The sequence below is a fragment of the Rosa chinensis genome, chromosome 6, assembly GCF_002994745.2.
Source record: "Rosa chinensis cultivar Old Blush chromosome 6, RchiOBHm-V2, whole genome shotgun sequence".
In the NCBI taxonomy this organism is placed as follows: Eukaryota; Viridiplantae; Streptophyta; class Magnoliopsida; order Rosales; family Rosaceae; genus Rosa; species Rosa chinensis.
Genome location: NC_037093.1, coordinates 59,225,461 through 59,330,256, shown reverse-complemented (window position 1 = coordinate 59,330,256; position 104,796 = coordinate 59,225,461). Strand labels below are relative to the sequence as shown.

The following is a 104,796-nucleotide window of genomic DNA, read 5'->3' as shown; positions in this document are numbered from 1 at the left end:
AACCCAAACATCAGCCCAAACTCGCTTCAAACCCCTGCTGCATTCCAGATCTGCCATCACCTTCTTCTAACCTTTGCCGCTAGCCTTCCGATCCCCAAACAAGAGTCGACATCTCCGTCGATAGACCACAACAGATCCGCGGCCTCTCCGCATGATGCAAACACCAATGGGACAAGTCGTCGACATAGATCGAGATCCAAAATAAAAAGGATATCTGATCTAATCAATGGCCGCCCAGACTACCTGATCCGAACAACAGAATACCGGATCAGGATTAACAACCCCCAAAACAGCCCCCTTTCTCCCTGCAGTCACCGGATTTGAAACTGAACCCCATCGCTCGGTTAGCAGACCCATTCAGTCTAGCACCACCATCTTCCTGTACTACCACATCCTAATGAAAGCAGCATTGGTTGAAACCAAAAACAGCGGTCGCACCAAGGATTCTCCTCTCCTAGATCGGAGCGCTGTGGTGAGAGCACCGACAACGTCCAACCGGGAGAGAGCACAATCTCACCCTCGCTCTTCTTTTTTCTCAAAGAGCATTCTAAAGCGCGTGTTCTCAAAAGCTCACCCTCGTTCGGAAGATTCACTCTTATAGTAATCATATACACACCAAGATGCATGTTTAATTTATAGTCAAATGATTAATCAACATGATTAGAAATAGTATGACCTATATTTGGGGAAGATCTCAAATCAGATGGCTTGATTATTAGATTGTCAAAGTGTCAGACCGTCCAATGTGAACACGACACTTGGCAAATATTATGGTATTTTCGACTGTTTTGGACAAATACATGAAATATTAGTGATATGAGAATTTTTGCGTGTGCATGTTTGTGCTCTTTTTATTGCCTAGATTGACCAATCTAATGTATCGAAAATGAAAAATAATCTTAAAATTGATGTGCACTAAAGGAAAAAAAAAAGAAAAAAAGAAATCTCAGTCACACAAGTTGACCTCACAACTCATACAAAATTCACAATTTAACTTAACTGGTGAAGTTTGAGTTTACAACTCATTCTATAATCATCTTGGTTTCACCAACACTAAGAGAGCCACCCCTTTCAAAGTTAGGCTTAGTTTGGGATTGCTGTGCTGTGAGGGAAGCACTTTTGATTTTGCTGTTGGAGGAAGCACTTCTGATTTTGCTGTGAGGGAAAGTAGTTGAGTGTTTGGTAAACCATTTTCAAAAGTGCTGTGAGAATAAAAAGTAAATTTAAATGTTTGGTAAGTTGTAAACAAATAATATTGTGACTTAGTGTAATTACGAAAAGGGTCATAAATGTTAAAACATGTAAAATCAATAATTTTTTTTTTCAACCATTTCAGTGAATCACTTTAGACCATTGGATCTTGCACCACTCGATCTTACTCGTCAACTTTATCTTTGAACTTGGGGTATAAATAACTTGGTAGTTGGTACATATGTCGTCCAACCCAGAAGCTTCCATCACCTTCGCCCGATCTCCAACCCGTTTACTGTCATGAACGACCCGACTGTAACTCCGCCTTCCGATAACCTCTCGACATTGGATTAGAGGCGTAATGCTCGTCTTGACAGCGCGAAGCGGGACTCGGACTTCCTTGAGTTAAACATTGAACTATGCCAACGGTTCGAAGCCGGAAAGCTTCGAGATTCCGGTGGTTTTCTTTATTTTTTCTGTAACCCCAGTCACCGATGATGATGAATAGGTATGAAAAATGATCTCTTGTTGAAGAATATATACTTTGAATTTTGGTTTCTGTTACAATTTTGAGGAGTTGGGTATTGATTTCCTCTGGTCCATTTCCTATCTTAATGCATGTCTATTAATATACGTTGTGGTTAAATTCCAGATTTTATGAACCTGGAAGAGAATAACTATTGGGTCATCTTGGTTGATTAGAGCAAAGAGCTGTCTTGTTACAGCAGCAACACCAAGCTCTGTTCAGAGAAGAATCCAATAGTTTTAGAGGATGGGACATTTGATGTAAATTTTAGAGTACATGAAGGATAGTTTCGGACTTGAGTAAAGTTTCATTTAATCTTCCGCGTCTTCAATTTGGTTTCCGCAAAAGCGGAAATGAGAAGCTGCTCATAGTGGCTTTTGATTTCCTGCTGTTGGCAGCAGCACTTCTGCCCAAAAGCAGAAATTTTGGAGTTTACCAAACACCCTCCAGTCTGACCAGAAGCGCTTTTGGACTAAAAGTAGGTTCCAAAAGCAATGCCAAACTAAGCCTTAATAAGAAACGAACTTAACTGGCCAGTAACTAAACAAAAGTTGTCACCCACTACGGTAAACATTATTTTTTTTCCTTAGAGAATTGGATGACCAAGTATTTAATTGCTGGTAAATTTGAATCTTTGCATGCATTCCCGTCATTTGGAGTGTACGCGTTGTGTCTTGATTGGTCATTGGTGGGTCCCCAATCCCAACGTTTATTGAGCGGGCAAAATAGGGTCATGACTCATGACTCATGACCTGAACCCGGTACGGTCAGGTACACAGGTCAGTTAGTACTAAATTTTTATTGATAAGAAAAACTATGTGGCTGCTGGGATTCGAGCCCAGGTCAGTTAGTTAGCTGCAGGGGCGTAGCCACTCACAGGGCTACTTGGGCTATAGCCCAAGGGAGAATTTCGCCCAAAATGCGTCAAGTATGGGTATAGCCTAAATAAAAAAAATACTAATGCTTCGAAGAGTTGTTGGGTTGCTGTTGTCGGTCCCAAGACTAGTTTGTCTCGACTCTCAAACACCAACCCCGTCTCCCCGTTCAGAACTTCAGATCGGTTCCGCCTTCCACTCTTCCACTCCTCCAGAGTTCCAGCTTCCAGCTTCCAAGCTCCAGCCACGGAGCCACCTCCAAGGCTCCAATCGCTGCAAGCCACAGAGCCACCTCCAATCGCTGAGAGCCACGGAGCCGGGAGCCACCTCCAATCTCAGAGTTTCAATCCACCGAGCCACCTCCTACTCTCACTCTCCTTGTCTCCCCATTCAGAACTTCAGATCAATTTTGATTCCACCTTCCAGAGTTTCAGGCTCCAGCCACCGAGCCACCCCCCTTTTCAGAGTTTCAATTTGCCTGAGATTCATTGATATTATGCAAGTCATAAAAAAAAAAAATTTGGGCTTCGCCCAAAAAATTTAGCCCAGCCCATTGTCGAATCCTAGCTACGCCCCTGGTTAGCTATGACAAATTATATTATATATATGGTTGGCTCTTCAACAGTGAACTCACTCGACCCTCTGAAGAAAAAGAAACCAAAAGTTGAAGGAAGCATGCATGGCGATAAGAAATTGTTCAAGAATCGGTTCACTCGTCACCACTCCCTGTTTCATTGCTTTTTGCTTCGTGCTGGCAGTGGTGGCAGCAGCGACGGAGGTCAAGTATGACAATGCCAGCAGTGCTGTTCAGCAGGCGACCCTAAACCCGATGACCCGAAACATCGACTCCGCGGATATCGATTTCTTGAATTCCACGACGGACAGTGGCAGAAGCAAACAGAAGGCTATATGGGCTCCAGCCTAGACAATATTTTGGTCTAAAAACCCCAAGTATATATATATTTACCTTCAGCCCATACTAGCCTAAAGAAGAAAAAAAATTTATCTATAGGAAGTCGCGTACTCCCACATCAGCTCGCTACTCAGTAGGTCAGTGGCTGCTTGATTAGTTGAAGTGAGTTGAACGATTGAATACTCCCACAAACTACCATCGGAAATCGCCGCGTACCCAATCCGATTTGGGGATCCCTACTTCACAAGTACAGATACTCTATCTTTCATCTTCAATTCTTGCCGATACAGGGAAATCCCATGAATTTACTCTAAATTTCGATTTGTGCCTTTCGATGGAGGTCAGTAGCTGACTTGCTGGCGGTTGTTGGCTTGCTGCTGCGTGGGATTGTTTGATTTGGAGAATTGGAGTTGCTACTGCTGTGATTCTGGGTATTGAGTTTCTCGACTTTTTTTATTCTTGCTGACTTGACCACTTATGTTTTGAATTCCTTTGTATATCTCTATGGCTTTGTGCTCTTCTTATTTCTCTATTATTGTCTGTACATTAATCAAGCTAAGCAGTAAGCACTTCCCCTAGGTCTCAAAATTAAAATTTTGAAAGCCCTGTACTTTGGACCCTGGACATGTAATTTACAGAGAGCCGTGTAAAGCCAAGCTACCACCAGCTGTTCTTTTTCAATTTTTTATATGACTTGCTGCTCGAGTAATCGACTTCACTCTTCCTCTCTAAGCAAGATATAGGAGAAGACAGCTCCGACCAATAATGCCTCCTTCAATGCTCCCAATAATAATATAATATACGGTAGACTCAAAGTAGTGTCCTAGACGACAGTATCCTAAGTAGTTGTTGACTGCATAAACACAAGAATAAAATGAAAATTGTTGTATTTAAGAGTAGGTTCGAAGAGAACAACTTTTTAACAAACTTACCTCTAATGACTCTTCTTATGGTACTATTTTTTGCGTAACTAACATATTAGGTCATCAATAAAAATATAAGCTCAGTTTATAAACAAAAAAATTTATAAAAAAAATTAGTGTACTTCTAATTAGCCTAGATAAGTTTCGGATCCTGGATCCGCCACTGACGACGGAGGTACTCGACGATGATGTTAGTGCTGTTTCTTTGCCGATGGCTGCTATAAACCCAATATCGACCCGAAACGGTGATTCTGCCAACATCCTGAATGGCACGACGCAGGTGGACGATGATGATAGCAGAGCGATTTCTCAGCCGGTGGCTCCAAACCTGATGACCCGAACCCAAAACGTCAACTCTGCCAATAAGGATTCTGTGGTGGCGGTCTTGAATGCCAGGTCGACCATGGTGGCGATCTTGAATGATGATGGTGGCGCTCTAATGATATATTCTTTTGCGGAATGCCACCACTGAGGTCATCGACGACAGCCGTGGTGCTCCATCGGCCCCGACGGTTTTCAACGCCTGGACTCGAAACGTCCCTTGCGGATGCTTTGTATGGCGGTCATCTTGACAATGTCACTGCTATATATGTATATGCGTCAAAGACACCATGGCAACCGCAATGGGATTGACAATGTTGATTGACGGCGGAAGAGCAAAGGGTACTAGCTGCAGCTCGGCACTTGCACAAGCAGTTTCGAAACTTAGTCCGGCCGCCAGCTGGATGAGCCTGAAAAGTACGTATAAGCTGGTGGTGAGTGACTCTTGTACTTGTATGATCTTTTGTAATTACTCCTATAATTTTGACAAATGAGCCCTAGTATTCAACACCAACAACATGATTAGCAGCAATATATATAGTTTGATTAGTTTCTGCAGCACTTGAGCATTAATCCATCTTCTTTATCAATCTTAATTAGAAATTGTTGTGAATCATGAAATTCTAATTGATTTGGTACGGTCCGTTTTGTCCCTTCCATCTATGTCTTAGCACTTAGTACATAATTAAATAAAAGTATATTTAGGAGACTCTCTATCTTAGCTCCTTAACTATTTTAGAGAGCATATTTAGTTTTTTTTATCAATTTTAACAGCTCCATCAGACTCCTAAGTAGCTCTCCATTTTAAATTTTAGCTATCTGGCTCCTAAATATAGAGAGCAAGATGAGCCTCTCTATTATTTTTGTTAATTCAAAACATTCCTTTTAAGTCATTCTTTATAATTTATAAATACATTTAAACTATTTATTCTTCATTCAATAAATAATATAAATTCAAATAAAGCTAAAATAGAGAGAACTGATGCATACGTATTTCTAAAGTTGTTAGCTAAAATGACTTTTTAGCTACTTTGGCTAAAATTTGACTTAAAAATGGCTAAACATTACTTAAAATGCTGCCAGCTGTGACTTAAAAAAAAAAAAAAACTGCTGATGCTGTGTTGTGAGAGTAATCAACTATGAACTAAAACAGGTACGTGTTTGGTAAATAATACTTCTAAAAGTACTGTCAGTACATAAAACAACTTCAGAGAGTGTTTTGATCGACAACAGCTTACTTTTTGGGTTGCTTATAAATTCTGCTTTCAGTGACCTATAATTTTCAATTAAAGCTGTTTTTTATTTATTTATCAAACACAATAAAATATAAAATTTTAGATAAAAGCTTATTTTTTTAAAAGCGGAGCAATAAAAAACGGGGCCTTAAAAACAGTTTACCAAATACTCAACTGCTTCTTCTCACAGCACAACAATGTCAAACTGGGCCCTACACTGTTTAAGTACAATTACATGCATGCTATAATGGTTAATGTTTTCTAGGCCTCATCAAAAAGCCCGCGGATCAAGTGGGCTGATGGAGACCCGCTAGCCAGGAGGGCCAAAAGCCTGGCCCTGCCGGTCAAAAAGCCCGCCATAGGCCCGGCCCGGTGGGTAGAGGGCCGGGTTTGGTTTATGGGTTTGAAACCCTGTCTGGCCAGCCAAAAGCCCGTTAGGCCAGACCCATAAAAGCCCGCAAACAAAAAATATGATATAAATAACACAGAAACTGTTGTGCAAAACACCTAACTTCGCTGCATTATTGGGAACTGCTCGGATGGAATTAGGAGTTGTCCCCTATATGCACGGAAAGCTCCATTTGTCTAGTTTCTGAAAAATTTTACGGTTTGCAATTCTGACTTTTTAAGAAGGAGTCATGACAATTTAAGTGAAGGCAGTTCAGCTTGAACGAGAATCTGCAACATCTTTTTACAAGTTCATGTCTAGAACCGAACTTTGCTGAATTACTGGGAACTGCTCTGATGGAATTAGGAGCTGTACCTTATATGCTCGGAAAGCCCCATCTGTCTAGTTTCTGAAGAATTTTACGGTTTGCGATTCCCACTTTTCTAGAAGGAGTTATGTCAATTTAAGTGAAGGCAGTTCTTCTTGTACGGGAATCTGCAACATCTTTTACAAGTTCGTGTCTAGAACCGAACTTCGCTGAATTACTGGGAACTGCTAAGATGGAATTAGGAGATGTACCATATATGCACAGAAAGCCCCATGTGTTTAGTTTCTGAAGAATTTTACGGTTTGCAATTCTGACTTTTCTAGAAGGAGTTATGGCAATTTAAGTGAAGACAGTTCAGCTTTGACAGGAATCTGCAACATCTTTTACAAGTTTATGTCTAAAAGGCCCAACACATATACTTGAAAGTCCTCAGTGTGCCACATCATCATTATTGAAGATGCAGGACTTTTAGACATGTTTATATGTGTGTGTGTGTGTGTTTATATATATATATATATATATATATATATATATATACACAGTCCGGCTACAGTGCGGACGTCCTTACCTTACGGATGGTACGGATTTCACGTTTTTCCCTACTTTCCTATCACATTTTCACATCTTAACCGTTCAATTTTTAGGTCCTAATGTATAGATCACCTCTACAAAATTTCAGCCAATTTGGTGATCGTTAAGGCATCAAAAACTGCAAATTACAACAATGTACACGAACGGTTCCGATTCCACAGATTCGGTTCGTTCGTGTAAATTGCAGTTTTGGAGCCTTAACTACCACCAAATTGGCTGAAATTTTGTAGAGATGATCTATACATTAGGACCTAAAAACTGAACGGTTAAGATCAAAATATGTGATCGGAAAGGGGGTGAAAACCGGAAATCTGTACTGAAATTTCATTACGGACATCCGCACCTCAGAGAAATTATATATATATATATATATATATAATCTTATCTAGAGCGGAGCTCCGCTTTGAAATTAAAGTGTGAAGTTCGAGTTTTTGGTCACTTTTCGGTCGCATATCCACATCTCGACCGTTGAATTTTTTAATACTGGTGTATAAATCATCTCTGCAAATTTTCAGCCAAATTGATGATCGTTAAGGATTGATAACTGTCTTAAAGCTCGTATGGTCCAGGTTGACAGATTCAGTTCGTCTATTGGTTTAAGCAAGTTAGATACCTTAACGATCATCAATTTGGCTGAAAATTTATAGAGATGATCCATTAGTACCTAAAAACTGAACGGTCGAAATGTGGATATGCAACATAAAAGTGACCCAAAACTCAAACTTTACACTCTAATTTCAAAGCGGAGCTCCGCTCTGGATAATATATATATATGTGTGTGTGTGTGTGTGTGTGTGTGTGTGTGTGTCTTTGTGTGAGTGTGAATTTGTTGTAATTTGGCTTATGGTGAAATTGGACGTTCTCATACTGCTATATAAAATATGTGCATATATATTCTACATGTCATGACTACGGTTGACCGATTCGATCGGATTCGAAAATATGGTGAAATTAGCTAAATTTTTTACCACACTGATAATTTATTATAGGGCTAAATACTGTTTAGTACCCTGTGGTTTGGGTCCAAAATCAATTCAGTCCCTGGACTTTCAATTTCATCAAAAACACCCTCACACTTGATCCCTCCGTCATGATTCCGTTAAATGTGGCTATTAAGTAGTTGATATGGCATGCCAACTTGGCACTAGTGGGCCCACATGTCAGGCAAAATTCTAAAACAAAATTCTCTCTCTCTCTCTCTCTCTCTCTCTCTCTCTCCCTCTCTCTCCCCCTTCGATTTCTCAACAAACTCAGCAATCACATCCTTAAATACTTAATAATTTTTCCAGCTAGAGGTAGGGATAAAAAAATAAAACAAACTCAAAATAATGAAAAAGGAATGTTTCCAAATTCCTAAGTTCCCAATCTGGTAAATCATCAGGGGACTTGTTTTACTTTTAACCAGAAGTGAAAACTCGGGGTGAGAAGATCAAAGGGTCACGTCGTTGGTCGGCACTCCGATGATGATCGAAGCATGGTTTACACTTGTGTCAAACTCTCAAGTCTCAATCAAAGGCATGAAACTCATTTAACTATAGTGCTGAAAATTGAACAGTCATATAGCAAAAATCCGTCCATCCAATCCATCATAATTCATAAAAAGCCACAATGCATTTTCGACTTGGATCAGCAGCAAATAAAAAAACAAACTACCCCACTTTGATTCCCAGAATTGAAGCCTCCACACGTGATCAATGGCACATCAGTCTCCGGCTGCGTCCGTCGATCCCAGAAGTGGCTTGTGCAAATCCAACTCGAAGTTCTATAGCAAGCGCAAACCAATATCCCTCTCTCACCCAATGACTCTCTCGGCGTCACCACATTCATTTCCTCTCAGGCCCATTGCGGCGGAGCACGTCGCCTTTATCGACGCCGCCACCTCACCTGCTCCCAACTCTGGCGTGCAGTTGACTCCATCGCTTCCTCTCTCTCCGACATGGTGGCTGTGCATAAGAATTCGAGTTCTGGACTGACAAAGTGGGCGAGGTTCGATTCGTTTTGGGTTTTCACAGAGACGGTGACTCGAAAATGCTGCGGAAATCCGAATATGAAGTATGGTTGGTTCGGCAGATCTAAGAATGAGATTGCTGAGAAATTGGGGGGGGGGGGGGATAGAGAGGGAGAGGGGGAAGAGAGAGAGAATCAATTTAGGTATTTTTATGAAATTGCTGAGAGAGGATGAGGTTGCAGAGTTTGTTGAGAAACCGGAGAGAGAGAGAGAGAGAGAGAGAGAGAATAAATTTTGTTATTTTTTCTGAAATTTTATTTTAGAATTTTACCTGACATGTGGGCCCTACTAGTGCCAAGTTGGCATGCCACATCAGCTACTTAACAGCCCCATTTAACGGAATCATGACGGAGGGATCAATTGGATGAGAAATGATAGTGTGAGGGTGTTTTTGATGAAATTGAAAGTCCAGGGACTGAATTGATTTTGGACCCAAACCACAGGGTACTAAACAGTATTTAGCCCTTTATTATAATAATCTCATCCAACGGTCGGTTTTTCCATTTTATTTGAATTGATAGAGGTTGCCTTTTGGAGTGTATGATATATAAATATAGGTTTATAAGAGTAACTAAGTTTGACCTAACTGATCAAATTTGAAACGAGAACCAAATTGGCTGGATTTTCTACAACCACCATAAAACATTATAATCTCTCCATCGAGCGGTTGGTTTCTCCAAATTCATTTTCCATTTCATGGTTGTTTTAGAATGAACTTTAACAATTTAAATGCAATGTACAAGGCAATACAACTTTAGACGGCAAATTGGTATAAACCAACGTCTTTGTAATTAAAATTGAAGTTTTTATCTTATGTTCACGCACATCCATCGATGGAATATTTATAGATGTGATGTGAAAAAATAAGCATGTTTCGCGGTCGTCATGTCATCGGTCAACTAAGAAGACATACAAGTGACGACGGTTGACCAATTTGATCGGATTTGAAAATATGGTGAAATTAGCTAAATTTTTTACCACACTCAAAATTTATTGTAATAATCAAATCCAACAGTTGTGTCACAACCCAACCTTGAGTCATAACTAAACTAGACTAAGGTTTTTTTTTTTTTTTTTTTGAAGTAAGAACAAATCTGTGATCACAGCAGAAACAAAAGGAAACTGGAAGTTTTCAACTCTAGCTTAAAAGCATGTTTCTAATCCTTCACTGAACAAGACTTTTTAACAAAATTCCAAAGGAACACTTCTCAAAAAGTTTCTCTAAAATATGGGAGAAAAGTAATACATCTTATAAGCTCAAAAGAGCAACTTGCTTACAAAGTTTTCCACTACAGAAGAATGCTCCAGGTTAACACTTCGGTTACATCATATGTACATTGCAAACACAAAAAGAACAAAATTCTAGAATGAGGAACATCCAGCACCAGGAAGCAATCATTTAAATAAGAAAAGTAAGGTCCAGCACACACTTCACAAGCAAAACAAAGCTCCAAACATTGTTTGCTCAAGACAATTCTGGTATCTCACTACCACGTCCACTCATGGACTCCTTTCCTAAAAACCACAACAAGAATATAGGGAATGAGCTTCACAAGCTCAGTAGGTACAACAAAAAGATCAGTATAGCGAAGATTCTAATTTAGAATGCACTTGGAAAGTGAAGGGAGAGAAAATATACTGTTAGGGAGAGAAAATATACTGTTAGTATTTCTGGAGTATACAAGGGAATAATTAGAGGCAAAAGAACTTAAGCTTAGAAGTTGCTGCTGCAATAATTAAAAAGAAATCACTGCCACAGATTAAGACTCAAAGCTTTGCTTCAATTCCAAGACAGCATTCAACATAAATCAATTCCACAAATAACTGAGCAAGAAAAGGAGAACAAGCTGGAAATCCAAAGCTTCCTTGATAACATTCAAATACGTTGGAAAAATAAAACTCGTCGTAAATCTAGCAAAAAGGGCAACAAGAACATTAAGCCTTTTAGCTTCGTTTACTATAACCAACGTCCAGAAATCCTTTTCTTTCCTTGACTGCAACTTCCAGCAACAATAATTCAAAACTCTGGACTCGAATTCCAACAAAAATCCTCGAAAATCCTTCTTTTTCCGGTTAGAGCCCATTGCTCGTATTAAGGCCACCAAGCACACCCCATACAAGCGGATCATGATCAGGTTTTGGGTCTTTCACCCTAGGGAGGCACAATCCCTACTTAACTTTTCCCGGGCCTAACCAAAACAAACAGTTTAAAACCAAATCTGGTCTTTCCAGGAAACATTTTGTTTTTCCAAATGAAACTAAACATTCAAGGATTTTCAATAAAATCTTGAAGTCCAATTTCAAACCGTAATAGGAAACCGCCAAGAAATGGCACTTTAGCTTAAATTTGTTTTCTTTCCAGACAACCGAACTGTAATAGGTCAAGTTCATTTTGTGAAGAACAAATCAGTAAGGACATAAGCTTGGAGTTTCAAAGTAACACTTGATCAACATTGTTATCGACATACCTTTAACCAAAGGAGATATAGGATTCATAAGACTGGAAGTAAGGTATTTCAAAGAATAAGACTTTGTTTTCAATAAATCAACAACGGAAAAGATGGTCAAACTCATTTTGTTTGACCCAAACCTCTATAAGGAATTTCAACATTTCAAGGAAAAACTGAATAATGCAAAATCAATACATATATAACATCATTGCAGCAACCAAAACTTTGGGAAGGAGAGAACGAGACTACCAATATGGTTTCTTTCATACCAATGTCAAAAGACCAGGAAAAGAACATTATCAACTAGCAGGAGTCTTTACTAGTTGGAGAATTACTGATCATTTAAAATGGCAAATTGAAGATCAAGAAGTAATAATCAAGGACAGCAAACACCGATTTCTTTAAGAACAGCTACCAACTATGATTAAATAAAAGATTGAAAAAGGAAATAGGCTCCAATAAGAAGTATATGTAAAAGGAATCAGCTTTTATGGTTTAATAGCAAAACGCTCAAGTTATCTGCATAATTTCTTGTCTTCCAAAAACCATGGTTCAAAGCTTTTACTCAACTCAAAATTTCAAACAAAACTAGAAGACCAAAATATAATGATAATAAGAAGCAAGGACGTTTGGTACTTCAAGTTTGTTTACCCAAATATAATTGCAGATCAAAACGAGGTAAAACTCCACATGGAGACATATGTAGCAGTAAGAAGACAAACAAGATTCCACCAATTCATAATCATAACAGAATCTCATATGAATTCGTAGAGAAAACCTCTCATATCAATCACACCCAATACATACTAGATTAGAATCTAAGTTATAAAGAAGGTTTTGTTTTCCCTACCTCAAGCCTTAGATTTCCGCAGCTAATGAAGCCAATCAACTGCTACATACTGCAACCCTATTCAAAATGCTAACACCCACTCTATAATCAGCAATTCCAACCACCTAAACCAAATTTTCGACAAAATTAAACCCAAAATCAAAGAAAGGCAAAAACAGAAGGAGTGGGTTTTAGAAGATGGAAAATTTGACTTACTGGAGATAGCTGTAGGTAACTAAAGGGATTTCAATTCGAGGTCAGTGGGTTCACAGCAATCTCTCTGAAGCTATTACAAAAGTGCAGATTTTGACCTTTGGGTGAGTGAATAGAGGTCACTCTTTGAGGTACAAGGCAAAAGAAGCGGTGGCAGACATTGATGGTTGAGAAGGAGAAAGGCACAAAAGTAACAAGTGAATAGCACGTGTTCTCTATCTAGATTATGACTAGATACACCTATACCCAAACAGATAAATCTAAAACAAAATAAATCAAATGACCAACTATAGAGATAAAAATCTGAAATAAAACCAAATCCTAGTCAGAAAACAAAACACACAAAAGAGAAGGACAAAGAAACAATTCAATAACATATCCTATTTAAAATCTAGGTCGTCACAGGTTGGTTTTTCCATTTTTTTTGAATTGATAGAGGTTGCTCTTTAGAGTGTATGATATATAAATATAGGTTTATAAAAGTAACTAAGTTTGACCTAGTTGATCGAATTTGAAACGAGAACCAAATTGGCTGAAATTTTTACAACCACCATAAAACATTACAATCTCTCCATCGAGCGGTTGGTTTCTCCAAATTCATTTTCCACTTCATGTTCTCCAAATTCATTTTCCATTTCATGTTTGCTTTAGAATGAACCTCAACAATTTAAATGCAATGTATAAGTTATACAACTTTAGGAGGCAAATTGGTATAGACCAACGTATTTGTAATTAAAATTGAAATTTTTATCTTATGTCCACGTACATCCATCAATGAAATATTTATAAAAGTGATGTAAAAGAATAAGCACGTTTCGCGGTCGTCACGCCATCAGTCAACTGAGAAAACATACAAGTGACTACGGTTGACCAATCCGATCGGGTTAAACTATGGTGAAATTGACTAAATTTTTAACCACACGTATAATTTATTGTAATAATCACATCTAACGGTCGGTTTTTCCATTTTCTTTGAATTGATAGAGGTTGCTCTTTGGAATGTATAATATATAAATATAGATTTATAAAAAAATTAGTGTCTTTAAATATTCATTATAAATAAAGCCCACAAGGCCCGTCCCGAAAAAGCCCGCAAGTCCCTCTTTATATGGACGGGCTTGGATCATTCGACTTACAATAAAACCTGGCCCGCCATTATTTAAAAATATAGTATGGTCAAGGCCGGCCCGTTGACGAGGCCTAAATTGTTTTCTAAATAACATCGTCTCTTAAAAAGTTGATTAAATTTTAGATGGAGATGTTTTAGGTATTCATATGTATCAACTATGTTGCCTGAATTGCAATGGGTATGCAATATTATGTTTGTACTAAATCAATGTCAGTAGAGAAAATGAATCAAATGATGGTTAATCAAAACATATACGGTCGAGGCAAGTAGTCGAACATGAACCGATCGTGAACCTACAAGGCTTGTAAGCAAGCTACCATCAAAGCTGGGTGGTTAAGGGTATGCTTACACACAAACTCACAAGTCCTCCTTACACGCAGAGGTCATTTTGTTTATGCAAGTTTCTTACTAACCAACGTATAAAATGAGAATTCGCTAATCACAAATGAGGTCGAACAAAAATATTCGAGTCATTACGGATAAATACGTTATTTTGTTATTCAACTATCTGATTGCGTGTATTATTGTGTGACGTCCATTGGAACTACCGTTGAATCCTAATCAACGATCCACAATGGTCCACTCAATAGATCTTTCCAACAAGAAAAACATCACAGCCACCCCTGTATGGAATTTCAATTTCATTCCAATTCGAAAGCAAACACCACAAATTTACCAATTTTGGCCGACATCAAACATTGACAGAGTGAAAGTTCCGTTTTTGAAAGATCAAGAGGTCCACCACACTCGGAGAGAGAGAGAGAGAGAGTCTCAGTCGCCATCACGTTACAGCTCTACAAAGGAAGCTTCTTTATAGCGGATTCAAAATTCGAGCTGTGATCCAAACACGACGTCGTTGCGGCAGCGATGGCGATACTCTACACTCTCGTGGCGCGGGGATCGGTGGTGCTCGCCGAGTTCAGCGCCACGGCGACCAACGCCTCCGCCATCTCGCGCCAAATTCTCGAGAAGATCACCGGCGACAGCGACTCCCACGTCTCTTACTCCCAAGATCGCTACATCTTCCACGTCAAGCGCACCGACGGCCTCACCGTCCTCTGTATGGCCGACGAGACCGCCGGCAGTACGTCGTCGTTTTGCTCGGTTCCGAATCTCTTTTTTTTTTTTTTTTTCTTTTTTCCCCCAAATTTTCAATCTCTTAGGTTTTGAATTCGCTGATTTGGTTGATGATTGTGTGCAGGGAGAATGCCTTTTTCGTTTCTTGAAGACATCCACCAGCGATTCGTGAGGAGCTACGGCCGCGCCGTGCTCTCGGCTCAGGCCTACGGCATGAACGACGAGTTTTCTAGGGTTTTGAGCCAGCAAATGGAGTACTACTCCAACGATCCTAATGCGGATAGGATTAATCGACTCAAAGGCGAAATGAGCCAGGTGAAAACATTTTGTCTTTTGGTTTTGATTTTCGGTTTTTCGAATTCGATTTTTGATATCGGTGAGATTTTGAATGTGGTAGGTGCGGAATGTGATGATTGAGAACATTGACAAAGTTTTGGACAGAGGTGATCGGTTGGAATTGCTGGTCGATAAAACTGCTAATATGCAAGGCAATACCTTTCGATTCCGAAAACAAGCTCGCCGTTTCAGAAGTACTGTTTGGTGGAGAAATGTTAAGCTCACGTATGCTTTCTAATCCAATCTGAAACCTCAGTTTTTACTCTGGATTGTGTGTTTTTAAATGATGGGACACTTTTAGATTGTGCATGAATTGGAAGTAGTAATGTTTATGCAATGCATGTCTTAACTTACCAACTGCTTTGGATTTTGCAGGATTGCATTGATATTCCTTGTGCTATTGGTAATTTATATCGTGATGGCCTTTGTTTGCCATGGCCTTTTACTACCCACCTGCTTGGGTTGAGTGTGAGAGTCGAGTCGGACTGGAATGTGTGCTTTTCCCCGTCAGATTTTTCGTCTGGGGTTCTTCGAGTAGTGTCAGATTTGAAGTTTTATGTGTGTGTATCCCATGGAAGTTCTTAATTCATTCAGGTTGTAATTTTCTTTTTCTTTTTTCTTCTTTGGCCAAAAGGCTCTATGTTTCTTGAAACCACGGCTTGATGGGTTCATATTTATTGAGGTTTATGAAGTTCTGTTGCAGAATATGTGTCTGGTGTCATCTTTAACTGTTCATTTATTGCTTAGTTAATTAACGAAAGAGCAAAACAGCTTTTATAGCTTCTTTTTTTTTTTTTTTATCGAAAACTTGAACTTGGAGACTCTTCTTGGTTTCTCCCTATTCCCCACATTTTATACTGTGAATGATGACCGTACAAAAGGGGTTGCTGCATTACCGAGCCTCACAGGCACTAGCTCCCGTTCCACAAAGACATTGGTACTAATAACACTGGTTATTGCCTATGTTAGTTGCGTGTAAAAGGTCAAATGAAATGGAGGAAGAGCTTTGTGCTTTTTGCAAGTAACTATATTTTATAATATACCGTTCTATGTTACATTGAGGGTATTGTCTACAAGATGAAACTTGTTCAACAACTCCTCCAATGCTTGCAACGTCGTCTTATAATGTTCCTCAGATTGTGCCCCTTCTTCCGCAACTGGAAGGGCGAGATTATAAAGATGATTACGCCAGTATGCTGGGTCATACACATCAATATTACTGGATCCTTGATGCAGAAGATACCTGCGCTTGAAATCTTTACACCACCGTGGCAAAATGTATCGGGACGGGATTACTTCCACACCATTGTAATTTAGAACGTTTAAGGCATGCCTGCACAGATACCCTTTGTAGTTGAACAAACTGCAGATACATCGAATATCCACTTGTGTTGTCTCATACAAAACCTCATAGCATCTGACTTCCTTCTCATTTCCTTCAACTTCAACTCGTTCTTTAACTATGTAGGTTATTATAGGCCCACTGACATTGACCTGCCTTGTATTGAAGCAGGAGTACATTCCCTCAACCTCCAACTGGAACCTCTTGAAAATATCCTTGGTGTACACTTTACATAGTTGCACTTCAAAGTTGCATCGTGTTTTCAATTCAAAGCTCGACATTCTTGACTCCAGATCCGCCACCACCTCTTTCATGCGCTTCCTATGTAGAGCTAGGTCATACTTATCAACGAACTCCTTGAAAGACGTATGTTTATGTACATAACCATCAAAAAATGCAGGCAAGCTCTCATTTTCGCGGATAGGGATCATTCCCGCAAAAAATGTGTCTTTTAAATAAACTGGAACCCAGTTCTGCCGATCCTCATACAATGTCTGAAGCCATTTATTATTCCCCAGTTCATGCCGCTTGATCATTTCAGCCCAGGAAGTTTCAAACTCAGCTATTTTCAAGTAATCATAGATTGATTTCTGCAAGTGTCTTTTGATTGCTTCATATCCCTTCAGTCCTCCCAACTTCTCTGGAACTCTCTGCATGATATATGACAAACAATAGCAATGGCGAGCCTCTGGGATCACCTCAGACACTGCAATTTGCAATGGTTTGCATTGGTCAGTAATGAAAACCTGCGGAGGGCGCCCTAGCATGCATTTCAGCCATGCACGGAGCATCCAAACATAACAATCCACTGACTCAACCCCGAGGAACCCACAGCCCAACAGCACGGGTTGTCCATGATGGTTTACACCAACAAATGAAATCAGGGGCAGTTCATATTTGTTTGCCAAGCATGTTGTGTCTATGGCTACAGTGTCACAGAAGTAGTCGTACGCAGCCCTGGACCTGGCATCAGCCCAAAACACATTCCTCAGACGTCCATCATCATCTAGATCCATCAAATAATAAAAATTAGGATTTGTCAATTTCATTCGACAAAAGTAGTTGTAAACTGCATGAGCATCTCCTTCTCTAAGTTGCAAGTGCTTAGAGTGATCAATAGGATTTAAACCTTCAGTTTCACTTAAAGTTGAGCATCCATTGCACCCAACATCCATAACAGGTGTTCGATACAGCTTGATAGTATGAACTTCTGTAACAGGATTTGGCTGTGGTTGTGCATTTTTGGCAGCAATGATCATTTTCTTATGCGACTTGTAAAACCTTTTGATCTGTGGACTCACCTGATGGTTGTGTTGAAGCTCTAATTCAACTATTCTCCACCTTTGGGAGTCCACCAGCTTGATAACTATCATTGCAGGACAACCAGTCCTTGTCTCAGGTCTCGGATTGTTGGCTTCACTCTTTTTCTTGAAACCTGCACTGCTGCAACTTAATTTTGCTCTATACCGCTCTTTTCTCTTTGACCTGAACCATGAATTGCTCACCCTGATGCCAAATCCCTGTTCTTTACCATAGACATTGTAGAAATCATAGGCTTCATCAAAAGAGTCAAACTCCAAACCGACAGTAGGTTGTGGGGGGACCTGTTTACTTTTTGTTTCCCCAATTCCAACAGCATGCCCTCCCTCCAAGTCATACTCATCGCCTTCATCAAACACTGGCTCACTATTGAGACAAACTTCTTCCATCTGAAAATAGCAGACATAACATTTTATATGAGGTTTAACCAAAACGTTGTATGACCCATGCAACTTGGAATTTCAAGTTTCATGATTTACAGTGACTCTAAAATTGCAACACCCAGCTGCCAAAAGAGAGTTTCAATTCTAGTAAATTTTGGAAATATTTACAAGATAACAGGGCAGACAGAAAGCAGGCAAAAGAAAATAAATTTCTGAAAAGTTCTGAAACCTGACCATTGACACATATATTGATCTCAAGCACTTACAAGCTATACAGCACATTCAAATCTACTTCTGATCCTATTTTGGCACACAACAACAAATGCATGAGAAGTGGAAGAGTTTGGAGATCATTATCAATAAGGATTTGAAGCGATAGAAGGCAGCTTTCAATGAACTATTGCAATTCCCAACCATGCAAACTTACTTGGCAATATTTCCGGATAAAAAATGATTTTTCTAAATGCGGACTGTTCAAGAACATTGGTACAAATGCTTTCAGGAGTATCTCCATTATCCAAGACATAACTATTAACTACCATTCAGCCTTTGAATTTTCAAGCACACAATAAGCATGTTACAACAACTCAAGCATGTTAAACACCCAAAGCATGTCACAGCCATCGAATTTGAACACTCAAAGGGAGTCAGTTACATAGACTCAAAAAGCACCTGAAAAAAATAAGACTGAGGAATGCTGGAGACGAGCGAGAACAAGAATCAGACCAAAAAAGAAGGCCAAAATATATATACAAAGACATTACTAATAATACCTCCATATCAAACAAAATTGTTGTCAATCATGAGGTTGGTGCCAGATACTTTCCTTGCAGGCTCATTAATCAGATTATAAGGGCGTGAATCATCTCAAAGCTCTGATAAGCATGTAAATGTACCGAAGATTCACTCCAAGTGATACATTCACAAGCAAATCTCAATCTGCACATATAAAACCAGTAAAACCACTATAACACACTGGACTCTTAGCTCTTACTTCTTAAAGATTCAAAATTTCTGATATGCTCATTACAGATTTACTGAAGAGTTTACCAATCCAACCAAAAAAAACAAAAAAACAAAAATGTTTCTTAAATGAAAAATTAAGTCTTTCCCATTGAAGGTGCTTCCTTTTGCTGCTTAAATCGATATGAGGTGGGAGAGAGATCAGGGAAAGTTACCCATTTTCCATTTCTCTAAGACTGATAGTTCAAAATTAAAGACTGGTTTACTTTCCCACCAATTCTGGGGAATGTAGTAATCAAGGTGCTGGAGTTCTAGGTCAAGATGATGAATTCAAATCCATTCTTCTACGTTGAAACAAGGAAAGACAATTAGGAGAGTAGAGACTAGAGAGAGAATTTAAGCGATCTTACAGCGATTAATCGGGTCAGAGTCTGGCGAGGCGGGTAATCAACGGTGTGAGAAATTGGGGATGAGTCTGGCTGTTGCTGGAGGAAATGTGCGAGTCACACTCGGGATTACGGAGCTTCCACAAATCTATCGACCCCTTCAGCTGACACGTGTGGGTTGGAAGCTTTTGTGATTTGCTCTAGGGTTTTTCTATTTGCACAAATTTTTTTTAATGATGAGTTTTAACTCTTTCATTTTATCTTGAATTCTTGATGGGGGAAGATTAAGGGTTAAAATAGGTAAAAAACTAAAAAATGTACTCTTTCATGGAATCAATATTAATTAAGAGAATAAAGTCTTAAAGGTTGAATTTCGAAAACTCTACGCTTGCTCTTAATGTGGTGGTTTAAATTGTCGAGGTGAATGAAGATGCGTACACTGTTATTTATGATATTTTAAAAGGAAGTTTAGATTTGAGTTCAATAAAAAAGATTGGAGGAGATTATATCAATATTGGCGGGATTTGAAGCCACGCGTTAGCAACATATTCGCAATGGGGTGGTACATTTCATGCCATGACATGCAACGTTAACACCAAATTGGATCTCTTGATTGTTTGTTTTTATTCTTGCTATACTACAGTTGTTTATGAGTCACGTGTTGTTCAATGCAGGATTCGCTGTAAAGGAATATCTTGTACATTAATGCAATTACTTAATATAGTCTGGATTCTATAGAGTTAGATCCCTTTAATGGTTCTTGATTAATATTTAACTCCACAAATGTACGAGTATTTTCATATAACAAAAATGTCTTTGATTTGATAAAGAAAACACTAATCGCATATCATTTATAAGTCAGGTTAGCAACATATTCGCAATGGGGTTGTACATTTCATACCATACCATGCAAAGTTGGCACAAAGTTAGATCTCCTGATTGTTCGTTTTTATTCTTGCTATACCTACTACAGTTGCTTATGAGTCACGTGTCATTTGATGTAGGATTCGCTGTAAAGGAAGATATTGTGCATTAATGCAATTACTTATTGTAGTCTGGACTCTATAGAGTTAGATCCTTCTACCGGTTTTTATTTATTTATTTTTATGCGAAGATCCTTCTAATGATTCTTGATTAATATTTAACTTCACAAATGTACGAGTATTTTCATATAAAAAAAACTTCTTTGATTCGATAAAGAAAACACTATTCACATATCGTATCAAACTTTCTAAATTTTTAATATTTTACATTTTCGCGTAACAAATAAACATTTAATATAGGTTAGGGTGGCTCCATTCAGACCTCCACATTTGCTATATATAGACCTCCATGAAATTTTGTAAAAATTTAATTACTATTATGGCCCTCCAAAAAACAACAAAAAAAAATAATCCAACTTAATGAATCTAACCTTGCATTGCAATTTTTTCGGTCATCATCCTCTGCATCCATCTGATCATTTTAAAGAGTTTTCTTCTTTGGGTGGTTCTAGTCGGACCTCCACATTTACCATGTAGACCTCCTTAAATTTTTGAAAATTTATTTTTTCTATTATGCCCCTTTAAAAAATTGAGGCCACACTCTTCCATATTCTCCTCCCTCCCCATCTCTCTGTTTCTCTTTCATTATTTGTTTCTCAGTTTCTCTTCTTTCTTTTCCCACTGCTGGATATCAATCACCCCACCCTAAAGCGAATTAACAACAGTCACAGTGAGGGTTTGGGGTCATTGGCCTGTGCCATGGCTGATCAAGTTTTTGAAAAATATTCTCAGACTCTTATCAATATTCTTATAATGGATCTCCCTATAAAATCTTTGGTACAATTAGGAAATCAACCTTGTATTAGGTCATGGTGCTAGATAGATAATCAAGTTGTAATTCATAATACTAAAACAAATAATAAGAAATGGTTATGGCATATAAAAGTAACCTCACATCAGGAAGTTGAAGCGTCTTTATTCAATTGTCATGATCGACTGCATATCCCAATTTCAATTAAAAGAAGTGAAGTTGTAGATAACAATTATGAAACATACTGGGAAATATAGGGAGGATTAGATAGAAGACAAAAATCTGTGCAAAAATTAGGAAATAAAATTGTTCAAAAAGTAAAGGAGGTCTATATAGCAAGTACGGATGTTTGAATATAACCACTCTTCTTCTTTTCATCTTTCTCTTTTTTTTCATTATTATTCTTTTGTTCTTCCGTTTTCACCACACGGTCCAAACTATATCCCTCAATTCTTTCTTCATCTACGTTCTTTCTTCATCGCTCTTTTCTTACTTTCCTTTGTTTTTTAATAGGTCTTTAGTCAGTGGTGGCCCTACAAATTGATCTCAACTGGGGCACCGGGCACTCAAAAGATTAAAAAATAAAAATAAAAAAATTTGAAACTTAACTTAAAATATATCAAAATTGAAATAAAAATAAAAATTAGTATTTTATTAATCAAACTTATAGTTTTTAGATTGAAGACAATTTTTCATAATGGAAATATAATTTTTTTTGAGCTTTGAAACTATATGAAAGAATACTATTAATGTTTTTTTTTTCTAAGAAGCAATAATACTATTAATGTTATAAAAAGAAAGAAATAAAAAAAAATATTAGCACATTGCTGAGAAGAAATAATGAGTATTAACGTTAAAAAGAAAAAAAGAAATAAAACAATTAGCATATTGCTGGAACCAGTATTCGAACCGGGCACTAGCCTAACAAATATATGTGCATCTACCACTGCATCAAGAGAGCAGTAAAAAATCAAAACGAAACTAGATAATATATATACAAAATCTCACTGGGGTCCCGTGCCCCTATGTGGCTCCGCCCCTATCATTAGTCTTCAGTACCCATAAACTAAATGAATCTTCTATATTCGATCGATATTCAACATTTGCATCCTAGAAAAGAAAAAGAGAAATTCAACATCAACATCAACATCACATTATGCATAGCACCAACAATTATGCTTTATGATTTTCACATATCCTACGTAATTCATTTGACCATTATTATCACATATCCAAAATTATAAATTTTATCACTCTTCAATAATTCATTTGGTCAGCATGTTCAAACTAGATCAAAGGCTATATATTCTGATCGATTTTGCGAAGATGTTGGGTGATGGTGATAGCCACCGATGCTATTTTCTTCGTTGAAAGGCTCTTCTATGATGGAAAATGCAGCTACACGTTTGGGAGCTTTTCTCTTGCATAAACTCGTTGTCCACCATTTTCTTATGGAGATGAGAGAGACAGAGAGAGAAGATGTAAGAGAGAAGGAGAGGCAAGAGATAGAAAAAAAGAAAAGAAAATAACAACTATAATAATGATAAAGGGGCAAAATTGTTAGTTTAAAGAGAAAATAATGAAGTTGAGGTCTACGTAGCAAAAAATGGAGGGAGGTTAAACTAGAATCATCCTAGATTGGAAAGGGAAAAGCAAACAGGCCTTGTAACCCAAAAAAGAAAAAGAAAAAAAAGAGCCAAACAGGCCATTAATTTCCAAAGAAGAAGAGACATTTACACCATAAAAGTGGAATAGATTAGCACACTAATCAAGTTCATCCGACGGCAACGGAAGGCTTCAAGTAGCAATGCCAGCAGTGGAAGATGGCCAAAATCAACGGCAAAAAGGCATTAGAATCACGCGACTCTTGATATGATTGGTCTAAAAGGCTTCAGACGTGGCCCTATAGCTGCAAAAGAGGGCACAAGCCCTGCCCACACAGGATCTTCCCAAACCACGTGCTTCCATTATCCGCCGGGTCCCACCTCACGTGCAACAAATTACGGCTCGGATGAGAGGGACACACCCACGTCCAGCAAAACAAAATAACGCCTGGATGCACCAGATCGTGACCCCCAAGAGACTCGAAATTAGAAAAAAGAAAAAGAAAAAGAAAAAGAAAAAGCGCAGGTTAACTATAATGCGCCGCTGGTTTGTCCAAATAAGCTCCTTCTTCTTGTTGAGGCTCACCACACACCCTCGTCTTCCTCCTCCTCTGTCTCTAAAGAAAACAAAAAAAATGAAAAAAGATAAAATAAACAGGGAAATTAATTAAATCAAGCTAAAACGGAAAAAGCGAAAACCAGAGTGAGAAAGAGAGAGAGGGGAGTGCACGCGAAAACCATATGAAGCACCAGCAGAGCAGCTCATCGTCACCGTCGCAGTCGTCTGAGGCGGTCCCGTCTTCGTCGTCGTCGTCGTCCACTGTGACGACGGACCAATCACATCCCGCCACCTCGAACTCGGCATCCGCCGCGGAGAAGCCGCTGGCAATACCGGCGGCGGCGGCGGAGGACCTTGCGGTGGGGTCGAGGGACGGCGGCGGGGCGCAGGAGACGGTGACGGTCGATCGGAGAGGGGAGTACTCGGCCGTGTGCAGATGGACGGTCCAGAATTTTCCGAGAATCAAAGCTAGGGCACTGTGGAGCAAGTACTTCGAGGTGGGAGGGTACGATTGCCGGTTGTTAATATACCCTAAGGGTGACTCACAGGCTCTGCCCGGGTACATCTCCATCTACCTCCAAATCATGGACCCGCGGGGCACCTCCTCCTCCAAATGGGACTGCTTCGCCAGCTACCGCCTCGCCATCGTCAACGTCGCCGACGATTCCAAGACCATTCACAGGGACAGCTGGCACCGCTTCTCCAGCAAGAAGAAATCACACGGTTGGTGCGATTTCACCCCCTCCTCTACTGTTTTTGATTCCAAGTTAGGTTATCTTTTCAATTCCGACTCCGTTTTGATCACCGCGGATATTTTGATATTGAATGAGTCCATTAATTTCACGCGAGATAATAATAACGAGCTGCAGTCATCTGCCGGCTCCATGATGTCATCTTCCGTCGTGGCCAGCCCGGTCTCCGATGTGTTGAGTGGCAAGTTCACTTGGAAGGTGCATAACTTTAGCTTGTTTAAGGATATGATTAAGACGCAGAAGATAATGAGCCCGGTGTTCCCCGCCGGCGAGTGTAATTTGAGGATTAGTGTTTATCAGAGCACTGTCAATGCTGTAGAGTATTTGTCAATGTGTTTGGAGAGCAAGGATACTGACAAGACGGTTGTGTTGTCCGATAGAAGTTGTTGGTGTTTGTTTCGAATGTCTGTGTTGAACCAGAAGCCGGGGTCTAATCACATGCACAGGGACTCGTATGGGAGGTTTGCTGCCGATAATAAGAGCGGGGATAATACCAGCTTGGGGTGGAATGATTATATGAAGATGTCAGATTTCGTTGGGCCAGAGTCGGGGTTTTTGGCAGATGATACCGCGGTGTTTAGTACCTCATTTCATGTGATAAAGGAGTTTAGTAGCTTTTCAAAGAATGGGGGATTGGCTGCAGGGAGGAGTGGTAGTGGGGCGAGGAAGTTGGATGGACATATGGGGAAATTTACTTGGAAGATTGAAAATTTCACAAAGTTGAAGGATCTATTAAAGAAGAGGAAGATAACGGGTCTGTGCATCAAGAGCAGGAGGTTTCAGATTGGGAATCGGGACTGTCGGCTCATTGTTTATCCCCGAGGTAGGAATCATTATTGCATTGGAGAACTGTTTGTTTTTCTATGCTTAATTACTGGTTGTAACCATTGATAACTCTTTTCTTTTTTTGAATTATTGTGTCGCATATTTATGAAATCATGCGGTACATCGTTTACATACAGATTTATGAGGACTAGTAGTACCTTTATCATCCTTATTGAATATGGTTTTACATGTCCCTCACTATAATTCCACCACTTGAACGTTTTGGAGCTGCATCTGCAGTTACTTGCCATCATGGGCCACTGCAAATATGGTATGTATTAATGCTATCAAAGATAGCATAATTGCATAAGCCACATGGATTGCATCTTTTGTTTATACTCTGATCCTTGTGCTCAATATGACTTGAGACTTAGTTTGGAATGCTCATCTTGTTCATAGGACTGTGTATGTCAAGAAATTTGATATTCCATTGGGAAAATAAAGTCTTTCTAATGTCATAGACAGAACAAATATTGCTTAGCTTGTCGTGAGAGAGTTCTGATGAAAACTTGCCATATGTTTTTGGTGGTACCAGGGCAGTCTCAGCCACCATGTCACCTTTCAGTCTTTCTTGAAGTTACAGATTCACGGAACACTGCCAGTGATTGGAGTTGTTTTGTGAGTCATCGCTTGTCTGTTGTGAACCTGAAGATGGAAGAGAAGTCTGTCACAAAGGAGTCTCAGAACCGCTACTCCAAAGCTGCAAAGGACTGGGGTTGGCGTGAATTTGTGACGCTTACTAGTCTCTTTGATCAAGATTCAGGGTTCCTTCTTCAGGACACTGTTGTATTCTCTGCAGAGGTCCTTATATTGAAAGAGACGTCAATTATGCAGGATTTGATTGATCAGGATACCGAGTCTGCTACCCAGATTGACAAGAATGTAAAACGAAGCTCTTTTACATGGAAGGTGGAGAACTTCCTGTCTTTTAAGGAAATAATGGAGACCCGAAAAATCTTTAGCAAATTCTTTCAAGCTGGTGGATGTGAGCTTCGGATTGGTAAGCTGTTGTTAGGCTTTTTTTCTCCTAAAGACACAGTTTATGATTTTTGCTTAAACTTTTGTGTTTCCTCAATGCAGGGGTATATGAGTCCTTTGACACCATTTGTATTTATTTGGAGAGTGATCAGTCAGTTGGCAGTGATCTGGACAAAAATTTCTGGGTGCGATATAGGATGGCTGTTGTGAATCAAAAGAACCCTGCCAAAACTGTGTGGAAGGAGTCTTCCATATGTACAAAGACTTGGAACAATTCTGTTTTGCAATTCATGAAGGTTTCAGATATGTTGGAGGCAGATGCAGGGTTTCTTGTCCGTGATACCGTTGTTTTTGTATGTGAAATATTGGACTGCTGTCCTTGGTTTGAGTTTTCAGACCTAGAGGTTAGTGTTTATAAGCCTTTTTCAGTTATACACTGTCTGCTATTTATTATTGATGAAGTTGCTTTAAAACTTTAGCATGCTAAATGGCAGTCTGTCTGATGGTAAAGTTTCTTCAGTCATGATATCAAGTCTTGAGCCTGGAGTGTTTTTTCCTTTTCAGATCATGCTGGCAGTTTTACGTAGTTTTGTTTTGTTTATTTATTTATTTTTGTTTGGCTTCTTTAGCTAACACATGGTCTTGGATATATCCGTGGAGTTCTCATTGATGGTGAACGTGATTATTGTGTCTAGTTCACTTCCATTATTTGTCTAAAAATGTTTAGAATAAGGAACAACTACATTTCTTGACCATCAATCATCTGTCTTCAGCTATGGCAATTGGAAATGATCTTAACTTCAATCAGTCGAGTTATATGTCTATCATTTGGCTCATTATTGGAGAAGATAATTTTACGAAAGCAGTATTTTGAATGTTTTCCCTTCTACATTTATGTTGGGTTCCTATACCAATATTGATGTGCATCTTGGCTCAGGTTTTTGCTTCCGAGGATGATCAGGATGCGTTGACAACAGATCCTGATGAACTTGTTGATTCTGAAGATAGTGAAGGAATAGGTGGTGACGAAGAAGATATCTTTAGAAACCTGCTTTCCAGAGCTGGATTTCACCTCACGTATGGAGATAATCCGTCACAGCCACAGGTCACTTTACGAGAAAAGCTTCTGATGGATGCGGGTGCCATTGCTGGTTTCCTGACTGGACTCCGTGTTTATCTTGATGACCCTGCTAAAGTAAAGCGCCTGCTTCTTCCAACCAAGCTTTCTGGTAGTGGTGATGGAGTGAAGGTCTTAAAGAATGATGAATCTTCTCCTAGTTTGATGAATTTACTAATGGGAGTCAAAGTGTTGCAGCAGGCTATTATTGATTTACTTTTGGACATTATGGTTGAGTGTTGCCAACCTACAGAAGGGAGTTGTAATGGTGATTTATCTGATGGAAACTCAAAAACTCCAGATGGAAGTGGAGCTGCTAGTCTGCTGCAATCTGATAGAGAAAATGGAGCAACAGAATCTGTGCATTGTCCCGTGTATGAGCGATTGGATGCCAGTGTTGATGAAAGTACCAGTGGTTCGGCTGTTCAAAGTTCTGACATGCACGGGGTTGGTATCCCAGGAAAAACTCTTCCTGGGCAGCCAATTTACCCCCCAGAAACATCTGCAGGGGCATCAGAAAATGTGTCCCTTCGGTCAAAGGTAATATACTTTGTTGCTGAAGTATCTTATTACTTTGCTTACATTATAGTACTTACTGTTTAAACACTTGAATTGTAGACTAAGTGGCCAGAGCAATCTGAGGAGCTCTTAGGATTGATTGTAAACTCACTGAGAGCTTTGGATGGAGCTGTTCCACAAGGCTGTCCTGAACCAAGACGTAGGCCTCAGTCTGCACAAAAGATCGCTCTTGTACTGGATAAAGCTCCTAAGCATTTGCAGCCTGATCTGGTGTCTTTGGTGCCCAAGTTGGTTGAACATTCAGAGCATCCACTTGCTGCCTTTGCACTTATTGAACGATTGCAAAAGCCAGATGCAGAACTTGCATTGCGGACACCTGTAAGACTCTGATGACTGTTCGTGTACTTACTGTTTTGAGAAGATAAATTTCCTATTCGCAGATGCTCTTTTATACATGCTGTACAGAAAGAAAAGCATTTTTAGAATATATACTGATTCCAAGTGCACATTAGGTTAATGTGTACATAGAATGTTTTAGTTTAAATGGAAACAGTCTAGCTACCATGTGCATATTTGCTCAAATCGGTCTGTTCTGCTTGCATGGTTCTTCTATAAGTTATGTGTATCTTATTTCCCAGGTTTTTGGTGCTCTGAGTCAACTGGACTGTGGCAGTGAAGTGTGGGAACGGGTTTTATCTCAATCTTTAGAGTTTTTGTCAGATTCAAACGATGAACCTCTTGCTGCAACCATAGATTTCATATTTAAAGCTGCATCCCAGTGCCAACACCTACCTGAAGCAGTATGTATATAACATCTTTCAATTTGGATTATTTGAAAGAGAGAAATCCTAATTATGTAATTACTTTAAACATGGTTTTCCTTTAACCTTATGCAAACTTCTTTCTTCATCATTGTAGGTCAGATCTGTTCGTGTTAGGCTAAAGAATTTGGGTGTTGATGTTTCTCCTTGTGTCCTTGAATTATTGAGCAGAACTATAAATAGCTGGGGAGATGTTGCTGAAACCATACTTAGAGATATTGATTGTGATGATGATTTTGGTGATAGTTGCTCGACTATGCGTTCTGGGCTTTTCTTGTTCGGAGAACATGGGCCTTGTTCGGAACGGTTTCATTTGGTGGATGAGCAGGCTTTCCGGCCTTGTCGCCATTTTTCTGATATTTACATCTTGATTGAGATGTTATCCATACCTTGTCTGGCTGTAGAAGCCTCTCAAACGTTTGAGAGAGCTGTAGCTCGTGGTGCTATTGTGGCTCATTCTGTGGCCATGGTTTTGGAAAGGCGCCTTGCTCAAAGATTGAACCTTGATGCTAGATTTGTTGCGGAAAGCTTTCAGCAGACAGATTTGGTAGTAGAGGGAGAAGCCAGTGAACAGCTGAGAGTCCAACAAGACGATTTTACTTCAGTTCTTGGTCTTGCTGAAACATTGGCCCTCACTAGAGATCCTTGTGTTAAGGGATTTGTGAAGATGCTCTACACATTATTGTTCAAATGGTATGCTGATGAGTCTTATCGAGGGAGAATTCTAAAGAGACTTGTTGATCGTGCCACTAGTACTACAGATGGTAGTCGTGAAATTGATCTAGATTTTGATATATTGGTGACACTAGCTTCTGAGGAGCAGGAAATTGTTAGACCAGTTTTGAGTATGATGCGGGAGGTTGCTGAACTTGCAAATGTCGATCGGGCTGCTCTTTGGCACCAGTTATGTGCTAGTGAAGATGAAATCATTCGCATGCGGGAAGAGAGGAAAGCAGAAACTGCTAACATGGCTAGAGAAAAAGCTGTTATATTGCAAAAACTGAGTGAATCCGAGGCCACTAACAACCGTCTTAAGGTACTTGTTGTCTTAACTGGTGATATGGCTAGGATTATCGCATCTTATTTATTCTTTTCGGAGAATATTAGAATTGATGCATGTCATGATGTGGCAGTCTGAAATGAAGGCTGAGAATGACCGCTTTGCTCGAGAAAAGAAGGAGCTCTCGGAACGAATACAAGAAGTTGAGAGTCAGCTTGAGTGGCACCGCTCAGAGCGAGATGATGAAATTAGAAAGCTCACTACAGATAGGAAAGTGTTTCAGGATCGTCTTCATGATGCAGAGACACAACTCTCTCAATTGAAGTCCCGAAAACGTGATGAATTGAAGGTATGGTATTATTATTATTCTAGTCATCTCTTATGATCTCTCTGCCTTTTACCAGGAGCTGATTTTCTTCTATATTTCATATTTATCTCAAAATGGGTCTTCTCCTTCCTATCTCCGTTCACTTGCTGCACCTGCAATTGCTTTTTTAGATTTAAATTGTGCTTTTTGATCGTTAGAAATTCGTCAACTTTTCTCAGCATGCCAACCTGAGTTTTGAACTTTTGAGAACTTGTTCCTATTGTGATTGTGGATCTCCAATAGTGTATTTCTTCTTTGCTACATCTTTATTATGTTTTGGTCAAAATATGATTTTGAATTTAATCTGTAGTCGAAAAATCTGCATGTCTAATGGTTAAGAGCATTTACCGTTACACCCAAGGTTCCTAGTTCAACATCCCCCTCCCTCATCATTACTTGAATAATTTAAAATTTTAATTCATTATAAACGGCCTATGATTTTTTTACTAAGCCATGCCTTTTTCTAACTGCAATTGATGAATTTGACAGAAAGTTGTGAAGGAGAAAAATGCTCTAGCTGAAAGGTTGAAGGGTGCTGAAGCTGCACGTAAAAGATTTGATGAAGAACTTAAACGGTATGCCACAGAGAAGGTGACTCGAGAGGAAATTCGACATTCTCTGGAGGATGAAGTACGGAGACTGACACAAACAGTAGGACAAACAGAAGGAGAGAAACGAGAGAAGGAAGAGCAGGTTGCTCGGTGTGAAGCCTATATTGATGGGATGGAATCAAAACTGCAGGCCTGCCAGGTTTTTGCCTCAGCATAGCCTATGCTTTTTCTTCTTCCTTCTTATGATCATCCTTTTCCTGTTTGTTTTCTAGCTACTTATTTTTTCACCCGAAGCAGCTAGTTCTGAAGGCTTAAGCTTCCTACGATAAATCTTATATACAGAAGCATAGTAGAATGTGGTTTGATTGATACGTCCTCTTTATCTCTTGCAGCAATATATTCATACCCTTGAGGCTTCACTTCAGGAAGAAATGTCCCGGCATGCTCCTCTGTATGGTGCTGGTTTGGAGGCATTATCAATGAAGGAGTTGGAGACACTGTCCCGTATACATGAAGAAGGGCTCAGGCAGATCCATACCCTTCAGCAGCGTAAGGGTAGTCCAGCTGGCAGTCCCCTTGTAAGCCCGCACACGCTCCCACACAATCATGGGCTATATCCTGCCGCACCCCCCCAAATGGCCGTTGGAGTGCCTCCTTCACTCATTCCAAACGGTGTCGGGATTCACAGCAATGGGCATGTGAATGGTGCTGTTGGACCCTGGTTCAACCATTCTTAGATGCCTGGTCACGGCGTTTTTTTTGTGCCAATGTAGGCATTCGTTCTCCCAATAGAGCTGGGTGATATTGCATATTTTTTTTTCTCCAGCTATTTATTGGCATTTTGGCTGTTCGAACTGTTGGAGTACGAGTGGAAATAGGAATAAGATGAAAGATGGAAGAGATGGGTTTCGATCGAATGTGAAGTGATTCCAATAGAATTAACAGTTGCAAATGCCAATACTCAATTGGCCCCCTTTCCCCAGTTAAAAGTTAATCATGCAAGTTTTGTTTAAAAGTTAATCATGCAGGTTTTTTGCGAAGTTTTGTTTAATCATGGGCGTAATTTACTGTTTGACGTTTCTCATGCAAAATAGGTTTCTTCCATGCCAATTCCATTTCGCTTGAAAGCAATCAATTACTAAGGTTATGACTCAGCCGGATAATGAGCATCAGATGGGTTGAATTGTGTTTATCTTTGACTAAATTGCTAACGTTACCTTGATGGAAAGGAAGCTGAATCAAGTCCTGTTTGGACAAAACATAAAGCTTGAATTGTCATAAACAGAGGCCAAGTTTAACACCATGATTGGACAGATTGGACAATTTTTCATGAAAAACTTGGAAACCAGATGGTGACATAAACTATTACACACCACACAATAAAAATCGATGCTTCATCCATTTCCAATTCAAGAATGTAGGATAATGTTTTAGGTTGAAAGTGCCTGGGACATTACCAACTTTAATTTGCATGTAATATTTTTTTGTCTGAGAATCTGACATATTATATTATTGTATATATTGTTGTGTTGCGCAATCAATTCATATCGACTGTTAAATAAAATAACACGTTAAATTATTGTTATCTAAATTAGATAATTTCGGTGATGTTTAATTTCAGCAATATATACTAATAATCAAACAAAATAAACATTTAATTAATCAAGTTAGCTCGAGAAGTATAGATCCTTTGATTATTTCATTCCAATATTCATGTAGGTTTTGGTCAAAGATGACGAGTTTGAAGCTTATCAAAAAGGAGGACTAAAATATTTGTGATGTCATTGGGTCACGTGTGTTAAATATTTGTAGGAGGCTAGGTTTCTAGGCCAGAAACATCGGAAATCAAGGCCAGAAACATTGGAAATCATGTGGAACTAAGATTACAAATGATGATTAGCGTGGACAAGAAATGATCAAAATGCCACGTTTTATTCTGATAAATCTCATTTGACTTCTCTACCGTGTCCCTCTCACTAAGAAACGATACTTTCCATGATTTTTCTTCAAGCCAATCTCTTCCATCCAACCTATTTAAGCTAGGAAATCATGCATTCTCTCATTCCACAAACCCAAACAGCAAAGCACCAACAATTCTCTCTTGCTGTCACCCTCTTGCATACATTTCGCAAGAGAAATTGTAAGCTACATTTCGTTGCTGATCACAAAACCTTGTATCTTTTGAGAGAGAGAGAGAGATCATCTTGATTTCTTTCTCTCTTTGTCTGGGATTTGCTGGTTGGTTATTAGCTGAGCTTCATTGTTCCACAGCTACATTACGTGTAAGCCGCTGTTCGGACCCTTTTAGCTTCTCTGTTTCTTCTTCCATAAGGACAGATCAAGTTGCATTTGGAATATCCTAGAGGAAGGTAATTGTATTTTCAGTTCTTAAACCCTAATTTTCAGAACATGTATTAGCTACTTAATCATTTTTATGAACATGAGAAATGGGTTCTCTTTTCATGTTTATTTTTTTGTTGCATCATTCTTAGCCATGTATTAAAAATTCAAAAGTTCATAAAATCCAAAAGTGTTATGCATTCACCACTCTTTTAGTTATAGAAAACCGTGTAATATATAATATACAACTATAATTAGAAATGAAGAAAAAATAACTATCAAGTAAGCATTTTTGTAATTACCAGTTTAGCCTCAATTGTTTCAGTTGTTGAGTTGTTGGACCAAAATGAATTTGTGGTGAGCTGTTAGAGGCATAAATTACAGCCTCAAATTTGCTGTTTTTTCGGGAAAGCTATTTCACTTGATTTGACCAATTATGCCTCATTTTTACCCTGGCCTCATTTTTTGATGCAGCATGAAGAAAGTTTGTTGGCCTTACTTTGATCCTGACTTTCATAATCTCCCAGAAAGGATCTATGGCCCTGTGTAAGTGGTCTTCTCCAATTCTTGAAAACCATTTATAGATTCATCAATGGTCGCCCCATTAGATCATTGCTGATATATAACACAATATAATTATTTATATCAGCGATTTGATAGAACAAGCTTTATCATATGTTGCTTTTGCAGATGTAGAGTATCCCTCGACAACGAGACGTTGGAAGATTGCACATTAGTAAAGGTTTGTCAGTACTTCTGTGGATCAAGAACGAACATAATTTCAGGCAAGTATATGACTTATGCTTATGATATTAAATTATTAATCGTATGGGGTGGTGGTGCAGGTGGATAGCGTGAACAAGCAAGGGCTTCTCCTCGAAGTGATTCAAGTATTGACAGACATGAATCTTACCATCACTAAATGTTTTATATCTTCTGATGCAGAATGGTTCATGGATGGTATGCTGCACATCTGTTCTTATTAATTTTTATAAAATTCACGACAAATTCCCTCTAAATTAGTGACGAGTTTGATCCAACTGCGCGTTTGCAGTTGCATCCATTTAATTTCTTAAGTAACTTATGACCGGTTCTGTGCATGCATGCTGCAGTTTTTCATGTTAAAGATGAGAATGGCAACAAACTTACAGACCAGAATGCCATTAACTATATCCAGCAGGTAATTTGTTTTATTCATGAATTATGTTTAAAATTAGATGGATGTTATTCGCACTTTTAGTTTGTCAAATAGCCCTTGTCAATTTTAGTTTTATTTGTTCAAAATAAGAGTGCAGAATGATAAACTGAGAGTGAGAATAACATAGTTATTAAAAAAAAATCACACGATTCATAAGCATACGTACAATATCCTTTAATTTGTTTTTGACGTCGAAATGATTTTCGATAACAGGCCATAGGTACAACTACAGGTCCTCCAGACTCCACCAGGGCCAATGCCTATGCCAGCAATATTTTCGAATCCGAAAACCATAGCGAGCACACGACCATCGAAATGACGGGAACGGACCGCCCTGGTCTCTTCTCGGAGATATCGGCTGCCCTTGCCGACCTCCAATGCAACATAGTTGAAGCCCATGCGTGGACCCATAACGCCCGGCTAGCTTGTGTTGCTCAAATATCTGACCAATCCACTGACGCCACAATCGAGGACCCCCACCGCCTTGCCACCATCGAAGACCACCTCATCACCATCCTTCGAGCCACCACTTCCGTAAGCCCTTGTGGGAAAGAAGCAAACAACCAAGAAGTGAAGACCACAGGGTTTTTAGGAGGAGACTATCAAGGCACCATGACTAATGTCGAAAGGAGGTTACACCAACTAATGCTTTCCATTAGGGACTTTGACGGCCCCAATTTGAGGCCCGCCAGCTCTCCGAGGACGCCATTCGCATGGGATGCTGAGGAAGAGTGTAGGAAGACGGCGGTTTGGATCGAGAGCTGCAAGGAGAAAGGGTATTCCATGGTGAGCTTAGAGTGTAAGGATCGGCCGAGGCTTATGTTTGATACTGTGTGCACTCTAACTGACATGCAGTATGTGATTTTCCACGCTTCCACTCATTGCCATGAAGGATATGCCTTTCAGGTACCCATCTAAAATGACGATTCCCTCACTACATTAATGGATGAAGTGATTTTAATTCTTAACAAAGCTTTTGGATATGGGTACTAATAGTTAATGTTGTTTTGGAATAGGAATACTTTATCCGGCATGTTGACGGGGATGTCTTGTGCACAGAGAGCGAGAAGGAACGAGTTATAAAATGCTTAGAGGCAGCTATTGAGCGCCGAGTTTGTGAGGTGACATATCTTGCCCGTCTTTATTAGGGATGCGACGTACAATGCTATCTCAAAAATGTAGCACAAATAATCTTATTGCATGTAGCACTAAATTCTTTATACTTTTGGCAGGGGATTCGACTAGAGTTGCGTGCCGACGATAGGATGGGATTGCTATCGGATATAACTAGGGTTCTACGAGAGAATGGACTTGCTGTTGTTCGAGCAGATGTAGCAACCCAAGGAGAGAAGTCGATTAACGCTTTCTATGTGAGGGACATTTCAGGGAACGAAGTAGTTCCAGACATGGATTTTGTTGAGTCCATGAAGAGAGAATTGATGGGTCCAAGTCATATAAACCTTCAAGTCAAGAATGAGAAACATCTCAGATCACCAAGCTCAACTGAAAAGTCTCGTTATTTCTCAAATATTGGAGATATTCTAAAATCTCAAATTGGGCGTTTCTCTTTTGCTAAGATCAAGTAGTCATGGATCAATGCAAATTGTAAATACGTAGGCAATTACCATCTTAGGCCATTACCTAGGCAATTAGATTGTAATTGAGAAAGAAAAAAAAAAGAAAAAGTAAGACGTTGTATGTACATAGATTTCATTGAACATGCATGTAAATAAAAAGGATAGCTTAATTGTGCCATTTCTCATTCTCGATCAGCTAGCTAGAGCTATTAGATTGAATGGTTTGTACATAAATAATGAAGCACATAATCCTTTCTCATTTCCCTTTTTTTGTTGTGGTACAAATATTTCTCACATAAATAGCTATGTGCTAATCCACACTTAAATTAGACACCCTTTTCTTTTCTTACACCCTTTTCTTTTCGAATATAATTTAGACACTTTCACAGTATATTCACAAAAATTTGTGATTAAGAGAAAAGAAAATAAATAATCTATGCAACTCTAAGGTTAATTCTCCTGAGCCAGACAGAGTGCATTATCATATGAAAGACATCAAACCTCTTAGCCGGGTGGTTCAACTCAAAATGCTTCCTCACCACCTTCAAGTTCTCCTTGAGCCATCTATACTTCTCCTCAGGAACTGCCTCCAATATCTCCTTCAACCTCTCAATCTTTGAAACCTCAACGTTAATCGAAAACGCCTCCCACCTCAAAACATCACTAAATGGCAGCGCATAGTGCTCGGATATGATCACCGGCACGCACTCGGAATATATGGCCTCAACAATTCTAGGGCTGGCCACTTCATGACCACTAGGGCACAAGCAAAACTTGGATTCGAGCATCATGGAGTCGTAGTCTAGGGTTTTGGGTAGGTATTCAAAGACTCGAAGACTCTTGTCACGGCCTTTCCAGTGGTCGAGGAGAATAGGCCTTATTGGGCCGTGGAGGCCGCCGGCGAAGAAGGCAAGGTAGGGACGAGGGCTGTTGGGTGGTGGGGGTGAGATGAGTTTGGAGGAGACGTTGCCGCCGTAGAGGTAGATTTCAGGGAGAGAAACGTCCTTTTGAGGTCTGAAGCCTTCAGAGGTGTTTGCGTTGCAGAGTACTCGGATTGATGTGTTGTAGAGGAAGGGGTTTCCAGCTGATGCATTGGGAGCCTGAAATAATGGAACAAAAATATGACTCGATCAATAACCACCATCTGTATAACGGATTTTAATTAAGTTTAATTAATTTCTGATCTTACGAATCAAAGCTACTTTTTACTAACAACATTCAAATTACTTCATTCATTAGTGGTTCCTATTGATAAGTCCGAAAACATAGATGTGATCGCTGGAATGGGAAGAAAATGTTTTACCATTTTGCATACGAAAGTGAATTTTCAAAGGCTTCTGTAAGGTCCCAAAACCTTTGAGCAACGAGCATTTCAACTTTTTAACATTTCCCCATTCTCCAAGTTACAAACTTAAGAACAAATGGAAAGTGGAAGATGTCACTATTACTACCCAAAACTATATATCCAAGCATGCCAACAAAGTTCTGAAATACCAAAGAAGATGAAAAAGAAATTGATTAAAAGCAGAGAATGAAAGAGAGTGAAAGAAACTGACCCAATCATGACAAGCAAGCATGAAGTGGTCCGCCCCAGAAGTCCTATTCCAAAAGGGGTACTTCTCAGACACGAGTCTCACATAATCAGAGACATATTCCCTGAGAGGTGTGAGGTTATAGGACAAGGGCTTGTATAGGTACTTCACCATCCAAGTCACACTGAAAGGCATAAAGTAAACGTGAGCCTCCTTAGGGTTCTTGGTCCTAAACCTCCCAGCCTCTGCCCCAGTCTCCATTTCATGTATGAACCTCCCTTCGATCGAGTATATGTCCTTGCATGGGCCATCGTGAGTTATTGGTAGGTCACCTTCTGAGTACACATACACCTTGAATTTCCTCTCCATTTCAAGATAGCTCCTGCATGAAGGGCAGAACAGTCAATTTACGTTCTACCATAAATTCGAATTACTCTATGAATTAATCTATAATCATGATGATATGCTTAGAACATAAGGTGATTAGAGAACTAAAATGATGCCCTTGAATATGATCATGACTAAAATCAGGGTTAACTAAGCCCCACTCCTAAGCATTAATCATGTATAGCATAATTATCATAATGATTTACATACATTACATGCATATAGACTCACGAAGAGATGCCAACACATATTGTAAAATCTTAATAGTTGCTTTAGCACTATAAACTTTGATTTTTATGTAATGAAACGGTCTTAGTCATCTTCTTTGTCATTATCAACTAATTAACTTTTATTTCCCACATATTCTTTATTGCGCATACTAAAGTACCATAAATTTGAACATTCGCAAACCATGTAGACTTTTTAATATTGGAACGGTTAAAGCCTAACTTAACAAACACTAACCAATTTCCTCATGTTTGTGGACTTGTGGTAATCTCAAGTCCCCCTACCTTTTAATTTTCTCCAAATGTGGAAAAACAAAAGGGCATGTAATACAACAAAGGGGACCGACCCAAAAAGGACGGCAAAGACTGCGTCATTTCCACCGCAATAAGTAGCAATCGAGTATTTTTCCGAGGACTGAGTGTGCGCTACGCCTACGCCGGGGCATGAATGATCGACTGCGCACTTGCCTTCACCTAGCGGTGACTTTCAAGCAAAGCATGCGACTCACAACCTTTCCAAGTCCCTTAATTAATTTCCCCCAACTTAATCCCTAATTAATTTACCTCTCTAAATTAATCTCTTACATTGTATTGTATTGACCAATCAAATCAACCCGAAAGTGACAGTAATTAAAATTAAGCAGCGGCTTACTGATGGAACGCGCGGGGGTTACGATACACCGCCCCATGAGGAACGACGTCGTGCCCGGTTGGTGCTGACGAACGGTTCGGATCACCCGAAGCTGCTGCCGCCGCCGCCCTCCGTATCGAACTTCGCGCCCTCGCCAGTCCTTCCTCTAGCTCACTCTGATCTCTCCTCCATTTCCGTTTCGGTTTCGGCACTTCACTCTGTTTTCATCGACGGTAAAAAAAAAATTTAAGGAAATTCTAATCGTTGATTTTTACGTCCGGCGAAAAAATACGTGCGGAAATTTAAAGGAGGAAAAAAAAAAAAACAGAGCAATAACAATGTATAGAAATGAAAATTGAAGTCCAAAACTAAAGGAGAGAGAGGTGAAGGAAGTTACTGGTGGAGTTTGGTTGGGGAGTAAGCGAGGAGTAGGGTGATTACTGGAGCTGATTACTATTTTATGATCGTCGGAAACCGAGGGCGTGGCGGAGGTGGTGATGACCTTGCTACGCAGCTGAATTATCGGAATCAAAAACGAGACCGGAGAGTCCGATTCAGAGTCCGAGGGGCCGATCGGAGCGTCGGAGTTTCCGTAAATCACCAAAACGACGACGATCGAAGCAATGCACAGCCACCAGACGATGGAGGAGGTCTGTAAACGGAGACTCTCCATATCCGATATCAAGCTCGGAAGCTCTGGTTTCGTCTCTGTGTAGAGAAAGAAGCTTGATTTCTATTTGGACTGTTTGGTTGCTGCAGACTATTTCTTTTTTAGTGCAAGCGAAAATAAGAAGAGGAATTTGAACCGCCTTCTCTCTCTCTCTCTATTCTGTTATAAGTAGGGGTGGGGGGAGGTAATAGAGTAACCGTGTAATAAGTGTGGAAGCATTTTGCTCTCACCTCCCCTGGTTAACGGTGAAATGCACCTCCCTCTTCTAAGATTGCCACCTATCAAACATGGGTTGAGTATCAGTTAATTATGAATTAGTTTTTATCGCTTAAAGAGATTCAGGAGACAGAGAGAGCAAAAAATGGGATTTCAGCAAGGTTTGATAAAAATTTCGAAAATTTTGATGTATTTATTCATTCCTCAAGCTTTAGTAAGATTAAATTATGAAAATTTTAATAATTTCAAGGAAATTTAAATTCTTGAATTTGAGTTCGTTGGCAGTCAAGGGATTATAGGCGGCTAAAAGTTAGACAACGTAAGACCGGTAATAGAGATTAACGATACTTGTTAAGTGGGGGCCGTTGGGTTTTCTATTTTTTTTTTTTCAGTTGCCTTTTTTTCATTTGGGTTTTCTATTTTAATAATAATAAAAAATCATAATTAAAAAAAAAAAAAAAAAAAAAACTTTACATTGGGTTAAAACTTTAATAGGTGGCAAGCTTAGGGGAGGGAGAGGCGAGCCCTTAACCAGGGACGGTGAGCCCAATGAGTGCGAGGGAGTGCGGGCTTTATCCAGAGAAAGCCTATCATGTGCTAAGCGGGTAAGCTATGCACGTGACTAGGGGGCGTAGTCGTGGCGTAACCAGATTTCCCGCCAAATTTCCCGCCAAATTTCCCGCTCGCCCTTCCCACAAGTTAGATAGCGATTGGTATCTAAAATCACAAAAATTCTTGATCCCCTCTAGTATTCTGACTTCTTATATTTCTATTTCAATATCGGATAGTTTTCAGTTGATACTATGTTGATTATTTTTTATGGTTTAATTATCACTGTATTTTAGTTAAATTGTTTGTATTATTAACCGATTAGAATTGAACATAATCCATAAACAAAGTGAAAAATATATTACATTACAAATACCCACGTAGAGCATACCAAAAATTCAACCAAATTTAAGATTTGAAAGAACTTTAATTCAGAAAAAGAAAATTTAATCTCTAGATCAAAATGACGAGATATATGATCAACATATATATGCGTGCGAGGAATTCTAATATTAATTTGAACTTGGCACCAATATAACCAAGAAGGAGTGCATGTGTTTGGAAAGTGAAAACACAATAACTAAAAAAGATAAGGCTAGCAAAAATAAGCGTGAAAGTTAACTAATATTGAACTGACCCAAGAATCCTTGCAATTTCAGCGTAAATTTGTGTTAGATACATGACTATTCTCTTTCCCCATGTTATGCTAAATGACTACAACATATATAGTTTGCTTCTAAGTTAACACTGAGTCGTTATTTTTCACACACTCTAGCTCTAGCTACTACGCACTAACCTATTCTTCAAGCTCCACACGGAAAAAGAAAATATAACCAATTAGTAATTAGACAACTCCATGACCTAGAAGGGAATATTATTACCCCAACAACCTCAAATTAAGCCTCCTGAGCCAAACCGAATGCATCACCATATGCAACATATCAAACGGCTTCGACGGTCGGTTCAGCACGAAGTGTCGCTGCACTTGCATCACCCCCTTTTGTTTTTTTACATACTCATGCTCAGAAATTGTTTGTAGAATCGACTTCAGCTCCGGTATCTTTGCCACCGAAACATGAACCGAAAACTTGCTCCAATCAAGAACATCACTAAAGGGCAGCACATAAGCATCTGAAATGATGACAGGAACGCATCCTGCGTAAATTGATTCGACCACTCTCGGGCTCGCAACTTCATACCCACTAGGGCACAAACAAAACTTGCTCTTGCTCATTAGCTCTGTGTAGTTTTGGGTTTTGGGGAGGTAGTCATGGACTTTGATCTCACCATCTTTGTTTTTCCAATGCTGGAAGAGGCGCCTTCTCACGTCTCCATGATCACCACCTGCGAAGAAGGCGAAGATTGATCGGTTTTCTGGGGGGTGAGTGAGTAGGGGTGGACCAAGCTTGCCAAAAGGGATTTTGATTTCGGGTAAGGAGACGTCTCGGATTGCTTGAAAGCCTTCTGAGGAGTTGGCATTGCAGAGTACTCTAATGAAGTTCTTGAAGAGCTTAGGGTTGCCAACTGAAACATCCGGTGCCTAAAATATTACCAGACTAGAAACATTATATTAAGCGATACTTTACCAAGATCATAAAGTTGATACAAAAGTTCACAAACTAATGAGCATTCCCATCTCAAGAAATGATGATATTGATATTGTCACGCCCACCACTCATAAAACAGGGCCGGTTCACCTTACATGGGTTTTCAAGTATGCTAAGGGCTGGCCTTGGTCACATATATATCACATGGATAATAAGTATATAAAATTCAAGTATGCAAGTCGCTTTTATCTATGCGAGAGATGTGATCAAGAATGTAATTAGTGAATGTAGAGTAACATAATCGGTGATAGCTACAATTGTTGATAAGGTACGAGCTCCATTGATTAGATGGAAACGTGCTTAGAAAACTTTGGTTTATCGTAGCTCTATGGTACTGATGTTTGGCTTCCCACTTTAGACCTCAAAGAAATCAAACCCAAAGGATGGCAAGGCATGACTCTACGCATTTGCAAATTTAACATATAGTGGAAAAAGAAGCGGCATATACTTACCCAATCATGGCAAGAAACAAAAAAATGATCAGCCCCATTGCTTCTATTCCAGTATGGGTATCTCTTTGCCATGATGCTAATGTAGTCCTCAATGATGATCTGGAGCCGTAGGCGTGAGTAGCTGGTGTAAGGTCTATATACGTATCTCACAATGCTGACAACACTGATGGGAAGATAGAACGCAATGGCCTCATTAGGGTCTTGTGCTGCAAAAGGGCTCTTCCTAAGTTCATCCATGAACTGTCCTTCGATGGAGTATATGTCATTCACTGGACCGTTGTAGAAGAGTGGTGGCTCTCCTTCCTTGTATGGCCAAATTCGAAATCGCTTTTCCATCTCAATGTGGCTCCTAATTTTACATTAAAAAAACAAATAAATATAAAATCTTTATTAGAGATATTGAGGGATGTGTGATTTCTTGTCATAATATTGGATATGTTAGTGTTACAATTCAATAACATAACAACTTAAAAAAATAAAAATAAAAATAAAACCCCCTTTTTCATATATAAATATATAATATGATTGCATGACTGCAAATTCAAAACCTTACATTTTCAACATCAATATAGTTTATCAATGGTCGATCTGATTCTTTTGGCAGCACGTTATAGCAAATGAGCGTTTTCCATAAATTCATAATGTGTTAAAGTAAAACGATGAAATTATTATTTTGCTTAAATAGAAATTTTGAAAATTGGTCCTTTATCTTTCTTCTCGAAGCTTCACAGTGTAAATTGTCAACTTTTCAAAAAGAAGACGTACATTTTGAAATCTCTCTTCTGTAAGATGGAGAGATTCTTGCATAAGGCAGCCGCACCACGTGGCAGTGCGGCGTGGTGGGCGCGGCTGACTAATAAGGGACTTAGCATGAGGGTATTTTACTTTAAAAAGCAGAGACAGTTTTGAAAAAAAAAAAAAAAAAGTTTCTGAATTTTTATTGATGGTGCGGCAGCCTCTATGCAAGAATTTCTTGAGAAAGATGTCATCGTTCCACATTTGGTGCCTGCCCCTGATTCTATACGTACGGACTCTAAAACTAGAACTTATGCATGTTAATCTATGTGCTTGCAAGTATACAAAGGATGCATGTGATCTCCACCTTGCTTAGTTTGTGTCTGGGACCGTTAATTAGAATGTTGAATTGAATTCTAGGTAATGACTATTCTGAATGTCTGAACTCCCTATATGGACCATAAGTCAGAATCCCTAAACCAAGAACCTAAGGTTCTTGAATCTTGACAGCTCTAGATGGACAAATTATACTGAAAGTCTAGCTGCAACCCTAAAAGTCCAACATTTATGATCAAGTATTTATTCATCAACCAATCTACTGCCCACTACAGTCTCTGGAAAACTGAGGCAACCATGTATACCACAGAAGCGGCAAGGCCCATCAATGGCTATGGTGCCCCACTACATCACCATGCTACTCAGTACAGACCCTAAACAAGGCATACACTTTGGGAAGCAGAACTAGACAATACTCATAGGCCTGACATATGAGTGTCAAAACTTAGCTTATTAATTTCTAATCCATTAATTGCTAGCTTTGATCGTTATAAAAGGAAAATTTGAATCCATTAACCCTAGATCGATCACCATGCTAGGTTATTGCCAGCAATTGTTTGACATTGGAAATCCCAAAAGTTGGGCAATGTTCTATTTCATAGATCATCATCTCTAAAATGTAACCGTTACCATACAATTCCTTAACTAGCATCATCAAAACATAATTAATTTGATCCATAAAATTCGAATTAAGCTCTATAATGTCAGATACTCAGATAATGAATTGTTGGCCATTAAATACCAATTTTATTTATTTCTCTTTTTACATCGTAATTATTGAATCTTGAGTTATTCTATTGAATTCCAATTTAGTTTCCATATCCATTAAAAAAATCATTTTCAATATTGTCATATATATATATATATTTTTTGAAAAGCAATAGTGTCATCATTTTAGGGAAAATTGAAAGATTCTCTCTAGCTTAATTACTTTAATTCTGTGAAACCATTTTCGTTTCCATGAAATTAAAAAAAAAAAAAAAAAGCCAAAAATAGAACCTTTTTTCTAGCAACTACAAGTAGTGACTGTTATAATTTGACTCAAAACCCTCGAATAAATCTAACTGAAAACAGTGGAAACAATACTGAGTCTAATAACAGATCGAAGAAGTGAAGCAGGGAGCGAAAGATATGATCTTAACTGATGAAAGGAATAAGGGTTGATGTAAACGGATCCTCGGGGCACAAATCCCCCCTTTCTGTATGATGTGTATCGTTTTGATCGACCTGCTTCTCTTATCGCAGCTCTCGCCCTAGCTAACCCTTCTTCCATTTTCTCAAAGGGATTCTTCTCATGCACCTAGACATTTTAGAAAAAAGGAAAAACAACAAATATATAATTAACTTTAACATGAAATCCATCAATGACATAAGAGTTTAGAAGTTTATTTAACAACACAAAGAATGTCATGATCACTTTTGTGAATGCACGTGTATATATATCTTACTGTAATGACATGTTGAGTAGATTCAGTGCTATTTGTGGCTGAATTGTTGAGACGATCGTTGAGGTATATATCATCGGTGACTAGAGTTTGGTTGGAGAATAGTGTGGAGTTACTAGGAATGGAGAGTTTGGAGCTTATCGGAAAGGAGAGGGTGGAATTTTCGGTGAGGGAGAGTGTGGAATTGTTTGGGAGGGAGAAAATGGGATGGTGAGGCTGGGAGAGTTTGGAATTTTTATGGTAAGGGAATGGTAAGTAATGGAAGTGGTGGTTTATGAAAGAGAAGAAAAGTATGAGGAAAAGAGATGGGAATAGATAAAGAATGCTGGTGCAACCCAAGCCACCCATGGTCAGAAAATCTGGCTACAAATTAAGCCCTTTCTGTTGGTGTTCTGATCTTCAGAAAAATGAGATATGTTTGTTGGGTTTTTTGCTAGGAAGAAGACAACGGTGGAGGGGAAGAGGAAGAAGAACAAGTGAATGCTACTGTGACTCCTATTTGGCAATGGCTAAAAGCAGATCTCCTGATACCCTTTATTTCCCTTTGGGGGATAAATATTTCTGATTTGAGATTTTTTATTTTTTTTGGCTGTACTTAATCAGTGAGGATAATTATGAAGGGAGCTTGTTGTAGCGCCTCGATCATTAAGTATATACCTAGTGAATGTTCTTTTTGTTGTTGGAAAATTTCTTTCTTTTTGCTTTATTTGGCCCCTTTAGCATGATAATTTAAGAAAAAGTCATTAATAATTATTGTAAAACATGCATTTCCTATATATAAATAACTTTTCATAAATCTGGACTATAGTGATATATGGAAAATTTTTCCCATAATTTGTAAGATTGAGTTTGAACATGAATACAATTCTCATTAAGAATAAATAATTCTAGATAGAATATGCATGTTTCCTAGTTCTTGTTCAATTGTGTTTGTGATAAGAATCACACAAGCATGAGAGGAAGTCTAATTAATATGCTAACTAAGTAATAAACATCAGATAAGATTATAGTGATATAGTTTTAATGAAATACAACAGCCTCTTATGGGTTTGTTAATTTTGTTCACTATATATACAAGGTCCCTGTGACCTCTCTATACAGCATTAAGATATCTAGCCTCATATTGCTGTACTTGAGAGGATCATAGAAGACTTATGTTATGTAGCAATGACAAGACGCCACGTGGAGGGCGTGCTCACATTGGTTGAAATTCCAACCTCTTTTCTTAGCCAAACTTTTTTGATAGATTCTTACGCAGGACAAACGTACCACTTGGCTGGTGGAGCAGCCAATCAGTGAACATGCAAGGGGGTGTTTTGGGTATTTCATTTTAATAAGTAAGGATAGTTTCAGAACACACTTAAAAAATTTTGGGTTTTGATTGGGCTACCCCACCGTCAAGTGGTACGTTTGCCCTATGTAATAATTTCTCAATTTTTTTTGGTACTGATGGAACATTGTGAAAAGGTTTGGATGAGAAAATTATAAAATCCGTAAGAATTTATAAATAATGGAGTCTTTAACTCCATCAATCTAAAATTTCATTAATTGCAATTTCTATTGTTTGGTTGCATCTATTTAGGATTTGAAATGTGTAATAAATTAAGAAAGTTTAAAACAAATAAAAAGATAAAATAGAAAAAAGTATTGTTTTGTAAATATAAATTGAATACTGCAAAGGACTTCGTAAATCACGAGACAAGCTAGTGTATTGGTGGGTATGAGATACCCTCATTTACAACTATTTGAACCAAAATTACAACATAGAGAACAAAAGTTACCATATTCATTTACATTATTTACATATAGTTAAACAAAAATTACAACATTGACAACGAATGTGTTCAAAAGCTTGTAAAAATGTCGTAAGAGGTGTAATTACTATTATTAGAATAAGATTACAACATTGACAACGAATTTGTTCAAAAACTTGTAAAATGTCGTAAGAGATGTAATTACCATTATTAGAACTAAGATTACACAAAGTATGACTCAAATTACAACTTTGACAACAAAATTTGTTCTCACTTTTGTAAATGTATGAGATACCCACCACACCTATTTTGGTGGAAATTGAAGCGAGGAATTTAAATAACGAATTTCTTCGTTTTTTTTTTTCCATAGAGAAATTTAAAATTTCCAATCTCATCATACCAAACGAAGGAATTGGCTTTTAGGAATTATGAAATCCTTACTTTCATACATGGAAAGATATATGGTTCCTAAATTCATATTACCTTGATGGAGGTGATTGTGAAAACAAAAGATTGATGATTTGATGATTAATAAGACTATGATTTACTTGTTATGGGTTTGACAGAATGAGTTCACGAAACATAAAACGATTGAGTACTCCAGAGTCCAGAAAACATAAAATGAAACGAACTCATAGGCCATGCATATGCTTCCTTCTGCTCAGATATACAGTAATCTGGCACGGCCGGAGGTCACCACAGCTTAAAAGAATACATTTAAGAGGTTTGGAAAAGGAAAGAGTTAGGAGAAAAAGATGCCCAGAACTAAAAATTTGAGCAGAATCTTCAGAGTTTGAGTTAGCGAAAACAAGAAAGATGTAAAGAAAGATTTATGCCATTTATACAATGAGTATCTAGGAACCAAGAACAAAATCAGACCTCAGCATAATATTGGAGGTCAGCCGATAGTCGATCCCTAAGTCCTTGACAGAGCAGGGTCACAGCAAAAAGCAGATCGATGCTCTAAACTACTTATTGATGGTATAGTAATACCAAAGCCAAGGAAGAAAGGGAAGTTCAAGATAGAAAATGCAGGCTGTATATGGTGATGATTTGTCCAGACGTGGGATTAACTAATTAAAGAGACTGCTCATAAGGAAAAACAGCTTCCAAATTGCTCATTCATAAGGATTGTCTACCCCTTGAGAATCCTTAGTTTCACCAGTGATGCTCGAATGTCTTTATCAGAGGATCCTTCACTTTGAACAACATTGGGATTGTCGACTGGAAGGACATGTTCCAAAGGAAAGTTCCGGTTAGCATGAAGCTTACGAGCACTGGTACCTACTCCCTTCAATATAACAGTCTTGTGTACACCACCAAGCAAGCCTTCGTAATCTGTGTCACCTAGTTCTCCCACAAAGGTAACAATGTTTGACAAGTCCAATCCCCAACGGACATACAGATACCTGGAGAGACTACATGTAAGTAATCCATAAATGTAATACACTTAGAGAAGAATAATTTTCAACTAATCCTCAGTAAGAGACACAGCATTCTCAGGTACAATAGAGGATATGATCAAGGATTTAGAGGGAAGTACTAATTAAGTTCCCATTCTGTTCGCTTGCATCCTTGAGCAATAATCTTTATTTCTTTAAATAAATGTCGATGCATGCGTCTGTTATGTAATTATTTAGACTTATCTCAGCATATGGGCAAATCAAATAGTACGACAAAGCTAACAAAATCTCTAAGTTGTGAAAAAGGAATGACCTGCAGAGCCACTATTCTGAATCAATAATTCAATATAATGTATTTAGCATGTATTAGGCAGCAGAGATAAATGCATATTGAAAAACTAGAAAAATCAAATTACTTCAGCATTTCTACCTGAGGGCTTGTGATCTAGAAGCCAACACAGGGATGACCTTCAGCCTCGTACCATTCTGAGAATATACAACATTGCATCGAAGAGCCTGAATTCTCATCATTTTCCGGAGTTCCTTAACAGGGGGAATCTGCACGTGATGATGTAATAGACATCATAATAGTTTGACTAAAAAAAAAAAGCAGTTCTTCCTAAGCAATGAACCTTCAAGTGATTACGGAGTAAATTTTAATTTGCAACCCTAATGATGTATAGAGACGGTTCAAAGAAGTACCCTTGACACAAAAGACACAGAAGCATGGATGGTTAATAAAGGAGATATGATCACCTTTCTCAGTTGTGATTTTCATGAATGAAATATAGAGATATCTTACCACTGCTGGATCCTTCACAATAAACGCATAGCAATGCTTAGTTGTTCCTGATTCATCTGCTGCAACTTGTCCGTCTCCTTTTTTCTCATTGAAAGAAGCGACCCAACGAACCAAAGTCTTTCTCAAACCGTCTCCACCCCAACGGTATTCAGTGTGTGAACGATAATCCAAGTCTACCACAAAGGGAAGCCCAGAAGGACTATCCTCAGAGCTCGAAGCTGGATAATAGAGCTCACCACCACTGCTGCATATAAAACCATCAAACTGTGATGGGCTCAAACCGCCTGAGACCAAAAGAGACTGTATCTCTGATATGGGATAGGCTGTTGACAGTATGAATCCTATAGGTCCTGCATCCTTTTCCTTTGATACTGTCTCAATAACCTTTTCAACAATTTCACTGAACTCTGAGGTTGTATCACAATCCACAGCAATTACAAATACATGCTTCCTTTTCCTCAGTGCAGGAAATTTACCAGCCCCAGTGTTCTCTTCTTTCTCTGTGGCACCAGCCTTTAGACAGCCCTCTAGAACACCCTTTGACATTGTCAAAACCGCATTCTCTTCTTTTACTTTTCCTTCAGCGGCATCATTATCTAAAGCATTATCAAGAGATCCAGCCCCTTCAATTTTCTCACCATCCAAAGAGAGCTTCAAGTTCAAAGATATATCTTGTATATCTCTTAAGGAATCACCAGGTGAATCTGATCCTGAAGAATCAATTTCAGCGGCAGTTCTTCGCCATTGTGGCTGCCTTGGTTTGCAACTGGTTATGCGAGATAAGTAGGTCTTACAATGCTCTGGCCATGAGAAAAGGTGAATGTTTTTCAGTCCATTCTGCCTGCATCTTGCCCAAAGATGCTTATCCGAAACGAGGTTCAGAAGGGCATCAGCAATTGACTGCTGATCATGGGGGTCAACTAGCAGACCATTATCAAGAGCCTGTCACAACAACTGTCTGTATTAAGTATAGTTAAGGTACCTAGTATTTAAAATTTGAGTCACTAAGCATCCAAAAAAAAAAAAAAAAGTCTTTGAAAGAAATAGAAATGTGCTCCAGGATGGACATACCCGATGTATATCAACAGGACCTCCATTTTTTGTGGCAACAATAGGTAAGCCATGAGCTGCTGCCTAATCAACAAAAAAAGGATCTTGTGTTGGATTTTATTACTTAACATCTCAAAGATCTGATATAATTGAGACATGTACCTCTATTAAAGTAAGCCCAAATGGCTCAATGAAAGCTGGATTGATAAAAACACCCTGCCAAGAAACCATAAACTTATAAATAGATGACTTGAGCCATGCATATAATTTTTATTACCAAGAGTTGACATGTAATATCAAAATGGGTTTTCGGATTGAATGTGAAAAGGCTTAGAAGACAATATGTAAATATGTAATGTCACTGCAATGGTTACTGGAACAGGAAAGTTGTCATCCTATACCAGTTAAACTGATTAAAATCTATAGCCACCTATTCAGTACGAAGTCCAGCCCTTTTAAAAAAAGCCTCTACCTACCACGTCATCGAGGAGCATTTGCTCTGTAGTTCTCCTGCACCATCTTACTCGTAAACGTAAACATTACTTTTAGGTTCGATACTCAATAGTTTCACAACTAAATGGAGATTGAACTTATCAGAAAATCTAAGGGGAGCCACTAAAAACCAACCTCCCGTCCCTAATCATAACATGAGATATTGCCACTATTCCTGTCAAGTAAATAACCAAATAATCTCTTGCACAACAACTATTGTTATAAGGGGGAAATAATATGATGAGGTTATTCGAGCTGAGCAGAGCCAAGCACAAAATAACCTCTTGCACAACCACTCCTGTCCAGTAAATAACAAAATAACCTCAGTATTTCGAGCTGAGCAGAGTCAAGATTGACTTTGAGATTAAATAACCCCAGGTTTCACTAAGAGTTCAGTTTAGCTTCAACTCAAATAAGTGAAAGTGATTTCCACAAGCATGCCTAGCTAAGTTTGATTGGAATCTGAACTTTGTATGACTTTAAATCAGACTAAGCAGTGGTTAACCTAGCTAGTTGTAAGATTACTATTAACGGATAAAAGTACCTTTGTTTTTGCTGCTAGACGATAGATGTCAGGAACATCAGACTGCTTGTGGTGTTTCGGATATGCCACATGACCATACAGATCATATCTATCAATCAGCTTTAAAATAGAAAGAAGCACAGAGGCATTTGTGCTCGACATTTCATCAATATCGTCGCGGTTTCCCATAATTAATGTCTGCAATGACACAAAAGGTGAAAAGTTCATCCTTAAATATATGATTATATATTATTCTGTTTTTTGTTGGCTGAATAAGGAAGCCTCATCTATTTGTCAGGGGACTATTTGAATTACATAGTAGGAAGGTGCAGTTAAGAATTTGAACTTACGAGGTTAGAAAGATCCCTCAAAGGGCGACACTCTCCAAATGCTTTAACTAAAGTCGTAATATTCTTCTTAGGATCTGCCCTGGCAAGAGCAAGTATCATAGGCTTGCGCGGGTTGGTAAAGAAACGCATAATCTGCCAATTAGAAATCATTAGTCTTACATCATAATCTAATTATCTAGTTCAGGAAAAACAAGCATCTCAATTTATCATTTCAACCCATGAAAGAATAAGCATCAACATAAAGCTATCAAGCTTATAATCCAAACTAAGCAAGAGGAGAAAGAATAGTTATAACCTCTGACCAAATTGGCAGGTCAGGATTAGCAGTACTATCATCATTTCTTTCCCCTTCCCCATCTGCATCACCATCTGCGGGTGGAATAATATGATGAAATTCCATTCCTGGAGGTATTACCTAACCATGACAACAAGAATCACAAGTTATTAAGAAGTACCACCAAATATAATGTGTTTTTATTTTTCAGTGGAGAAAGGAGGACAAATCTTTAATGAAAGACTTTGAAGAGATGTATGTTTTGATACTCACAACCGTGCGAGGCATAAACCTGCCATGACAGCTAACGCCCCTTTTTATTCTTGCTCGCAGTTTACGTTCTAGTATTGGATCAAAGCCATCATACAAGCGCCATTGTGAGTCTATTTCCTGTCTAGTGCTGGTTATAACAATCTCAGAGGCGTCAAGTGATAGTTCCTCCGCTTCTATCCTTCTCATAATTTTGTATGTCGTATTTATTTCTTCTCTTGATTGGCGTCCTTGTTTCAAAAGTTGCTCAAGCTTATCTCTTCCAAGTGAGTGACCAGTAAATAACATTGGGACATTCAAGGCTCCAGACAGAAGAGCAGCAGAGTCACCTGCATCTGCATAGTGTCCATGAATTGCCACTGGCCACACCGGTTCCCCACCTCCAATTTGCTCTCCAAGAGCTTTGGACAACTGTATAATATGGTTAAGTGCTCCATCTACAAACTCAGGAATGTGTGGCCAAAGGAGTTCTTTTGGAATGTATTTATCTTTTGGGCCAAATGGTATACGCACTATATAAGCCCCAGTGCTCTCCCCAAGCTCCTCTTGTGGATTCTCAGAGTTTACTGGATTCAACATTTCAGTTGGTTCCCCATAACTCCAATCCACATCTGGAGCTGAAACTTGTCTTGTTAGTAAATCAACGCGATAAACTCCAGGCATTGAACCTAAGGCCCTGGCAAGTTCCACAACATACTTGACCTGATAACAATAAAACATTTCTACTCCAATGAATTGATAGAAGATGTTAGGATTCTAGTCAAAATGTATCCAGTATTGACTATATGGAGAACACATGCATAGAGAACAATATGGGGAATAACAATTTCTATTTGTAACCGTTACCTGGCCACCTGTATCAGAATCACGACCAAGCTCCATGTTTTCACCACGTATCAAGCCATGGAGGCTGCATGAAGACTGCTTGTTAGAAATTAAAGCATTAAGAGGTATCAAGAGTGCAAGATATATCATATGCATCGTCTTCCATAAAAACTGAAACTTAAATTGCATTAATTAAGGGAAAAAAAAGTTGTTTAGCTCATTGCCTTATTAACACAATGTAGAATTTCTTTTCCTTTTGATGAGCAGCCCAGTTCTCCATCACATCCGTAGAATTGATTCTACGCATTCTTCCTCCTCTAGTGCTATCACTATTATGAGCTGAAATATCACCAACTGTGTCTCTACTCTCTCCTTCGGATAAGTCTTCTGACATGTCCTCAGTTGCCTCTCTCCTTCCCCTTTCACGCTCATCCCGACGCCTCGCTGTTCGTTGAGCTTCTTCTCCCTCAAGCTGATTAATTAGTACAACAACACGTCAACCATTTCAAAGCTCAAAAACTGAAAACAAACATTCACTAATTCTACTTGTATTAAAGAGCTTGTTTATAACACAAGGTTCCTCAATATAGATAAAACTAGTGCGTACTAAGATGAAAAATCTGAACTATGATTCTATATACAGAATTCACACATTTTGTAAATCTATCTTCTTATGAGCATTGTACAACCTATAACGTAAAATTATCAAATAATTCTGGACTCAACCATCAAATCGCTTAGAACACCAATAAAAAAAATTGGAAATTTCTCGAAAAACCTGCTTCTTTTTGCGAGCAAGATTCCAAATCCGCCAGCACATGTTCTCCAGCCTGGTGTTCCTCTCCTCGGCGCTCCTCGCCGTCGCCGCAGCCTGAAAAAAACAAAACAAAGCAAAAAACCAACCGGCGATCAAAAACTGAAACGTAAAATCGAGATTAACGACGAGATTAGATTCGGCACATACTCGAACCCAGGAGCGGTGGAGATCAGTCTCATCGTAGCGAGTGATGACCTCTTCGACGAAGTAACGAGTGGGACTGAAACGACCTCGTTCCCGGAGCAGCAGCGACGACGACGATTTGGCGTCGTCGAGGCCGGGACCGACGTCGAGAATGGCCTCTAAGTAACTGTTCACCCAGTCATTTCCCGCCATTGCCGCTTCTTCTACACAGAGCCAGAGCCAGAAAACAGAGCAGTTTGCTTGATTACAGTTTTATATACAGAAAGAGAGAAAAAGGGAGAGAAAACGGTTATGGGTGTGATGTGCTGGAGATTTGTGACAATGATGGGACTAAATGTGCAGAGATGATGGAGTGGGAGAGAAGTTTTCGGAGAATTTTTCCTCCTCCACTTTGCGATTTCTCTGGAAAGAAAATAAAAAAAGGTTTATTTTGAAAACACTTGGAAAATATTGGGTTCCTTTTATACCCCTGCCTGTCTCTCATGCCGATCAACCTTTTCGTGCACTGCACGCTATCGTTCTCGTTCTCGTTCTTCTACAACCACATGCCAATCTCATCGCCCCATCCCTGAGTTTTAGCTTCTCTATTCCTCGCAGCTAAATTATATCAACATTATTCTCCTAAAAAACCACACCTAGGCTAGGTGTCATTATTGTTGGAAAATGGAGGGAAAATTTTCTACAGTTACAATTTCATAATATCCACAGTTCCACACCAACATTTTAGGCTTCATCTGAAATGTTAGTAGAATGATTATGTTATGTAGAGTTGATCCAAAGCAAATAGAGCTTTACATCTGGAGATATCCGCACCAAATTTTGAAATACTGAAATTAAAGGAATAAGGAAAACTTGTAAGAAAAATTCTCAACTTTCGGCAAATCTAGGCAAACTAGTACGTATTTAGATATCAAGGCAATCTTGTTCGAACAAGTGGGAGGTGCATATATTTTCTAGCTAGAATTCAATTTGATCAACTTCAAAGACGGGCCAGAAGGGCATAATTATGTATAAACAAATTGGAATAAATTCCATGCATGGCTTCTCTCAATATCGAAGAGACTGTATTCTCTTGTTCTCCTATTACAGATCTACAAATATAGTTAGTCAGGAAGGAATTAGGTTCCTCCTGACTCCAGAAAAAACTGTACACATGTGATGGTTTAATAAAATGATGTGATGGAAATGTCAAGTCTCTAATTTTATCCGGATGCTCACTGAAGTGTGCATATGTCGCTCATAAGTGATGGACTGATGGATCTAGCTATGATCTATGCTCTTTGGGTCAGAATTCATTAGTTGTGTTAACTCAAAGCTCAGAGATTTTTTTTTTAAATTGGATCTGAGGCAACGTGTCGACTCATCTCAATTATGTTAGCAAGTTAGTAAAATTCATAGTTAACCTCAATAAGTTGTGCGGAAAAATTGTCCATTATTAATTTGTTGCCCTTTTTTTTTTTGAAAGGAATTTGTTGCCCTTATTATGAAGCAAATGGACGCAATACCTATTTAGATACTACTAGTGCATGATATCACATGACACTTTTGGGACTTCATTGTTCAAATTCCTATGTGTAACTCCTTGAAGCTATCATATGAAACTCATAACAGACTAGAATTCTAACCTTGAGAACCCATTGAGTGGAGAAGAATTGATGCAATAGGAAGCCTACACAGCACTCAATGAAAATCAAATATGTCCATGGTATGGCGATGCGAGGGGTGTAGTCGGCGGCGGTGGTGCTGCATCAGGGGTTGCGGTGAGCTGGTGGTGTTGGTGCCAGGATTGGGTTGGGCCGTATTAGTGGGCTGGCCCAATCTTTTTGCTGTTATGGATGCATTTTGGGCCTGAGCTCAATTACTAGACTTATTCCATGTTTTTAATTTGTTTTCTATTTTAGTTTGCATTTGTTTTTTGCTGTTACTAATTGTTAGGGTTTTTGTCTGTTTACCTCATTTTTAGGGATTTTTTTCCCACTTACCCCATCAAGTTTTTTTTAATTCTCTCTTACCCAAAACTAGACCTGTAAATGGACCGGATTTTGATCCGGACCCGCTCCAGATCCGTGGCTATTGGACGGGTTTAGATCGAAAACTTTGATCCGTTGATCCGTTAATGATCCGAATCCATTAACCCGTTTATTTAACGGATCAAATACGAGGTCGATCCGATCGGTTAATGATCCGGCCCGTTTTTATAATAATAAAATATCATTTTTTATTAATATATTATTATTTTTAAAAAATATAAAATATGAAGAATTTTTAATACAATTTTTTTGCAGAAATCTAAGGGACAGTCCACCACCCAAGATTCCAAGAAGCATTAAGAATTTTGATAACATAATTTTACTTTTGGTGATAGTTTTCGTGTTGTTTTAATATTTTATTAATATCTTATGAAGTATAATGATATAAATTTAATATTACTATCTAAATTTTTAAAATATTTGAAATTATAAACGGGTCAGATTAGAGGATCGGGTATCCGTTAATCCGGCGGATACGGATTTGGATCGAGTTACTAATGATCCGCCGGGTTAACGGAGTGGGTTTGGATCAATTTTTTTTTTTAAATAAACGGATTTGGATTTAGGTCGATCCGATCCAAATCCGATCCATTTACAGGTCTAGCCAAAACACTCTAAGGAGGTATTCCCTAATACCCCATTAAGGTTTTTTTTCGTTCTTTATTTTTTTTAATATCATTTTACTCTCACCCCTTTGTTACTTAGAGAGAGAAAGAGAGGGAGGGAGAAAATGAAAGAGAGAGAAACCACAGTAGACTTCGCCGGAGCCGGTCACCAGTGACAGGAATCTGGCCAACTTTCGTCAGAATCCGATCATCGACCGCCGCCAACCAGAATTTTCTGAAAATATCTATTACCCCCAATAGACGTCTACTACCCCTAATAGACGTCTATTGCCCCCCAATAGAACTTTCGGTAGCCGGAATGAGAACTAATATTCATAAAATTAGACAAATAAAACTTTAATTAAAGAAAAAAATGAAGAGATTATATCAATTTAAAAACGTCTATTGCCCCCCAATAGACATTCAAATTTTTTTTTTCTTTCCTTCTGTCCCATTACTTAAAAAAAAAAAAGGATTTGGGCACCCACCTCCTCGCCTGTCTTCGCCGCTTGCTCCTTTTTTTTTTTCCTCCCAGAATGGCTTTGTCGGTTGCGGTTTTGGGGCAAAAACAGAGAAGGGACCGGAAAGTTGTTGTTTTGGGGCAAGAACGGAGTCGTTGACAAAGGAACAGCTAGTGTCGAACTCACAGAGAGAGAGAGAAGCGCACCGAACTTCTGCTGGAACTCCGGACTTGACTCGGACTCAGACTCGAACTCGAACTCCAACATTTATCCCGTTCCTCTCCGACTCAGAAGCAACGCCGCAACCGGAGCTTTTTCATCTCATGCAATTGACGCTATCTTCCTTCCATGAAGGATCTAGTGAGTGGTGGATCTCTCTCTGATTCCTCGCTGTGCCGGACTCGATAACTACAGGCTGCAGTGCCACCAGAGATAGATTACTCACCGAAGCCTCCGTCGTCGGGTTCGGAATCCTAGGGAAAAGAGAGAGAGAGTGTGTGTGGCATATGATGTAGTTTCTTAATTAGGTTAAGGGTAAACTTGTCATTTCCTTTTAAATTTGGTTATTGGGAATAAAAATCTATTGTTGGGGTAAGTGGGAGATTTTTGATCAATTTTGGTGCTTTTGGTCAAGGACTTATTGTTAACCAGTATTTGGTTGGGTCTGTGGCCTTGTACTGATCTATGCACCTCATGTACCTTGTTTGCCTTGGTGAGATGACGCTCCTTAATTCATTAAGTGGATGCAACCTCCTAGTGACATGATGAAATTAAGTGTCATTGGATCTATTTCTAATCAACAGCATATTGGGAAAGGTGGATTAACTGTTTTACGACATTGCATTAGCTTTCCGATATGTTACCATTATTGTAAAGCAAATAGAGTTGTTGGTGTTTCACTCTTTGCTAGTTGGTGTATGTTTTAATACATAGCTATAGTTGAAGCTCATGTTATTATTCAGGATGTTCTCTTAAGATTGAACGTAATATGGGGTTTAGGCATTATATCCCCCGTATACTGCAATTTCATCAATTACAATTTGAGGCCAGCTGCACGGGATTAGAAAAAAAAAAGGAAATTGAATATTGACGATTCCAAAATTTTTCTTCATTAAGATCCACTACCCGATAATTATTATGGTTTTATCCTACGATGTAAAAAAACCTAGCCGCTGGCGCAAGAGAGAGGGAAGAAATACCCTAGCTTCAAAAATATCTAAGTTTGACGGTATGGAGGAGGTGGATGAGATGGCTGTTCGACTGGCTGCTTTTCTTAGACTGGCAGATGTTCGCAGGTCGGTGGATCTTCATCCTGCTCGTGGAGAAGGTTTGCGTCGTTCTCAGACGTATCTGGTGGGGAAGTTGTTGACGGCTAGGGCTTTCAACAAAAGATCGTTCATGGGTGTATGTTCCGGCATGCATGGAGGTTGAATGGAAGATACACTGCTTAGGAAGATGGAGATCGCTTTCTGTTCACCTTGATTGATCCAACAGATCATAACCGGATCCTTCGAGGTGGTCCTTGGGGTTTTGATAGAGCTCCAGTTGTCCTAGCACTGTATGATGAGGTGGGAGCGATCAAGAATGTTCCGCTCTCTACCTTAGCTTTCTGGATCAAGGTGCGTGGTCTGCCACCAGATTTCCATACTGATCGTTGCTTGAGAAGAATTGGCAGCACCTTGGGGCGGTATGTGCAGAAAGACACAACAGAGTTTGGAGAAGGAAAAGGATTCGAATCCGAGATGAGATGGATCTTCTACAACCTGTGATTTTCCGATGGAGCTTCACAGTGGATGATGGGGTTGATGTGGATTTGGACCTTTTCTTTGAAAATCTCTATGGCAGATATCAGGAGTGTGGTTTGATTACTCATGTGGGCTTACCATGTGTTGGGACGCCGCTGCCGGCAGAGGCCAGGATTGAACAATCCGGCGAAATCTTGAAAGGGTGTTGAACCATGTGGAGTTGTCTCCTCATATTGGACGGTCGATGGTGTTTGGAGCACAGCCGAGTCCACAGATCGGGCTGGAGAGATTCTTGCTAGCAGCTAAACCAAAGGGGAAGAAGGAAATCAGGCGTAAGCTTGCCACCAGCGGTACGTGGTGAAGGAAGTTCTGGGGTGCACACTGCACCTTTGAACGAGCAAGTGGAGAATGGTAATGAAATATCTCTGGGAGGTTCAGGGCAGGAGCTGATTGGGATTGGTAGTTCTATTGAGAAGGAGTTGATAGAGGCAGCTCCTAGTTGTGGTATGCGTAGGAAACGTGTGGATGAAGACGACATCTCTCCAAAGAAGTTGCGGTTGCAATTGAGTCTAGCAGTGGGCAGGATAGACTTGGATGCTATGACAATGGGATTGTGTTTTGTGAATTGAAAGCTATGAAGGAAGTATACAAGAAGAGGCTGGGAAGGCCAAAGGGGGCAAAGAATAAGGCAAAGGAACTTAAGGTTGTGCATGCTTCACCTATGAACAAGTCACCGGCAAAGAAGCTCAAGACTTCTAGGAAGGAGGAGAAATTGGTGAATGGACTACCAGAATTCACCATGGTGGAGGCAGTTCATGGTTCCAACCCATCAAAGGGTGAGGAGCCAATAGTTGTTTGATAGGTTGATCCTAGTTACTATTGTCTATACTGGTAGAGATACCTCTATGAGTCTTGTGGAAGTACTTAATTAGTTTTAGCGTACCACAATTGCGTGCTTGGCATGTGAGACTAGCTAGGTAAAATAGATTGCCTGCAATGCGATGTGTTTGTATGTGGCATAGACTACTCAAAGTATAATTTTTTTATTGGAGTAGTCTTTATACTATTTCTTAATCTATGAATGGAGCATACTATTGGTATGTCTCAATTTGATCCAAAAAAAAAATCCACTACTCGATGAGAATTTTTGCCGTGTTAGAATTATATGCAAAGAGGAAATAAAACAGATCAATTAGCAAGTTTCCTTGTTTTCAGATCAAACTAATCACTCCATTAATGCCCGCAATCTTCTATTTCATGACACAAACCCAACCGTACAGTTTCCCACCATAATCAAACTTCCGTCAATCCACCAATCATGTTCGACCAAATGACTTTGAATCCCAAGTGCCCCCCTTGTCATAATCTCTGAAACACACCCACAATTCCCCAATAACAATCACACAACACAAAAATGGGGTTCTTCTTTGGACTGCTCGTCGGCATTGCCATCGGAATTGGGTTGATCATGGCTTTTGCTCGGAGCGAGAGTAGGCGATCCAAACGTCGCTCTGAATTGGTACTAATCAAATCTCGTTACATCATATACGAGTGTTCTGAATTGATTGGTTTTGATGGTTTCCCTTTTTATGTTCATGTGGTTTGTTTTCAAAGGCCAAGACTATTGCAGCGCTTGCAAGGATGACAGTGCAAGATTCCAGAAAGCTTCTTGCACCTCAGTATTATCCATCTTGGGTTATTTTCACGCAGCAACAGAAGTTGAGTTCATTTCACATTTTTCTCACATGCACTTCATGTTTTACATTGAAAATGTAACACATGTTACACTATTCTTAGAGCTAATATCAAGTCACTGGGTATTCATCGGATGGTGCCTTTTTGTGCCATCCAGTGCAGCTTCAAAAACTCTAGTTGTCGGGGAGATTACAACGCCAAAAAAACAAAAAAAAAGATATCTTAGAAGTTAGAAGAGCAAATGAGCTCTTGCATATAGATTATTCATATGGAAACAATGAGTATTCTAGCCCTAGTTCATTAACTGTGTGGGACTGACTTTCTAAGAACCCACCTTTAGGTGGTCATACACATGAACAAATGAAGGTGGAAAAACCCAGTGAGTGCATAGAGCTTTGTTAGACATTTTCCCATCCAATATGGGATCAGTGCTCAACATTTTATTGCATGGACACTTTTTATATATGTATGCATATTTTATCTAACATGAATCTCTTTTTAAATTCCAGTTGACCTGGCTCAACCAACATCTTGACAAGATCTGGCCATACGTTAATGAAGTAATGCATGGCTTTCACTTTTTTTTCGATGGCTTTTCCTCTTTTTCGATGTCTTCCTCTGTGCTTAATTGTTGTTTAAGAGCATTTGTGATGGTGTAGGCAGCATCGGAGCTGATAAGGAGCAATGTGGAACCAATACTCAAACAATATACCCCGGCTGTCTTGGATTCACTCAAATTCTCCACATTAACCCTGGGCACTGTGGCTCCACAATTTACAGGTTGGCCTCAAAATCTAATCACTCCCTTTTTCCGTTCCGTCACATTTCCTATGGACATACTTGGTCAGACTCATTTGTTAGCTTTAGCAAACCCGATTATGAAATTTTAAGTGTCTTTCCTTACATCAACTCCATTTATACCATAGGCTATATGGTGACTTAAAACAGTTTATAACTTCTTCTTTTTTCCCTTCTTATCGACATGGAATCAAACATGGATACAATCACCCATGTACATAAGAACTTTTGATATTCCCTAAATCCTGTTGAAGCTTCCTAATTTCGCAAGTATTCAGTGTAGAGAGTTGGGTGGAAGCGAGTATAAAATATGATTATGATATCTAGCCATAGATAGATATACAGATCGAGTTGACCCTTTCGGAATACATCCATTAAGGAAACAAGCTGATCCTGTTAGTCGACTTATACAAGTTGTTGATATCCTTATAGGAATTTCCCTTGTTGAAAGTGAATGTGGAGCTGGGGGAGTCACTATGGAGTTTGAGATACAGTGGGATGGTGATCCAGATATTGTAATTGATATCAATACCCGTGTTGGTCTTGCACTACCTGTACAGGTATGTTCGATTTAATGCTTGTTTACGGTTAAGAATAATTTATGTAAGTTCATATTTAGATGTAGTCACAAAGAGAAAAGGTATTTTAAGAAAATGCATGACATTCCAAATTTGTTTTCTGGGAAATATTCTATTAACAGGCACTTGTGTTATTTAAATGTCTTGTTTCTGCAATGAGTTTTTTTCTGCTACTTGATAGATTTTGGAAGCAAATTTGAATGAGAGTTTCTGGGGAGTTTGATATTAGAATCAGACTGTTTTTACCAAACTGTCTGTTCCAAGTCATGTTAACCTGTGAGGAGTGACCATATATCCGAAACATGTTATGTTGTCAAACTTTTGATGAAGATCATATGTTCATACTTTTCATTTAAAGTTTAAACAAGTGTACAAGGAACAAAACATGCCTGACTTTCTGGAAACAGGGAATTACTTGTTATACTCCAGTCACCCCCTGCTTACACATTTTTGGACCTACATGTACTTCTGCATTGATCTTTCCCATTTCAGCATCTTCTTGTTGTGTATATGTCTATGCATGTATTCTTCCATTCATCCATAGTATGTTTTCTTTCATGAAAATAGAGGCTTTCATAATGTTTATGAAAGTTTTAGTACACCTTATCATCTTTTTCATTTCCATTGTTCGTCTAGGTGAAAGATATTGGATTCACTGGGGTTTTCAGGTTAATCTTCAAACCACTAATTGACCAGTTTCCTTGTTTTGGAGCTGTTGCATATTCCCTAAGAGAAAAGGTGTGCACACAATTATTGTTACTGTGTTCATAACCAGATATACATCTACTATATTTGATTTTGATATCATATATTTTGTGTCTGCCTGCAGAAAAAGCTGGATTTTGTGTTTAAAGTCTCAGGTAGTGAAATATCAGCAATTCCAGGAGTTTCCGAGGCTCTTGAGGTTTGCACTAACTTTGCCATCTCTGATTTCTATTGCTTGCGTATGTGGAAGACTGCTTATGGCTCTGTTGACTCCGTCACCCTTACCAAATTTTTTTTTTATTCATAGTAGCGAAAGTTTTCTTCCCCTTTCGATAATAGTAGTTTTTATGAGAGGATGCATATGGCCTTTGAACCCTTCACTAACAATAGCACTTGAATTCTTTGATCACCATTCTTGAATTTTTTGTTTACAGAAACTACTAGTCTTGAAAGCGAGGTGACATTTTGCTAATTTCAATAAAACAGACCTCAATTGTGTCATATTGCATAAAACAGGGTTTTGGGGCTGGGCTTGCTCCTGTTCTTACTCAACCCTGGCATCATGATGTCCCTTGTGTCATCCCTGGACTATTGTTAGATAAAGCATTGTTCTTTTGGTATTCTTATTGAAAGGAAATTAAAAATGGAGGGACAAATCCCTGTAACTAAATCATATCTGCAGAAATTCATCAAAATTACAAAACATCTTACGTAACATTACTGCAATTATTTTTTCCACACAGTAATTTAGTATCAGTGCACTATAGTTAAATTATTATATTCTTCAGGAAACAATACGAGATGCTATTGAAGATTGTATTACTTGGCCAGTTCGTAACATTATTCCCATTGTACCTGGCGATTACAGGTATGTTAAATTCAGAATAAACTGTAGAACCTTATTATACATTTATACTTCCAAACTGTCCGTACCTCTATCTCACTCCTGGTCTCTGAAAGTATTCAATACAAAGCTTAGGAAAAACATATATGGAGAAGTTTCATGACAATACTAAATGGATTTGCATGTTTATTCTAATGAAGTTTTATGGTTTCATGTGGGTGTTTACAGAGTTTTATGGGGTCAACCACTAATGGTTTTCTATTCATAAACTGGTTTTATACTTCAGTAATGCAAAGTAATCAGATTGTATTTTCCATTCACCATGCATATGGATAATTCCAAGGTACACCATCAATCCGAAAGATATATAGCCAATGTGGAACCATGTTAACACATACGAACTATGTATGCATAGATTTGATATTTTGAGTTGCAGATGTTGACCATTATATGGTCTAATTCAGAGAAATTTTTCTGACTCAATCTACCAGTATTTTCCTCATCTAAGATCTTGTTGTGTTACAGTGACTTGGAGTTGAAGCCCGTTGGAACATTAGAAGTGAAGCTTGTAGAAGCCAAGGAGTTAACGAATAAGGACATAGTAGGAAAATCAGATCCTTTTGCTGTGATATTCATACGTCCACTTCCTGACAGAACAAAAACCAGCAAAGTTATTGTAAGTCAAACTCATGTTTTACTTTGTGTACATATAATTTTTCCTCAACTGTATTGATTTTATTATCATATCCCTCAGGACAACGATTTAAACCCAATATGGAATGAGCACTATGAGTTCATAGTTGAAGATCAATCAACTCAACGCTTGACGGTAAGAATTTTCGATGATGAAGGACTTCAGGCTGCAGAATTCATTGGCTGTTGTCAAATTCCACTGAGTTCGCTTGAGCCTGGTAAAGTGAAGGATGTGTGGTTAAAACTTTTGAAGGATTTGGAGATCCAGAGAGATACCAAGTACCGGGGTCAGGTGAAAATGGCATCTGAATTTTCTTTATTTTCAACTTATTCAATATGTCACAGACCTTACATATATGAGATACATATGAGAAAAATGGGTATAATCCACTTTAGTTTTGACAATAGGTGCACTTGGAGCTGTTATACTGCCCTTATGGTACAGATGGGAACATTGTAAACCCGTTCGACCATGACTTCTCCTTGACCTCTTTGGAAAAGGCTTTGAAGATTGAAAATTTAACAAAAGCAGAGTTAAGAAAAATATCTACCAAGAAGAAGAAGGAAATGTTTATAAGAGGAGTACTATCTGTAACAGTTATATCTGCAGAAGACCTACCAATAGTAGATTTTATGGGGAAGGCTGATCCGTATGTTGTCCTTGTTTTGAAGAAATCTGAAGCAAAGCAAAAGACCAGGGTGAGATATAAGTTTCCAAATTGATCACTCTTTCTAAATTATTTCCCATCTATGAATTAGCCAGCCATGCATTCCTATACCTTATTAATTCATACTCTTCTGGTTTCTTAGGTCATAACGAACAACTTGAATCCAGTTTGGAATCAGACATTTGACTTCATGGTGGAGGATGCATTACATGAAATGTTAATTGTCGAAGTTTGGGACCATGACACTTTTGGGAAGGTATTGTCTTCAAATTTGGTATCATCTTATTTCTATCATTGTTATAGTATCAAAAAATTTGAAATAGCTTTTCATTATTTTAGGATAGAATAGGGAGAGTGATCATGACACTCACCAGGGTCTTAATGGAAGGAGAATATCAGGAATGCTATCCCATAGACATTGCCAAATCTGGAAGGATTACTTTGACTCTCAAATGGGTTGCGCAGCATAAAGTCCGTGATTCTTGATCTGATCAAAGACGATGTAGCCTACATTGTTTTTGCAGTTTTGCTAGAGTTGAAGGTCCGATTTCTTTGCTTGACAGGTTAAGGAAATTCATTCATTCCTTGCACATAATAGATTTTACTCATCTCCCAAAGCTAAAAGAAATCTTACTCGAGTCAGATGTAGTTCAGATTATTTTACACTTCAGAAATCTTCACATGTTTGAGCTCTATTTTTTCTGTTGTACATACGGAAGAGATTAACGGAATTTCATATCGGATGAGATTTTTTTCGATATGGATAGAAATGGGTTTGATAGACCGCTCACAGTACGTGGTTCTACCTATACATAGAAAAAATCATGAAAGAGGCGATCAGAATGGTGTTCGAATTCATTTAGGATCCCGAGTTTCCAGACAATTATAATTTGCATTCATTTTCTTTTGTGGTCTGGTTTGTTCTTTTCCACTTTTCTTTTTTCGATCTATTGAATTCTCTGCATTCTTCTTAAAATGAAACTTTTTCCAGTAAAACTATTTGTAGGATGCTTAATTTACGATCTTGCTGATCATATGTCACAGGCATCCATTTGCATAAAAAGAACTAATACCTCAGTAGCAATACTCGTGTTCTGTCTAGTTTTATGTTTTAAAAAGTTCTTAGTTGGATTAAGCACTCAGTTTGTCTGAAATTTGGCATCCTTGCTAGGATTTGATGATTGTGTTAAGCACTCAGTTTGTTTCAAAATCTTTCATTCTTTACCGTGAAACTATATATCAATTGAAAAATATGTTTAGATCATAATAAGTCAGGAATTCCGAACTTTCGTTTATACTTGCACATTGTAACAGAGACCACTTGGGTCTTCCGAACTTTCGTTTTCATTAGTTTCATGTTTCATTTTTCTGATTTATTTAGGAGGTTTTGGTTTTGGTCCCCCTCCTTTGTACTCTATTTTCCTTTTCTTAATTTAAGAGGATAGGAAGGATCTCTTCCTCACCTATCCAAGCTTTACAAAAAAAGAAGAAGTCAGGAATTCAAACTCCTCACATATCTCAAGTCCACGTCAAGCCTTATTGCATGCGTAATTATCTTCTCTACAACTTAGTCTAGTTATCTTTTCTCTTGTACTTTTTTTTTTTTCCTTCAAAATGAGAGATGAGCTAGTCTAGTCTTTATATTTTTCCTTCTACGAAAAATGCAAATTTGAAACCTTTGTACACATAAATTTTATTTTTCCTTTCACAAAAAAATCGAACTTGAAACTTTTGAATATAAGACATGCCATTAACATCTAGAGTCACAGCTGCATATAAACTTGCACGTTAATGAAAGGAAAAACTGAAAAAGAAAGCAGACCAAAATTTTCGGTGGTATTATTACTCCACTCTGGAAAAGAACAAAAATGAAAAACTCTACCCTAAATTCATGAAATTTCCACTACACAGTTTGAACGGTTGGTCAGCTAAGCCCTCCCTTTTGACAGGTAGTTGCCACCGTCTGCCTCAAACCTACGCACATCACTCTACTCCACCACGAAAGCAACCATGGCAGAAGAAGCTCAAGACCACCACCAAAACCACCACCCTCTGCCGCTTCTAGAAGCTCTAAGAAAAGCCTCCAAAGCCCTCCAAAACAACCCCATTGCCACAATCTACAACAACCACGACACAAACGCCGCCATTGAAGCTCTTCTAGAGCTCGCAACACAAGCCGACCCGATCATCTCCACCGACCCTAGTCTCTTCAACCTCGCTCAGTTACTCAACAACCTTAAAATCCTCCTCGAAAATCTCGAAAAGTTGCAAAGCTACGGCCTCCGGTCTCTCCTCCGCCGCCAAATCACCAACTACAACATCTCCCAAGTCGGGTACGCTATTGAAGCTGAAATCCAAGCATATGTTGATCGAAAACACGTAGAGAGCTTCGTGGAAACGATGAATGAGTCGGAGGAAGACGGCGAAAAGGTAGAGGCTTTGGTGGGTTTAGAGACCAGATTGTCCAGAGGTTTTGATAAGGAGTACCAGGAGTTGATTTTGAAAGCCAAGGTATTTTCCATCGTTGAATTTATAATCTGTGAGTCACTGCTTTCGAATTGGGTTAAAGACCAAGCTGCTGTTGTTGCTCTAGCTCTGGTTCAGTTCAATAAGGACGTTTTTGTGGGGTTGGTGTTAATGGGTCCGATTATTGGAGCTTTGATTTCAATGGGTTCGTGTCGTTCGATTCAAGTCCTTACTTCGCTGGTCAGGATTATCCGAACCCCTTTGGTGGATGACATCAATGAAGAAATACCAAGAATTATACGACTTTTGAGCTCCGAGGAGTTGAAGATGAAAGCGGTAGCGATGAACTGCGTTTTCGAAATCGGAATCTTGGCGAGAGAGGAAGTGATTGAGGCCATGCTTGGAGAGGACTTGGTGAAGAAGCTGATGGATTTGCAGAGGTTGGAGGTGATGGGTGAGTCCAAAGAGGATGAAGGTGTTGGGAAGTTTCCATTTTTGGGGTGTGTTGCTGCTTTTGCAGTGCAAGTAGAAGTTGGGGAAGGGTTGGAGAAGACTGAGAAGAGAGCAGTGAAGTTGGAAATACTGAAGAGAGTTAGAGAAGCCTCTGTTTCTGAAGCAGAGTCTGCCACTGTTGTTTCAGAGGTGCTATGGGGCTCTTCACCTTGAAATTTTGATTAGATTGGAGGCTTGGAGCAAAGGTTTAATCTTTTATACTGTAGAAGTCAAGTCATGTATTAACCCAGGTCTCATATATGGTAATTCTACATTAGTGTGAGAGACAGGGTAGAAATTAGATGCAATTACTTATGAATTATACCTTATAATCCTCATTCTGCCAAGAGATTAAACAAAGTGATTTAATGAGAATTCAATTCTTTAAAAAATTAGCTAGTCGGTTGACTCGGAGAGTGTAAATAAAGGATTGGAAGGGACTCAAAGTGCAATGCATAATTTATGTTTAAGCAAATGCTATAGCGGGTCGACCCTAAAAAGAAGGGTATATAATTATAATTTGATGTATTAAAATGCAAGCATATCTAAAGAAGGGGATTCTTTATCCTCATCATAGATGGTGGCCTAATTATGTGCTTATTTTAGCATTAAAAGACTAAAATTAGTCATAATTTGTGAACATATGATCTATTTAAGAATGTGTATATATTACACACTCCAACATGCAACATCATTTGGAATTCTTTGTACTTTTGTGTAGATGCCCTCTCTCTTCGCACGCTCATTGTCTTTTATGTACCGCAGTGGCGGATTCAGAAATTTTTGTCAGGTAAGGCAAGACAATGGCAGGTTAAAGGAAAAGGGGAAGGGAGGAAAATATAGGGAAGCTATAGATTTTGGAGGCAATTGTGAAGATTTTAGAAGCAATTGTGAAAAGTTTGCCCTGATTTTGCCTTATTTCTGCAATTTTCTTCAACAATTCACTTGATTTTGCCCTATTTCTGTCAATTTCACATATTTTGCTTATATCAAACTTGTATAGACTTAAAAATCCAGTTTAGGCAAGTGCCTAAGCTGCCCTATGTAGATCCGCCGGTGTATGTACCTAGAATAATTTTTCTTATATACATGCGTTTTATGTATATCACAACTACAAGTATTGTTTAATGAAAATTCTATGGTTTCATTTCTTTATGCATGTCGAAGAAAGAAAGAGATTTGTAACAAAAAGAGAGAAATAAATAGATGAATCAGAAGTCCAATTAAAGTGAGTGATGTCGCATTGAAGTGGTAACGTGAAAAGCCTTTCATGTTTGATTAGACAAGAAAATGAAAGAAAGAGAAGGTAAAGAAAATAATATAATTTTTATTATTTAGTATTAACTCTCAAACATATCTTATAAGATATAAATTTTGTGGTAGATATTGTAGTCTTTAAAGCTCATTCGTTGGAGGTCTCTAAGTGGAGCATTTCTCCCGCTTATTTGCTTTTGCACTGTCCCAACAAATTGAAGTGGTAATGTAATAAGCATTTCATGTTTGATTAGACAAGAAAATGAAAGAAAGAGAAGGGAAAGAAAATAATACAAATTCCATTATGTAGTATTAACTCTCAAACATACCTTACAAGAGATAAATTTTGTGGTAGATGTTGTAGTCTTTATAGATCATTTGTTGGAGGTCTCTAACTGGATCATTTTCTTCCGCTTATTTGCTTTTGCCACCATCCCAGTTCGATCAAATATAAAGTGACTGTCTATAAAGAAAAAAACTATAAGAATGCAATTATGAATCTTAAAAAAGTTTGATCTTGCCTCAAAATGAAGGTTGTATGATCAGACGAAAGGTTGTGTTTCGGACAAGTGTGGTAGGAGCAAAGACAAAAAGAGAAGAATATGAGCTATAACTTAAGGATTTACGGTTTTAGTTTGCATTTCTATTTTAAATTGATTTGTAAGCGAAGTCAGTAGTTATTTTACTTCTACTTCTTTTTTTACGAAAGATTTACTTCTCTGAATATTCTTAATCACAAACGTGTAATCGCAGTTTCCTTGCAGAGACATATTAAAACCCAAAATTTAAAGCCTCAAGAATTTGACAATGGTCTGAAAATAACTACAATAACTGAAGAAATTGAATCCAAGAAAGACGTGTTACAGTGAAGGGGGCATTAACTAACAGCAACCAAAAACGTTTTCCGGTTCCTTTCTATATTTGTTAAGTTCTTTAACTTTCACTTCCCTCTCTCTCTTTCTTCCCAATCTCCGGCATTAAAAAAATTTTCAATACCAACTCGATTCTTTGTTTGTTGTTTGACACCACAGCCGCCCCGCCCCAACCGGCCTCTCTGTCTCTTCTACCCTTCACCTAAATACACGCCACTTTTGGATTTCAGAACACACCTGTCACCCAAGATCTCTCTAAGCTCATTATAGGTCGGTGATCAAACCCAAAATTCAAAGATCCAAGACTACTGATCAGATCCTTCAAGTTTTTCTGATTCCTCTATCTGGGTTTTGTTATGGGTTGGAGATACAGAGCTGGGTTGCTTCTAATTGGTGCTGTGGTTATCATTTGGGTTACCTCTGCAGAAGTCACACAAGTTAGTCATTTCTTTCTTTCTCTGTCTCTGTACTCCAATGTTTCTCTAGCTTCTTGGGTGCAATATGATTTGTATGAAATGCTTATGGTTTATCAGTTCCTTAGGTTTATGGGTTGGGGAAAGCTTGGAGCTTTATATGAATTCAGTCATCTGTTTTTGTGGTTGAAGATTTTGTCTTTGACCTGTTCCACTAATTATATGATTAAAGCTGGATTTTAGTTTTAACTTATCTGTGAAACTGAGGCCTGAACTGGGTATCAAACATTGTAGGTAAATAACGATTCATCTTTTCTTCATTATCCTCTGATTGATGGCACCAAGTAGGCCTGAATTTTCGTGAGATGCAGGGGTAGCAAAACGAAGAAGTATCCAAAAATTTGGTTAGTGGGTAAATCAACCTTGATTTTCTTGTCAAAGCCAGCTTGGAGTTTAGTTAGTGACCAAATTAGATAGTTTAGTATACATTTGTACCCTTTTCTATCGGAAGATTGTGTTCAATTGTTTCAAGTGAAATAGTTTTACATGTATCCACCCCAAATAAGACTTCAATTGGCAATTTATTGGGATCTCATTAGTATGGAATGTGGGGACGCCTGACATGATTGTAGGGATTCTTTCATTGATATTCTTTGATTCAATTTTATGATACCTATATATACAATATTCTGTGCACCTGAAGTTTGTATCTCTTGAGGCTTTAGCTAACTTTGATCATCTCTACAGGATATCTATGAAAAGTATAAGCAGCCATTTGCAGTAACATATCTTGGAGCTTCTCTTATGGTAGTGTACCTCCCAATAGCTTTCCTTAAGGACTGGTTGTGTAATTTACTTAAACGTCGCTCTTCTAAAAGTGGCAAAAATGCAGAAAGCATGAATGAGTATTCTGCTGGATTTAGTTCACCACTAAAACACAATGGAGTGCAGAAAGATTTTGAATTGGAAATTCATACCTTGTCCAGAAAAGACAGTGATGCAGACCTTTCACCTTGTGCAGAAGAAAGGCCTTTGGTTTCTAAACTCAAAGACAATTTAAATGTGCTGAAACATGACAGAGAGCTCACACCAAGGGAAATTGCTACTTATGGATTTTACCTTGCCCCTCTTTGGTTTTTTACAGAGGTAAGGGACGTCCTAAAGTTATTGTCTCCAAGAATATATCTCCATTGATAAACACATTGTACTATGCATCTTGTCATATGGCTGTAAGAAAACCTTGTTACGTCATGTTAATTAGCTGTTCTACAGGGTTCTTATGTGAAAATTCAACATTATAGAGCATATAGTTTGATCAGAACCTTGAACTTTATTGCTTGAAATATGAATAGCTAAGTTTTGAAGTGATCTCTGTTACTTGAAATTAAATGGCAGATGTATGGACTTAAGTTGTGTCACAGACATGTTTCATGTCCTCCTTGCCTTAAAGACATCAAATCATATCTGCAGATTTATATGCTCATGACATATATGCATTCAATGAAAAGTAGTTACATTTGGGTGAAGACCTCTAGAGAATTTAATTATGGTTTTTCCTGATTGTTGCAGTATTTTGCAAATGCTGCTCTCGCGCGTACGAGTGTTGCAAGTACAACAGTCTTATCCTCAACTTCAGGACTCTTTACACTCTTTATTGGTGCATTCTTGGGCCAAGATTCTTTAAATATAGCAAAAGTGGTGGCTGTCTTTGTCAGCATGGCGGGTGTAGCCATGACAACTATGGGAAAAACATGGGCTACAGATGAGTCACAATCGAGTGCCTCGTAAGTGTTTACTTCATCTTTGATTCTTGACTGTCATTTTGTTTCTTTCTTGATGAAAGATAAAAACATCTGTTTTTGCATGCTTTTTGTTGTTGATATTCTGCATTGTTATTCATATCGATATCAACTTGTTCTTTGTAATGTATGTTCTTGGAATTGAAGGTGAATTTTCTTGTTCAGCAATGGGAAACACTCTCTCGTTGGAGATCTTTTCGGCCTTTCCTCAGCTATGTCATACGGTCTATTTACAGGTTGGGGATCTCTCTCTCTCTGTATGCACACACACGGAGCGGATCGAGAGAGGACGACGCCGCTGCAGCCCAACTCAGGCCATGACGGTGCGGCGCCAGTTGTTGGAGGGAGGCCAGGGGTCGGACGGACCAGTCTGCAGTCGGGTGGAGTCGCCGGCGACAAGGTTGCAGCGTTGCAGGTCAGGTTGCTGCCCAGAAACCTGCAACCTCGACCTCCTCCGACCTCGATCGCTGTCCAGAAGCTGTCGGGGATGCTTCCGGCCTCCTTCCGACCCGATTCGCGCCTCCGTCGAGGCCTGAGTGGGGCTGTAGCGCCGTCATCCGCACTTTAGCGATAGTGCGGACGTCCTCTCTTGATCGGGCCTGTCTATATATATATATATATATTTTTTTTTTGGTTGCGTCAAATGTTCGTAGTGCCTGTTATTTTTTTTATACTACTTTTTGATAGTAACATTAATATCATTATATTTCAATAATGCAGTCCTTCTTAAGAAATTTGGTGGTGAAGGAGGAGAGAAGGCTGACGTGCAAAAATTGTTTGGGTATATTGGATTGTTTACACTCGTAGCATTATGGTGGCTGGGTAAGTATTGCTTTAAATTTCTTGCCGTAGTTCACAAAGAGAGTTCTTTATCCTTTTAACGTTTTCCTGTGTTCCCCATTCATATTGGTCTCTTTTGTTTTTGTATTTTCCCAGTTTTGCCATTGACAGCAATGGGCATTGAACCAAAGTTCATGATTCCTCACTCTGCTAAATTAGATGAACTTGTTCTTGCCAATGGCTTTGTTGGAAGTGTACTTTCTGACTACTTTTGGTAGGCTTAAACAATCCTTTTCTTCAGTCTGTACTTCATGCAATGGCTTTCTGCGCTTCTTGGTTTAAACTTCCACTTTTCTACAGGGCACTATGTGTTGTGTGGACAACTCCACTGGTGGCCACTCTGGGCATGTCGCTCACCATCCCCCTAGCTATGGTGGCTGACATGTTTATCCATGGTCGTCATTATTCGGCAGTTTACATTCTTGGCTCTGTACAGGTATATCATATTATCAAAAATATGCATATATCATTGGAATGTTTAATATATGTAGTTCTAGTACATTCGTTAAGCATTTCATTTAGCATCCGATTTAGTGTACAATATATGTAGTCAAAGTCATGTCATGTTCCATCTGTGAACTGTTTGTGATTCCCTTGTGGTATTTTGCAGGTATTTGCAGGATTTGTAATAGCTAATCTTTCAGATTGGTTCTCAAAGAAGTTGGGGTTATAGCATCTTGTTAAACACTACTTTCTCAGTTTTGAAATCGTAATTCTTTGATGGGGGCCATTTTCCTCTTTTCCATTCTGATGGGATATTTCAAGCTTTCTCACTCTGTGAAGAAGAAAAAGTTCCTAAATATTGTATCATACATCATACTTGTTTGTGTAAATCAACTCTGGGCGTGAGGGTTTTCCTTTCTTCATCATAATCATCAGCTTTGAGTGTTGTAATGAACCTTTGTGGGGGGTTAAAAGTAAAATCGTAACGTCATTCCACACGTTACTTGTCATCGCTTCTCCCATTGTATTAGTGCAAATCATCAGCACACGTCATTGTGGCATTAGTGTAGTTGTGGAGGATGACAGCATTGGAGCATAACCTTTGCAAATAAATCTTTAAACCCAAAAGTACTGTAAACACAAAATTAGGTGAAGTTGTGTACAGTTGTATTTGCAAAATGAAACACCGAAATAAAATTTTACCATGTTGTTCAACACTGAACGCAATTTCAGTCGTTCAATTTGGTTTTCAGTCTTCGGCTGACTCAATCCTATCATTGTAATACTATATAAGGTGAACAATGTACGATAGAAAGACTTACATTACCAAACTCCATTGTCATTGCTTCATTTTTTTTCCTGTGAATGAATGTTCAAAAACAAAAAAGCAAAAATACAAATAATTTTTCCATAATTTTATGCTAACCAGGGAATTACTTTTTTTTTTTTTTTTGAGAATGAACCAGGGAATTACTTGTTTGTTATTTACTGTTGTAAAAACTGACACGTGTTATTTTACTGCTGTAAAAAAAGAAAGTAGGGCCCACATATATCATTTGGAGTCAGGACTGCTCTTCAGTTGAGAATTTGGATTCAAATCAGAAGAGTGTACGACCCTGATTGGGCGGCCACACCAAATATAGTAAAAGTGCGTAACACAAGATCGGGCAAAAACAAACTCTCCTTCCGCTCTGAAACTCTCGCAGTAGGGGAAAGCTCTCTCATCTCGTTATGGCGTGGAGCTTCCGATCCAGACCGGTCCTTGTCGTGCTTCTCCTACAGTTGTGCTTCCTGCTCATCTCTCCGTCGCTCGCAATTTCTCCAGAGTAAGATTGCAAAACAAACAGAGATGCTTTCATGATTCCGAAGTTCACTTTTTTGATTCAAAAAACTTTTTTTTTTTTTTTTGGCAGGTCTCCTGAGGGTTACACCATTCATGGCCGAGTGAAGATCCCGAGTATGTCTTTCAATTTGTAGTGTTTTAGTTTCTCTAGAAATTTGTGATATTGTATTCTGCTATGGTTATTTTTCCGGTTTATCAATCAATCAATGACTTCAAATATGAACTTGAATTGAGCTTTGCTAGATGTTAGCTTTGAGTGGCTTTGTGTGTTGGGGTAGCTGGGTCTGGTTTTGTGGTTAAGTTGATCGGATTAGTGTTGTGAGTTCAAGGATTTTTACCATGATTTGGAACCGGACTTCGTATAGGTTATATTATCTTTTCTAAGACTTGATTTAGGGAGCCTGTCCTGAAATTCCATAAGGTATTATAAATTACTTCTGGTTGTTGTTTGGCATGCTCGTAAGCTTTGGTGAAGGCAGATGTGCTTAAAGGAGGGTAATGAGAGTTCCTCTAATGAAGAAAAGTGAGAGTAGATCGATATTTATGACGTGTCGGTAGAAACAACTCTATTTGTTTCACTGAAAGCAAACGCTAAAGCAGACTGGCATTTCTGTTTCATGTTGAGTGGTAAGGAGAAAGTATTCATGTAGTATATTTGGGGAAGAAAGTGGTTCTGAGAATATGCTTGGTGAAATATTCACATCGTTGACAAGAGAAACCCAGCACCTGCCTCCAATAAGACCACATTATTTTAAAGTCCTTGGTCAAGTTATTTCTTGTAATGAGGTTTGTTCTGTCAATACTAGCTAAACCTATGTTAGGTTCTTTGCTACAGGAGCGTTTGTAGTATTACTCTCCACACTGCGATCATCGAAATTAGGTTATCTGCTGTAAGAGGGTTTGTAGGATTACCCTCCACACTGCGATCATCGATTTTAGGTTCTTTGCTGTAGGAGGGGTTTGTTGGATCACTCTCTACACTTTGATCATCAATATTGACTACTTATGGTTTTCTTTTCTTTGTGATTTAAGTGAAGGTTCTTCTACGGTTGCATCTCATCATGGATTCCCCTTACAGTATACTTTTGTATAATGTAAACTCATGGCTCATGGCTCATGTCTGTTATCGTTGAATTTGTTCTGCAGGTCTGGGGGTGAAAGGGTTTGGTCTTCATGGAAAAATATCTAATATCAAAGTCATACTAAATGGTGGCCAAAGTGTTACCTATCTGAGGCCCGACGGGTTTTTCTCATTGTATCCTAAATCTATCTTTGATATATTTTGACCTTAATACTATTTTACATGATTGTGTGTTAAAGTTCCATAAAAGTTTAGTATGAAATGCTAAGTTTAGCATACAGTCCATCCTTAACTTGTACTCTTAAAGCCATAATGTACCTGCAGGGACTCATCTAATTGAAGTGTCTGCAATAGGTTATTTCTTTTCTCCGGTAAGACTCCTTATCTATAAAATACCTTTCCTTTTGTACTTATCGAAATGAAATGATGACTAATGGGATTTTTCACTAAATTGTTTAGGTCCGAGTTGATGTTAGTGCCAGAAACCCAGGCAAGGTTCAGGCAGCACTGACTGAGAATAGGAGGGGTCTACTTGAATTTGTTTTAGAGCCACTTAGGGAGGAACAATATTATGAGGTTGGTTAAAATGAAGTCTTTTCCCATTCAACATAATAAGTTCACTAATTCTTATCATAATGGATTTTTCACCCCATGTTATCTTGATCTGATTACAGATAAGGGAACCCTTCTCCATAATGTCTGTCGTAAAGAGCCCCATGGGTTTGATGGTTGGATTTATGGTGATTGTTGTGTTTGTGATGCCCAAACTAGTGGAGAACATGGGTGAGTATTCTTTGCTCTCTACAGGTTTCTAGATTCTGTTATGGGCTCGAGACTCTGGTTTGCTTTAGATTTCATCGTGTCAAAATGACTCCATGGGCATGTTTTGACACGATGATAAGAATAGTTCATATAGTTATGTAATCAAATCTCCTTTATGCAACAGATCCTGAAGAAATGAGGCGAACCCAAGAAGCAATGGGAAATGGAGGGCTGGCAAGCATGTTACCGGGTGCTGCTGCGAGGAATTAAACAGTTGAATAGAAATCCACAACCCTCTATGCAGATGGAGCACTTGTGTTTTCTAGATCAGGAGCTGAGATGTTGTGTACCATTATGCCCTAGGGGTTTTGTTTTATTCCCAGCAAAACTCCATTGCAGAAATTTACCCGATACTGTAGCATTATTATTCTTTGAAGCTAAGAAACGTGATGTTATCATGCCGACAATACATTTTTGTTTCTGTATTAGTGTTAACTTGATTTCTACGTTTCTGATGAACTGTGAGTGCACATACATGTGAACTTATTAACTCATGGGAACGATGTTCATGACTTCTGAACAGAAAATGGTTTTTTATTTTATTTTTGAATATTCAAAATGTGAAAATACTATTTTGTGATAAAAAAATCGAATGAATTTTTGAATCTTTTAGAGCTCGTTATTCTAAAATGGGCGATGAGATCGATTTCACGTTGAAAGCATTATCTTCGAATTGAATCTCAGAGGGAATTTAATGTTGATTTCTGATTTGTTTTCCATTCGGACTTATGGTTTGGATGATTCCAATGTTGATTTCTGATTTGTTTTGGATTCAGTAACATCAACTCTGATTGAAAATAAGGACCAGAAAAGTTGCTTTACGCTGTAGTGACATTGTTTGTAATTTCCACGAAGATATGATTAATTAGTAATTACGCGTTACAATTTTTCAGGACGAGTCCTAATATTAGAATATAGTTTTCTTATGTTTGTCGTTACATTTATAAAATTTATTCCCGTCCCCTGGGCTTGTTATTCTGAAATGGGCTGGACTTACCAGAAATCCACATGTCAATGATCGGGAACTCCCAGCTTTCTCCTTTTGGCACAACGTGAAATCAAAATCAAAATTTGGAAAGCTTCAGTCGTCTCTGACTTTGATTTTCTTCCATCTTCATCCCATTTCTTAAGTTGCTAATTTCCAGTCTTGTCCATTTGCTCCGTCTCTCTCTCTCTCTCTCTCTGTTTTGATAATTGAGATGGAGAGCTTACCGACGACGACGACGTCGAAATCGGACAGACGATCGAGATCGAAGCCTATTCAAACTTCCAAGCCTTCCATCTTCTTGGCCTTCTTCTCCTGCGTCGCTTGGCTCTACGTCGCCGGCCGGTACGTTCTCATTTTCTCTTCTTTATTTGTTTCCCTGAGCTTTGTGTTTGATCTTTAAGAGTGCTTGATTTTCATGGAGTCGGCAACTTTATGCAGGTTGTGGCAAGATGCGGAGAACAGAACAGTCTTAGCTAATCTTCTTAAGAAAAACTTAGGCCAGGTTCATCTCCAAACCTCTCAATTCCGAGCTTTAGTTCATAGAAACTGAAAATCTGGTGAAAATTGACGGCATCTGTTTGTTTAATATGTGATGTATTTGTTGCCAGAGACCGATGGTGCTTTCAGTTGAAGATAAGTTAGCAGTCCTTGGATGCAAGTATGTTCCTACATTTCGTTTATCCGTAGTCGGATTTTATTTGAGTTGTGCCTAGTGTTTGTTTTGGTAGTAATGGTGATGGTTTTTAGGGACCTGGAGAGGAGGATTGTTGAAGCTGAGATGGACTTGACGTTGGCCAAGAGTCAAGGCTACCTCAAGAACAACTTGAAGCAAACCTCTGGTCCATTTCTCGCTGTTATTGGAGTTTTTACCGGATTTGGCAGCCGTTTGCAGCGGAATGGGTTTCGAGGGTCTTGGATGCCTAAAGGTCAGTTACGACTTCTGTTGAAATTTTACTTTACGTTCTTTCTCTGATAGATGTTAGGATTACAAGTTAGGTTTCTATGCACACTGATTGAGATTAAGTCACTTTCATCCATTTAGGATCAGATAAAGAGAATGTGTTGTGTAGGATGTCTAGCACCATAGATTATCTCTGATGACTAACATTAAGAACATTTAAACCTTTTCTTTACTAACAACAATATATTATATATATTCCTATTGACCTTTGCAGTTGATGCTTTGAAAAAACTTGAAGAAAGAGGAGTAGTCATACGTTTTGTGATTGGTCGGAGGTTTTTCTCGCACCTTATCCCCAATGATAGTACTATAAACTTTGTTGGTTTATATTGGAGTTTTATTTGCTCTGGCTGAACTGTGATAGTTGTTACGGGACATTCTTCTTATCATTTTATTTATTGTGGCTTGCAGTCCCAACAAAGGCGATAGCTTAGACCGCAATATTGATGAGGAAAGTCGTGCGACACAGGATTTCTTGATTCTTGTAAGCAATAAGTCTACTGTTACTCTCGTACATCTGGTTCAATCGTTTGCCCCAGGCTATACAAGTATTATAGGAGACATAAAGTTGTAATATAATGATAAATGACAAGTGATGCGTAGATAAATTTTGAACTCTACTTAGGGATTAGAGTAACCTGTTTGAATATACAAATGTTGTGATAAGGCGTTTGTTATACTGTATTGGTCATGTGCAATAAAACACAATTCATCACATAATTAGAGTTTTTGGTGTGGGCAACAACGCTTGATGTAATTGAAGTGGATAAATTTTAGCGAAAGCCGGTGTTGATTGCCTCTTATATCACTGATGACTTGTATTTATCATTTCTGTATTTTAGCGAAAGCCGTTGTTGGTTGCCCTTTATATCACTGCTGACTTGAATTTATCATTTCTATAATATATAGTCTAATATGTACTAATTATTACATTAGGAAGGTCATGAGGAGGCTCAAGAAGAGTTGCCTAAGAAAGCAAAGTTCTTCTTCAGTACCGCAGTTCGAAATTGGGATGCTGAATTTTATGTAAAAGTTGATGACAATATCAATCTTGACCTTGGTAAATTTTCAGTTTCTATAATTTTGTGAGAAATATTAAGCCTACGTTCCACCCTATTGAGAACATTTTTCACTTGTCATTTAAGACTTTTTTTCCTCACCTGACACAGAGGGGATAATCGGACTTCTTGAAAAACGTCGTGGTCAAGACAGTGCTTATATTGGTTGTATGAAGTCAGGAGATGTCATTGCTGAAGAGTACATACTTCTGTATCCCTATACCTTTGTGCAACGTTATTGTATTCTTCTCTTGTAGATCTTGATTGTTTATACTGCAAATATAATGCAGCTTTTGAGCACAGAAAATGTTTTGATTTGCAGGGGAAAGTCTTGGTATGAACCTGACTGGTGGAAGTTTGGGGATCAGAAATCGTAAGTGGATCAATCCTATGGAACAAAAAAAGCATATAATGGGGCTTTGAATAGTTTATGTCTGTTGATTCACTTGTGCACCCACACACACTCCATCTGTAGTAATCGGTCAAGATAGGGAGGTGATTTTAGTGTTTTGATCATGATGATAGAAAAAAAATGTAATGGCTGTTGCTTAGTAGATCCTTTTGTGTCTGTGTATGTTCTATGTATGCCATGGATACATGTAGAGAGTGAGTGTGTATTTGTCATGTTCGAACTCTTAGATCTAGGATTAGAACATTATGAGCTTGAGTGTCAGATAAAAGGACAATTTCTAAAATTACTTAGTTACTCACTAAATTCTATTTAGGTGGTTTTGAGATTTGCTACATATCAAGTTCAGGTAGTCACAAGTGCAAGATATTCTCACTGGCTAAATTTTAGTTGAAGTTGTATCATTCCAATCACCTCTTGCCCATTTCAGGTACTTTCGACATGCCGGTACTTCACTCTTCATACTATCGAAGAACTTAGCTCAGTACATAAACGTTAACAGGTCTGTTCTCAAAATTAGAGCTGGGGAAAATGGTTCTCTTTTGGATATAGTTTGTTACAAGTTATCAAAGTAGTTTGTTGCTTGGGTTGTATTCATCACAGGTCGCTGTCAGAGTTATCCATGATAAGTGAAAACTCTTGAGTAGTTACATTGAATGGTACCTAGCTTATAAGTATGCAGTAAGATTGAAATTAAATTTTTTTTTTTATAGTACATATTCAGTATTTGAGGACTGAATTTCTTTGTTCAGTCACAAATGAAATGAAACAGATCTCTCATTGAAATGTCAGTGCCTAAGTCGGTTATGGGATGTTTTTGTAATATAAGATGGATAAGATTTTGGAGTTTAAGCTGTTTTGCAACTTCTATTGCATGATTTTGTTTACCTTTTAATGAGAAATTTCACGGACTTACTTAGCAAAATTATTCCTGTTAAAAAATATAGATCTCATTTCAGTTTGCTTTTGATTTGCAGTGCATCTTTGAAGACTTATGCTCATGATGATGTATCAGTGGGTTCATGGATGATGGGTATCCAAGCGACTTATATTGATGACAACCGTCTTTGCTGTAGTAGCATTAGACAAGGTAACTTCCATGCTTAGTTTTTGCTAAAAGAACAGAGAAGAAGAATTTGCAAAAAAAAAAAAAAAAAAAAAAAAATCTTGTCTCAGGTCTTCTAGCTTGAAAGTCAAGAATAACCAGAGAGCGAGCTGCTGTTTTGAGTCATTTTACCCAGTTTTCTGGTTATTCTTGACTTCATTGATGTAACTTGTGTTAACGATCGCCATTTGTCCTTAATTTCCAATCTTGCAGACAAGGTCTGTTCATTAGCTTGATGAAGAGGGGGATAAGATCTCTTGTTAGAAGGGAAACAGATCCGGTTGTTCAGCAAGTTCTGCGTGAGCCGTCAGAATTAACATTTGGATCACAATCCACGTCTATGTTGAGCTGAGGTGCTGTGAAGGCTACAAAGGATTTGCAAGATCATTCTTTTATGAAGGTCGAGGAGGATTTTTTTTTCTTCCTCTTATTATTTTTTATTAGTGATAGACGGGTTGAGCACACTTTTTTATTAGTGATAGACGGGTTGACCACACTGCGCACTGGACACTGCAGCGGATTAGAGCTGTTCAATGTGAGTGAGTGAGTGATGGTTGACTACGGGTTGTATTGGCTTATGAATCTTACATGATCAATGATATTAAAGCTTCTCACTTGACTTGCTGCATTGTGTTATGCATTGTCTGCCTCTTCCCCAGGAGTGGCAATGTAGCTCGTTTTACTTGCTGTACTCGGTCCAAGAAACTCATGGCATTGATTTTTTTTTTTGGAGAATGCGCAGCATTGAATTTAAAGACAACAGTTAATGGCAAAATTTATTGACAGCATTGAATTGGGAATTACAAATGGCCGCCAAAACTTCATCAAATGCTAAAAAAATTTCTTCTCATGGCTATTACAACTGAACATGAATTCACAAATCCTATTTTTTCGAATCATTTCTGAAGAGAGTAAACCTAATCCGTACCATATGTTGACCAGAAGCCAGTCAAGGAGATGCCACCTGCTGCTCTTGAATTGCAAGAGGTACAGCTGGTCTCCATGTTGTCCCATCTGGGTTGTCCATAAGAGTGATTCCCACAGCAGCTAAATTTTTTCGAATTGTATCTGATTTTTCGTACTCTTTGTTCTTCCTTGCTGCAGTTCTTTCCTCGATTTTCTGCAATACTTGATCTTCTGTTAATTTTGCACGCTTCAAGGCTTTTTCTCTCAGCTGCTGCAGAATCTGTAGCATAAAAATGTTTTGTCAGGTTATACAACAAACACCGACCACAGATGAGACAGTTCTACAATAAACCCAGGAAGCTAATAGAGGCATTAGGAGTTCAGGAATCGAATAATGCAAGATGTGGTGATGCAAGTTTCTTGTAAAACGCAAAGAAATATCATGTTTATATAATGCAGTGGAGAGTAGTCTCCTCAGACCAACTTCTGTACCTCGGAGTAACTTGCAGGCAGTAATCCCAAAATGCTTAAAGCATTCCTGGTAATCTTTTCCAAAGCTGCAAGAGACTCTATCCTCAATGCTTGCTTCTTGCCCTGTATGTATTTACAAAGGATGCAGAGATCAACACAATTTGAAGAAATGATTATAAAAGCTAGGGTACAGATTATATCATTAATGAGAAATAAGGACATGAGTTGTACAGAAGATTGAACAAACTGACTCACAATTTCATTCTATCCTGACAGTATATGCATTGAACCCTCCTCCTTTGATATACAAAACTAACCGTACATTATTTGCAAATCAAAATAAAAGCTACATCACACCCTTAGGATAAAGAGTTTCTACATGCTTGCCTACATTTTATTAATTATAATCTCAAGGTTAAAATTAATGAACACTTCACCATACCTTGCGAGTGTGTAGCAGATCATTCATAGTTTTTAATGGGTCTGATAATGCACCAAAAACAACAGAACTGTGAAGATCATCTGACATTGATGTTACAAAAACATTGTAGAACTTATTGATGCTTTCCACTATTTCAGGAGGAATGGTATCCTTCAGGGTTGGCACAACATGCTGGCTTACGACACTTTCACAATCATATAAAGTCTGAAACCAAAGATTAATTTTCATTAGCACAGATACTACACATTGGGAACATATTAAGTACATAAACAATTTAAAAAGATCCCTTCTGGGTATTAATTCTCAACATATTGTGAAATCGTGCTTGCATAAAACAAACTATTCAGAAATATTCAATCCCATCTTCCATTAATGAGTAAAGAATATAAATTGCTCTGAAGAACAACAGCAAATTGGACCAAAAAAAAAAAATATACACTAATATATGTGATCCACATATTTCGGGTTGTCACTCTGTATTTTATACACATGCACCTTTGCTGTGGTTCCATGTATGTGTTTGGCATTGGTTGCGTACATGAGAAGTAGGATGTTATACCTGAAATATGTAGAAGATCCGCTCTGAAGTGCTTTCAAGCTGCACATCAGAGTAGTTGATTGGAGACTGATAATGGGTCCCTAATAAGAAAAGTCGCAAAGCCAATGGATGGTATAGGTCTATAACCTGAAATATCAAATATTTATAACTTAAGTATTAAATCAGACAAGAATTTGACTCTAAAGCTAGATACTCAACCATTAGAAAGATGGTTCCCAACAATTTAGAAGAAAAAAAATTGTGACCACTCTAAAAAGTATGGTATCCTTTTACCTGCCGAATTGTAAAGAAGTTCCCTAGGGATTTCGACATTTTCTCGGAGTCTATAGTGACAAAACCATTGTGTATCCAGTAGCTTATATCACTTTGTTTACATGCAGCACAACTCTGAGCAATTTCATTCTCATGGTGGGGAAATACAAGGTCCATCCCTCCACCATGTATGTCAAAAGAGTAACCCAAATAAGCAGCACTCATGGCACTGCACTCGATATGCCAACCAGGTCTTCCAGGGCCCCATGGACTGTCCCAGAAGGGTTCACCTTCCTTTGCAGACTGTAACATTAAAAGATTTCATTAAACTTCTGCAGTTGAATTAATTAACAAAAACAAGAGAGCATAACCAATAGCTACCATCAGTTACTTGAGTTCAAGACACTACCTTCCATAAAGCAAAATCAGCAGGATTTTTCTTCCTTGAATCAACAGTGACTCGCTCACCGGCTCGATTATCTTCTAATTTTCGCCCAGATAGACGTCCATAATCTGGGAACTTGTCAACACTGAAATACACATCCCCATCAACTCCATAGGCATGTCCATTTTCAATAATCTGCCCATAAAGCACACCAAAAAATCAGTACCTGATACATTGCGCATCTGAGGAAAACATCCTAAGGTCTAGCTACACAGATGACATATGTGAAGCGTGATAACAGGTTCATCAATGATGTGTCTAAATAATAAATATATAAACATCATAAGCACTTCCAAGTTTAATCCTCAAGACTCACACTTAGGCAAAGCATAAGGTTAGTGCGCCCTTTCTGAAAGAACACGAGGTGCTAAAAGCTTGAGCCCAAACATGAGTGGAAAATACCTGCTTAATCATATCAATGATCTGTGGCATGTGATCAGACACTCGTGGTTCCACAGAAGGAGGCAGGCAATGGAGATACTCCATATCTCGATTGAACTCCTCACAGTAACGTCTACTCAAACTGATTGGATCCTCCCCCAATTCATTTGCTCTAGCAATTATCTACAGAATTCGAAAAGGGCAGACTCAGCAATCCTGTAATACCAATGTGGATAGTAATTGGTACTCAGCTTCCAAATTTTCCAACTCACGTACATTTTCAACCAAATTCACAACTTTTCGTAACCACGAAACCGAAAACAGTAGAACAATGTGCATCTAACTATCGAAAAGCACTAGCCTATCATAAAGAAACTCACTTTGTCATCAACGTCGGTGAAATTTCGAACATAAGTGACTTGATAGCCCAAATGCCTAAGATATCTGCCTATTTCTCAAAACCAAACAGTCTCAAATCAGCAAAAGAAACCGAAACAGAATTCGAATTCAAACAAATAAAGGCGAGAGGAAGAAGATGAAGATGGACCTGTAGAGAACATCGAAAGTGACGTAGACGCGAGCGTGGCCGATATGGCTAAGATCGTAAGCTGTGACTCCACAGACGTACATGCCCACTTTGCCTTCAATTTTGGGCTTAAAGAGCTCCTTCTTCCTGCTCATTGTGTTGTGCAGCCAGAGCTCCGACGACGCTGGACTCTCCGATTTGGTGGCGACATCAATCGACGGCTGGGAGTGGCTTGAAGAAGTAGTGGTAGTAGTACTCAGGCAGCGGATTCTCCTTTTGGGGTTGTTGAAACAGTGCGTTCCGAGTTGAAGCGTCCGAGTTGAGAAGAAGGGTCTGTAGCACTTGAGCAGAGTACCCATGTTTGCTCTCCAACGTTCCCTGAGCTACTGTGCTTCCCGGATATGTTATTTCTGTGTGGTTTATGAACGAGAGTAGCTGGGCCAGAGTCTGGGCTCGGGTCTGGTCCATTGGGATCCGATATGAATTTCTCTGTGTTTTAATCTTTCCAAAATCGTAGCTAAAAATTGGGTCGAGATTTTTTAATTATGTAAGTTCTTCAAAACTTATGTCCTACGAACGGGTAATTTTTTGTGAGAAAACAAGAAACTACAATTTTAACTAAAAAACCGTGTATTATAATCCACAATTTGGTGAAAAATGGGCAAATGGCCAAGATTTTTAAAATTTATTTTTGGTGGTAAAAAATTTTAGAATTAATTTCCACGTGGTTTTTTATTTTTTGATACGCTAGTTTCCACGTGGTTATGAAATAGTTCTTGGGTGATGTTGGAGACCTTGAGCCTCTCGAGGCCTTTTTCACTTTTTGGTTCACTTGAGAGTTTAAAAACAGAGAAAGTCTTGTGTACGGCGCAAGGAACACGTGGTACGTGCTGACCAATCAGACCCTTAGTAGGAGGATATTTTAAGTATTTCACTTTAAAAAAGTAGGGGCAGTTTCAGAATTAAAGAATTTTTTTGTGGGTTCTGATTGGGCAGCCGCACGGTCACGTGGTGCGGCTGCCGTATGTAAGAATTTTTCTTCAAAACATGATTTCAAAGAGTTTTGAATTCGAGAGTTTCTATTGAGACCTCCAAATCTGCTCACTTGACCTAGCTCACTCTATTATGAATTATTAAATGACATATATAACCTACTATAAAATGACTATTAAGGACAATAATTATACCAAAAAAATTGTTATATTTATTTTCTCTAGACTTTCCAATTCAATAATATTATATTGCATTCTTTATTATTTTCCCTATCTATTTTCATTTTTCAATTTCACTACATACTCAATAAAGCATTCATATATATATTTAATAAGAAATAAAACTATGATTAAGATAAAAATGTATGATATGCATATTGAACGCATATTGGTCAGGGAGAACAAAATAATTTGTATTATGACTTAAATCTAAATCCATCCATTATATTTGCAAAAGAAGAAAAAAATAGAGCTAGCAAATAAAAATAAATAAATAAAAATTTAAATAATTAATCATGAGGTACAGAAAATAGAGAAACATTAAGTAAAAATGATTAATCTGTTTTTTTTTTTTTTGCACAGCTAAAAAAGAAAAAGTAAATAAACAAATCACATAATAGTTCATGTTATTTTTAATAATTTTTAAAACTCAATACCTTTTGATTTTTTTTTATTGGATAAGAGATTTATGTTGTCTGATTAAGGAATGGAGATGTAATTAAGATTTATAGAGTAATTAAATCATTGAAATGACTAAGTTTTTTATTATAAAGATCTTAGTTTGTTTGTAAATTATATGCGTGAGGTTATTTGAGGAACTTTAATGAGGTTTAATGAGTAAATTTAGTATTTAAAAATTTGATAGGAGGTGTAAAAAGCATAGAGGTCAAGTGAGTAAATTTGGAGGTTCCAATAGAAAAACTCTTTGAATTCATATGGAAAAATCTCCGTAGTTCCAATTTTGGCAATCTATATGTTGACATGTACGATTTGACAATACAGTAGTCTACTGTCCATTTTGGTATCCTATTTTAGGTTCCTTTATATTTTTAGTTTAAAAAAATTAAAAGAAGAAGAAAACTGAGTTAGCTTAGGTCACAAAGAGCTTTGCTTTCACAAATATTTGTTTTCTGGGATCCAGCAATGATCATCATTCATTCATTCCTTTTAAGCTGCCACATTTATTCTTGTGGCTCAAAGACTAATGAAAGAAAAGAAAGTTCTTGTAAATTAAGAGTTCTTCCTTTTCTTGTAAATTTTGACTAAAGACTTGTAATATCTTGTTAATCTTACAAGTCTTTGATCACAAAGAAGAACTCTATCTATTTACAAGCAGGGACAGTTATGTTGGGAATGTGAACAAATACAATAGAGAAAGGTGCCACAGAGGTGGGATCTGACATCCCTACTATCATTGGCTCCAAGCTTGGGATTTGCCCTGCTGATTCTACGGTCAGTTCTTTCCCATTTAGAAGCATTACTCGGCTGTGCAAGTCCCCATCCTTAGCTGTTAGGTGGTATTCTTCTCTTACATCGTTCTTGGTTGCTTTAGAATCCTTGAGGCCTTGTTCCAAATTCAAACTACTGCGGCTGCCACCATTTTCAGTTGAAACATCGATTTGAACTGTAGTGTTACCGTCTAAGTTGATGAGCAGCACTGTGATTCCTTGCTGCATTGATCAAAGAAGAAAGTTGATTGATTATCTTTACAATTCATTGCCCCTCGAATGTTATGTTGCTAGATGAGATCTCAAACAAGAGTATAAATTCAATTATCGATAGTCTAGCAACATAACATCCCGAACATATACCAGAAGAACATTTTCCTTCATTACAAGTGAGTTTTTGTGCAATTCTTATACTTACTGTTTTCTTGGAACAATGAGAGTAAGTGCGCAGTTTCTTTGTCCCGGAAAAGCTTGTTGACAGGACATTGTTTCCCATTAGACGATGCCAAAGAAGAGCGCTGCAAAGGCAATACATTTGTCAAATCGGTCTGGTTTCTTCTTTGGAATGTAGATCAAGAAGACTAGTGTTGGTCTTCATGATATGTACTAACCTGTAATAATCAGGATTTGGTTGAAAGGTTTGGATGTCAAGGAGGCCATAATTTCCACCAATGAGTGTTTGTCTGCAATATGTTTTCGTATCATAAGATGCTGCCATCCCAAGCTGGTCCAGGTACCTGGGTGGTTAGTGGAACACACGCATAAATTTTTCGTAATTCATCAAAATGTTTAGAAACTATAGAAGCAGATCAAGTAGAAGAAAAAGTTGAGATTCAACTTAGTTACCAGAAACTGAATACAAATGCATTTGTAACAAGATTGTGACCACTGTTGTAAGCACCTCCTGATTCACCAACCCATCCCACTGCTGAAATTTTTGAATTCTTAAGTAGCATTTGTAGGTCACTGAAGGTTTTGGAAATACCATCAAGAACAGATGGATCGAGGATCTTGTCAACAAGATCCGGGGCACTACCTTAAATCATATGATCAAAAAGGGAAACGGGCAAGTGCCATTTAATAAGTTCAATAGCCAAAAATTAATTGGAAGTTAAGTACTTATATATATACCTGGACCAAGGTTGTATATGTGGTGTGTGAGTACTTGAACAGATTGAGGTGCTTTATCAACAAAATCTGAGAACCAACTGGAATCAAAGAACCCTCCTGGTGCCAAGACTAGTGGCTTAGCTAATTCAGAACCTGAATAAATATCTTGCACCTTGTTATGGAGAGAGTTTATGTCTGAAGCGTATTGGTCTGCTGTGACTCTTGTTCCAACTCCACTCCCACATAGTTCATTACCTGAGCATGAAGATCAAATTTCTTAACAGCTTTCCAAGAATATATGGCTTTCAACATATCTACCAAAAAGTATGGTATAGAAGAGTTACCTAGCTCCCAACCATGAATTGTGTATCCTTTGTTGACTGTATATCTTATAAAAGATTCAGCATTACTCGCATTCCAATCACCCACAGCAGCACCATGGGAATCTATGGTCCTGCCTTGCAGTGCATTTAGTCCAAATATAACAACAGCCCTGTTTTAAATTTAACAACTTCACATTCAGAAAATTTTATCTAGTTAATGAGAGAATCGAAGATCGGATAGGAATAAATTGATTCGAATAAGATGCACAATTCACTGTCAAACTATTTTAAGGTATTTAAGTAGATACTTTACCCAGCATTCTTGAACAAAATGTTCAGTTCATCCCATCTAGGCATAGGTAAGTAACCATCAGAGAAGCCAAACAACTGTGAACTATCTTTGACAAATGAAGTATGATGTTTTGGACTGTCTTCTGTCTGGTATATGACTTTGTCTTGTAAGGTGCCGCCCAGCCTAAGTTTCAAGGGTGAAAATGCTACAATAAAATAAAGAGGTGAGTTCTATCTACAGCATTATATTTGCAAACTAGAATTAATTTATGGCAGATGAGACTCCTTTACCTTTTATTGCATTCAAAAGTATATCGTTGCCAAGGTCCTGCCATAAGAGAAAACAAGAAAATACACATCAGAATTAGAATATCAATCAAATAATGCAAATTCGTAGAAGTTACTGCAAGTTTCATATTCATTCTCAATTTTTTTTTTTTTTTGGACAAAGGAGAAGAGCATCTTAGGAATAGGTCAACCATACTAGTTGACAAATATTATGTCACCAGTAAACTATTGAGATCATAATTTTCAACCTCGAGCTAGTATCAAACCAAGAACAACCCTCTACAAGAATCGAGTGGTTTCACTTTTTAATTACAAAGTTGAGCAACAACACAAAATCAAGATTTGGATATTGCAAAAGACACACCCCTGGACTTTAAGGTGTGAAATTTGTTCACTGATTTACATGGACCCAGAAAGAGAAAAAGGAGACATGTATGTAAGTATGGACTATTTGGCATGGAATCGAAAGGTATTAGGAGGGTTATGACTTACTAGATTAAGAAGAGAAGCATTGCCCCAGCTACAAGTTCCATAGTCGCATTTCTCCGGCGGCCACCAATCCATTGTAGCACAAACAAAGTCGTCGTCTATGCTTCCGATTGCAGCTGTTCCATTGACAAAGACAGTGTCTTCCTCCGTGCTCTGTGAAGCCACAGAGATCGAGTTGTGGTTGTGAGTGACATCGTACAGCCAGAAGCAAACGAAGAAGAGAAGAACCAGAGCACGCATTATTTCACACATTCAACCTGTGCAGTAGTCTCTGTTTCTATATAGGTATACTAGCTAGCTAACTGCCATGGAAGTGCGGCAGGCTTGGCTTTAATGCTACGGTTCACATTGGTCTTTTCGATGAGAGACAACAACTGGGGAAGAAGCTAGTGAGTGGGTGATTGACTTGGGTTTTGGTGATCTGACTCATTGACTAGTGTGGAGCATGCATATACACCTATGATGTAAGCTAAACTAAAGTGCAGTCTAGTGCAGCTCTTATCCATCCTCTGCCGACCCACTACCAAAGATGTTATTTTCATCGTCTCAGAAGAGCCATTTCGAGACTCACTGCAAAACAAACGTAGCATTTTGACTTTCAAACCCTGTTTGTAACGGCCTGCAACACCATTATGTTTTGAACCAAGAAATTCAGTGATGGATCTAGGATTTTCAACTGAGCACGTAGAGCAGGAAAGTTCAAGTTTCTTGTTTTTATTTTTATAAGTATTTCGTCAAACATTTTTTCTTTACTTTGAAAAATAGCAATAGAAGGCAACTAGATGATATATATATATATACACACTCACCTTTCTGATCTGTTTGAGATCAACCAAGGCAGGTTTCAATGGAAGGTCCTGGAATCTTATAGGTGGAATCTGGGGAGAGTCTTATCTTTTTTTTTTTTGAATAAAGGGGGAGCCTTATCTTGTAAGTAGGAAATTTTAATTCGAACACTTCAACATCATTAATTAATTAGTAGGATAACTATGACTTTGATATGTTTTGACATGCTTGGTGGGAAACACAACAACGCACGAGGACTTCTCTCCTGGTCCTGGTTAGTGTCACCACCCTGGCCATGAACCATGACAATGACTGGCAACACCTCTGTTGCAAAAATTAGTCAACACCTCTGTCGACATATTGTGTGCCTCTACAAACTAGGGTTTAGAGTTATAATAGGAAAGTGTTCTAGGTATTCAATTATATTCGGATTCTATTACCTATTGTGTACTTTGTAACTCCCTATATAAAAGGCTCCTATTATCAATAATAAACACACAATTCCAATTCTCTACAACATGTTATCAGCACGAGTTCTAACCCTAGCCCAAAAGAAAAAAAACCTAAAAACCTCTCTCTCACAAAAATCTGCCGCAACCCTCCTTACCCAGCTCGCCTACTCCTCACAAATCTGCAGCCCACTGCCGCAGCCCCTGCTACTCCTGCCTTCTGCCGCAAGTCCCCGTAGCCTCCCTGCCACACGCCTGCTACCTGCGCACCTGCCTGCAACCTGCACAGCAGCCCGCGCTGCTTCCTACCTCCCTTGTGCGTGCTGCTGCCCGGCCCGCCTACCCAGCTCGCCTCCTTTCAGCCTAACAGCCCCGCAGCTCTGCAGCCTTGCATCCCCGCAGCAGTAGCTCCCAAATGCAGCAGTCCAGAAGCAGCAGCAACTCCTGCTGTCAAGAAAAAAAAAACCCCAGAAAACAGAAGGAAGAAGAAGAAGACGCGTAGAAGGAGGGAGAAGGAGTGGGCCCAGAAGAAGAAAAGAAAGAAAAGAAGGAAAAAAAAAAAAAAGGGGAAGCAAGCCTGGGCAGCGAAAAAAAAAAAAAAAAGAAGAAAGGAAAAAAAAGGGGGAAGGGAGAAGGGCAGCCCACCAACTGCTAATTTCCGACCAGATTCCGGCAATCCTAATTTAGCTACACGCCTGCATCAACACGCGGGTGTATAAAGAATCGTGAAGCAAAGCTTCAAATTACCAAGTAAGTTTTTACGATTAAAGTTCCTGTTTTCTTGTCTTTTAAATTCCTTTTATTTTCTGCAGAATATTGGAATATATGTTGCCAAATGATTTTAAGTATTTAACAAAGCGGAATTGTGGGGATTCACGCTTAACGAACTAAGAGTGTTCGTATGAACTAAGAGTGTTCATAATTAAACGAACTAAGAGCGTTCGTATGAACTAAGAGCATTCGTATGAACTAAAAATGTTCATAATGCTTGGACTAAGAGCGTCCGCAAGCATCAAATTGTGACCATATTAAAACATCATTGGTTGGTCTAATCCAAATATTCTTGGAAATTTATTTCTTGGCAGCATAGCTCGGAAATCTTATTATTTTAGTTTTCGTGGAAGTTTAGCTCCGAAACTAATATATCTTCTCTTCTTATTTTCAGGATGTCGAATGAACCTAGACTCGACTTTCCCATGCTTGACTCAACAGACTCGGATTACCATAGCTGGGTAACCGATGTTGAGAACCATCTCACTTCAAAGGGAATATTACCCATAATCCAGGCACCTAACCCGGATCTTGTGTTAGTCCGAACACCTACAAAGCATGCTCAAGCAGTTATCTTGATGCGACGCCATATGGACAAGGCACTCATATTGGAGTATATGTCGATCAAGGATGCAAGAGAGCTATGGGTAGCGCTAGAAGAGCGCTTTGGCAATGTCCAAGATTCCCTCCTCCCTGACTTGAAGGTTCAATGAAACAATCTGCGCTTTGCTGATTTCAAGTCTGTTGCTGAATACAATTCAGAAGCTCTTCACTTACAATCCATGTTGAGATTTTGTGGACAACCTGTCACAGAGCAAGAGCTAATTGAGAAAACTCTCTCCACCTTCCCCGTTTTAGCCATTGTGGTATCAAAGCAATACCGTAATGAAGTCAATGCTGGACAAATCACTAGGTTTCATCAACTTATCAATGTTATATCTGTAGTTGAGAAACATGATAACATACTTGTGAGGAATTATAATTCAAGGCCTATTGGAACTAAGAGCGTTCATGAGGCGAATTATAATGCACCCAAAGGAGGGCGCAAGGAGCGGTACCCTAAGAATGAGGGACGTATGGGCCCATATAACCGCCCTAACCAGGAAGGAAATTGTAAGTTTGGTGCGGATACACGTGGTGGTAATGCCACACGTGGGAGAGGGGGTCGTGGTATCCCTAGCCGTGGTGGTGGAACCAACCCTCCTAGGGAACGCCCACAACCTGCACAACGTGCACCTCAATTAAAGAGAGGCAACCACAATGATGTGTGCCATCGATGTGGATCAATTGAGCATTGGTTCAAGCAATGCAAAGCAAGCGAGCAACTAGCTGCAAGATACATGGCATACAGGGACCTGAGGGAGCAAGAAGTGTACCTTGCAGAAGAAGAAGAAGAAGATGGTGGAGATGTCAATCTCACCATAGAGGACTTCAAAGCTGAAGATGAAGTGCACAAGGATGCAGCAGACTTTGATTAGATTAGTCCTTTTATTTTTCCAAGAATTTTTGTAATGGCAATATGCCTTATTCAATAAATGACAATTGTATTAACTCTTTCTTATGTGGTGCACCTAATGAAATATGATGTCTAGGAAAGTCATTGAGATTAGTGGTACTTAAGAGAGCCTCGCTCCACCAACATCTCTCTACTTCCCTGGTCATATTTGATTGGAATTACCAAACGGATTGAGTGACTACGATTCGTCTAAGTTTGATTTTTATTTTGGATTAGACTTTGGAAACTTTGATGTAATCATTGGCTATTAATAAAGTGTCAATTCTTTTTACTTAATGTCTTGGACATACCTTAATTCGAACTTTATTATATAAGAGCCAATGGTTTTCATGTGGAAACACATTATGAGAATGGACAGAGTTCCTTTGCATCGCCTCTAATGACTACGGACATAAACGAGTATTAGAGAAACTTATGTGTTGCTCTAGTGGGTTGTATGCAACCACTATTCGAGTTATTGAATCCAACCATGTCATGAGAGACGACTTATGGGATTCAGACACATATAGGCTTTGGCATGACCGTTTGGGACACCGTGACATGATGATCCTTGTATTAAAGACTTCACACGGACATCCATTTTCAGAACGAAGAAAAGTAAGAACCAAGAATTGGTTTGAGGAGCTGCACATGCGCCTCATGGCGCCATGATTGTGCAAGCCCGGCCACGCATGGCCGGCGCCGCCTACCCCCTGCGGTAAATACATGGCATTGACGCCATCAACCTTAATTCAACTCCTCTCTCTACTTCTCAAGTCCATTGTGACATTGTGGCTTAACCAAAACATTCATTGGTTGATTACAAGGCCTATGTTTCGTTCTGTAAAGCCTGTTATTTAGGATTGAGACCATCCTATGCAAAGGAGATTGAGGAAATAATTCCATTCTTACAAAGAATCTAAGGGAATTCTGTGGATTTGATCAACCAACTTGCGGACCGTATAGATGTTTTATGGTGTTGGTTGATACGCAAACACGCTGGTCACGTGTTGTGCCATTATCCACTCGTAATGCTGCTTATACTACACTCCTAGTAAATAACATATGGCTACGGGCTCACTACCCAGATCATCCCATTCAGTCAATTTGACTTGATAATGCTAGAGAGTTTACATCGAAAATTTTCGATGACTATTGCATATCATTGGGTATTGATATCAAGTATCATATTCCCATGTACACACCCAATTGGTCTGGCGGAAAAGCCACCATTAAAAGACTACGATGGTAGCACGGACTTTGGTAATGCGCACCAATATTTCCGCTTGGGTTATGCAATATCGCATGCAGCAATGCTCATTTGTCTACGACTCATAGCAGCCACTCAACTTTTATTTGTGTTACAGCTAGTAACTGGGTTCGAGTCTAAATATCTCGTACTTATGCATATTTGAGTGTGCGATTTATGTGCCAATTGCGCTGCCACAACGCATCAACATGAGTCATTACAATGAATGCATATATATATATATCCATGTTGGACATAGGCCTCCAACTAAAAGTCCGCTACGTAAAACCCTTGATAGGCGATCTCTATTTTCGCTGGATTTGCGAATTATCACTTTGATGAGATAGTCTTCCTGTCGTTAGGGGGAGATTAGAACGTCAATGTTCAACAGGAACAACAGGACTTGTCGTGGTCTGTCCCCACTATGTCTCATCTTGATCCCCTAAAAGTGACGAGATCACATATACCTGCTGTAAACATACTTGCAAGGATTGATGTCCCCACAAGAGGACATGGTGCCACCCAGAGAAGATGGGTACGTCCCCACAAGAGGACATGGTGCCACCCAGAGAAGATGGGTACGGAAACACCACCACGGATGGTGGTATGGTGACGCCACAAAAGTGGCATAATGGCGTCATAGGCCACGGGTTCCGCTAGAGAGAGTAGGAAACCCATAGGTTCGATGGATTCTCGCCCTAAGAAGAGAGCGAGTTTGGCACAACTTGATCCATTGATCATTGATACTCAAAATCCATCTCATGAGAATATTTTTGGAATGTGGTTATGTCCAAGAGACATCGTTGAGGGACGCCTCAATGTTAGAACCAATTCCTGAGAATATAGAGATCTCTACGAACTACACTAGTGTACATGAGGACGTGGAATTGTTGAGACCAATGACATCGAACCTTACTCAGTTGAAGAATGCCAACGTAGAGAAAATTGGCCTAAATGGAAAGATGTGATCCAGGTTGAATTGGATTCACTAACGAAGAGAAGGATTTCGGGCCTGAGATACCAACACCTCCTAACATAAAACATGTTGACATTAATAGGTCTTCGTTAGATAGCGTGATGAGAAAAAGAGATGATAATCTCGCATTATGGCGCAAGGCTTCTCACAATACGCCCTGGAATCTACTACGAGAAGACATATTCTCTCGTAATGGATGTCATTGCACTCCACTACCTTGTCAATTTGGTAGTTTCCAAATAACTGAACATGCAGCTTACGAATGTGGTCACTATGTATCTCTATGGGGATCTAGATACGGAATATAATGAAGGTTCTTGTGAACTTCATTTATCCGAGTCAAGTGGCTCTAGACCACGGAGCGCATTTGCAACGAGGTTGAAACGCTCACTAAAGTGACTACTTGATTGCGAAGGGATATGATGAACTATGCCCACGCGTTTCCATGACAAGTTCCGGATTTGCAATTGTCGCAGTTTATGTTGATAAACATAATTGGAACCCTTGAGAGTTAAGGGAACCGCTGAACACCTGAAATCCGAGTTTGAGAGGAAGAACCTTGGAAGAACACGGTCTTGTCTAGACTCAGAACTTGTATACCGTGTCAATAGATGCTTAGGCATTTTTGATAAAGTCAAAGATGCACTCCCATGGTCGTCCGTAGTATTGGCTCTAAAAGGGATCCGTTTAGTCCCAGGGATGATGATGAAGACGTGTTAATAGCAGAAGTGCTTACTTATGTACAATAAGCGCATTATTGTACTTAGCACAATACAAGACCGGACACCTAAATTATTATGAACTTGTTGGCTAGATATAGCCCCGCGCCAACGCAACGCCATTAGATTGGTATAAAGACAATCTTTCAATATGGGCTTGTTCTATCCCTACAGAGAGAAAATAAATGACGGAAGTGTGGGATCAGACCCCACAAGGCAAAATGCCACATTCTGTGCTTTTCCTCCCCTCCATCAAAACAACAACAAGCACTTCTAAATATTGAAGTGAATCAGATTCGAACAGAGGATAATATAGCGGACTTATTTACTAAGTCGTCACCTAAATCCACATTCGAGGAACATGTGAGAAGCATCAGATTAAGAAAGTTATCCGAACTCCCGTGATTGTAGCAATCAGGGGGAGATATTGACATCAGGGGGAGGTATGATGTCTACATGTTCGATCTCGAAGAGTGAAGGACGTGTTGTGCTCTTTTTGTCCTTCGACCAGGGTTATTTTTGTCCCACAGGGTTTTTGTTACCTGGCAAGGTTTTTAACGAGGCAACAATCAAAGCGTCATCACCAAGTTTGAGCGGCACAAGGGGGAGTGTTGAAGGATGTCGACATAATGTGTGCCTCTACAAACTAGGGTTTAGAGTTGTGATAGGAAAGTGTTCTAGGTATTCAATTGTATTCGGATTCTATTACCTATTGTGTACCTTGTAACTCCCTATATAAAGGGCACCTATTATCAATAATCAATAATAAACACACGATTCCAATTCTCTACAACAGGCAAAACTTAATTAATTTTTTTTTTGATCGAAATAGGTCAGCCCTTTCATTAAATTCAACAAGCAGTACAAAAACGAAACACTACTATAGGGTCGACAAAAAGAATCATTTCTTAGAACCTCATGAAAACCCTATTCTAGAATAATAAAATCCCAAAAAGTCCCTAGTACACCCACCTTTTAGGAAGTCCATGCACTATTATTTTAACAAAAACCAAGCAGACCTAAAAGGTTTCAACTAAGGCTCTGATTTTTGTGACCCAAACAAAAATTAAACAGTATTATGGGTCATAAAGACCCAATCCATCCAACCCCATAGCAAAAGAGTAATCCAACCCACTTGAACCCTTAGCCCAGTGAGCCCAAAGCTGAAGCCCATAGACCAGTACAATGCCCAAAAGGCCGAACCATTCCAAACCCAGGCCCAAACAGTAGGGTAAACCAAAGCCCTAGCCCATTGAGCCCACCGGTAACTTTTCAACCAAAAGCCGCTAGTCGCGCCATCGTCGGTACTCGCCGTCAGTGCCACTGTTCCATCACCTTCGACCTCCAATCCACAACACCGAATGAACACTGCCGTGTCTACAAAAGCTCCCCAACCGGATACCAAATCTAATCCCATATATATCGCCACTTACCCACAAGCCGCCGCTATCTCGAAGAGCTCCACCGGGAAGGACGCTGGCACCCGAGCAAACCATGGCCGTCCACAACAATAAGGTCACTGACACGCCCAATATCAGCCCCTGCAACAGCTGCACAATAATGCCATGGACGCGATAGGAAGCGACCTTTCCGATCCGATCTTGAGCAACCCAAGACCGAATCGTCGCTCATCCACCATCTAGATGCCATCCCCACCAACGAGGCTGCATCTTTCACTTCACCATCGAGTTTGGACTCAAAAACACCAGCGCCTCCAACCCCCGAGTTCACCGCAGCCACAGCGTGCCCCAACGCAACCAAGAAAAGAATAAGCAGACCAAAATCTGCCATCACCACAATTGACGAGCAACAGCGAAAATGCGAGAATCCGCCGCCCAGAGAAAGAGGATTCTGAAACCCTAGCAGAGCGCTAGGTCAGTTGATTAATATGGCAAAACTTAATTAATTGGGTGTTTATCAAATAAATATGTCCTTCTATAAAAATATACCTAATAATAAATAGACCATATTTTGATTCGAATCCATGGTTATTGGACATGTTTGAATTAAAAATTTGATATGTTGATCCGGTAATGATCCAGATTTATCAATCTGGTCCCTTTTTATAATTTTATAACACTATTTTTTTTATATAACGATTAATATTTTGCTTACTTTAGTGTAGAGTTCTAAGAAGTATTTTGGTTATTTAATTCAACATTTGGTGATACTCTTCATTTTGTTTCAATATTTTATTGAAGTTTTATGAACTATCATAATAAAAAGTTTAATAATAATTATTTAAAATTTCTAAATATTCATTATAATAAACAGATTGGACCGGGTATCTGTTAATCCGCTGGATACAAATTTGGATTGAGCTATTAACGATTTGCCGGGTTATCGGGTCGGATCAGGTCGAATTTTTCTATTACTAATTAGATTCGGATTTAGGTCTATCTGGTACAAAGCCGGTCCATTTACAAGTCTATACAAAAGTGATATTTAAGGGAAAACACTTCTTGCCAAAAAAAAAAAAACTCCTCTCTCTCTCTCTCTCTCTCTCTCTCGTATTGAATGTCTAAATTGAATTTCATAGTATAATCTAGAATTGTAAGATTGAAATTTGAAGACAAATGGGGTTTACGTTGGAGGAGAAGGCTTTCTCCAAGTTGAAGACTACGTTTTGTTCGTGGAGGTAACAAGAGACTCCCCCCCCCCCTTATTTTGTGTCATTATTGGTAATTTGACATGAGTTAATAAAGTTAAGTATAACTTAACAAAACAAAACAAAAGTCTAAATGCCAATTTAGTTTGGAGGTATGAATAGAAACTCCCATATCAATTTCTTTTAAACTTTATACGGTACATTTTCTCCATTAGCATTCAGAGATTTGACCATGTATGAGGTTGTAACTAGGGGTGGGCGTTTTCACCTGAGAGTCTGAGAAACAGGCTCGATCCAGACTGAAATTGACCATTCGGGTCGGTTTTCAAAGCTGACTTCCTTTGTTCGGGCTAAACTGAACCGATTAATTCGTCCTTCGGATCGGTCCCGGTTTCCATATTCTCCGAACCGATTAGGACCGATAGTATGTACATGTCTATGTGTCGAATTTTGATTGGTTCTTAGACTCCTAAGAGCATACCCTAAACCCACTTGCAAGCAATCACCCAATTTCATTTAGTCAATTATTCTTCGACCTACTCCATTCCAAGCCGTCCTCTACTCCTCTTCAGTTCGAGAAAACCCCATTCCAATTTCTTCATTTCTTCTGTTCTTCTTCACTCTCGACTCTGTGTCTCGATCAATCACGGAATCACCCATGAATTCCTCCATTGGAAACACACCACTAACCCAATCTGAATCCCAATCTCAAAGCCATTTTGAACCCAATTCAAAGTCCGATTCTAGTAATTCAAATCCTGACACTGAAATTGCCGAGAACGCTGTCATCCCTGCAAGTACTGGTGCTGCAACAGACCAACCATCTTCTGCTGGAACTCCATCTACGATGACATCATCCCAACCTCTAAAACATAGAAGAGAGCAAGGAAGAGGATCCACAGGGTCGAGGGAGCGTTCAATGGTATGGGAGCACTATGACAAGATTGACAAGCCACTGTATGAGTTCAAAGATGTAAAGAAGGTCCAGGTTGGGACTACCAAGCAGGCCAAATGTAGGTATTGCTCTACTGACCTTGCTTATAATCCATACAATAATGGTACCAATAGTTTAAAGAGGCATATAGAGGTTGTGTGAAAAAAATACCCTGGTAGGATAGACCTAGAAGAGTTTCAGCAAGTGTTTGTAGCTGGTGGGAACTTGAATGAACCTTCTTTAACTATGAGGGCATTCAGTCAAGATGCTTGCATAAGAGCTTGTGTTGAGATGATAGTAATAGACGAGCTGCTACTTAGTCACTCGAAGAAGGAAAGGTTTCAAAGGTTTTGTAAAGTTGCATGTCCTAGGTTTAAGACTCCTTCTAGGAGATTGGTTGTAAGCATATTTTGGAAATTGTATGATGCTGAGAAGAAGAAACTTAGGTAGGAGTTAGCTAGTCTCTGTGTTAATTTAACCACCGATACGTGAACATTGGTGCAAAACATAAATTACATGGTGGTTACGGCTCATTTCATAAATGGTGGCTGGAATTTACACAAAAGAGTTCTTAACTTTTGTGTAATTCCTAATCATCAAGGGAACACCATAGGAAAGCTGCTGGAAACATGGCTACTTGAATGGGGAGTCGAGAAAGTGTTGACTGTTTCGGTGGATATTGCATCCGAAAACAAAGTTGTTATGCTAGCTTGGAAAAAACAGCCTGTTTTAGGAGGCAAGTGGCTTCATGTAAGGTGTTTAGCTCACATCCTCAACTTGATTGTGAAATCAGGGTTAAGAATGATGATTAAATCTGTGGCTTCGATTAGAAACGCAGTTTGTTATGTTAGGAGTTCGTCTGCAAGGCTTGATATTTTTAAGCAATGTGTTGCCATAGAACAATTGGATTGCAAGAAGGTCTGCATATTGGATGTGTCAACTCGGTGGAATTCCACCTTCTTAATGTTGGATGTAGCCCTTGAGCTTCGGAAAGTGTTTGATCGCATGGCGGAAGAGAAAGACTTGAAATACCGAAGTTATTTTGATGAGGATGAAGTTGAGGATGATGACCGGTTAGAAGTGCCAGAAACAGAAGTTGCAACAAGGCCAAAAAAAGAAGATAAAAAGGGTAGGGCTACCCGTGGGAACTGATTGGGAAAAAGCTACTGTTTTTGTGAATTTCCTCAAGGTAATCGGCCACTTTTCATTTTTCAATTCTGCATTTCAGTTTGCTGCATATTATAGTTTACAGTTTCTGCATTTACAGTTCTACATTTACTTTAATAAATTTCAGTTATGCATTTACAGCTTACAGTTTCTGCATTTCAATTTACAGTTCTGCATTTACAGTTTACAGTTTCTGCATTTCAGTTTGCACTTTGCACTTTTACAGTTTCTGCATTACAGTTTACAGTTTACATTTTTACTGCATTTCAATTATGCATTTCTGTTTTATTTTTGCAAGTATTCTATGATGTGACAATGAGGATATCGGCAACAAACAGTCCCATAGCTCAGAAAGTGTTCCATGATATCGTGGCAATTGAAGCTGAGATTGATGACCTCTTCGACCGGCCTAAGATGTGAATTGGAAGCAATACAGAAAAGATCTTGTTTGAGATGGCAATGAAGATGAAGAGCAAGTTTAAAAAATATTTTGCAAGCCTTGATGACATGAATCACTTGCTTTTGGTGGCTTTATTTTAGATCCTCGATACAAGCTTCTCAATTTTGAGAGGGTATGTAGAATATGGCTTAAACTTGATGCTGCAACAATCAAGCAAAGCTCTGCTGAGCTGAAGGAATTGGTGGTGAAGCTCACGGACTTGTATTCATCAGCTTTGGGCACCAAAAAGTCGAAACCAAGTGGCAATGAGGCTGAGAAAGCTGCAGCAAGTGGTACCGACAGCTCTAGCACAAGGAGTTCTATAACCCAAATGAGTGGGAAGATGGTTGCTATGCAAGCTGATTGGAAACAAGTGTTGGAAGACTGATATCACACTGTAATTTCACATGAGGTGGATAGGTACTTGCTGGATCCTATTGAAGACCCTCCATAACATGAAGATTTGAAGCTTCTTGTATGGTGGAAGCTTAATGGTTCTAAGTATCCCAATCTTGCATTAGTCGCCAAGGATGTGCTTGCAATTCAAATAAGCACAGTTGCTAGTGAAATATGTTTCAACACGGGGATAAGGGTAATCGATCCATTCAGGAGTTTACTATCTGCAAAAACAGTTGAAGCATTGATATGCTTCTAAAATTGGTTAAGGTCAGAAAGCATTCAAAGCATCGAATATGTTCCAACAATTGAGGATATGAACTTCTATGAAGAAGTTGAGAGAGGTACAAATTTTTAATCATTTGAATATTTGAGTTTTGTGTTTAATGGCTTCGTAGTTTGCACTTTCGAGATAATGTGAATTTGTTCTTTCGTAGACCATGGGCTTCAAGACACAGCAGATAATGCGCAAGTCAAAGCTGCCAAAGAGAAAGGAATCAAAGCAGCAACTCCATCAACAAAAAGGCAAGAAGTTGTTCCATCAATAAACAAGCAAGGATCTTTGGCAGCACCAAAAAAGGCAGTGAAGGGACTAAAGGCTGCTGGAAGTTCAAAGAGGCCAAGAAAATAAATAACTATTTGAAGGCATGAAGCTGAATATAGCTGCTGATCTACAAATCATGTTTCTGTATATTTTTTATTTGCATTGAAATGTCCCTTTTGTTTGCAGGATGGATCCCTATGAGTTGAATCAATGGTGTCATAATTGTCATGATTCATGAAGTTCCTGATTTCTGCCCTTGTCTTCGAGGGTTCAAGACTTCAAGTTCAAGACATGGCTTGAAGCCTTGAAGTTTTTAACTTTTAATAAATGTTGTTTATTGAAACATTGAACTGCATTCTAGTTATTGTTTATGTATTTCAGTTTTTTGATTGAAATGTTGTTGTTGATTGAAGTATTGAACTGCATTTCAGTTTATCACTTTATTGAAATAATGAACTTCATTTTAGTTTGCACTTTGCACTTTTACAGTTTCTGCATTTCAGTTTGAAATGTTGTTGTTGATTGAAATAATGAACTGCATTTCAGTTTGCACTTTGCACTTATTACAATTTCTGCATTTCAGTTTGTTGATTGAAATGTTTTTGTTGATTGAAATATTGAACTGCATTTCAGTTTATTGAAATAATGAACTGCATTTGTAGTATTGAAATAATCAACTGCATTGTAGTGATTGACTGATTGTTTTACTGCTTTAGTTTGCAACTTTGCATAGTCTGCTACTTTGCTTAAGTACTTTGCATGGTTTGGACTTTGGAATTTTGGATTGCTTCATATTTGCAGTGTGTGAATCTGGAATTCTGCAGTTAGTGGCTTAGTGCAGTTTGCATAGCTTTGTAGATTTTCACTTGTTTTTGTGTAGCTCCAATAGCTTTTATCTGTTCTGGGATGAGTGGAATCTGAATTAGTCATTTCTGGAATTCTAAAAATTGGAAGTAGGTTACCTAAGCACTGAAATCTAGAAAAACAGGTTTCCTGGCCCAGAAAACCGAAAGACCGGACCGATTGTGTTCAGGTCGGTTTCTCATCGATTTTAACATGCTTAAAAGACCGATCCAGATTGAACCGACAGTGCCTGTTTCGGTCTCAGTTTTCAACCTTTTCAGACCGGACAGATCCGAACCCAGCACTAATTGTAACTCCTTCCTTATTTGCTGATCCTTTGCCCTTATATATTGTTCTAACAAAAGCAAAGGCACAACAAGATTGAAATTGAAAAACATTCCTGTGTTTGTATCTAATGGCAGCTATGATGAAGTTCCTCTATGTTGTTTTCATTTGCAGTCTCATTGTTAGAGGTAAAGCTTTACTACCGACCTATTCATATTTGTCACCATCCTTAGTGGGCAGTCTTATTTACACCCTAGTTAATTAGCAATATTATTGTGGGTTTCGATCATCGTCTATCAATGTGTCGATCTAAATATATAACATGTCTCTAACGTACTATTTTCAAATGATTGCCAATGCTCTAAGCCTCTAGCACAGATCTTGATATCAAGCAGACTTCAACTGGAAGGTTTATAAAAAATTATCTAGAGTTAAGCTTTACCCTCACCAAAGTGCCCATGCGATCTACTGAACTTTCAACTAGGCTGCAATGGATTTACACCTGTGGTAACCATTAATCCTGTGATCTTGAGCATATCCGACGATAAGTGTCTCCTCAACGGTGGGCATCCTATCCATCCGAATCAAGTTTTCAGCTTCAACTACATTTTCCGCAATGAGTTCCCTTTCATCCCGATCGCCTCCAAATTTGCTACTTGTTCATGAACTGTTCATCACAAACTCGATGTTTAAGCCAGTACTTCATTTCCTTTCTAGCTATTTTGATTACATAATAAGATCTCATTAACTAGCGTTGTCACAAAAGTTAATAACTATGAAGAATTTAGATCCTCTATCAGGTTTTCTTTGTGACGGTTACTTGGTAGATTAGTGAGGCCAAATTGAACAAGCACAAGTAATATGAATTTGTCATGACTGACTCGGCCATTTTTGTGTGATACAGTACACTTAATGTATAACACAATTGAAAATTTGGGCTTCACCGTACTTGGCTAAATATTAGAATCAAGTTTGGTTAATTTTCGGGTCCAAGCTCGTATTTAGGTCTAATGCCCTGGTTACGGATCTCAGGGTCTAAGTATTCGAGCCCCAAACATGTCTAGTGAAACTAATTATGCATGTGCCCATGCTCATGCAAGTGAGGCTATCGGTGCTCATGTCCATGTCCATACAAGTGAAGTTAACGGTGTCTCCTAAAATGAGGCTATGCACACTAAAAGATGTCGTAAACAACCAACCCTAGAACTTTCTCCCAAGAATTATTTTTTTTATTTAAGACCATAATTTCTCACCCAAAATCGTAGACTCTCACGGTTTTTTTTGCCAAAATCACATATTCTTATTTACTCACCAAAATGTTTTCACCCCTAAATCATGATTGTTAACAAATTTTAGAACTGATGAAACTCAAATAACTCAACACGATTTCCTTTTACAAGTTTTTATGAAGTTTGAAAACTGAAAAAATAATATAAAAAAATCGGGTCGATACTTTTGCAGTTCATCACAAGAAGCAGCTCCTAATTATTGTGTTTCACCAAATGGTGGGAGTGAAAGTTCAAATTGAAGAAGAAAAAAAATTAGAGTCAATGTTCATCTATGTAAGAAATTTCTAAAATCAGGCATTTTTGAACTTTCCTAAAATGATCTCACGTAATAATATACTTTAACGTAAAAATATTTATAAGTCAATATACAATAGTAAATTAATTAACAAAGATAACAAAAATTACAATATCTCCCACACAAAAAGAAGAAATTTCCTCTGATCTGTGTGCTCATGTTTTTCAATTTTTTAATTTTTATTATTATTTTTTTGTTTTTGAAAAAAGCAAATTGAGATGCACATGTTAGAGGCTAGCT

The 104,796-nt window shown here is 38.7% G+C and overlaps 13 protein-coding genes and 1 long non-coding RNA gene across 23 annotated transcripts; 7 read left to right on the top strand and 7 right to left on the bottom strand.

The window, feature by feature from the left end:
- Window positions 1-10,436: 10,436 nt before the first annotated feature.
- LOC121050160 lies at window positions 10,437-13,000 on the bottom strand. Its single transcript, XR_005802177.1, has 3 exons — window positions 12,795-13,000; window positions 12,600-12,703; window positions 10,437-10,814 (listed from the first exon to the last, which is right to left on the bottom strand). It is a non-coding gene; the product is annotated as an uncharacterized LOC121050160 (long non-coding RNA).
- A 1,570-nt stretch (window positions 13,001-14,570) lies between these two features.
- LOC112171953 (vesicle-associated membrane protein 713) lies at window positions 14,571-16,054 on the top strand. Its single transcript, XM_024309078.2, has 4 exons — window positions 14,571-15,004; window positions 15,122-15,312; window positions 15,395-15,558; window positions 15,709-16,054. Exons 1-4 carry the CDS (start codon window positions 14,788-14,790, stop codon window positions 15,797-15,799), a joined length of 663 nt encoding a protein of 220 aa, XP_024164846.1. The 5' UTR covers window positions 14,571-14,787; the 3' UTR covers window positions 15,800-16,054.
- A 291-nt stretch (window positions 16,055-16,345) lies between these two features.
- Window positions 16,346-19,886, bottom strand: LOC112171952 (protein FAR1-RELATED SEQUENCE 6). Of its 2 annotated transcripts, none has more exons than XM_024309077.2 (3): window positions 19,752-19,886; window positions 19,152-19,317; window positions 16,346-18,384 (listed from the first exon to the last, which is right to left on the bottom strand). In XM_024309077.2, exons 2-3 carry the CDS (start codon window positions 19,155-19,157, stop codon window positions 16,381-16,383), a joined length of 2,010 nt encoding a protein of 669 aa, XP_024164845.1. In that variant the 5' UTR covers window positions 19,158-19,317; window positions 19,752-19,886; the 3' UTR covers window positions 16,346-16,380. The 2 variants fall into 2 exon arrangements, with proteins under 2 accessions (XP_024164845.1, XP_040364638.1); XM_040508704.1 differs by having other exon boundaries at window positions 19,557-19,858.
- Window positions 19,887-23,666: 3,780 nt separating this feature from the next.
- On the top strand, window positions 23,667-31,608 carry LOC112174232. The gene is made up of 10 exons (XM_024311971.2): window positions 23,667-25,259; window positions 25,797-26,261; window positions 26,342-26,643; window positions 27,177-27,896; window positions 27,975-28,253; window positions 28,514-28,675; window positions 28,794-29,732; window positions 29,830-30,045; window positions 30,553-30,813; window positions 31,007-31,608. The coding sequence occupies exons 1-10, from the start codon at window positions 23,867-23,869 to the stop codon at window positions 31,349-31,351; spliced, it is 5,082 nt and encodes a 1,693-aa protein (XP_024167739.1). The 5' UTR covers window positions 23,667-23,866; the 3' UTR covers window positions 31,352-31,608.
- A 1,059-nt stretch (window positions 31,609-32,667) lies between these two features.
- On the top strand, window positions 32,668-35,988 carry LOC112173613 (ACT domain-containing protein ACR2). The gene is made up of 8 exons (XM_024311293.2): window positions 32,668-32,983; window positions 33,429-33,500; window positions 33,645-33,696; window positions 33,800-33,914; window positions 34,067-34,134; window positions 34,366-35,058; window positions 35,169-35,273; window positions 35,385-35,988. The coding sequence occupies exons 2-8, from the start codon at window positions 33,430-33,432 to the stop codon at window positions 35,736-35,738; spliced, it is 1,458 nt and encodes a 485-aa protein (XP_024167061.1). The 5' UTR covers window positions 32,668-32,983; window position 33,429; the 3' UTR covers window positions 35,739-35,988.
- LOC112173612 (probable glycosyltransferase At5g25310) lies at window positions 35,967-39,311 on the bottom strand. Its single transcript, XM_024311292.2, has 4 exons — window positions 38,904-39,311; window positions 38,528-38,724; window positions 37,286-37,643; window positions 35,967-36,829 (listed from the first exon to the last, which is right to left on the bottom strand). Exons 1-4 carry the CDS (start codon window positions 39,177-39,179, stop codon window positions 36,164-36,166), a joined length of 1,497 nt encoding a protein of 498 aa, XP_024167060.1. The 5' UTR covers window positions 39,180-39,311; the 3' UTR covers window positions 35,967-36,163.
- A 1,364-nt stretch (window positions 39,312-40,675) lies between these two features.
- On the bottom strand, window positions 40,676-45,035 carry LOC112171679 (probable glycosyltransferase At5g11130). The gene is made up of 4 exons (XM_024308825.2): window positions 44,520-45,035; window positions 44,214-44,371; window positions 42,001-42,349; window positions 40,676-41,481 (listed from the first exon to the last, which is right to left on the bottom strand). Exons 1-4 carry the CDS (start codon window positions 44,862-44,864, stop codon window positions 40,819-40,821), a joined length of 1,515 nt encoding a protein of 504 aa, XP_024164593.1. The 5' UTR covers window positions 44,865-45,035; the 3' UTR covers window positions 40,676-40,818.
- Window positions 45,036-47,089: 2,054 nt separating this feature from the next.
- On the bottom strand, window positions 47,090-53,648 carry LOC112169745 (probable sucrose-phosphate synthase 1). Its single transcript, XM_024306797.2, has 13 exons — window positions 53,224-53,648; window positions 53,038-53,130; window positions 52,484-52,731; window positions 52,281-52,344; window positions 51,438-52,136; window positions 51,186-51,305; window positions 50,891-51,022; window positions 50,562-50,738; window positions 49,688-49,741; window positions 49,547-49,609; window positions 48,476-49,417; window positions 48,104-48,231; window positions 47,090-47,679 (listed from the first exon to the last, which is right to left on the bottom strand). Exons 1-13 carry the CDS (start codon window positions 53,410-53,412, stop codon window positions 47,406-47,408), a joined length of 3,183 nt encoding a protein of 1,060 aa, XP_024162565.1. The 5' UTR covers window positions 53,413-53,648; the 3' UTR covers window positions 47,090-47,405.
- Window positions 53,649-59,274: 5,626 nt separating this feature from the next.
- LOC112168889 (synaptotagmin-4) lies at window positions 59,275-65,084 on the top strand. 2 transcript variants are annotated; one of them, XM_040509653.1, is made up of 13 exons: window positions 59,275-59,580; window positions 59,676-59,780; window positions 60,266-60,316; window positions 60,416-60,536; window positions 60,987-61,114; window positions 61,769-61,870; window positions 61,962-62,036; window positions 62,626-62,705; window positions 63,207-63,357; window positions 63,436-63,666; window positions 63,783-64,073; window positions 64,185-64,298; window positions 64,387-65,084. In XM_040509653.1, the coding sequence occupies exons 1-13, from the start codon at window positions 59,476-59,478 to the stop codon at window positions 64,510-64,512; spliced, it is 1,680 nt and encodes a 559-aa protein (XP_040365587.1). In that variant the 5' UTR covers window positions 59,275-59,475; the 3' UTR covers window positions 64,513-65,084. The 2 variants fall into 2 exon arrangements, with proteins under 2 accessions (XP_040365587.1, XP_040365586.1); XM_040509652.1 differs by having other exon boundaries at window positions 64,382-65,080.
- Window positions 65,085-69,107: 4,023 nt separating this feature from the next.
- On the top strand, window positions 69,108-73,348 carry LOC112174509 (uncharacterized vacuolar membrane protein YML018C). Of its 2 annotated transcripts, XM_024312292.2 has the most exons (9): window positions 69,501-69,563; window positions 70,287-70,346; window positions 70,432-70,685; window positions 71,109-71,323; window positions 71,504-71,574; window positions 72,059-72,160; window positions 72,275-72,392; window positions 72,479-72,614; window positions 72,789-73,348. In XM_024312292.2, the coding sequence occupies exons 3-9, from the start codon at window positions 70,437-70,439 to the stop codon at window positions 72,849-72,851; spliced, it is 954 nt and encodes a 317-aa protein (XP_024168060.1). In that variant the 5' UTR covers window positions 69,501-69,563; window positions 70,287-70,346; window positions 70,432-70,436; the 3' UTR covers window positions 72,852-73,348. The 2 variants fall into 2 exon arrangements, with proteins under 2 accessions (XP_024168059.1, XP_024168060.1); XM_024312291.2 differs by having other exon boundaries at window positions 69,108-69,563; window positions 70,287-70,685.
- Window positions 73,349-73,731: 383 nt separating this feature from the next.
- LOC112168966 (ER membrane protein complex subunit 7 homolog) lies at window positions 73,732-76,326 on the top strand. Its single transcript, XM_024305896.2, has 7 exons — window positions 73,732-73,947; window positions 74,035-74,078; window positions 75,111-75,219; window positions 75,353-75,416; window positions 75,505-75,621; window positions 75,720-75,828; window positions 75,992-76,326. The coding sequence occupies exons 1-7, from the start codon at window positions 73,853-73,855 to the stop codon at window positions 76,075-76,077; spliced, it is 624 nt and encodes a 207-aa protein (XP_024161664.1). The 5' UTR covers window positions 73,732-73,852; the 3' UTR covers window positions 76,078-76,326.
- A 523-nt stretch (window positions 76,327-76,849) lies between these two features.
- Window positions 76,850-81,016, top strand: LOC112172085 (hydroxyproline O-galactosyltransferase HPGT3). Its single transcript, XM_024309262.2, has 12 exons — window positions 76,850-77,197; window positions 77,294-77,357; window positions 77,464-77,513; window positions 77,603-77,781; window positions 78,031-78,091; window positions 78,228-78,300; window positions 78,753-78,876; window positions 78,986-79,073; window positions 79,197-79,247; window positions 79,714-79,785; window positions 80,261-80,373; window positions 80,602-81,016. Exons 1-12 carry the CDS (start codon window positions 77,067-77,069, stop codon window positions 80,622-80,624), a joined length of 1,029 nt encoding a protein of 342 aa, XP_024165030.1. The 5' UTR covers window positions 76,850-77,066; the 3' UTR covers window positions 80,625-81,016.
- Window positions 81,017-81,132: 116 nt separating this feature from the next.
- On the bottom strand, window positions 81,133-84,782 carry LOC112172083 (cysteine--tRNA ligase, chloroplastic/mitochondrial). 6 transcript variants are annotated; one of them, XM_024309258.2, is made up of 9 exons: window positions 84,392-84,782; window positions 84,225-84,288; window positions 83,866-84,027; window positions 83,428-83,598; window positions 83,040-83,321; window positions 82,767-82,892; window positions 82,208-82,411; window positions 81,787-81,888; window positions 81,133-81,574 (listed from the first exon to the last, which is right to left on the bottom strand). In XM_024309258.2, exons 1-9 carry the CDS (start codon window positions 84,727-84,729, stop codon window positions 81,338-81,340), a joined length of 1,686 nt encoding a protein of 561 aa, XP_024165026.1. In that variant the 5' UTR covers window positions 84,730-84,782; the 3' UTR covers window positions 81,133-81,337. The 6 variants fall into 6 exon arrangements, with proteins under 6 accessions (XP_024165026.1, XP_024165027.1, XP_024165029.1 ...); XM_024309259.2 differs by having other exon boundaries at window positions 84,225-84,292; window positions 84,392-84,548; XM_024309261.2 differs by having other exon boundaries at window positions 83,866-84,060; window positions 84,225-84,292; window positions 84,392-84,465.
- A 1,702-nt stretch (window positions 84,783-86,484) lies between these two features.
- On the bottom strand, window positions 86,485-90,234 carry LOC112174790 (heparanase-like protein 3). 2 transcript variants are annotated; one of them, XM_040507645.1, is made up of 10 exons: window positions 90,121-90,234; window positions 89,315-89,930; window positions 88,826-88,862; window positions 88,557-88,740; window positions 88,265-88,413; window positions 87,942-88,175; window positions 87,657-87,846; window positions 87,422-87,547; window positions 87,229-87,328; window positions 86,485-87,032 (listed from the first exon to the last, which is right to left on the bottom strand). In XM_040507645.1, the coding sequence occupies exons 2-10, from the start codon at window positions 89,561-89,563 to the stop codon at window positions 86,685-86,687; spliced, it is 1,617 nt and encodes a 538-aa protein (XP_040363579.1). In that variant the 5' UTR covers window positions 89,564-89,930; window positions 90,121-90,234; the 3' UTR covers window positions 86,485-86,684. The 2 variants fall into 2 exon arrangements, with proteins under 2 accessions (XP_040363579.1, XP_024168369.1); XM_024312601.2 differs by lacking the exon at window positions 90,121-90,234 and having other exon boundaries at window positions 89,315-90,062.
- Between the last annotated feature and the right edge of the window lie 14,562 nt (window positions 90,235-104,796).

Coding starts and splice junctions, on each gene's coding strand:
- LOC112171953 (XM_024309078.2), top strand. CDS start 14,788: ATGGCGATACTCTACACTCTCGTGGCGCGGGGATCGGTGGTGCTCGCC. Junction 15,005..15,121: donor GGCCGACGAGACCGCCGGCA/GTACGTCGTCGT, acceptor GATTGTGTGCAG/GGAGAATGCCTTTTTCGTTT. Junction 15,559..15,708: donor TGGAGAAATGTTAAGCTCAC/GTATGCTTTCTA, acceptor TGGATTTTGCAG/GATTGCATTGATATTCCTTG.
- LOC112174232 (XM_024311971.2), top strand. CDS start 23,867: ATGAAGCACCAGCAGAGCAGCTCATCGTCACCGTCGCAGTCGTCTGAG. Junction 26,262..26,341: donor TGGATGTGAGCTTCGGATTG/GTAAGCTGTTGT, acceptor TCCTCAATGCAG/GGGTATATGAGTCCTTTGAC. Junction 26,644..27,176: donor TTGAGTTTTCAGACCTAGAG/GTTAGTGTTTAT, acceptor ATCTTGGCTCAG/GTTTTTGCTTCCGAGGATGA.
- LOC112173613 (XM_024311293.2), top strand. CDS start 33,430: ATGAAGAAAGTTTGTTGGCCTTACTTTGATCCTGACTTTCATAATCTC. Junction 33,915..34,066: donor TGCAGAATGGTTCATGGATG/GTATGCTGCACA, acceptor TGCATGCTGCAG/TTTTTCATGTTAAAGATGAG. Junction 34,135..34,365: donor CCATTAACTATATCCAGCAG/GTAATTTGTTTT, acceptor TTTCGATAACAG/GCCATAGGTACAACTACAGG.
- LOC112173612 (XM_024311292.2), bottom strand. CDS start 39,179: ATGGAGAGTCTCCGTTTACAGACCTCCTCCATCGTCTGGTGGCTGTGC. Junction 38,725..38,903: donor TCCCCAACCAAACTCCACCA/GTAACTTCCTTC, acceptor CGATGAAAACAG/AGTGAAGTGCCGAAACCGAA. Junction 36,830..37,285: donor TGCTTGCTTGTCATGATTGG/GTCAGTTTCTTT, acceptor CCATTATTTCAG/GCTCCCAATGCATCAGCTGG.
- LOC112171679 (XM_024308825.2), bottom strand. CDS start 44,864: ATGGGTGGCTTGGGTTGCACCAGCATTCTTTATCTATTCCCATCTCTT. Junction 44,372..44,519: donor CTACTCAACATGTCATTACA/GTAAGATATATA, acceptor TAAAATGTCTAG/GTGCATGAGAAGAATCCCTT. Junction 41,482..42,000: donor TTGTTTCTTGCCATGATTGG/GTAAGTATATGC, acceptor GTAATATTTTAG/GCACCGGATGTTTCAGTTGG.
- LOC112169745 (XM_024306797.2), bottom strand. CDS start 53,412: ATGGCGGGAAATGACTGGGTGAACAGTTACTTAGAGGCCATTCTCGAC. Junction 51,306..51,437: donor GGTTTATGCCTCGCACGGTT/GTGAGTATCAAA, acceptor TGTCATGGTTAG/GTAATACCTCCAGGAATGGA. Junction 50,739..50,890: donor TGAGGGATCTTTCTAACCTC/GTAAGTTCAAAT, acceptor GTGTCATTGCAG/ACATTAATTATGGGAAACCG.
- LOC112168889 (XM_040509652.1), top strand. CDS start 59,476: ATGGGGTTCTTCTTTGGACTGCTCGTCGGCATTGCCATCGGAATTGGG. Junction 64,074..64,184: donor AAGCAAAGCAAAAGACCAGG/GTGAGATATAAG, acceptor CTGGTTTCTTAG/GTCATAACGAACAACTTGAA. Junction 64,299..64,381: donor ACCATGACACTTTTGGGAAG/GTATTGTCTTCA, acceptor TCATTATTTTAG/GATAGAATAGGGAGAGTGAT.
- LOC112174509 (XM_024312291.2), top strand. CDS start 69,483: ATGGGTTGGAGATACAGAGCTGGGTTGCTTCTAATTGGTGCTGTGGTT. Junction 71,575..72,058: donor GTCATACGGTCTATTTACAG/GTTGGGGATCTC, acceptor TCAATAATGCAG/TCCTTCTTAAGAAATTTGGT. Junction 72,615..72,788: donor ACATTCTTGGCTCTGTACAG/GTATATCATATT, acceptor GGTATTTTGCAG/GTATTTGCAGGATTTGTAAT.
- LOC112168966 (XM_024305896.2), top strand. CDS start 73,853: ATGGCGTGGAGCTTCCGATCCAGACCGGTCCTTGTCGTGCTTCTCCTA. Junction 74,079..75,110: donor TGGCCGAGTGAAGATCCCGA/GTATGTCTTTCA, acceptor TTTGTTCTGCAG/GTCTGGGGGTGAAAGGGTTT. Junction 75,417..75,504: donor TAGGTTATTTCTTTTCTCCG/GTAAGACTCCTT, acceptor TAAATTGTTTAG/GTCCGAGTTGATGTTAGTGC.
- LOC112172085 (XM_024309262.2), top strand. CDS start 77,067: ATGGAGAGCTTACCGACGACGACGACGTCGAAATCGGACAGACGATCG. Junction 79,248..79,713: donor AAGTTTGGGGATCAGAAATC/GTAAGTGGATCA, acceptor TGCCCATTTCAG/GTACTTTCGACATGCCGGTA. Junction 79,786..80,260: donor CAGTACATAAACGTTAACAG/GTCTGTTCTCAA, acceptor TTTGATTTGCAG/TGCATCTTTGAAGACTTATG.
- LOC112172083 (XM_024309258.2), bottom strand. CDS start 84,729: ATGGGTACTCTGCTCAAGTGCTACAGACCCTTCTTCTCAACTCGGACG. Junction 84,289..84,391: donor ACTTTCGATGTTCTCTACAG/GTCCATCTTCAT, acceptor AGAAATAGGCAG/ATATCTTAGGCATTTGGGCT. Junction 81,575..81,786: donor TGCCTGCAAGTTACTCCGAG/GTACAGAAGTTG, acceptor TTTATGCTACAG/ATTCTGCAGCAGCTGAGAGA.
- LOC112174790 (XM_040507645.1), bottom strand. CDS start 89,563: ATGTGTGAAATAATGCGTGCTCTGGTTCTTCTCTTCTTCGTTTGCTTC. Junction 87,847..87,941: donor CATATACAACCTTGGTCCAG/GTATATATATAA, acceptor ATATGATTTAAG/GTAGTGCCCCGGATCTTGTT. Junction 87,033..87,228: donor CTCATTGTTCCAAGAAAACA/GTAAGTATAAGA, acceptor TGATCAATGCAG/CAAGGAATCACAGTGCTGCT.